We start from the raw sequence: 144179 nt of genomic DNA, 5'->3' as shown, positions 1-144179 counted from the left end.
TAGGACAGAAATAGATATAATCCAAATTACATTTCAACTTTTTTCACAGTCATTGTGCCTGAATCTTTTGTGAAACTTTGAAAGGCAAAACTGGAGATGTTTCCAATAACATCATGTACTGCAAAGGAAAAAAAGAAAAATATTGAGAGCATTCCTCAGCAAAGGAAACCTGCAAACTTCTCCCAAGAAGACTCAGGAAATAAACATGACTATAATTATATCTTGTTCCATATTTGTAGTTGCCAAAGTGATTGAGATATTTTGAGGTATTCAAGTGAAGACTTCATTAATGGAGGACATAAAACTACTTTTACAGAGCATATTTCCTTACCTGAGAAAACTTTGAATTTTGTTGTTGGTTAGACTCTGGTGTCAGTACAATTGGTGCTGCAGGTGGGTACTGAACAGATTCAGAAATGCTTTCTTAAAACAGTAAAATACTGGTTACTTTCCTTCCATGCAAACTATTAAAATTATTATTATTATAATTATTATCATTATTATAATATCAAATAAATGTGGCCCATGCCTGAGGTTGCAATATAAATGACTTATTGTACCCTTAATCAGTTTTGCTTTGTCTGTCAGTGGATACCAACTCAACCTATTTGTTTTGACATTTGCTGGTGCTGTCATGTGCAGAAGGGAATTGCTTGGGATGGTTTGATTCCAGGATTTCCAAGCTGAGGGCAATCACTGCAGACATTCAGGCAGCTCCATGTCTGTGGCTTTTCCTTGGAAGTTACTGATGTCCCTAGGCCTGATCCAGTCAAACAAGCTTGACAGGAAACACTCAATTATTAACAACAAAAAATATATACTATAAAGCACTTTTCTTGCTTGTATCAAGCCATTTCACGAAGAAAGCAACTTGACAAACAAAGATGCTGAGATGCAATTGATTTTGAAAAAGATAATCTACAATGCAGTAGCAGCATCAGGAACAAAACTCAATTTCCTGACTCCCAGCCCAATCCTTTATCCACAATACATCATCTCTACATTACTTGCCACATCAGGTGCTCCCATCTCAGGGCTGGATGGGCCAGTACAGCTGCACCTCATCCAGCATTTACATGAAACCACTTTTAAAATGGTGCCTGTTTGATTGGATTGTACTGGATAAATCAATCTGGGAATAACGTAAAGAAAACAGGTTTCAGTATTTATAGTTATCATGAAGAATTTAGTGATGGCAGTACTGTATATCACTGACATTAATTTAATTAGATAGAAATTGTACCAGCGTGACAGTGATATATTATAATTAAAACTAATGATCCATTGATTCCCTTCCAGAAATCCAGTTAAGATGACAAATATTCTTCTAGAAAAGACCAACACATAAATATTAAAAGCATATAAAGGTCCAGGAGGTAAATTCTGTATTCAGCTATGCCAACATTTATATGCCAGTAATATTATTTAAGTTAGGACTAGAACATGAATAAAAGGAGAGTTTGTGATGATTTGGAAGCTCACTGTGTCAGAAGCAGCACGCCACCAATTCCCATGAGAAATCTCTGGAGGATGAGCAACATCAGAAGAATTTCAAGTGGTAAAGGGGAGCCTCTGCTGTCCCTCACCAAATTCACATTTAGAATTCACTATAGATTAGAACCATTCAAATGTAAGGAGGAAAATATTTTATTTGAGGAGTTTTTCAAATGCAATTTCAATGTCAGCCATATCTACACTCCTCCATGATCACATCAGCTCTTCCTGAGGAAAAAAGTCTGCTGGCAGCTACCCAAGACCCAGTATTAATGATCCCTAAGTTCTCAGCTCCAAATTATCAGAAGAAAATGAAAGAAAACAGCAGGAATTCCTCTGAAGCAATGGACTGAATAAACCTAAAATGCATTTTCTTTTATTGTTTACCTTAATTATCATTCAGGACAGAGAACAATACACATACTTTTCTCCTCCCAGATAAAAAATCACAATTCTCATCTGTGCTGTAGGCACAACTACTTATTTCTCTCGCCGTCCTTTGCTTTTGTTACATGATTTTCCTACAATTAGACCTTAAAAGAATTTACCCTCATTTCACCATAAACTGGACAGACAACTTCTGAATGTTTAATAAACATAGTAAGAGCAAATTAGACACAGTCCTTTAACCCAGCAGTAGGAGCACCTTCTAGATTTCAGAGGCTGTTTGTGGTTCTGTTGTTGACTTGCCATCTGAAATTGTTGGCCAACTTGTCAAATTTTCAGAAGCGTAGAAGAACTTCTATTGTTGCATGATTGCATCAGTGTGACAGCCAGCGCTGGGCTGTGGGCTCACAGAGAGATTGGCCATCCCAGACCTCGCCTGGGCCAGGCTGGTTCGTTAGAGAACAGCAATAAATGAGTCCCGGTAAGATAATCACAGGTGAGATTGGTACCCGAACAGGGATCCAGCCAAGCCCAGTCCATCCCAAATGCAGGCACCTGATTGGTCAGGGAGAGGGGCGGGGCTAAGGCCCCAACCAATCAGGTGCTCCAGTGGGAATTTGGAAGTCCCTACAGAAGGGTGCCCATCAATGGACCTTGGTGCTGTCACATGAATTTGTGAATTCAATTGTGTACCTGGCTCCAAAACCACAACACAGCAGTAATGCACATTTGTTGTAGGCCTAACACATCCTGAACAACTCTTTTTAAAAACACTTGTTTGACTGAGGCAGCCACAAAGTGAGGAGAACTTCTCTATTTGCAGATGTGAAAGACTTTCCACCTGTCCTTTGTGTGGTCATCACCTGGATGAACAAGCCCTTCAAACTTTCTCTTACAGTGACCAAAACCCAAACCATCACAGGGGGATGCAGCTGGTTCAGGACCTCCCACTCCCATTAATCATAGGAGGTGTCTGTGAACATCTTCACACAGCAAACACGCATCTTTCCTCACCTGCTTGAACTAAGATGTTGTTTTTCTCCTCTTCCCAACTCAAAAGAAGAACATTTTCTCATTCCCCCTCTCTTTTCCTGGCCAGAGACAACCACCCCCTCATTTCACCATCACTTTGGCAATGCAGATATCGAGTGGGAGAGAAGATAGCAGGACCCCACAAAGCTCTGTGTGTCACTCTGTGTGACCAGTGACAAATGCAAGATGTGCAGGGCAGCTCCCAAGGGGCAGGATACATATGTACCTTAATTAAGCCTTTTTTTCTGCAGGCTAATCTGACTCATTGGGCCAATAGATACTGGTTTTAGGAAAGCCCATGTTTAATTTACAAATTAGTGGATTACTGTAATATGTGTAACAACATATTAAATGAAGCATTAAGGTAATACAGCCCAAATGACACATGATAAACTATATAAGCATATATACAAATTTGATTTAATATGTTAGCTTCCTTTGCCCTCTGCCAGTCTGATTGCCTTTGCATAATCCATGTTTCTAATTATCCCCTGGTATGCCTTGCATATAAATAGCTAATTAGATAGTGTCCCTGTCAGCTATGAAGTATGTAATATCTGAAAAAAATACTCCTTTGGAAATTTAATTTAGGATAACAGATTGTGCTATCCAACTGAAGAATTAAAGCTTTCAGTTTACTAATATGTTTGTGCATTTAATATCAACCTCATACTATTATGTTAGTGCCCCCAAATGCATCCAGCAGTTCTATTATTTTTTTAAAAAATCCTTCTGTCAGAAACTTGCACAGTAATTACAGTAAGATGCTTAAGATCTAAAAATCACAATTCAGAAGATGATTTTATGCGTGCGTCAACTGTCTGCTGAATATGTGCAAAATAAGTGCAAAGTTCTCCCCTGCAGCTCTAGAAACTGTTGGAGCAAATCACCCCAAGGGCTGGGCAGTGCTCTGGGCTCTTCCTGGCCACAGCCAGGTGTTCCAGGGAAGGGATGTTCCATGACTGTTGTGTCACCTTGCATCAAACACCTTTGTTTCCTCTCTTGCCTTCCAGTTACTGCCCAGTTCAGATGCCACCCTGATCAATGCACACAGAACACTTTCAAGACTGTCCTACATATTTTTAAAAAATAATTTAAAAAACTACTTGTCCATTCTTCCTCCCTTGACCTTCATTCTTCTAAAACATCTTCATTTGTTTTTCCTCCCAAACCTTTATTGGGCTTCAACCCTTTTCATTTAATCAGTGGAAATCAATGACAATTTTCTGCTGTAAAAATGCAAATATGGAGTTAAAGGTGAGATGTTGCTGCAACAACACTTTCTCCTTGGTGGCTGCAAGGAGCAGATATCAGGAAGGTCAGGGTTGTGTGGCAGGGCTGTGCCATGGATGCACAAACACTTTGCTCTCCTCTCAATGTACTGCTAAGACTTCCAAAGCCATGTGTGAAATTTCAATAATATTCCTTATTCATTTTATGGGCAAGAAATGTTCTTTGGCTTTAAAAAGCTTTGTGGAGCCACCTAGCCTGGAGTTATTTTAAAGATGTGTAGATGTGGGTTGAAGGGCATGGTTTAGTGGTGGATCTGGCAGTGCTGGGTAAATAGTTTGTCTTGATCTTAAAAGTCTTTTCTCATGTAAAGATCTCTATGATAGAAAAAAAAAATGACTCATATACAGGTATTTTCATCATAAACACTGAGCTTAAGTGCTTTGTAAGAGTATAAAACATGAAATATACTGAAAAATAAAAGTAAGGCACAATCCTCTACCAACACTAAAAAGGAAGATCACAATTTTTTCTATAAATGAATTATTAATGCTATATGGTAATTATAAAACCACCACTGGATCTCTTATTCATCATGTTGTGTCTGGTAGGAATATTAGTGGATGTACTGAAAATCCAGGCCATTGTGCTGGAAATGAGACCAAGGGGAACAAAATTCCAGTTTTGTGATCTCCAATTTCCAAACACCAGATCAGCTTCACCCCTGGTAAGGCTCCACTGCAGAAGTAGCTCAGTGTGTTCTGTTGTATATGTGTATTATATAGCCCATGTAAAAGGCAATGATGCTCATTTTGGAGTAATTATGTCTAATAAAACACGGGGATTGCAAAACAAGTTCTTATAAATAGCACAGGAATAAGCATTAAAAAGATGGAAATGAAAATCTTTTCCATTCAGGGTGGAGATGATTTTAAAAGCAGTTGCTTCCTGAGCTCACACTCCTTTTTAAGAGTTGTCCCAGGTGCAGAAGAGATCATGGGAACCTGTGACCTGCTCTGTACCCTGCTTCAGACTATTCCTATCCCCCTCAGCACATGGAAATGGGGAAGAGCAGCTTCCCTCAAGGAGGAATAAGACAAACCCCAGGAAAGGACACACAGAGGAAAATGTGCCACAGAACAAGGAGCAGCCTGCACCTCCTGTAATGCAGAGGAATGTCTCTGTGTGCCCATAGCCAGCTAAAAGTCAGGGTGATTTGTCATCTTAAATTAGTCATGAAAGCCTGATTTATGTTCTTACTGGCATGCCAGCACCTCTAGATTTCTCCTTCTTCTATACAGGTGCATTTGCTCATATGGAGACTTAATCCATGTTGTCTTTGCCTTGTTGGGGTAAATGTTATAGAATAAACTGGTAGGGTTAAATTTACAAATTATTTAGCACAATTTATATGAAATTTCTCAACTATTTAGAGCATAGTATGAATATACTTGGCCTATTTTGTAACTGGGAAAACATAGATGGACTTCTTATAATAAAGTAATGCTAATGATTTTTTGGAGACAGAACAGTACCCCCAGATCTCCTGGGTGTTATACACTCATTCATGCTCTTATGTGCCAATTTTTAAACAACTCTACCTGGTCAGAACAAATGTGGGATCTTTGGATCCCATGCACCTTTTCTTACTTTGTTGTGGAAGCCCTTTCAAACACTTTGCTTCCTTACAATCAAAAAGTTGAAAAATACATATATACACACACACTAGCTGTTTTCTGCTCTGTGCTCCTCAAAATCCCAACTTTATAGAAAATCCTTGCAGCATTAAATGTATTCATACATTTTTAGGGACTAATACCTGAGATATTAATTGGAAGAGTCAGAACCTTCTGTATTAGTATGGATTGGTTTATCAGCAACAGGTTAGCAATACAGGTAAGAATTTCTGGACATCCTTGATAAAACAAAAAGTGATTCATAAAATCAAACCTTGCAGTAACACTTAGAAGGTGGCAATGAGCACAAACCATCGAGGACTGAGTTCTAGAGATGACACAGCACCTGCAGCTCCCTCTGCAGTGCAATCAGGCATCTGGAGACACCTTTGCACTGACAGAGAGACAGCTTTTCCCACTTGTCTGAAGTATTTGCATGTTACAGTCTTTTCCCCACATGAGGGAATTTATGCTTTTAATCTTCTAATATACCATAGCAACAAGCATTACTTGCACTAAATATATTTCTGTGATTATTGTGTATATCATCAGCAAGCTTAAATGAAAATGACAATGTCTAGAGACACTCTTTAGCTGATAGCTGTATTTATTCTGTATGTTTATGCACTGGCTGTCAAAACAGCTGTAAAATATTCATGTGAGGATGCAGATTCCTTGGAAACTCAGAAAGTGAGGTAGACCAGCATACCCCATTTCAGCTACATTTTGCAGTGCTTGTGTATCTCCACTGATGTTTTTATTACAGTCTAAAGTAGGGAGGCTTTTTAAAGCTTTTTTGGATGTCAATAAGAGGATCTCTATCTATCCAATTCACTTACCAATTTGTCTGTTATTAAGTGTTCACCAGGCTGTGACAACTCCTGTAAAGTGGAGGGAACTCTGAGGGAGCCATGTGTTATGAGTTTGCTTTTTCTTTTAAAGCAGATCTAACATGTTTCCTCTGCTAAAGGCAATGTTACAAAAATGTGATTCATTGCTGTCTTTTGAATGTTGTTGCATGGAAAAGATCAAACTGAGGAAATCAGGCAAGATTTTTCCAGAATACTGCACTTAGCATGCAAAGACTGCAAATCAATATTCAGCTAAACCCCACTCTGTATGCTTTGCTCAGTGTCTGCCTAAATATTGGTTTGAGCATCACTCTGTTTAGCACCAGTATCAAGTTCAAGGTGCAGGGTCCTGACTGGTTTGGGGTATGATTTGCAAGCATCCACATGCAAAAATTACTTTTACACATGTCAGGATCCACTGGCTGTACATACCAAAGAACTCTCTTTGCTCATGTGGACCCACATTTACCCCAAATCAGCCACAGAACAGGAGTCAAGAACATTCAGCCCCAGCTGACAAAATATCCATCAGAAGCCTGGAAAATTCACTGGGCTGCACCAAAGATTTTCAGCAGTTAAGAGCAGGGTTTGATTTTTATGCAAAGCCATTCTGAGACAGACGTTTGCCTGAGCAGCCCACACAGTCAAACCCACAGCTAATTACAAATCTTGTCTCTTCTGAATGAATAAGCATCTGTGCATCTGCTATGAGTCACGGTGCTAACAGTTTTGTCAGGTGCTTATCTTCATTTAGCAATTAAACCAGCCCAGCACTGAGAGGCAGCTTTTCAATTTGCATTGTGGCTACCTGTGAGATGTCTGGAAGCAGATTCCAGGATGTGGGGGGAAAGAAGTTTTGTTTATAGGCCTTCAAAAAAGCTCAGAGCCTGTGCAAGTTCCTATTGCTGAGGAATTCCTGAGGAATGAGAGATGGACACTCTGGTTACTCTGTCAGTGCTGCTGTCAGAGCAGCCAGGGCCAAGGATCAGGCTGAGTTAAATTCTGCAGAAGAAACTTGGATTCTAAACACATTTCTGCTTTATTTCTAGATGGTCTTCCATGTTCTTTCTCTTGGATAAATATATCTTCAAAACACTTTTTCCTAAAGAACCTGATTTTACTCAACCTGATACTCCCAAAATAATATCTGCTTTTCTCCTCCTTGATTCTGCACTTGGAAACTGTGGTGCAGCTCTAACATTCAGACACATTCTCAGCCTATGGAAACCATGACATAAATTCTGCTCTTATGCAGAGTCTGGAACAAAATTGTACTGGCCTTTTTTTCTGGCTGGTTGGAATAGTCTAACATGTGCACCCCAGGAAATCCATCTTTTATGTGCAGAGGTAAAGCACATTTTAGGCTGACAGCAGAAGCAGAACACAGAAGGCAGAGTGGCAGATTCTCTGTTCTAATCACTTGTCTCAAGCTCCTTCACAGGATACTCTGGGCAGTGCTTTTTTTTGGGAGGTGATTAAAATCAGTCAAAGATTGATAGATAAAGGTATGAGACTTGGAGGAATCTGAATGTGAACCTGCTGTCAAGGCACTTTACAGCATTACCTGAGGCATGCTCTATTTCTCTGGATATGCACTGCCTGTCATCACATATTGCTTAAATACTTTAATTCTTTATTGGTATCACAGTCCATGGAAACTTTGCTCATCATTCCTACATTTATATCTTTGCTCCAGGATAATTATCCACTGCTCTAGTTCTCTCTGAGCTGCTTCACTGAGCTTCAGTCTGTCTTCATGACAGATAAATTATTTTTCTCCTCTGCGCTATCTTTGATCTGCCCTCAGATGCAGCTGGCAAGATCCTGACTCCTACTAATTCTGAGCTAGACTCCCAATTTGACCTGAAGAGTATTCCATAGTTTCAGCTCTTCCCAAACCCTTTCTGGTGCCAGCCATAGTGAAGCAATCCTGGTGTCTTCTCTTACTGCCTCACAACTCTGACTTCACAGGGCAGAAGGAGCCTTATTCCTGTTTTAGCAGCTCTAAATGCTCTGCCTTTTAACCTTTCTTTAAGAGATTCTTTAGCTGGACTCCAGGTCTTGCCTGTTCCAAGCTCCTGACAGCAGTAATAGGATTCAGCAGTAATACCTGTTTCAGACAGGTAACACTCCCTTAGTGCCAACATCTCCCACTTAGTCTCAGGTACAATAAAACTTGGACAGCTCCACTGCTCTGAGTGCTGAGGACAGCTACGAGAGAAGGGAGGAACAGGAAAGTCTCAGAAAATTACCTTGTGAGTTAAAATAAAATTATGAAGCATGTTATGTGAATTTAGAGCTAGGTGTTCAGAAGAGCTAAATTCTTGGTTAAGCACCTTAATGAAGTGGCCAGATGTTTCTCTGCAGGTACTGAGACCTCAGTTGTGAGTACTGAGTCCACTTAAACATGCTTTCCTCAAAGTCATTCCCTTGTGCTTCCCTTCAGGCTCTCAAATGTAACTAAACTGACTTAAAAAAAAATACATTTAAAAATCTAGGTGTGAGATTTGTGAGCAATGACACAGTTTTACAAAGGAGAAAAAAAAAAAAAAGAAGCAGAGCAGCAGCATCTTTTTGGATATAAACCATCCCTTGCCAGCACTGCATGGAGAAGAGAGACCAGTGGCACCACTGGTGCCTTCAACACAATGACAGCACAGTTCAGTGGCCAGAGGAAATGTGGGAAATGTCCCAGCTTCTCCTTTAAAAACTGGAGCCACTATTTCTGGCCTGGTTGCTGCATGGGGAGTTGAGTTTTAATGAGTTTGAAGTAGTTTCATATGCTTCTTTTCTTCTCTTTTCAAATAAATTAAGGCTGTATCAGGCTGCCACACTGAAAGCTAATCTGTCCAGTTCCCTGTCATGCTCTTCAAGTGGATCAGAATAATATATTGAATGAGAGCAGTGACCTGGGAGATTACAAGGAAGATTAATATCTGTGCTGCATCCCTTAGATGCATACATACATACAAATATATATAAATATATGAAGGTATCTCAGAAAAAAAGGTGGCCTGCACAATAAACAAAATATTCTATGGTTAAAAAATATGAAATCAATATACTTCCAATCTGATTTTTCAAAGACCTCTATCCAGGCTATCAAAATGAGCAGGAAGCCTCACATCCCACAGGAGGAATAATGTTCCACAGGAGGAATAACGTTCCACAGGAGTTTGTGGCACACCCAGCTCCCCTGTGCCCATCACAGACACTGCTCAGGGTCCAGCTGTTCACAGGTGATCTCTAGTGCTACTTCAAAACATATAAAAATCAAGTTATGTGTCCATGCAAGCCTTGAAGGAGCACATTTCCCTGTGGCTGAGGCAGCATTTTGGTTTAACAGAGTCTGGTTTTCTCAGCCTGGAGGGAATTCAGGGCCCAGTGCAAGGACAAGCCAACTTGGACTCAACACTGAGCTTAAATGTGGTTTGTGTTTTACACCAGAATTCCACTGAGCCTCCAAGGCTCCATTCCAGCTGCTCTGGAGCCTTCAGGGAGGACCAAGACTGAGAAGGAGCAGTAAAGAGAAAAATACTCCAGTTATACAAGAGATATATAAGAGATTATATATAAGAGATTAATACTCTAATATTAGAATAATTAATAAATATCCTTCAGGTACACATTTAAAGACAACCTGACTCCTCTCTGCTTGGCTTACACAAGTTCAGCAGAAATCCTTCCCCCATCATGGAATGAATGTGGCAACAGTCCAAATGGATGGGGGGGCTCCAAAAACCTGAAATTGTGCACTGAGGCTGAAAAGCTCTGTGCTGTGGCTGGGGATTGTAACAGCTTCAACCTCAGGACTTTTAATTAAATTAAATACTGCAGACTTTTTAGTTGGTTTTTTTTTGTCCCCAAAATAAAACAGTTTGCTCATGTGAAGCAAAAGTCAACAAGAAAAAAAATGGTACTATCATAGCAAGGAAAATGGCTTAGAATGAGTAAGTAATTAATGTGAGCCCCTTGATTAAAGTCAATTTGCCTTCAAGATCATGACTTACAATGTGCCCTGGGCCTGCATTAATAACCCACCAGCACATGGCTTATTTGGCTCTTTAATTATTTATAATTTTTATTGCTTGTTAAAACAAAGCAAGTGGAATGAGATTAATAAAATTATTTTCTTACTTAACTTTTACTTATTTAAAATAAAAAAAGTCATTTCAGTGCAATCCTTGATGAATGGAAGAGAGCCCTCAGCTCTCCTCTCACCTGTCTGGCTGGAATTTTTCCCTCCCAGATTAAGAGGGAACCCAACTCAGAAAATAAATAAGGGATCCAAATGCCCTCACCAATCCCACATCCAGCCCTGGAGTGGCACAAGGTCAGACAATTCTGTTTTTTTGAGGTCACAGCTCTGGCCTGGCCAAAGCAGCTGGGATGGAAAAGAGGATCTGAGCATCCTTACCTGGTACCACTTCAGTTCAGAAAGGTGGCCCCCAAAAGCAGAAATGCCACTTGGAGTTAGGGAATATTTCCTCCAAGTATCACAATGTATTTATTAGTCATGTGGAATTCTGCCTTCTAAACTCTGGGCTAAGCTAAACAGGTGCAGCTTTTCCTCTACAAAATCACCTGCACCACCACAAATGTACCTCTAATCAAAAGTGAATTTACTTAGATTCCACCCTTATAACCCTCAAAATGTCATAATTCTGAGATGTCAGCAAGGGAACACTTTCACACATTCTTATCTAGAAAATGTATTTTTTTTAATCTCAGAAGTTATTGAATAAACTGACTATTTGGAAATATACTTTTACATACTTCTGTGATTTAAAGATATTGTGAAATAGCATTTTCAAGATTAGGGAAAAAAGCATAATACCTTTAGAAAGATCTGTTTATTGTTACTGGGTTGAAATTCAGAAATACCTAAATTAGACATACACAAAAAGAAAAAAACCCAACAATTTAGTGCAATTACAAGTATCAGGCTGGGGGTTTTCTTCCATATCTCCCTCCTCCTTAAATTTCCTTTGTGACTTGACTTTGGTATCTCTGTGAAGGACATTGCTTCCTGCAAAAGCACCTACTAAAAGCTTTATTAATTGCAAGAAGTCTGCATTTCCAAAAAAAAGAGACCTGCTTGGGCAATAAATATCTCATGTAATACCATGCACATCAGCTCAAGTGAATTTACATAGCTAGAAACAGCTGTTCAGAATACTGATGGACTCAAAGAATTTACTATTCACCATCACCTTCCTTTGAAATATTTGATTAACCTAGAAAGGCACAAATTCAATCAGTCAAAGCCTGCAAAACCCATTCAGTGTAAGGCTAGCATTTGTGCTATTAATAAGACTAATTGCTATCAATCAATTTGTTTCACTGGCAGTGGAGATGAAAAGCCTGGAGCAAAGAAATCTTGCAGGTATTTGGCCTTAAACATTCTCAGCTGGGAGCTGGGAAAAATGCCTTTGCATGCAAAAGCAAGTATTTGAAGCCTAATCAGAAAAGGCATTTTAATTTCATTGTTCCAGGTAAAGACATTAACTACAGTCCCCCAGCTGCTCCTGGGGATCTGGAATTGTTGCTGGCACAAGCTGTTTGAAGCCTGGAAATGCAAAGGGCTTGGGTTTGTCTCCAAAGCATCCTCCACCCCATCAGCCCCACAACCATCCCTGTCCCTGCTGGTTGGGCAGGTCCCATCCTGCCAGGACCCACAGGGCTGGGCTCATCCCTTCTTCTGAACTTGCTGCTGAGAAAATTCCTTCAAAACAAATAAGTAATTTCACGATTATAAACCACACCTGATTATAAGCCGCATGTTACAATACAGAGTGTGATAAAAGGTATCTGTTCTATCACCATCTGTTGAGGGTGGGGGCAGTGATCCTTATCTCAATGGGAGATATTCTGCTAATGGGCCATCCATTGAAACCAGGCAGGGCATTGTTCTTTATCTTTTCACAACCCATCCTTCCTCCAGCCAGTCATTTTCTGCTCATGGCCATTGAGTCCCACTGTGGGACTGATAAAATTACTGCATCCCATTGGGAGTTGCTCCAGCCAGGGGGAAGAGCCCAACATTTCTTACCAAGATAAAACAGAGGTTTTGGGACACTAAGGGAGCCCCTTTCTCCACTGGACTCCAGAGGAAAACCGGATTTCTCCACATCACCACTGGAGCTCCGGAGGGAAACTGCACCTTGTACAGGAGCACTGCTCCAACTGAGCCACATCTGTCACTGCAGGAGGATGCAGCCACCATGGGATGGGACTGCTGCCAACACCCTGCCTGACGGGTGTCAGGTTGTGCTCTGACTGTGTCAGGGTTCGGGGTTTGTTTCTTTGTAGTACTGTATTTCTATTTTAATTTCCCCAGTAAAGAACTGTTATTCCTAATTCCCATATCTTTGCCTGAAAGCCCCTTGATTTCAAAATTATAATAATTTGGAGGGAGGGGGTTTACATTCTCCATTTCAAAGAGAGGCTCCTGCCTTTCTCAGCAGACACCTGTCCTCCAAACTAAAACAGCAACTTTTCATTCTTTGTCCATATATAAGCCGCACCTGATTATAAGCCGCACTTTGGGTTCAGACCAAAATTTTAGTCAAAATGGTGCAGCTTATAATCGTGAAATTACTGTATTATGCCTCTTAATCTTTCCAGATTCTGTTGTGGCTGGCACTGGAACCACAGCATCCAGTGGCAAATGAACTCAGGGAGTAGATGCAGCACCTAAAGCAGATTTATATCTTCCCTTGATATTTTAACACTAACAAGTTTAGTACTCAAGAGTTGCAGGCTTCCCAGTGGCATCTTTATGGGGCCCAACTGACTCTCCACCAAAATTTATCTCTGCTTCAGCATGCTCCCCAAACCACAATCATAGACACAATAAATTTAAAAGCTCCTTTATATGACATAGACACTTCTCAATGTTTCCTTTACATGGCACAGAAGAGACAGCACTCCTTTTATTTGGCAAAACTCTTTCTTGGTACTCACAAATATTTTGTAGTTTGGAAAATACGAGTATTAAGGAGAAGAAAACCAGAAAACCAATTTATTGACAATTCTCTGCGAGCCAGAAGCACAACCATGTGTTTTCATCAATAAGGCCTCAAGTTCTTCTGTTCATTCAAAACTCCACAGTGAAATTTAAACAAAATACTGTCAATGTAGAATGGTGTCTCATGGTCAAGTCCAAATGGCTCCTCCAAACCCTCAAGCAAGGTCCACTGCAATTTTCACCTTGACCTTGAAAACAATGACCTCCATTTGAGCAAATTATCTGCAGAATTTCACAAAACCAGACCAGCTAATGTTTTCACCTAAGACAACTTCAGGAGAGGAATATATCACATTATTGCTGAAGTTTAAGTTGAAGGAAGGTTTTAGCTGTAAACATAGCTGTTCAAAAGATAAATATTTAAACAGAATCTTCATGTCAGAGTCTATAAAACATAATATTCACCACTTGGTTGTAAGCCAATGGGAAATTTTAACAGAGAATAGACTACTTCTTTTCACTGATATTTAAAGCAAATTAACAATGACAGTAATGTAATTTTCTTGGCACAACTCTTCTTCATTTCTTTTTAGCTGTCTCCTGCTAGAATCTTTAGAGAAGTTTAAACTGATTTCAAGAAATCCTTCAGAAAAAAAACCCTGCACTTTGCTATTATATATTTTTCAGGTGTTCACAGAAGTGCAGGAGAAAGAACATTTGCATTTCCACTTAAATGCTCTGCTTATACAGAGCTGTAGATGGGAAATGACAACATACTTTTTTGGGGCCATAAATATTTACCTTTACTGAACCAAGAAGTTGTTTTTGGACTGTGACCTGTTTCAAGCAACTTGTGCAGGAAATCTCCTACATAAGACTCCTGTAAGGAGGGAAGCCACTGAAAAACCAGTCTGATACAAAGTCTAATTAAAGGGTGTTGCAAGTTCACAATTAGTGAAGGACCTACTTCAACAGAACCCTTTCCTGAATTCCACTTACTTAGCCTAACAGCAATTCCATGCTGTAACTAACTTCTTTGAAAATACCTCTCATTGCCTAAAATCATATGTGAAAAACTACAAAGTAAACTTAACAATCAAGACTTCTCATCTTCTGAGGCCAGAAAAATTATTTTCTTTAGATGTAGTTGGGTTGTGAGGGTCTTTCTTTTTCCTCCAAAGCTCAATAAAAACACCTCTGAATTCAACTTGTCTTTGACTTCACTTTAAAGTCCTTGAAAGACACACCCAGGGAATACCTGATTCTGAGCTATAAATCATAGATGTCATAGATGTGAACTACAACTTTCAGAGTCCCCTGGACTGACTGGAGATTTATGCTGTTGAGAAAAGACCTCAGAAGAATTTGGACTTTGGGCTCTCTCTGCTGCAGTTCCTGCTGTCTGCCAAGAGCCAGCCCATTCCTGCAATTCCACCAAATGTCACTCACTCCTTCTCTGAAATGGCTTTTCCAACAGCACCACCCCCATTGCTCACTGCACAGCACTGCCTGGTTAAAATACAGGGTCCTGCAGGAATTTCTGATCTTTTTACTGGTTTCTGTCAAGGCATTCATGCTGCAATCCTCTGGATCTTTGGGGAACCTTATGGTCGCACAAAGCCTGAGTGCATCTGCAATTCCCCAACTCTGTTCCCAGCAATACTAATTAATATAGGTCACATCATTTGTGGTGGAGTGCAAGGAAATGGAATCAGGTCTCTTGAAAGCAACCTGACTTTCAGGGTTGTCTGCCAAGAAACCTAATTGCTGTAACCAATCATTTGCAGCAAACACAGAAAACCAGCTTGCTGCTGCATTGGAGGAGGAGGAGGGAAATCAAAGCAAGAGAATTTAGGTAAAGCTATTAAATAAAATGAAAACAACATTGGTAGGTTTTGTCTTAAGTAATCAAATCTATTACTACATCCTCAGAGGGTTTGTCTGTTTTACTAATGTCTCCATTTTCCATGCCAGGGTTACAGCTGACACAGCAGGAAGAAAGATGGTTTTTTTTGGGAAAGGTGACTTTTTGATCTCTTTGGAGAAGAGTTTTGGGGAAGCTATTTCATGAAAATAACGCAGACTTCTGGCATAGGTACTTACAAGAAGGCAGCCTCAAAGTTGCACTGCAAAAATCAAAGGAATCGCATGGAACTAGTTCTTTATTTTTTACATTATCGTTACAATTGGACAAAATTTGCTTCAAGGAAAGTGTAGTCCATCCCAATAATTGAGGGGGTTTTGGCCGGGGTTTTTCTGTTTGGTTTTTAAATTTCTTCTTCAGGCAACATCTGGAAGTGGCACAAAGCAGCTGATGTTGCTTTTCAGAAATCACCTCCAGGGCTGGTTCATTTTCTCTGGAGGTTCAGCAGTGCTTGGACTCTACAGGCAGCAGCTCAACCTTTGCCAGGTTTCTGTTCTGGATAAAAATCTTCATAATTCACTGAAACAACAGAGCAGGGATAGCAGCTCTTCATGGTATTCCTGGATACATCTGTCTAAAGATAAGTTGTTCTCTCTCACAGGTGTTTTTATATTTTGATATTGAGATATGGTACCAATTAAGATGCAAGTGCAGCTATTTTCAAAGCTTTTCTCTCCTCTCTGAATTATTGTATAAATAAATCTTCCATAACCCCCCTCTTAAAATAACTCAATTAATGTAATAATTAGCACCAAGTGCATTAACCATTCCATAATTAATAGTTCCAAATGCCCATATTTTCCTGTATGCAAATAAGCAGCTATGTCAACAAAGTGCTAGCAGAGGGTGCTCTATTAAAGAAAGACATTAGAGGAGGTTTAGCTTTGTTTTGCCCTTCTTCTCTCAGCAGTCTTCATTAATATAATAAAACTCTCATTATAAAATCATTAATGTAAATGCAAATAAAGTTTTACATTGTTTATGTCCCCACCAGGTCCTTAATCACTTCCAAGTCATGCTGCATGAAGAATAACATTGATTTCACATGATAAGAGGGGATGAAGTTGGAGGTGCTGCATTACCTCAGACTCAACAATTGGTAGGACACAGTGGGCTTGGTGTTAAAAACTGTTTTTCTGTCTTGTTCATGTGCTGCAATTTTAACATTGACTAAAAATGTTAGGCTAAATTGTGGATTTCAGCCTGACACTTCCTGACATCTCACTGCCCTGTCCATGTTCCCTGGTCCAGCTCAATCCTCCCCCATGTCCTGCACCAGCTCCCCAGGGAGAGATGATGGAACCTCCACCAGGAACTCAGGTTAAACCAAGACACTGAATGAATTTCCATCACAACGTTTCTCTGCAGCCACCCTGCATTGTCCCACTCACCTGGGAATCATTGGTGTGATGTTGGCTCCAGTCACCATGAGACATCAAGGCACAGCTGCACTCACCAACCACCAAATCAAAAGCAGCAGCTTCTGCACAGCACAGAAAAATCTCTCTGATACAAGGCAATAAAGAGAGAACATGTTGCAGCCATATTTTCAGTTTTGAGTCCTAGATATTTCTTCCACATGGAATTATTGCTGTATTACTTTTAAAAGAGCTGTGTGTAAATTGGAACTGTGTGAACATGGTATGACTGGAGCAGAAGAAGATTTTGATCTGGTATCTTGTTTTTTCTTGGTTCCTACCTACTCAAAGCTGGTTTTGTTCTTCCAGAAGAAAATAATGAGGACTGTTCTAATTAATTACTCCAAGGAGGAAGGGGGCTGATTGCACAAATTATCATGAACATTTCAGAGAGATATGTGAAGTAGGAAGACACATAGAAGTGGAAAGGTGAAAATAACTCTTCCAGATTTGAGAAGAGTGTATTTTAATGAAAGAAGTTCATAATTCCTGGTCTTAAACTGTGAAAGTAATGTTTCATAACCCCCAAAAAGTAAAAAGAACAAAAAATTTGGAACAGAGAGTTTGGGTAAACCAGCATAAAAAAAATGGAAACTGATTTTCTCAACTTCTGATGTTCATCATGTGTTAAACCCACAGCTAAGTGCCTGTCTCCAATTAACCTGGATCCAGTCATGGCATGACAGCCTACAGCCATGGTTATGTGTCAGCAACCCCTGTGACAAATGTGTGCAGCCTGCTGGTGCTCTATGTGACCAAGAATTCACATGCTACTTAATGGCAGCTGAAAGAAACACAAGAAAATAAATTCCTCTAGGAAACTCCTTATAAATAAAAGTTAAATAACATATTAAACTTGCCAGTCAAGTATTGAATGGCAGGCAATACCAAAATTGAGGTTGTCTGTGCAACCTGAATTCAGCTTTTTGGAGACCTTCCTTGTGCATGATGATGCACTCTTTAATTACAGGGAGCAACATCCAAATGAGTTCTGCCAGGAGACACACCAGTCTTGTGAAGTGAGATCAAGGAAATGATCTCCTTTTCATCCTGAGCACTGTGATGCAGTCATTGTCAGCACGCTGTGGCTGCTGTTTCCAGAGAGGCTTCCCAGATTTACAGCTCAGAGGAGCACTGAATAGCTGAGGTTTCAAGTTACTGAAGGAACAACAAGGAATGATTTCAACATCTGGTGAGTGCATTGGGGATAGAGCAGGGGAGAGAGAAAAAAAAAGTAAGAAAATGTGGTTTGATATTGGCCAAACACCAGGCACTCACCAAAGTAATTTGCTTACCCTCTCCTGATACAGCTGGGCAGAGGAGAGGAAAAAAATTAACAAAGGGTTCATGAGTTGAGATAAGGACTGGGAAAAAAACCACTCTAAGGGCAAAACAGGTTCAAATGTAAAGGTATAAAGTAAATTTATTATTAACAGAGCTAAAGGAGCATAATGAGAAATAAAATAAGCCTTTAAAACACTTTTTTTCCCCACCCCCTCCCTCTTTCTCATTGATAAGTCAGAGAAACAGGATGTGAGGGTTTGGGAGAGTTTGTCATTCAAGATCCTCTGTTTGCTCAGGGAGAGGAGCCTTTCCTCTGCTCTGCCTTGGGGTCCCACCCATGGGTAAACAGTCACCCCAAAACTGTCCATGGGGTGTAGTCCTTTGGGTCTAGGATGCTCCAGTTTGGGAGCAAGGTCTCTCTCTACATCCCTAGAAGCAAGATCCCTCTCTCTCCCTAAAGATTTCCCACTGGATCTCAGCTTTTTCTGGCACCCACTCACTGTGGGGAGAGCAGAGTGGATTCCTGCATCCCCTGTGAACTTCATGCATCATGAGGGGACAGTTTGTTGTCCCATGGTCCTCACCATGGCCTGCAGAGGAATCTTGGCTCCAAAGCTTTGAGCAGCTCCTCACCCCCACTACCAAGAAATGAGGGTGGGACAAATCAACACAGAAAATAAGAAGGAAAAAAAAATAAGAAAAATCTCCAGCTATACTGAAATGACTGCACTGAGAAAGATTTTTCCTTCCACCTCCAGGATTTTCTATCTGAGATCTTTCCCTTCTGCTCAGACCAGTAACCTCCATAAGATTTGACAAGAAAGCAATTAGTGCAGTGGCTGCACACAACACTATACCTGCCTTATATATCAGGTATATATATATATGCTGTAAGGTGTATATAAATGCTGTGTTAGAGGCTCTGGTGATCAGAGGGATGGCTCAGAAACAGAATTACCTGTGCCTGACTGGACTTGGACAGATTATTTAGGGTTTACCTGTGTCATGCCAAACAGCATTTAGGAGGCTGGAAATGAGGCAGCACCAGAAAGGGAGGCAGTGCAGCAGTATTGGCTCAGTCTGGGTGTTCTGCCATGCTAAGGGAGCTCTGCTGCAGCTCAGTGAGAGCCAGCACAAGTGAGAAGTGCAGCTATATTCAGTGCCAGCTGCTGGACTTATTAAGCTGCTCCTTCCCAGCCCTTTCCTCTTCCACTCCTCTGTCCCAGCAGAATCATCCTTGCCCTGGCTCCAGGCTGCTGAGCCCATGGAGTTTTGAGCTGCTGCTGGAGTCAGGATGAGCCCTGGCAGCAGCAGCACCCTCAGATGAGCTGGAGGTGGCTGCTCCAAAAAGGGGATAAAGGCATTTCACTACCCCCAGAGAAGTATCAGGCAGTGGGGACAGGGAGTCAGGAGTAATCTGCTGGAGCAGAGCATGCCAAGACAAAAAGAAGGAACACACAGCAAGAAAAACAAGCTTTCACTGGTTTTAAAATGCCTTCTTTTACTTCCATTATGAGCAGGAAAGTATTTAGGAGCCACCTGTCCAATTGTTGCACATGGAGCTTTAGGAAGGAACTGGATTTGTTACTGCTGGGAAAGCTCAAAGGTAGAAATGAGATAATTGAGCAGAGACATTGCCTACTGGAGTGATTGCAGGAGGGTCACCAGTGTGTCCAGAGAAACAGTGCATTTAATCATTGGAAGGTTAATTCTTAATCTTCATTCGTGCCCAGGTGCCATTTCCCAAGGCTCATGCATTTGCTTTTTCCCTTCCTGTGAGAAGTGACACAGATTCAGTTCAAGGTTGAAGTTCAGAGTGAACTCAGGCTCAAAACATCTCAGAGTATCCAGGGCAGCTGTAAAGTCACTGCTGTGCAAAACACAGGCAAAGCAAAAGAATGAAAAAGGGGTTTTGTTATTTTTGTACTTTAAAAATTCTTAGACAAAGAAAACTTCACCAAATTCACCAATCACTTATGGAAATTTTTCAGCTTCAGTTTTCTTCAAAAACTCTTAAAAACAAGATCCTGCACAGTGCAACATTCCTACCTCCTGGAGTTAGATCCTGTTAAATCAAGCTTGTCCAGGCAGTCTATTTTACACTAATTATGCTGCCAAGTCACAGGCCTTGTCACAAAAATAAAAAGCTCATTGCTTTTTCAATAGAACAGCTAAAAGTAAAGTGGAATTAACACATGTACTGCCTTCCTATTAATTCTCACTGTCTCATACTTTTTCTTTCAAAGCTGTTTACATGGGAATAAAGGATATATTTACAATGCCAGCCTTGTTAAACAGTGTAATACTCAGCTGATATTCAAGGAAAGATCTGGAAAGAGAACAACATGAAGCAGCAGGGCCCACATTGGCAATTTGAGTCTTATTTTCAAGTTTCAGCAAAAACCTGCTGGTAACCAAGAGAAATTGTAACTTGTAATGAAAGGGAGTTTTGCTCTTAACACAGCTGTATGGGTGTTTTGCAGCACAGATATTGGCAGATGCACACACTCCCTTGGGGATTGATTATCTGAGTGAGAGCAGCAAAAGGACCAGATCCAATCCAATCCAGCAGCCTGCCTGCCCTCCTGGTGCTGTGATGCTGCCTGCCTGGGAGGAGCTGGATTTGTACAATTCATTCTGTCTGACCAGCACCACTTGCCCAGGAAGTTCCCAAATCAAAGGGCCAGGGGAGGTGCTGGTTTAAAGTATTTGTTTGAGCAAAGAGATGCAGCCAAATGCACGTCCAGGTTCAAGCAGAATTTGTGTTTCCAAGATGTGCTGCCACTGCTTGGGTCAGTTTGGTCATGGGCAGAGCAGGTCCATCATCCACAAACTGGAATGTGTCTGTCCCTAGAGAACTGAACAATGCAGTCTTGCCAGCAAGAAATCATCTCCACAGAACGTCACCCAGCAGAAATAAATACTTATTCTGATTATACTGTGTGTTTTCTCTTTGAAGAGCATAAGAAAGGCTGCAGGAATTCTTCCCTCCACTCTCCATGCTGGCTGACAGTGGGGAAACATGCACCCAGTATCCTTTTGAACCTTTTGGGAAGGTTTGTCTTTGGGGACACAATCTTCTTTTTGCGTGATAAAGCTCTGTGCTACCAATCTCTGCCAGCCTGAGCCTGCAATCCCTCACTGTGCATTTAACAAAGTGAGCAGAGGGTGATGTTGCTTCCCAGCCAGAGCCACCAAATATCTGTTCCCAGGACACCCTGAGCACTCAGGATTAGCACTGGAGGAGGACACGTGAGAAGCCAGCTCACAATTAATTCAGTGTGATGGAAATGGCAACAGAGGCCATCCTGACCCCACTCCTCATCCAGTGAGTGCACCTGAATGATAATTGTGATCTGCTGCTCTGGTTAGCTGTGCCAGGGAACAGGGCTCTGCCTCCAGGGGTGGGATGGATCCTGTGTGGCTCAGTGGAAAACTTCCCTTGTCATTTCATGGCAGCAGCAGAAAAGCAGGAGCCATTTCAGGGCCTGAATGCCAGGAGGAGGAGAGAGGACACAATTTCCTGGAATTCACAGGGATTTTGTTGTTATTGTGCAGTGACTGAAGCCCCAGGGCAAAGAGGCTTCAATGGGTCACACAGGGCACTCAGCCTTGCCTAAAGCTCAGTGTGGCTCTGTCAGGGCAGCACCTGGCCCTACATTTCCTAGCAGGAATCACCACTAAATCTGCTGCCTTTGATGCTCTCTCATTAATGCTCCCTCCAAACCAAGCAAATCACACCCTGGCCATGTCCTCACCCCCAGACCTCACAACACAAGGAGGTTTGGGAACAAGTCTCAAATGCAACCAACTCATCATTTCAGAGAAAGCAAAGCTTCAGGCAGGAGGGCAGGCTCATCCTCTAAACATCCCAAGTTACTTTTAGGGGTGACTCACAGAAAGCAGTTTGCATTATTAACCTGATCTCAACACCCAGCAGTGTCTGCTGAGAGCTCTGGTGGAACCAGGCATCAAATGAGAGTTTTATCACGTAATCCAGCTAAGGCAGATATGCAAAAGATCAAATATTAGAACATATTAAATATATATGCACTGCTTTCTAAAATGCAGCAGAAACATTGACCTGATTCATCAGGATTGTCTCAGTTTCCTACGTGGAGAGGTTCCCAAACTTTAAAAAGACACCTCTATTCCTTATTAAAAATCCCTTGTCTTTATGAAGGTGTATTACATGGAGGGTGTACATGGAATTAATTTATTTCACTTACCCAAGGAAGATTTATTAAAACAGGAAGAGACTTAAGAATGCATTAAAATATTGAGCTATGTAGGAGTGTGGCAAAACTACCCTCCACTGCTTCCTTCTTTTAGAAAAGCTGTTTTCTATATTCCTAATTATTATTTCAACTACACAAAATAAAGGGGGGGAACCTCCCAGCCCCACTTCTTTATTCCCTTACTGCTAATAGCTGTCATTGAGTCCAGTGGCTGCAAGATTTAAAGGAAGCAATAATCAAAGAAAATCTTGGTATAAAAGAAGAAAGACAAACATGGAATTTGGATTATATAAATCTGAAGGGTGCCATTATGAGCCTCCTACCTTTTAAATCACTGCATTTTTGTTTAGATAGTTTAACATATTCCTGCTTAGAGTACCTTGAAAAAAATAAAATAAAGAGAAAAAAAAGAAAAGAAAACCAGTCTAAACAACAACAGCATTATTGCATTTTTTTTTTTGCAAATTTACAGTTTAAAGAAATGTATCTATTTAAAGATAGAGAGATGAAGCTCATTTTTCAATTATTGGCAACATCCTACCTGCTCAAACTGACCCAGGCTCACTCACACCTGTCCTGATGTCTCCTGGAGCTGCTGACAGGGCCTGGCAGAAATGAAAGGGCACATTAAATATTGCAGCTTCCCACTCCTGTGCCTGATACTGAGCTTCCTGCTGGCACCTTGTGTCTGGCTGGGAAGTCACCCTTATGAAAGAATAATGTGCCAAAGTTTGTATCACAGAACTTCCAAGTGACATTTCTGGGTGCATCCTAATGAAGTTCAGTTTGGCAGTGCCAAACTCAGAGCTAAAGTCTTCTGTAAGCCTGATCCCTCATGTTATGTTCAATTCTATGTGATTTTAAGGAGTGTTCTGCAATTATTTCCTGGTCCAGACATTTTTCAGATACACAAGAGGATTAATTTTCATTGATAAACCCCTGAAATGTGGCCTGCCCTGGCTCTTCAGATATATCTTCTGTGGTACAGCTGCACTGCTGATGTTAAATATTGCAACAGACCTAAGTTTATTTAATTTTGTTTTATAGGTGCTTGGAAATTCTTTGCTGTCATTCCTATTTGGATATTTATTTTTTTATCACTATATCCCAGTAGGTGTTGATGCTGGGCCCTTTCTAACATTCCCTCTGGGTAGGAAGGGAGCACCAGGAAGCAGCACCACAGAACTCCTTCTGTAACTTTACATCATCCCTTACCAAATAACTCTGCTTCTCTCAGAAAGGTGCTTTGTGTTTGCTCTGACCTCCCACAACCTCAGGATAATCTGAGGAAAGAAAAGAAAACAAAAGAAAGGGAAAGCACAAGACAGAAGTAGGTGGGGAAGGAAAGTGAGATGTGAGCTCTAACCTGAGCAAAGTCCCCTCTCTGAATTGGGGATTACAGCACACAGCCTGCTTCAAATATTTCCCTTGCAGGCAGCACAGAGAGGGACATAAAAGCACTTTGAATTATTTCTTCCGAGATGGTGTATCAGAACAAGACAACAATGACTTTAAAAGGAACAGTTTATCTCTACAAAGCATTAAACTTTTGAAGCATTTTTCCCCTCTAGAGAAAAGCCTTTTAAATCACAATGCACTGAGTGACTGGATTAAACCCTGGGACCCCATCTGCCACTGCAGCTCCTCTTCCAGGGCAGTTCCTCACATACTGCCAAGGGGAAAGGGCAGCCACAGCAGCAAGGCTCTCTAATGCCTTCCAAAGAATTGATCTCCTGAGCAAAAACTGCCTGATACAGGGTCACTGAAATGTGAAGGGATGGGATGAGGCCAAGAAGAAAGGGGAAAGAACCTGGGCATGAGCAGAGGAGAGAGGATGATGTGGCTGTCTCAGAAAATGCCCCTGTCCTGTATTTTAGCACAGCCTGCAAATAAAACCTGGTTGTTGAGCATGCAGGGAAAGCAGAGTCACAGGTTCCAGGGTCACCAAAGCAGCTCCAGTGCAAGCAAATAGTTGAGATCAGTGTGTCAGATTTTATTGCTGATTTGTTTTGTCTCTGTGTTTGGCTTGGGTTTTTTCCCCACCTTCCTCCAGGATTTGCTACCTCTGTCAAAAGCCCCCCACAAATGCTGAATTAAGGTTGTGAACAAAGCAGCACATCCAGATCCATTATTAAGTCAAATGTCCAATTTCATACATGGAGTGAAACTGAAATAACTCTTATAAGAATCAATAGTTTGAATCTCACTTTTCCCCCTTCCTCCCTTCAATGCAGTACAGAGCACTGAGTATTGCAAAAAGATATTTTTATTTTCCAGTGAAATAAGCATTTAAATAGCAGATCTAGGGCTAAACCTGAAGATTTAGAGTTTGCTGGCTCCCCAGCTAGCACAGTCCAGGCCAGCAGTGGAAAAAGCTTCCATGACCAGAGCCCTTTCACAGCCCTGCTTCGAGTTAGAGCACATCTTTACTCAGCACCAAAAGCTCCAACATATAAAAAACCTATTTCAGATCTCATCCACTAAGGCCAAACAAATAGGGTTACTTGTATTCTTTAGTCTGTAGCAAACTACAGTGGAAGGGTTTGCTCAGAGTCAGTGCTGAACCTCATTTCATTTTGCTCATTCTCATTTTGGAGTGTAAAACAAAATTAGCACAGCTCCATCTTCCAAACATAAAATTGTGTTGATATCTGAAAAGCAGCCTGATTTGTAAATACCCATTATGCACCACTTGTGCATAAGCAAGGATGCAATTAGGCAAATTCATTCTGCATTTGTGCTCTTTGATTGCCAGAAATCTTTCCCACAGGAGCAGAAGCTGCCCCAGCTCCCAGGGAGCCTGGGCTGAGGTTTGAGCCCAGCTGTGCCACCCCAGCCCCTTCCCTCCTGCACTCCTCTAGGTTTGATCTCAACAAAATTTCAGATATTCCTGGTCCAGAGATATTGCTGCAATTCCTGGTCTCCAAACCCAGCATTAAATGCAATTTTTGAAAGCCAGGAATGAATAGATTAAAAGGTAGATTGATTTTCAAGGTAATTCAAAGCACAAAACATTGAGCTTGGTTAACATTTTCACACAAATATTATGGGAAACGTGGTTTTCTGTTTAATGAAGGATGAACCACTCTGGCTGACTGCCTGGCTTCAGTATTTACCTGCTGCTGAATGTACTTCAAGCTGCTTTTCAAACCTCATGATGCCCTTCCTATCACTGGGAGAATTCCTGTGAAAAAATCAATGTCTTGTAGAAAGCAGCTGCTTGGAAATGGAGCACCACAGACCAGGGTCTGACTGGTCTGATTTCCAGCTTCCTTTATGCACAGCAGCTGTGCAAGTTTTAAATCAATGGGAAACCTAATCCATCCCAGCCCAACCTGCTTTTTGGCTACCAAATTCATCCCAGCCCAACCTGCTTTTTGGCTACCAGAATGCCAATTTAAATTGGGTTTACACTCCATGGACACAAGCAGCACATTTTTGGAGGAGCACACGTGTAAGGGTGAGGTGAGAGGGTTTATGGGTGGCACAGGGTTTATTATTATTATTGAGTGAGAGGGTTTATGGGTGGCACAGGGTTTATTATTATTATTATTGAGTGAGAGGGTTTATTGGGTGCCCTGGCTTGGGGCACACATGGGGGAGCTCTTGTCAGCCTGGAATCCTGTGGGTGTGGGAACCAAGTCTGCACATCTACCTCTGCACATCCCAAATTAGGATTTGACCCTTAGTGTGCTGGACATCTGCCCTTCAAAGGGAGCAGGACTGCTCTGCAGATGGAGCACTAACAAAACCTGATCTCCTGCAGTCTGTAGGACTAAAAGCCAAGTGTCACAACTGGAAGGCTGAAATAAAGGACTTTAAATTATTCATGCCAGTCTTTGAAAAGCCAGGTATGTCACTAATTATACCAGCCAGGTACCAAAAGTGACTGATACAATGGAAAATAACTCTTGTACTTAATTGAAAATTTGCTATGATGCTTAACTTCTCTGAGTTACTCTTCACCAAGAAATGAAACAGCCTAATTGGGTTCACTTTTGTGTGAAACTAATCTTGGATCTTTTCCACTTCCTAATTCACATGCTCTTGCTGTAGGTTGCAGTGTTTGATTTTTGTATAGGAGAGCTCTTTCTCTCTCATTTGGGAGAGGAAGAAGGCTCCCAGTGCAAATAATGACACTGGAATTGCTCAGCTGCTGCTGTTTGATTTTGCAAGTGCTAACTTTTTAAATGAAGAGTTTTTAGTCAAAATTGACCACATAGTTTGTCCTTAAAAAGCAAGAGAATGCAAATTAATTAAATATTGTCGTCTCCTGCATACATTAAAAAGTTTTTTGCTGGAGGCAGAAAATTACGAAAGCAGGGATGTCACAAGACCTATTCAAAGAAAATTTGTTTTAAGTAGGCACCTCTTAGTTAAGAAATATCATTTCCAACAGTAAAATTTTTGTGTGTTAATTTGAGGGACGCTCAGGGGCTTTTTGTATTTTATTTTAGCATCTATCCAAAAACTCCTAATGCTGGCAGATCTTCCAGACATTCTAGTTCAGCATTTTTAATGTTTTGAATTATGCAGAGACAATATCTTTTATTATAAGAGACGTTAAAATGCAGCAATTAACGACAAACTGCTTGATTTGCAAGTTTGGTGCTTTCATTTGAAAGTGGACCCAGCTAATTAAAGCACTATTCTCTTGCAATAACATTTTTTGCATAAATACAAGGTCACCACACACAACAGTTCACACTGGGCACCACAAATTAATTCTGGCAGCAGCACTGATGCCCAGATTTTAATTTTTCCTGCCACATGTGTGAAAACAACCCTGGAAAACACTGAGGTGTGGATCTGAACAGGAGGCACAGACCTTCAGATCCAATTTAAAGCTCAGATCAAGCAGTACCAAACACACTCAATACCAAGCTCCACACAGATTTAGGTGCTGAGGAACAGCATTAAGAAACAAAAATTCAGCTCATGCAGTCTGTACAGCTGAATTCCAGAGGTACAGGAGCCTGGCAGCACTGAGAAATGATGTGAAGCATCTCCCTGCTCCAAATTCTCTGTCCAGGGGTGAATTTTACCTTGGCCAGACCCAGCTTAGGACCCTGGTTTGCACAGGAGCTGCTCTGGAAATTATGAAGTTTGACTGAAGAGACCAAAGAGCAGCATCCAGTGACTCTGATGAGCAGGGTTTGCCCCTGATAGGCAGAATTTTCAGTAGGGGCAGAGTTTCCAAAAACACAGTCAATGGAATTGTAGAAAAGAGAACCCAAAACTTCCCTAAGCAGCATAATTAAATACCACTAGGCCTAATTCACTTCCCTGGAAGATGTCCCAGTTTAGTAGATTTTTTAATTAAGGATGTCCTGATTGCCTACTGAGGTGTCTGTAGGTGAGCATTCAAGTGACATTAAAAATAAAATAGAAGAGAGACATGAGAAATGTGTTTACTAGGCCTTGCCCCTTTAGAAACATGGGATGGTTCAGCTGTCAGTGAAAATTAAAGTAGCTACATGATTTTCCAGATGGATCTCTGTTGGTAATTGCAGACAAAACAGAAATGATGATAACCATGAGGTCAAACTGCCCTTCCCTTCCAAAAGTGATTCCATATGAGCTGATGAGAGCTGGACCTGGTGGAACAGAGCACAATTGCACCTTCAAGGACAGAAAGGCTTGGAAAGACAGGCTGTTTGATTTCCACAGCATCAACATTTCATCCATTTCTGTCACAGATGCTCCTGTGAAGACTTGCTTGCTTTAAAAATGTGGAGCAATTAAAAACCAACTAATGTTGGGCAAACTGCCTTGAAAGACTAAGCTGGAATGGAGTTTCTCCAAACATGAATTAGCTTGGGTCACTTCACCTCACTGAATCCCAGCCCACGTGCTGAGGCCTTGGTGAGGCACAGCAATTTCTGCTCTCACACTTCTGTGTCTGTGTTTAGCAGTTCTTGGTGTGGCATTTTCTGTAGAAGATGTGGGCTGAAGCTTCCTGATATCACAACACTGATTTTGAAATATTTTCTTTAGAGTTTACTATGAAGCTGTGCTACAGCCTTTCTAAAGGCAAATGTGGTGGAGCTGTATACCCAAGAACACACTAATCCTAATTTGGGCTGCACATCCAAGACACAATGCTTGACATGTGCTTCATAGACTTTTGTACATTTTCTTTCCCATCTAATCATCATATTAATATAATATTGATGTAATATTTCAATCATATATCAACTGAAAAGTGCAAATAATTTTTAAAATGTTCCTTTTAGTCCTTGTAAAACACAGGAATGCAGCCACTAAGTTTGTGCTGGCATAAACCATTCATCTTCACTTCTGAAGTGAATTCTCATTTCTGTGTCTCTACTCCCCAAACACCAAATCTGAGAACCTTAAGGTCTTTGTTAATGCCAGGTGGATGTGTGCTGAAGGTGTGAATAAAGACATATCTGACACAAAGATCACATAAAGCAAAAAGTGTCCCAAGGTGTAATGTGCAGGAGCCTGGACAGTGCTACCAAAAGCTCTTTAAGATCATAGGTGGGTGACCTTCTCAAAATCCATCATGACTTTAATCAGTCTGGGGGAGCTCCCCAGTAATGAGAAGCTTTGCAAGACAAAAGGGAAGAGCCTTACTCATATTTTTAAGAAAAACTGCCAAGAAATTTGAGTCTACATTGCAGCCCTGATGTGAGAGAGGGCAGGCACAGATCACACAGCTCAGTTAGGAAGGATTTTGATATGCCATGAACCATTTCCACAGCAGCAATAACACCTCTGATTATACCAGATAATACACCCATGGCTGATTATTCAGCATTCTGAAACCTTCAGAACAATGCCCCCAAAGGGCACATGGCCATTCAGAGCCACAACACTGCTGACTTCCAAGAAGTCTGGCTTAAATTCAGCATGAGATCCACCTTCAACAGCTGCAAGAGGCACAGCACCTCCATCCTCAAGGAATGGGCAGAGAAGAGTTAAAAAATGGGAAGAAACCATAGAAAGTTATGAAGTGTTTTATCCTTTAATGTGTTTTCTCTCAACTGACACTAAGGAAACCGTAAAGACAAATGTAAAACTCTGATTATGATTGGGAGAAATGGAGTCAGCAAATGCTTACAGATGTGTGAGAGGCAGCAGGCTGCAGCAGTGCTGACCCATCAGCAGCACCATGGGGGGACAGGATGGCACTGGGAGCTGCTGGGACTGATCTGCCCCCTTTACCTGAGCTGGCACCTGGAATCAGTGCACAACAGACAGCACCAGGCAGGAGAGAGGAGCATCCTCAGGCATCTGAGGGATAACAGATTGTACAGCAGGCCATGCATCTAGGAGATGACTTAAAAATAATAATTTAAAAAATCAATCATTGCAAACAATAATGCTATGGAATAGAAACTATGTTCTTAGGTGGCTTGGCACCCTCTAAAAAAGGAACAGTGCTGGGTACTGTGCCTCACCACCTACTCACTTGGCAATACAGCCTAAAGCAGCAAGAATCATAAAGAAAACAGTTTCTGAGAACTTCTGCTGTGTCACCCTGAGTCAGGGTGCAGCCAGTCCCTCAACAGTCACAAGCACAGAGGAGCCACCACCATTGGCATTGGCTGTTCCACTGGGGTTTATCTTTCTGACTAAGCAGTAATGAGCTCTAATCCCTCATTTTCTCCTTGCTGCCATGGTTTGATGTTGGCCAAACACCAGGCACTCACCAAAGTCATTTGCTTACCCTCTCCTGATACAGCTGGGGAAAGGAGAGGGAAAAAAATTAACAAAGGGTTCATGAATTGAGATAAGGACTGGGAGAAAAACCACACTAAGGGCAAGACAGGTTCAAATTTAAAGGGATACAGTAAATTTATTATTAACAGACTCAGAGGATGATAATGAGAAGTAAAATAAGCCCTTAAACGCCTTTTTTTTCCCAGCCCCTCCCTCTTTCTCATCAACAATGCAGGGACACAGGGTGTGAGTGTTTTGCTCAGTTTGTCACTCAAGATCTTCTGTTTGCTCAGGGAGAGGAGCATTTCCTCTGCTCTGCCATGGGGCTCCTCTTCCCAGCTGCCAGGATAAAGGCTGCAGCTCTGCAGCACTCAGGGATCAGTTGTTGCTGGAGCTGAGATATTCATAAATGACACTCACAGACATCTGGGGGCTCAGGCACCTCTAGCCCTTGCTGGTCTGGACCTCTTGGCACTCAGAGCAGTTCAGCAACACATTACACTGCTTGTGTTTCACTTTATCCTTTCAGCAGCTCAACAATTTGCAAAAAGCACGACTCATTTGCTTCTTGTTCGTTTCTGGCTGAAGCAGATGCATTAATTGATGGCACACTGCACTGACTCCTTCCCTGTCTGTGCTTGCTGGATCAGGGTCAAAGCCAGAGCAGGGGGATCTCCAGAGCAATTTCTTGCACAGGTGAAAGGCACAGGACTAAACTGGGGCATCAGAGTCCTTGGAAGACAGTGGCAAACAGCACCTTGAGAGATCAAAACCAAATAATGAAAGAAAACATCCATCAGAGATCAGGCATGGAGCCTAGGCAGTTTCAGCTCCAGCTTGTGGCTCTTGGATTTGGGAGTAGAGAATGAGCCTGTGAGTTTTGTCTAAAAGTTTCTATAAAAGAAACTCACTGTAATCTTAAGTGTTCTGTAAGGCATCACATTTCTACTCTGTAAAACTTGCTGAGATCTTTATCTGGAGGGTGCTGTGTACAGTGAGCTCCAATTACTAATAGCATCATTAGAAATAATTAGCTGGAATAAAAATGCTGTTTGCTGGCAAACAGCTTGAATTGTCTGTGGCGTCTTCCAGTGACTCCATATGAATTGTATGAGATTATTGTTCCAGTAAATCTGCCTATGTTAATTAGAGAGACTGAGAGAAGCTTCATTCTAACACAGCAGAGTCTGACCCATGGTGAATGCTCTCAATACAGCCTCAAGAGCCTTGCCTCTGGTTTCTGACACCTGAGGTAAAACTAGAAGAAAAATAGAATGTGTGATCACTAATGGTTAATTAGGGTGCCTTCATTACATCTCTGATATGTGTTTGCAGAGCTACAGTGATGACTGAAGAGCAGCACATAATGGGGGTGAAGGGAAGTGTGCTAATGGGGTTTGGGAAAATCCCTGCTAATGAACCCTTCAGGAGGCAAATGGGAAATAAGGGGGAAGCTGCAGTTGTGTCCTGCACATCACCCAGGAGCAGACTCCCCTGCACAGCTTCCTCCTGGAGTGTTTACTGGCAAACATCTGGTTTAGTTCTGGTCTTTATCCAGATGTGAAAGGGAATCACTTGGACTAGACTGAAGTCACCTGCCACCCCTCACCACAAGCTTCCAAGTCCTAACAGGGCAGACTTGGGAAAACTTAAATTTGTTACTTTGTGGGAAAAAAATAAATTATATGAACACATTTAACAGCCTCTACTTGGGCATAAGAGGATATACTGTTAATTCCAGACTAGCAACAGAGCAGCAGCCAGGGCAGATGCTTGAGTATAAATCAAAAAAGAAAACCACAAACACTCTAATTTTCATTTTAAACACTCACTTGAAATTCACTGTTTCTGAAAGTTAGTTTTCAAATTATGCTATGACCTATAGCCTTACTGTGAAAAGAATCAATTTGGGGAAAAAATAAAAAGAAAGAAAAAAGGGTGCATGCTTGATAAAGGTGTGACTTGGAACAAATCCCAGGCTTCTGTAAGAAGTGATTAGGACATTGATGCAGAACAAAGGGCAACAGCTGTGGTTGACCAATTAATTAATTTGCTAAAATATTACGCAGGGAAAATACAAAGCAGAGTTCAGAGAGACAAACAAGCATAATTAGTTTAAAAATTCAATTAAAAATAAAGAAGAGATCAGTATTCGCTCTGAAAAACACTGCTATGGAAACCACTACTTTTTGTGATGAGGTAAAAATGGCAATTTGTGCTGTGAACCAGCCATCCTTTTACAGGCCTGCTTGTCTAGCTGCTTTCTTATCCCTTAACAGGAGCAGGGGAAAGAGGCATCGAGTGAAAAAAAAAGAGTAATGAGTCTCATTCTAAAGTGAATTCACAACACTAAAATAATTGTCAATTAAAAGAGTTATGGGTTTCCACACAACACAACTAAGCAGCATCCAAATTTGGGTGATGATGAATACAAAAGTCAATAATTTCAAAAGTTACAAGAAGACATAGAGAAAACAACACTGAGCAGAGAGTAAATTCCAGCAGCTCTTCCCCCAGCCTCAGCTTCCAGAAATGCTGGTTTCCCACCACAAATCTCAGTGGGGAGGGGAAAAGGGACACCAAGACACAGAAGTCATTTATTGTGTAACAGGAATCACAATTCTTCATCTCAACTGAGGGAAGCTCTTTAAACCTTGCATGCTCAACTGTGCTGTTTGCAGATCATGTGAAGTTGATTTAATTTGCATGAAAGTGCAAGCTGAGTAATTCAGCTCAACCCCCCACAAATCCTAAATTTGCATGGGTGCTGCACAAACCTCACAGGCTGCCAAGAAACACCTGAAAAAAAGAATGACATCAGTCAGGTTGGTGCATTTCTACCTGCTGGAAAAAGGGAAGGAATACATGAACTGCTGGTTTACAAGTCCTTGTGCATAAAAGGAGAGAAATAAGCTAACCTGTTGCTTTGAATAGTGTATTATTATCCTTCTGTATGTGAGTATTATTTGTCATTCACATTGCTCCAACAATACACCCAGTGCTTTACAAACACTTCACAAAGGATGCTCATTGATTAGAAGGAGGAATACACGAGTGATGACTTGTAACTACACAAACAACCATGATATTTTTATAATTCATTTACACAGCAAGCACAGCTCACATCTTTTGCTGAAGGCTTAGATAAAAAGTAGTAATTAGTTACTAATGCCTTGCATGGGTTGGAATTGATGATCTTGGAGGTCTCTTCTAGTTATTGTGTGATTCTGTGATATTTTGACACTACATGTCAAAGACAGGAAACTGGTTGTTCATGATTTGTAGAACAAGCCTTGGCAGCCATCACTGTGCCAGGCTGGCTGATTAATTTTCCTTCCAGAACAACCCAGGCATCAGGATGCACCAGTGACAAAGGGAAATGCCAGTTCATAAAAGCAATAATCTGAAACCACTCTGCTGGAGAGGGGTAAGAGGAGTTTGTCAGAAGTGCCCATCATCATCATCTTCAGACCCTGAAATAGCAAAACAGAGAAAAGTAATTGTAGCTTCTGAATCATAAGTGGTCATGCTCCAAGTGAAATTGTGTGTTGGAGCACTGTTTGTAGGGCACCCATCCTGTCCTTTTGCTTTTGTCATGAACAAAATACAAAACCTTGGAGTTTCCCAAATACAGATTTCCCCTAGGAAAAACAATCTGTGCGTGTCTGTTTTGTAAAAAGATTTCTCATTATGGCAACAAGGACTCTCTCAAAAGTCACTTTTCCCAGAACATAATTCAGAGCAGCTGCTGATCTAGCAACAAGTTTGTTGGAGCTTTTATTTAAAAGCAAATCTCAAGGAAAACCCTTTCTGCTCAAGTGCATTTTCTCAACCACTTCTGTTCTCCCCACTGTTTATTACTGAACTGCCTCAGCTGGAGGCTTCAATACTGTTCCTCTGACAATGGGCTGACACAAAGTGGAAAGGCTGACTAGGACAGAAATTACAAAATGGGAACCAGCGGGGAGAAAATAAAGAAGATATATGTCATGTAAAAATTAAGTATTTTACACCAAGTGAATCTAAGTATTCAACATGGACCCTGGAAAACCATTTGGAGCAGCTTATATTATTGATACTGAAGAATCCAGTGGGAAACATAGTCAGAATTAACATAGAGGAAGCTGAAAATAATTCAAAGACATTCTTAGCAACCTCAAAGACTTTCTGATACATCGAGTTTTGTAAGAGGGGACCCTTGTGCCTTAATTTGCACAAAAGTAGACACCATCAAGACCAACCAACCAAGATCCACAATCAGCACTGGAGGTAATGAGACTTCTCATGGCTGCAAAAAACAGATCCAACATGAACCAGGCAGAACTGTGAGGATTTTAGCAACCAGTTCTGAGGCAGCAAGGCAAGGAGGGGCCAGGGAGATTTGAGTTGAGACCCCTTGGCAGTGCAGCCAGCTTGGGGAGCACTTCAACCTCACAGCCACTGCAGTTTCAGGGGGCATCTTTTGCATTCCTAATGCTTCTCCAGATTGGGAATGAACAGAAACACCTCCTGAAGTGCTCCCTTGCATACAGGTAGGTGCAGGCAGCCCTCTCCTCCCTCCACAGCCCCTCTTGCCACTCCAAACCTTCCCTCTCCAGCAGTCCCCCCTCCTTTCCTGGTGTCCCCAGCAAAAATATTTCATTTCTATGAGCTAACTGGATGCTGAGCTGTGCCTGGCTGGACCCCCCTGCCCCCTTCAGCACAGTGAGTGTGTGTTCTCATAACCTTACAGCTTGAGCAGAATTCAGGTGTGAGTCACCTCACCAATGGACAGTGCTACCAAAAGCTCTTTAACATCATGGGTGGGTGACTTTCTCAAAATCCATCATGACTTTAATTAGTCTGGGGAGCTCCCCAGTAATGAGAAGCTTTGCAAGACAAAAGGGAAGAGCCTTACTCATGTTTTTAAGAAAAACTGCCAAGAAATTTGAGTCTACATTACAGCCCTGATGTGAGAGAGGGCAGGCACAGATGACACAGCTCAGTTAGGAAGGATTTTGATATGCCATGAACCATTTCCACAGCAGCAATAACACCTCTGATTGCACCAGATAATTCCCCCATGGCTCTGCAATCCCCTCACCAAGGAGGGAACAGCTTTTAACATTAAATCACCTTGTGCCAAGGTTGCAATGCAAGTAACATTTAAAAGTGATTACCTCAGTCTCCGTGATTTACAAGCTTCTACCAAGCTAGATAATGAACAAAACAAAAAGGAAGAGCCTGGTTTAACCACAACCAAACACCAGGATATTAAGCAGTGTCCTTTGAATACTTTTGGATTTTTTCATTTTAATAATTTCTCTGCAGTAAGAGGATTTCTGCAGCTGTTTACCTTGAAATCTGAAACTCAACCTTTGCTCCATAGCAGCTCTTCTATTTCTCTTCAGTTACCAAACATGCAAAATTAAAGATCTTTTTGTTATATCATATTTACTGAATGCCTCTGAACTCAAGGACAAGAAGAAACTATGTAAAATTGAAAAACCCAAATAAATGGTTTATTACTTGAAATGACCTTGCAGGAGATTTCTATATGAAATGCATAATAATCTGCTCTTATACACCTGGCTTATACATCAAAAAGCTGGTTGGCTTTAAGCTTTAATTCCTAAAGCTCTCAGGACAACAGCTCTCTGTATTTATGGCTAAGTCTTCACATTTTTGTTTCAATATTTCATCCAAACCCTCAAATTCCAAAAATGGAGCTGATTTGGGCATCAGTCAGCAACCACTTGCCTTGGAAATGTTTGATAGTTTTGATTTTGAAAATTCTCTTTATGAAACATGCTGGTGAAACTGGCCAGGAATATTATTCTCCTGATCTTGATTATTACATTTACTCATTTTCTGATTTAACCACTGAACTCTTACAGTACAGACATGAATTATGTTTAGATTCTTCTTGGTCAGGAAGCTTGAGAAGCTTAGGATAAACTTTAGGAACAGCAAAATCTTGGGGAAGTTAGAGGGGAGAGAATTTAAAAGAAACCCCATTTCTTCATTAAAATTTCATGCAGATTTAACAATGCAGCTGTGATTTGTGCTTTGAAGAGGAGGAAGAGAAGAGAAGAGAAGAGAAGAGAAGAGAAGAGAAGAGAAGAGAAGAGAAGAGAAGAGAAGAGAAGAGAAGAGAAGAGAAGAGAAGAGAAGAGAAGAGAAGAGAAGAGAAGAGAAGAGAAGAGAAGAGAAGAGAAGAGAAGAGAAGAGAAGAGAAGAGAAGAGAAGAGAAGAGAAGAGAAGAGAAGAGAAGAGAAGAGAAGAGAAGAGAAGAGAAGAGAAGAGAAGAGAGTTATCCAGCAATGATAGGAGTGGTTCATCTCCTCTTTTGGGGGGATCCCTCCAGACTGATAGCAGCAGCAGCAGCAGCTCCCCATCCCTGCCAGGCACATCCCATCCCTGCCAGGCACATCCCATCCCTGCCATGGACCCAGCAGCTCTGCCAGGGTCTGACCCTGCAGCTGCTCCCCCAGGAGATGCTGCACCGATGCTCTGCACATGAATATAAAAAGTTCTGCAGCCCCTTGCAACCCTCAGCTGAGCTTTGCTCTCTTCCACGCTGCTATATGTAATTAGAATTTAGCAAAGAGTCTTTAATTGATTTAATTGCTGCTGCTTTTCTCTTTAGGAAAACATCTAAAACCAGATCATTAACCCCTCAGCTCTCACTGCCAGCTGGGATTATTCAGTGGCATTTCTCAGGAGTTTTAAATTTTATTTTGTTACCTAAAGGCTGAAATATGAAGTACTGCTTCTCAAGGTGCTGTGTGCATATCTGCATTGAACAGGGTTCTGTTTAGCAGTGGCAGCACCTGAAATGATGAAGTGGTGAAAGAAAGAGAGAAAGAGAGAAAAAGAAAGAAAGAAAGAAAGAAAGAGAGAGAGAGAGAAAGAGAAAGAAAGAAAGAAAGAAAGAAAGAAAGAAAGAAAGAAAGAAAGAAAGAAAGAAAGAAAGAAAGAAAGAAAGAAAGAAAGAAAGAAAGAAAGAAAGAAAGAAAGAAAGAAAGAAAGATAAAGAGCCTCCACCTTCACAGCAGCCCCATCCCCAGCAGCTGACTGTTGCTCTATTCATGGAATCAGCAGTTGAATTTAACTCCCTTTTCTCCTACAGAAATCCCTGCTTTTGGCTCTGTTATGTCCAGACTTACAGATGCACATTTCTTGTCCCCACCCAAATATTTCTGCAGAAATGCAAGTCCTTACAGTGAATTATGACTTGGACAATAGAAGGGTAACCCCTGAGCTGAAACTCAATTTCCTCCCTCATTACTCAAGCATCAAAGATTGAATCTCAGAAAATTTCACTAAAAGGGGACAATGAATGGGTGCCAACAGAACCGAAGGGAATTAATTTAAGACTTTGGATGAATATTCATGGGGAAATATTTCTGCATTGTTTGCCTAGCTCTAATTGTGTTCATTAAAGAAAAGCTTCATTAACGAAGGCAGGAGCATATTGTTGTGCACAGCAGTGAAGAAAATATAATCCTAGAAATAGCATTTACTGGATTTTTTTGAACACTATGCACAGGTTTTTCAGCTACTGGTAACAAAGGAAACATTTCAGAGTTATAATGAGCTCAAATGTTCATGTTAACAATTCAAATCCATAAAAGGGATAGGCACAGTTTGAGCTTCTTGCAAAACAAACAGGAGCACCAAAAATATTGGTACTGAATTTTGAGGGAAGGGGTTAGATTCTGGGAGCAGCTAATGGATAAATAATAGAATTAGTGCCATGCATCAGGGTAGATGTGCATCATTGCCTGGTGATGGATGACTTCTGGGTGCTCGTGAGAATGTTTCCATCTGATTGCTGAGGCACAAAAAGTACAATTTCTGTTTGGTGCCAGCTAACAGGAGAGGGCTCTGTTTTTCAGCAAGAACACCCTCAGTTCTGCAAGCCACTACACACACCAGCAGCCTGGCTGCACTCTGGGGCGGGCTTGAAACTGGGAATTTACTGGGCAAAATCAACGGGGTATTTACTGAGAAATACATTTACTGAGGAGCACTCCCTGCTCTCAGTGCCATGAGCAGGGGTCAGGGTTTGGGACACTGCTCACTCCACACCAGGGAATGACCCCAGAGATCTCCTCCGTGCTGAGGAGAGGGGCTGGAGCCAAGGCTGGAGCTGTGCCTGATTTTGGGCATTGCAGTGCTGCTGTGTGGGCTGTGTGTCTGATGGGAACTCACCCAGGGGACCTGCAGAGCCTTCATCAATAAACAAAGCTGATAACACTTGTCTTCTTCATGGGGCTGGGGAGATTAAACACAACAGGAGGCACTTTTACAGCCTGGAAACCACACAGGTACCACAGAGACAGATCACCTTTGATAAACATTTAATGTGATGTCTGGGAATCCAGCCAGGGATTTTATGTAAAGCACAATAAATTTTGGCTGGAAGTGTCTGCCTCAAATGCCCTCAGCCCTAAACCCCAAAGGTTTAAGTGAGGAGAGGCTCACTGTACCCTGCACGTACCTGAGAGAGGGATAAGGGTCCTGAATCCAAATCTGCAACTCATTTGTACAAAATAATTTTGCTACTTGCTTCACTTTACCAAGAGCATCTCAGGGAGGATCATCCACTATCATTAGCAGGTTTCAGATAAATGGGATAAATGCATTGCATATTTTTCTTTCTCTCACATGTTTCCCCTGATTTATGTTCTAGTTTTCATCAATATAATGCTCACTGCAAAAAAAAAGCCCATTCAAATAACATTTTTGGAGTAGATATTTACTCACTGCATGTGAGTATCTGTTATATTAATGTGCATTTTCATACTTTTATACCTTTTCTGTGTGTAACAGAAATCATTCTCTCTGAAGAATGATTCAATGTTATTTTGGTTTTTTTTTCCCCCAAAATGGCTTATTGTCTAGGACAAATACCACTCAGCCAAAACTTGTCCCTACCCACAGCAGGGAACTTGAACTCAAACCACTCTATGGTTTCTCTCCCTTCTTTCTCAGTTTTCCTGCTGACATTCTGGATTTTGCTCTTTTCAGTACCTTTGCCATGTTTTCCAGGATTTGGACACATTATCTTTATTTGCTCACAATATTTCAGGTTATGTCATTTATGGCAGTCCTAACACCACTGTTGTTTCTCCTCCTTACAACCATCCTTGCAGACAGAACATCTCTAAAACCTCTCAGTGACACAGAATTTACCAACAGCCCAAAAGATCCCCCTCAAATATTTATTTATTTTTAGAAAAGCCGTGAAAGGAATTTGAAAAAAGCCATTACAAAGCAGCACTACTGCTTCTCCCTTAATTTCTCTCATTATTTTTCCTCACATACACAGCAGGTTTGCTCTGGAGGCATCCCTGTTTCTAAGACATCAGGATTTGGTGGCAGTACCCTGATCTGCCTGTATCCAACCCCACCACTGACACAGGGCCAGCTTTCCTTCCAACCCACCTCAGCAACAACAGCAAAAAACCTGAACATTTTAAAATAATATTTTCTTTTACATACTCTAACAAGTGAGAACTTCCTCTCCTTTTTTTTTTTTTTTTTCAAACTGTGTATGAGAATGCCTCTGTTCAGCAGTTCCCATTCCTGACAAATGGCAAAGTTCCCACTTCAATTTATTTTTATGTGTGTGTTAAGTCATGACAGGTATCCATCCTTGCCAGCTAGCTCTGGCATGAAAATAAGGAGGCCCAGGAGAATAACAGCATTTCAAGTAGTAAATAATACCAATGAAGTTTGAAAGAAAAAAATTATAAGCCTGTACTTTCTCTAAAATATATCCAGCTAGAAGAAAGCATTCAGGCTGAATTAGAGCTTTTCTAGTTGTAAGAGCCATGAGCTACTACTAATAATGAGAAAAAATATCCAGTGTGGGAGATAGAATGGAATTAATAAACTTGATATTGCCATCATATTGGCTTCCAGAAATAAAGTCAGAAGATCCTGACCTGCACTAAAATGTGTCCCCACTCAATTCCCTTTTCCCACAAACCTGCTGGCACTGCAGGTTCACAGGGAAAACATAAACTGGGACATGGCTCTTGTCCATTGGTGGCTTTGCTCTCCATCCATCAGATGCAAACATGAGTGAGGAATAAACCCACCAGAGTTACAGGAGAACAAAATGCAGAGGAAATCCTGCTCTTCCCTGCCAGCCTGGACAACTTGAAGTCAGACTCAAAAATCTGGTGAAAGCCTGAGGAAAAATCTCTTGAAAGTAAATTTGGGGGAGTTATCTAGCCTTGGATGCTTCAGGACACTCTCAGATTCTTTCTGACACCAGCTGTGAGGAAATCAATAAGGATGTCTATAAAATCAGCTTGTGATGGGGATTTGGCTTTCTGATGCCCTTTCCAGGATGTTCCCCTCACCTCAGAAATCAGAGTTTTGTGGGAGTTAATGCACATGGCTCCCAGTATGGAAAGAGCACATAAAGATTTCTTGGTTTGAAACACAGGTGTGTGCTAAGGAAGGCAGGGCCTCCCTTGGAATGGAAAATATGAATGCACTTCCTCCAAATTATAACTTTGAAATCAGGGGGATTTCAGGCAAAGATATGAGAAAAGGAATAACAGTTCTTTACTAGTGTGTGTAAATTCACACACTGTAGAAAATTCAAAATTCAAAAGCCAGCACTGCAGGAAAATGAAGTTTTAATGGCTAAATCAAATTAGACTAATGTTACCTGATGCAACAGGAACACCTTCCAACAATTACTTTCTGACATACTAATCTATGAATTGAACACTCAATTGCAACAGTTTTAAATGGCTGTTTTAGATGTGTGCATGTGTTAAAAAAAATCAGCTACAGTTGGGTGGATATCTGCATGGATAGTGAGAATTTCCACCTTCAAGACAACTTCTGAAATCATATCAGAGAGAAAACAAAGCAAAAAAATTGTAGGTGCTGTTGGGTTTGCTTTTATAGGTTTTTCCTACTGGATCTAACCTATGGGCACTGTGGAGCAGTTCACTCCAGGTACAGTCCCAGCCTTGTCCCAAATGCTCAGGTGGGAAAATCCATCAGCACTGACAACACAGATCCATTGATAACAACCAGCAATACTAAATGCTGCCATAACACCAACTGGAATTAACACAGAGATTGCAGAATGCTAAGTGAAGTTCACCCAGGGTGAAACCCAACCCAGACATTATTAAAGACACAGAAGAGGATGATGGACATAGGAAAGAGGAAAGAAGGCTTTTCTGCTTTTACATCTGTACAGCAAAGCCATGATGAGGTGGGAACTGAATAAAGGTCTCTCAAGTCTGAAATATTACCTAATCTACAGAATATTTTTCCTGACAGAAGTTTCAGATGATCTTTTAGCAATGCTGTCCACCTTCCTTCATTTTTCAGCCCTATGTTCTATACAGTACATTGATTTTTGAATGTCTACTCCAAGAGCTTTCTTTGTTTAAAGAATTCTATTAAGCTCAGCAGGCAGAGGGAAGGAGTCATAAGCATTAGCCAGACCATCAGAAAGAAAAAAGTTAAAAGTAATAAAGCATAAAGTGAAATAAATAATGAGGGGGTAAAATCAGATTAAATGAAGCTCAAATATACAGCCCTCTAATCTGCAGAATTTAATATAATTCATAGCCTTAATGATTCCATATTCCTTCCTTATTGAATTTCCTCTATTTAACTGATATTGATGTTGTCCCAGATGTAATTGCCCTAGATTGGTGCCAGGAGAAGGAAGCTCAGCTTCAGTAGTTTTCCAGAAACAACTTCCTATTATCAACCTTCCAGCTCCAGCAAAGCAGAGCTCCCCAGCACGAGGCTGGGCTCTCATTGGTATGCACAGAGCCTCTGCTGCAGGAGCAGCCCAGGATCACATCCAAATGTCTTAGGGGCTTTTTATAGCTACAGTACATTTGATTTACTGCTACTCCAGAAAACTGTTGTGCTCATTACCATTGTAAGCCAAGGCACTTATATCCTTTTTGCTTTCCATGTCCCTTGTATTATTGCAATTTTAAGAGGCTCCAGTGAAAGATCATCGATGAAAAAGGATCAGACTCATCTTGTATTTTCAGCTTATAATTATCTCAGTTGAAGACAGAGAGTATATTCCTGGCCACAACGTGGCTGCAGCACTCTTTTTAGTAATGATACTAAAATTTATGCAAAACACTCCTTTTTACTACAAACAAACAAACAAACAAACAAACAAACAAACAAACAAACAAAACCTCTGCCCAAAAAACCCAACCCACCATGAAATATTTGAGTGATTGAATAACAGTTCTTTAAATGCTTAATACAGTGGCATATTCGTATTCCAAAGTGAATTTCAGAAACTTGAACTGCACTTGAATTGAATTAGTGTTTATCTTAGATTTACAGGAACATCTGCACCCACAAGGGAAATTATTTTGGTAATTAGAAGGCAGGCTTGCTTTTGTTTGATTAGCTGACAGGGTCAAGGATTACAAGGTAACATGTCCTGACACAAAGATTTCGATAATAAAAGACCCAAACAAATCCATGAAACACCTTTGCACGCCTAGACTGACTCAGTTTTTAATTAGCACACCTTGACTTCATTATTACATCTCCTCTAATTTAGGATTTCTTGCCAAGAAGCCAAGAAAGGAAACAGCAGCACAGATTAACCAACAGCATCGACAGTCCTTCTATTTGGGTGCAGGGAAAGTTCATTCCAGTAAAACTTTTCTAGGCAGTAAATGCAAGAGAGATGATTAAAATAAAAAAGTTTTCAGAGCAAGATCTTTTACTTCTTTTCCCTTCTCAGTCATAAGATCCAGCCAACAGTCAGGGAGATCATGAATCCAAGTGCCAGAAAGTCTCGATGATTTGGAAGGAAAGTCTTCGGTGATTACAAGACAATGGCCCCAAAATTAAGGCCTGATGGATGCTTGAGAGGGTTTTCCACATCTCCCTTTCCCCGTCAAGTGTAAGGAATGCTATTCTCACACACGCACTGATTACATATTCAAAGCTGCTACAATGGTTAGCACCTCACCAATCCCCCTTTGCAGATTTTCATTTGGCTTCAATTCATAGGCAGAACCCATGGCTAGGAGCAAGATACACACTTCAAGGTTATTTTGATCAAAAATTGCCTCCTATTTTTTCAGAAGAAAAAACCAAAAAGCTACTCACCTTTGGAATTGCTGATATCCTTGAAGAAATCTTTACTTTAAAAAATAATTATTATAGCAAGGTCTACACCTCGGTCTTTAAGAATAATTAGGACCTGTAGGGATTCCAAATGATATTAAGATGCATATTTATCATAGCTGAGTTAATTAACACTCTTCATTAAGGACAAAATAATTAACTAGTCATGTTTAATGAAATTGCAGTGATAGTTGATGTCTCCAAGTAGGAAATCTAAAATACATTAGTTGGACTGATTTGTTACTAGTCAGATTTCTGCTAATTAAATGTCCTTTTCCAATTTATGTTGAACTCCCTTTTCCATTTCTACTGCTGTAAAACAAAGGCCTCATAAGCTCCCAGCCACTTCTCTTGGTGTTTGCAAAAGTACCTGAAATTCCACACTTCAGTGCAATTTCTAGAAAAGCATTTATTTTTATATACACATTTTGCATTAATTTTGGTTATTCCTAGACATCCAAAAGCTTCTCCAGGCTGTACCAAATCCATTTTGCTCTGTCTGTCCCCACTTTGGTGTGTCCTGAGCTCTCCTTGCTGTTGGATGCTCCAATGCCTGTCCTTGTCAGAGCACAGAATTCTGCAAGTGGGGACCACAGCTGACCCAGACAAACCTCCTCTGTCCCACCTGGTGTTTATTCCAACTCAGTATCACTGTTAAAAGCAGATTTAAAGTCAACACTACTCTGATTTCCATCAGCTCTGCACATTTCAGGTGTGGAATTGCAGGGACAGATCCTGTGGTTTCAGCCCAGGCATTTCCTAAATGAAATCAGCACATGCTGATCTGTCCTCTGCCTCCTTGGATGCCTCCTGGACATGGAAAGAAAAGATCCAGTTTGGAGAAAGTGTGACAACTAAGCCAGAGCTGAAGAATTGCTTCTCTCTGATTCTTTTGTTTAGAGACAGAATTAAAAAGTGATTTTTGGCCATCAGCAGCCACCTCTGCACAGCACTTGTGCACCATATGGTGAGGCTCCTGGCCACACCAGGGTCACTGCTTTGGATCCAAGCTCAGTTGAGATGCACAATTTCCCATTCAGACAGCCTGGCTGGCCTCCTATGAATAAGCTCTGGACTCAGATCAAGATAATTAGGAGATAGATCTGGTCTCATTGTTTCTTCTTCCTCAGCCTTAAAAAGCAGTGGCCAGTAACTGGTCATGACATGCCTGCTTTACTGGAAAATCATCCCTTCAGAAAACACTGACTGGTACAAAAAATAAAATTCAATACTGCTGCAAGACAACTATTTCAGACAGGCTTATTGATCTGCTGATTATCTTTTTGTAATATACAGATATTTTGGGTTGTCACACAATGGGCATGTATCTGTTGGCTTTTAAAATCATGTTTATCTCTGTATCAGTACAAAATAGATAGAAATTACTAAATAGAGGTGCATGACATTGATTTAGTGGTTTTTACTTCTGTGTAATGGATTTGTTTTCAAGAACTTTATACATTTCAACAAAATTTTTCTCAGTGGTTTAAAAATATGTTATTTCTGCCTCTCTGTTGCGTGACACTAACAAATGGGCTGTGAGTACATGACACAAAGCAAATGTTTTCACAAGAATCCTTGTACGTGCTCTTCACAGAGCAGAGAATTGCTTACATGATTAGAGCTCAAACAATGAAAAAAAATTAAAACCCAAAAAATATTTAAATCATTGTGCTCATTACTCCTGCCCAATCATTTTTATGTCTCACCATGACTAAGGTCCCAGTGACACTGTGAGAAATGAGGCTCACTCTTTAAAATTTTTAAAGTTTTAATAAGGGATAAAAGGGAGAGTGTTCAGAGCTGGGGTGCCTGGCACACTGTTAGGAGCCCCCTTAGCTTAAAACAATTTTCTTATCTACTTATCTTTACACTGGTTACATACATATTCATTAGGTTATACATATTCCAACATTCCTGTGAGTTCTTTTATATGTTCCAGGAATTCTTTGAGCTTTGTTGGACCCTTGATCCATTGCAGATTTGATTTTTGGGAGTCGTGTATGCCATTTCCTCACTAGCACAGACAGGGAATTATTGATAGCCACAGAATCGATGACAGGAGTTTTCTCACATCCTTTTCCCGATGTTATCTGTGTGGTTCCTTCAATGTTATCTAATCATACAGACAGATTTAAGTAGTTCCACAAACTTATCTAAGTCACTATTGTCAGTTAGTTACCACAGAAATAAAAGCATGCTGCAAAAGTTAACAGTCTCTATTTTGAAATTCTAAACTGCAATATGTATTTATCGCACTGATGCCTGGATAAGATGGCCAGGTCACCAGCCACAGAAGCTGACAAATTATATCAAAAACAGTTAAAAGTTATTATAAACTGTACTACATCAATTTTTGTGATTAATATTAATTGGCCAAAGCCAACACATAGCAGGAAAAATGAATAATTGCAGTTATCCATAACAATGTGTGACCATTGCTGTGGTGCCTTCCTTTGCAGGGCCCTGAGCATCCAGAAACATGAGATGTCCCTTCTCTAGATTCCAGTCTGCAGGATGGTCTGTGCCACAGAAGATGCAGTGAGCCCAGCAGGGAGGGCTCACCAAGGGCACCATCACATTCTCCAAGGGAGGAGTTGGGGTTCAAGGGCCAGAGAAACAGAACTGGGAGCTCCAGCTGGGGCTGTCACCCTGGGCAGGGCAGCAGGGACACAGAGCCCTGCAGCTGCTGAACACACAGCAGCCTGTGCACAGATTTCCTGGTGGGACACTTCCATGTCCCCTTTATTTATTGGGATGTGTCTCTGACCCTCCTGTCTGAGCATTCCCTGCCTCCTCCCTGCACTGCTGTCACTCAGTTCATTATCTTGATTCATTCTTTCATACACACACATATATAACCAAACAACCCAGCAGGTTGGCAGTATTTTAGTGACATGGAAACCAGAGGGAGACATTGATACATGGAGATCACACATGCTGCTATTTAGCCTGAGGACTCACAGGTTCTACTGAAGCATAATATGAAAATAATAAATGCTTACGAGGGTGACCAGGAAGGGAGAGGCTGATTAAATCAGTGCTTTGGAGAGCAGACACAGCTCTGACTCCTGATGTACCTGAGAACCTCCTTTTCATTTGTTTTTCTCTATTGACAAAGCACTTCCCCTGGGCACTAGAATTATTCTCCAAGCACAAGCTTGGAAAAGAAGAAATGTCTCCACTCCTCTACCCACACAGAGTCTGAAAATCTGCTGCTGGGTTGACTTTATTTCAGTCACCAAAACCCAGTTATGTTGCAAATAAGTGACATTTTAATTACTGCCATAATAGCACCAAAACCAAGGCCACAAAGTCTCTGAACAACATGACATCTCCATTCAGCAGGAGCCATCCCTACCAGGGAGAAAAGAGTGTCACCTGAAGAGCTCTGGCACAGGGGATTGAAAGAGCTGCTGCAGCTGGGAAGAGTTCTTCTTCTTCCTGCACTCTGAGTCTCCTCACTCAGCTTCAGGAAATATGAATTAATTAATATTAAAATATTAATGCTGGGAACTGGGCTGGTAAAGGGACAGCCACACCACTTAGTTCCAGTTATTCCCTTCAGTGCTTTGGTTGGCACATGCACCTCTGTGGCCTGTGTATCCCTACCTGCCTGGAGTGCAATAAATGAACCCAAACAGCACACACAGCCCCTCTCCATCTGACTTCATGGAAAGGGACAGACTAGACAGAGATTTATAAAATAAATACAGTTTTGTCAAAGCAGTAGAACCTGACTTTTGATTTCATTTCCCCATGAAACAGTGACTGAAAATCTCTTTACTTAGGGTCTGATAGACAGGCACTGCACAAAGACACATTTCCTATATAGGAAAAAACTTCACCCCAATAAAGCAACAGCAAAAACCCCATGATTGGTCATGAAATTGGACAGTGATAAACCTGAAGGTGACACACAATCTAGAAAGGAAAATAGCTTGAGACAGACAATTCATTGTAGCAAAGACCTTTAACAAAATATAACAAGGTACAGAAGGAGCTTGACATCAAAAGCAGAATAAAATGATGGTGGCTCTCTATCCCAACATATCCTGGGAATCTTTAGTCCACACAAGCATGGAGGTAACTGTGCTGAGCACACAACACCTCACAGCAGAAACAGGCATCACAGAGCAACAGCCCCATCATCAAAGCAACAAAATTAAACTAAAAATACAATATGGAAAGGCAATGCTGTACCTGTGAGGAGCAGCTGTCTTTTAAAGAAGCACTTTGGGCTCCACCCTCATCCCTAAGTCTAGCTCATAACTGTGGGCAGAGCTCTGCCTTCCAAGCTCTGCTTCCACCTGCATTTGAAGTTCAGGATAATTTCCTTCTCCTCCTCTCCCTCAGTTCAGGTCCTGGGTACCTCAGGCTGCCCTGCCCCTCCTTGCTGCAGCTCTTTGTGTCATTCATGGCACCTTTTAGCTCATGTGGGGATGCTGAGGCCAGAGGAGCATCCCCAGCTTCCCCCAGTGCCAGCAGGACCAGGGGGCTCTGCTGGCCCCAGAGCTTTCCCATGCTGCAGGAACATCCCTTCTCTTCCCAGCCCTTTGGGTAGCAGAGCTTTCACAGCAATCCACATCCCCCCAGGAGCCAGCAGCAGGGTTGGATTTATTGTCCTACTCCTTGGAGAAGCAGCTCCCAGAGCTTTGGGCAGACCCCATGTGGGTGGCACACCCTGTGTGGGGGTAAAACTCTGCTAAATCCACCGTGGTCATCCAAAGCCTGCCTGGAGTGGCTGTGAGTGGCTCCAGAAGGGCATGAGAGCCTCCCTTTGTGAGTGCCCATCCTTCTGGGACCTTGGCACTGGGGCTGAGGAGTGGCAGCTCAGGCTCTGGTTCATTGTGGGGGCAATTACAGATTAAAGCCTGGCCCTGTGTTCATGTTGTCACACCCCTGGGGTTTTATTCCCTGATGCCATAGCTTCTCTTGGCTGTTTCACCTTAGAAGTTCACAAATCTAGTAAACCCCAAAGATCTCTGCTAGTTTGGCAGTTTCCCTGATCTCATAATTTCTAACACAGACACAGAAACAAAACTAATTCTTCTCCAGACAGAATATTTTCCTCCCATGCATCACTTTAATTTTTGTAGCTTAAGTGCTGCTTGTCCTTCCCAAATCCCACCACATGGCACTGCAGCATCCTCTGTCACTCCCTAAGTCAACACTCTCCACAGCAAGCCAGCCCAAAGAACGAATTCATATGCAAAAACTACATTATTCCTATAAGCAACTTGTGTTATGAATAAAGCCTGAAGACAGAACCCAATTCTCCATGCAAAGCCAACGTGCAAACTCCTAAATTAAAAAGAAATCTCAGGCAGGTAGAAGTGCTGCTTTGGGACCTTTCTGGTATTGCAGTTGCCAAGGAAACCTCTTCCTTTGTGCCCAGTCAAAGGCTCTGGCTGTTTGGAACCTCATCCCATCTCTGCCTGAGTGTGCTGCAGCATCAGGATTGAAGGGAAACTGCTAGAAATGCTCTGAGAAAAGAAAATATTCAAAATAAGGCTTTCCTCTTGAAAACATCTCTCCCTAAATAACAAAAAAAAGGGCAAGGAGTAGGTGTTCTTGTGGAGTCTGGGTGTTGTGGTTGCAGACTCCCAGGGCAGGGAGGGTTTCACCTTCAGAGGGGAAGGGAAGGCTCATAGAGAGCTCTGTGTGTGTGTGATGCACTCCAGCAGTTAAAGGCAATGCATAATAAACAGCAAAAACTTAAAGGATGTTTCTGACTTAAAAGTCATGCTCCTCCCTGTGGCTTTGCAGCAGTAGTTAAAAGAACTGTCAGGAAAGAAATAAAATTGATTCTTGTTTCATGAGTACTTTTCTTCTTGTACGTAATTACCCTCGTTCAGGGGTTTTCTATGAGTTCTGTGTAGACATCAGAGGAGTCTCAAAATAGAGTTGTTTGGTTTTTTTGTCTAGAACTGAATTATTCCTCGTGCTACTGATTAATTTTGTATGAGGAATAAGAAAAACAATTGCAAACCCCCTAGAATGAGGAGGACATCTCTCAAACCTTGGCTTGATCTTGGTAAAACTGCTTAGTTGCTGCTAATGTATTTACTTTTCTGACATTGATTTAGATTAGAATCATAGCAAAACAATCCAGGTTTAATGGATTAGCCTTCATTCCTTGATGCATTCTTAGTCTAAAATTAATAGCACCCTCAGGTTACTTTGTTTTTCTGTAAGTGGTCGGTATTAGCTACAACATATTGATGTGGCTTCAGTGCATTTAGCTTGCCCTCATTTTAGTATGGGCTGATGTAATGGTCCCCCTGCATCCATCTAAAGTCAAAGCCAGGACAGGAGATTTACACAGACAGGGGACATAAGCAAAGTAGGAATGAAAAGTGATACCCAGGAATCTGAGATTTCTTTTCAGAATAAAAGTGGAGCAGAAATTAGAAGTTTAAAGAATCTCATCCCACTCTCTTTGGACCTGAATGACCACTTAAATCTCTTGAACATAAAGATGTGCAACAAAAAAAGTGTAACATGGAGCAGGAGGGTGTGGATCCGTGGTGTTGCTGTGGGATGAGCTGTGCCACAGAACAGGGTTACAGGGATCTCAGTGGTTACTCCATTGTACCCCAAATTATTAATCCCAGTCTACATCACAAAATCAAAACAAAATAAAAAAATCTATGTGATTTGATAATTTGCTACATTTCCCAGGTAGGACTGTTTAAAATGAATGTAAAACTGATCAGGAAAATGCATTTTTGGTAATATCAGCAATCTCTAGCAGACATTGCCATGTGTTTTAGGGAAGGGGAGAGGAAGCAAAACATTCATCATTCTAAATGCCATTTGGTGTTTGAGAGTAAAAGCACTAGAACAACAAGGAAAAACCACCCAGAATAGAGCAATTATTTCAACTTTTATTATGGAAAAGGTTCCAAAGCATTTTTAACTTCACTGTCAAGATGCAGCTGCAGACAGAAATGGCTCTTGTCTCTTCCAAAGGGCAGGAGTTATGCCTTTATTGCAGCAGTTTCACAATGTCTGAGAGAATTTTAGGGATTATTTGTAACAGGAAACAAAATACTAGACAGCTAATGCTAGATTAATAAAATGGAAAGGTGAAAAATATTTTCCAGAAGGAGTTCTTCAACTTTTGTTTATTCCTTAAGAGAAAAGCCCTATAAAAGATAAAAACTATCTGAAACAGTCCCATGGATGCAGGTGAAAGCCAAGCTGGCAGCACTCCAGTTTGTATAAAAATGCCAGGAATGTGACTGGAGGAGCTGCTCACCACCAGTGGCTGGGAATTCTCTGCTTTCTCCTTTCTGTTCCAGCTGCTGATAAAACTCCTTCCCTTTGCACCTATTCTGGAAATCTCCTGAAACTGCCCACTCATCAAATGGATTTTCACACCCCCATAGCACCTGAGAGAGACAGGAATTTCTGAAACCCCTCTGAACCATCCCTGGCTCCCCAGCTCTCTCTCCTGGAGATCCTTTCTGTGCCCCACAAACTGGAGTCAATGACCCCAAGCTCAGGGTGGCTCAGCTCTGTGTGCATTCACAGACTCCAGCACAAACTGCTCCAGACCAGGGAGCTGGCACAGTGTCTGGGGTTACAATACAGGATGTGATCAAAATATCTATTCTATCACCATCTGTTGAGACCAGGTGGGGCAGTGATCCTGATCTCTGTGAGAGATATCTCCTGTTAATGACCCATCCATTGAAACCAGGCAGGGCATTGTTCTTTATCTTTTCACAACCCATCCTTCCTCCAGCCAGTCATTTTCTGCTCATGGCCATTGAGTCCCACTGTGGGACTGATAAAATTACTGCATCCCATTGGGAGTTGCTCCAGCCAGGGGGAAGAGCCCAACATTTCTTACCAAGATAAAAACAGAGGTTTTGGGACACTAAGGGAGCCCCTTTCTCCACTGGACTCCAGAGGAAAACCGGATTTCTCCACATCCCCACTGGAGCTCCGGAGGGAAACTGCACCTTGTACAGGAGCACTGCTCCAACTGAGCCACATCTGTCACTGCAGGAGGATGCAGCCACCATGGAATGGGACTGCTGCCAACACCCTGCCTGACGGGTGTCAGGTTGTACTCTGACTGTGTCAGGGTTTGGGGTTTGTTTCTTTGTAGTGCTGTATTTCTGCTTTAATTTCCCTAGTAAAGAACTGTTATTCCTAATTCCCATATCTTTGCCTGAAAACCCCTTGATTTCAAAATTATAATAATTTGAAGGGAGGGGGTTTACATTCTCCATTTCAAAGAGAGGCTCCTGCCTTTCTCAGCACACACCTGTCCTCCAAACCAGGACTCATATCTGTCTGGGACACACGAAGGAATCCTCCAAAGGTTTTGCCATCCTGGAGGGGCCACCCCAGAGCCTGGTGCCCATGCACATCCTTGGCAGGAGCACACCCAGGTCCATCTGCTGCCTGCCCCAGCCAGCTCCCGTGGCAGATGACACAGGAACACAACAAAGAGCTGTAAAAAGGGTCTCAGCAAAAAACATGTGGGAAACAGGGAAAATAAACCCCTGAGAAATACACTTAGTCAGTTTTAATGATATTTTTCTAAAGGAAATAAATAATGCTGTATAGTGACTACAGTGACCACCTCCTCTAGGAAGGAGGAACTACATGAGGAATAGTCAAATCACTTAATTGTTTTTTTACTGTCTGCCACAGCAAAAGCACATAATTATAAGGGAGCTATTAGGTCTAAGAAAAAAAAAATACCATTCTCCTGTGCTGTCTTTTAATTTCCAGGGAAACTCTTGTCTTTCCAAAGAAGCAATGTTGCTGCCAGGAAATCTGATTTCAGAGAAATTTGATGCCATATCTCTTATTTTCTTTCTGTTAATTTCCTGGAATAATGACATGTCACAACACAACTACTCTTGGTACCAGCAGCAATGGTTGGAATCTTTCTTGTCAGAAATGGATTAATAGAGGAATTCTACACTAATACTAACTTTCTGTAATACATTTACAGCAAATGCCCATTGCTTTTAAAATTACTGTCCTTGATGGAGATCTTTGCATGGGAATGTTTCCACCTCTCATCTAACCCGTGTTAAGGAAACAGTGATACTATTTATGAGGACATACATTCTGATTTTTAAAAGAAAGATTGATGCTGGTTTTCCTTTCAGACATAAAAACATCGTGTGAGATGCTCAATTTAAGTAAATCAAAAGAGGAACTTCAAAGCTGAAGTGGCCCTTAGGACACTTAAAAATGTCACTGACATTCTACACGTGACAAGGCTGAGGCTGAGATGCTCTGAAGAGACAACTGTAAATTGCCATTTGATTTTGCTACAATTTTGTCATCATCCCCTAGGACTGACAGGGAAAGAAGTAGGAGATCAATATGGCTCTTGGATCTCTTTACCCAATATTGCTTTCACTTAGTTAAAGCTGATAAATACTGCAACTGAAATGCCAAGGAAGAGAAATGAGAATCTGCAAGACTGGCTGCAAATTAAAATGAAGAGCAAACAAAACAGACAAAAAGATGGCTTAGGACATATTTTAACATGTACTCAGATATCACTACTGTCATCCACCATGGATGAACAGTCAGCAAAGATATAAATGTACATTTGTACATTAAAAATTTTTGAAAGTTACCAGTTATGAGTTATTAGTGAAGAGTGGGCAGAACAGAAAATGAATAGTTATCCCTTTTCTTCTCCTCTGGTATGAAACCATCAGAAAGCCTAACCTGGAGTCTTTTCAGTTGCTGTGACTCAAGCCTCATTTCAGAAGGACATTTCTCCTCTTTGCAGGACAGGCCACCTTGCTATTTAATGGTGTCTCTCATTTTCCAACTGCTTGAGTTCTGCCCTCCTGGTTTGGTGTGGAATTACACCAGGAGCTGTCTGGTATTAGAGCAGTGCTGGTGGTGACATCTCTGCTGAGCATCAGGGGTTTAATGTCAGCAGGAGCCCTGCAGCTGCCATGGGAGGATATTGCCAAAATGCTCCACACCAGCTGCTCTGCTTTCCAGCCAGCAGCAAATTAAGTTTAAACCATGTTTCAGTTTAATCAAATGGACAAGCCTCCTGCAATGTATTGCTTTCTGAAAATAGCTGAGTGACCATTATGTTTTATGTTAACTGCTAAAACATTATGGATGCATTATACAGTTAGAGTCCAGTAAATAAGGATTTCCACAAGTGTTTATCTGATTGAGCTCTTCTTGACAGTCAAAAGGTGGAAATCCTTTCAGTTTGACAAACAGGAGAAGAGGAAGCATAAATGCATTGGGACTGAGATTTTCAAAAGTCCAGAACAAGTGTGAAGCCCAAGGCTGGGAGCCAGGCACTAACATTTATATGAGTTGTTGAAAATCCCAAGCTCTTTTTCTCTCAAACCACTGGGGATCCCCACTTCCCAGGTAATTTCCTCTAACAAAGTGAGGTTTTACCACTTTGGGTAAAATGAGAGCTCTAACAAATGGGAGCTTTATGGGAATGGGCATCCATCCTTGGTGGCAGTCTGGTTTTTAGGGGGCTGCTGGACATGGCACAGCTCAGTGACACAGCCTTGGGTTTTCAGACAGGGACATGTGATGTGGGATTCTGCTTGACATGTCTTTCCAATAAATTTTGGACAGAATCCCTCTATTTTGCCTGCACCCTTTGTGAGGCCAGATTCACTGTGGTTCAGTACAAAATCAGTTTGACCCAAACAATCCCATATTTTTGTGGTCTGCTCCTTTGCAGTCAGGCCAGCCATGCTCCAAGGAGCTGCCTTTATGAACTTTTCTGGGAATACACCCACACAGCCCCTGTGAAAGGCTGCACGAGCTCCAGAGTGCTGAAAAACTCTTTAATATATGGATTGTGATCAGAATCAATCACTGGGCTATTCATCTGATGCTATTCAAAGGCCTCATAAAGTATGTGAGCAACTTTCATTTTAGGATTTTAATCAAGGTATTTATTGAAAACTGTGCTGCATCTTCTGGTTTTAAAACTTTTTTAAGAGATGGAGTGGGGCTAGAAACCAATCTAGCCCCCCAAATGGAAAAAGGTGCACTGATAATGAAAATGCACTAAAAAAAAAAAGAAAAAAAGAAACAAAAGTGTAGTCTAAAAATCCCAGAAATTCACACATAAGAAATTTTAATTTAATTAGATGCTTCAAATATCAGATTTCACCTTAAAAAAGCAAATAACCATAGAAGAGGTGATTTAAAGTATTTAAAGTTAAACTAAAACCTAGAGGCTAAGATTTTTCAAATGAAGCTAAAATCAGTGAGAGGCAAATTCCTTCAGGGTTTTTTGCATTTTAATCTGATCCAGAGAAAAAACATCTGATAGTTGCTTTAAAGTTAAAAGCAGCAGTGGTTTGATTATCAGAAGTACTGGGGGACCAGGGCTCTCAGTGAAGCCCAGAAGAGCTTGATTGATGAAGACCTTTCAAAACTGGATTATAAGGACCTCAACTGGATCTTTAATTTTTTTAAAATATGCTCTTATTTCTCCATTTTAATTTTCATTCCTAATAGTACATTTAATTATCACTTGCAGAAAATGTCTATTATTTTGATTATATTTAATAAAATAATCCTTTGTTTTTTACTGTTCCCATTGAAAGAAAAATTCGGTTTGCACTGTTTTTCACTTGAGATTGGTCTCAAATGAAGAATCTGGTGTGTGGTTCAAAAGTGGTCAAAATTCTGGTTTGCAGGGCTTAAAATAAATTAAAAAGCAGGAAACAGTGCAGAAAATCAAACCTATTTTCAGAACAGAATACACTTTTCAGAATGGAAACCCCTCTTTGGTTATCTGGAAAGTGGCTACTGATCAGCAAAAGAAAATAGAGCAGGTCTGATTCCAAGTATGATTATTTGAGCCTTTCATGGTAGGAAAATGGAAAGTCACTACTTGTTGGCCAGAGTAAAAATAAGAGTGATTTCATACCCAAATATGACCCAAGGCCCTGCTCATCTTGAGTGTCCCTTGTGGAAAGGAAGGAAAAAAAAACAAAAAAAACTCCCCAAAAACCCCACCAAAACAAAACAAACAAAAAAAACCCCCAACATTTCTCTAATGTTTTGGAGACAAATTGTGTAAGTGCTGGCACAATTATCCCCAGAGAACAGAGAACAGGCTGTCCCCTCCTGTCTGCAGTAAAAAATCTGAGCACTGAGCGAATCCCCCACTGCTGGTGAGGACAATTCCTAACCCAGACTCTTAAATCTTAAATCCAGATGCCTAAAATCAAATACCTCATCCAAGACTCGACTCTGGGTCTAGGCAGAAGTTTTAACCTAAAGGTAAAGGACAGATCTGTCTGACCCAACTCAGGTCCAAGGTTTGAAATGGGAAAACAACCTGATAAATTCCATGGGTTACCCATTATTCTCATAAAATCCCAATACTTCCCAGAATTATTCCCCCCCCAGCAGTAATCAGAACAGCACTGCAGCCCAGAGTTTGGGAATGCAGACTTTGTAGTTCAACAGCCCAAAGTCAGAGAAGCAGAAACATCAAGGGAAGAGACATCAGGGAGGGCTTTGCATCATTCCATCCAATTTTCATTGTAAAAATGTAAACTTAGGTCTCAAGTGTCTTATTAGGCAAGCTCAGCAAATGGGAAGCTTCAGCAAATGAGTTTCACTTTTGCTGGCTGAGATTGTTTTGGCATCTGGAAATATGCTTTGGATGATTGGAACATGGTTGGGAATTTGAATACTTTTTTTTCCTCCCCAGTCTTGTAATAGCCTCCTTGAGAGATGTCTTCAGATTGTTGCATTTATATTACTGGCCTCAGATCATTTACATCTAATCTTCCAGTGCTGTTAACAAAAGCTGGGCTAGCATGTGCAAATGTAAATAACATTTTTTTTTAAAATGTGAAATCTCAGCTTAACTACCTAACAGACTTCAAAGCAGGTTTAACATCAGCAGTGTCTGCCACACTGGTTATTAAACTGCTTTCTGTAAGAGCATGGCTTTCATTTATTCATCTGTTTTGGCTGCAGCAAAGCCTTGTTTCCCCCCTTCATGCACTGAAATACTTTTTGAAAGAATAAACTACAGTAATTTCAGGATTATAAGCTGCACCTGATTATAAGCTGCACATCCGGGTGTCAGCAACTGTCTTGGGTTACAGAGTGTGATAAAAGGTATCTGTTCTATCACCATCTGTTGAGGATGGGGCAGTGGGGGCATCACCACTGGACTCCAGAGGGAAACCGGATTTCTCCACATCCCCACTGGAGCTCCGGAGGGAAACTGCACCTTGTACAGGAGCACTGCTCCAGCTGAGCCACATCTGTCACTGCAGGAGGATGCAGCCACCATGGAATGGGACTGCTGCCAACACCCTGCCTGACGGGTGTCAGGTTGTACTCTGACTGTGTCAGGGTTTGCAGTTTGTTTCTTTGTAGTACTGTATTTCTATTTTAATTTCCCTAGTAAAGAACTGTTATTCCTAATTCCCATATCTTTGCCTGAGAGCCCCTTGATTTCAAAATTCTCATAATTTGGAGGGAGGGGGTTTACATTCTCCATTTCAAAGAGAAGTTCCTGCCTTTCTCAGCAGACACCTGTCCTCCAAACTACAACAGCAACTTTTCATTCTTTGTCCATATATAAGCCGCACCTGATTATAAGCCGCACTTTGGGTCCGGACCAAAATTTGAATCAAAATGGTGCGGCTTAAAATCGTGAAATTACTGTATTTCCAAAGTGAGGTGTAAGCCAGCAGGAAGAGGAGTGAGCAGAAGAAAGTGTCAGTGGGTGTCTGTGCCTCCCCTGGGTGCTGGGATCTCAGAGGGGACGGCTCAGTTCCTGCTCCAGCTCCTGCTCCCTGCTCACTCAGCTCCATCACACCCTGCCACAGTCCTGGGGCAAAGCAGCTCAGGAAAAATCATCTGGGAGCAGAAGGGGATGGGATCCCAGCGTGGGGCTGCTCACACAGCTCCCAGAGCAGGCTCTGGGAATGCACAGTGCCACAGGACACCACAGAGGAACAGAGCACCCAAGCATCTTCCAAAGCCTGGCTCGCTCGGACAGTTACAGACAGAAATGAGCACTGGGGACAGAAGTGAGGGGAGAAAAAGAAGGAAAACATACCCCCATTGTTTCTACCTTTATTATATTCTTTTGATAAGCACCCCTTGCCCTCCAGAAGTTGGATTTTCCATTACATAAAGTGGAAGGGAAAGAAAGAGAATTATGTGAAATCCAATAGATATTTTTTTTTTTCAGTAAGAGAACAAACGGAACATAAGGTCAATCCCAAAACAATTCACACTCATATTTCTCAAATTGAAAATGTCAATAATTTTGTACTTTTTAATATTCAATTATAGTAATCTCATGGGAAATCAAAATAAAATGCAAAACTGTTTCTTGCTGTCCATAAAACACAGATCCACCTACTTCAAAATATTTTTCAGGTTTTTCCTTCACAAAAAACTCTGGAATTAAAAGGGAGCTAATGCTTTGTAAATGGGAGTTCCCATTCTCCATACAATCAAATCAATTAGAAATATTAAGAAACCCTATTAAGAACAGGTCATTTCAGAAAAAAGCACTGGATGATACATTCCTGGTGCTCCCTGAAAAGCTTCCCTGCCCTTTGGAAAGAGGTGGTTTATTGCAACACAGAGGTTTCCATGGCAAACATCTGATTTCAATATAAACAGGGTAGGCTAAAAATGTATCTGCTAGCAGCAGTTAATGCCCAAAGGCTGTGGAGAACACCTTCCTCATTTCAAACCAGTCACAGCTATTTATTATAAACAGATGTTAGAATGGATGCAGAATTGTAAACTCCTTAAATGAGTATCTCATCTGCATTCAGCGGGGCACAAAAGCTGAGAAATTCACTGCATTATGCAAATAAGCAATTTTTTCCAAATGTATTCCACCTTCTTCTGAATAATTCCCATGAATGTTTACTTAATGTGGCAAACTGCATGAGCAGAAGCATCTTAATTGTATTATTTTGTACAAATCTCCACCTTGTTAGTGCCTGCATCTGCCTTTCTGTCATAATATTGGTGCAGGGTAACTGAGCAATAATAAAAAATGTGGGGTGCTCCACAGGAAGTGGACAGTGAGGATGGAGCAAGGATTTTCCTGTGTAACACAGATTACTTTGGAGGATTGAAAGGGAAGAAAAAGCCCCAGAGGGTCACAAGTGACATTCATGCAGTGCCTTCACTTATTTTGAAAAATACACACAAAGAATTACATGATTAATTTAGCTTCATGTGAATAATAATAATAATAATAATAATATTACAGTTCATTTTCTCTATTCTTTTGTTTGGGGCAACCACAGTTTGCAAAAGCCAAATTGGTTATGGAACAATTATTAAAATACAAACCTTCCCATTATTAGTTCAGCATCACACCAATTGAACCATGCCACATCCCACAGGTAACAACACTGATTTTATTTCTGGTTGTAAAATACCAGGGAAATTAGGATCTGCTCAGTTTAGGGCAATGGACTTAATTTCTCTCTCAGAGATTTTCATTTACAGCTCCAGAAATCACAGAAAGCACTTTTAATTGTACACAAAAAGCAGGCAGAGTGATTAGGTACAGATTTAAAAAAAAACCCAACAAAACAACAAAAACCAGAACACCAAAAAGGAGCTTCCACAACTCTCTTAGACAAAAACAGCAACGAAGTTCTTTAGCTTCATGGATGAATGGCTAAATTGGTTTGGGAAGTCAGCAGTTCAAGAATTAATTGAGGATAGTTTCCAGTTTACTCTTCAAAACTTGCCTGCTTTTTTAATCATCACAGCCCTCACAGACTTGCTTTTCCTTGCCACTTTCTTCTCAAAGCTGGGCAGTTTTGCTCGTTGATGAAGAGCCCCATTCTGCTTCTCTCCAGCTGCAGAGCTGACATTCCTGAGCACAGCAGCTCCATCCTGGGGAGCTGAGCAGATGAGGCAGCACCAACCAAAGAGGTGAATTCTGCTCCACCTCCACTCCTGGGGCAGATTCTGCTCATTGCTGCAAACCACAGACACCAGTGGTGGAAAAGCACCAAGAAATCGAGCAGGATATTTAATAAATGAGCCATTTTCAAGCAGCAAATTTATCCCAGCAATCAAGACTGCAGGATGGAAATAAGATAATGAAGGAAATAGTTGAAGAGATGAGACAGCCAAGCAGCCTGAGAAAAGGCTCCCAAGGAGATGTGTTATTCTGTTAGTGCATTTCATCATCAAAGAGACAAAAAAAGTGGAATTAGCCTCATAATCATCGCTGGCCTTTACACACAGTAAGATTTAGCGGGCATGTAAATGCATCATTGATTACTTTTATTTTTTAATCTGCTGTTACTACTGTCAACATTTCAGCTGGTTTGTGCTCCTGTCTGACAGCAGTACCTAGGGCTGGTCAAACGCTGCCAAACTCTGTTTACAGAAAGGATTCATGAATTCTAAGCAGCTGTTTGGTTCAGCCGTGTTTGTGCCCTGCCTTGTTCATGAATATTCAAGAAAACATGTTTTGTTTGCACAAATGGTTGGGGAGCTGTTCCTGTATGAATATATTCTCATGCAAACAAAGATATTCCTGGGGGAGCCAGAGTGTTTGCTAATTCACCACTAACTCCTTGTTTGAAAAGTTTGGGGCATTTAGTCAGAAATCAGAAACACTTCGACTTGACTCAATTAACCAGCTGGATGCCACCACACACAAGCAGCAAACAGTAAAAAGGAACAAAATTCAAGTGTGGCAAGAATAGATTTGAGAAAAAGAAATCCATGGAAAAAAAAATCAGTCTTTTGTGAACAGAATAAGGGAGCTAAACAGTGACTACTGTGAATGGATGAGCAGCCTGGTACTCATGATGCATCTCCATTAGAATCAGGTAACCATTGTTGTTAGCATATTTAAGAAAGGGAAAAAACCAAAACCAAGCAAGGCTAGCAGATGTTCTCCTTAAAACTCCTGTCTTAAACGAATCTATTTTTGCATTACATATGGCAGAGGAATCTCTTTTTTCTTTAATGTTTCTTCCAGCAGAAAAAGCAGATAAATGATGTATCAATGAATCTCACTTAAAGATGAGTCAGCTGTGACAAACGTGGGCACTAGTGCCAGGCACAAACAGACAGGAGTGGGGTGGGATGGGGATGTGCTGCCTGTGATTTTGTGTTTACCAAGTCCCAAACACCTTCTGGCTGTTCTGAGAGCTGAAACTCTGAGCCAGGATTAACATATTGGGAGTTCAGTTTGGGGAGGATCCCGTGGAGCTTCAGACAAGAACCTCAGGAAGGAAAACAGAAATTATGAAGTGCCTGAATTGGTAGGATTCCTTCATGAGGAATTCATTGTGTAGATGCATTGCTCATTAGCAAATGATTAAGTTAATATATAAATATTTCAATAGATACAAAGGCAGTGGCACAGCAATGTAAGCCAAATATTAGAGAGCAGTAACACACAGAGCTGACCCTGGCTAGGGTGGCTCCTTCCTGGAGGTAAAACCAATAAGTTTTATTTCTTATGATTTCAGGAAACACTCCCCAAACTGACTTTAGCATGTTAATCTGCTGCTAAGAACAAAATGAGTGCACACAGTCATGTCCACTGTTCTTGCTGTTCTCCACAGTGTGCAAAATTTCTGGAGATTTTGGGTAATGACAGAAAGGAGCAAAACCCACGACATCATTTTAGAACAGCACTGATTTATCATCACATAAACATTATTATCTCAGTGTTGCTCGACTTGTAATGATTTTGAAAATTACTGCTTTTAAGATACTGATCAGGTTGTTAGGGAAGTAGAATTAACTGCACAGAACATATCTGCACAGTAATGCAAAGCCTTTCTTGCCCCACAAAGCCCTTTTCTATTTCTCTTCCTTTATGCCAGCAGCTGTACATTGTGATATCCTCCTGGCCAGAGGGAAACTTCCAAGAGCATTTCACAGCTCTGCAGAAAACCCTCCTGCTGGCACACATCTGACTGGTAAAACACCCAGCTAAAAATTATCTGACAGAAGTTAATTAATAATCTAGCTTCTGCAATTAGATAATGTTATTCACACCTAGGGACTCGAAAGCACATACATATTGAGCAGAAATTAATATTTATGCTTATAAACATAATTATTCTGAAACATGAAAAAAAGATATGAAGATATTATTTGATTATTGACCTAACAAGACCCAACTCAAAAGCTAACTACTTCACATATTCCAGGGCATGGATTTAATTTGTGAGGAGGATGGGATTTACCATCTCATATTGTAAACCAGACAATTTAGCTTAAGTGCTGTTCAAAATGCCCCATCCTTTAAAGCAGAGAAAGTATTTCAGCCTCAGAAATGATAAGTATTCTTCCTCAGAGTGGACACTTTTCTTAGTGTATTCCTTCCCAGGCACTCATCTTGGAGATTTTTACCCATTTACAACAGACTTATTTTCTCTTTGGTTTGGGGAATAACTGGACAAGGTTTTCCAGCTTTTTATCCAGCTCTGGCTGGAGGGATTCAGCCCCTGCACCTTCCATGGTGTTAATTACATGATACTGCAGTGGGGAGCAAAGGTTTTGTCTTTCCCCTTTCCCTGCTGCCAGGACAGGAGAACAGAGCCATTCCTGCCAGGAAGTCTGCACACCCCCAAAACCAACCCTGCCTGACCAAAACCAGGGCTTTTGGTGCTCTTAGCAAATTTTCTATTGTGGGAAACACTGCCAGAGGATAACAAGACTCGTTTGAGGAGCCAAATGTGAGCCAGGAAATCAATCCCTCAGTCCCAAAGTGGTTTCTCCTCTTTCAGCCAGCCTCCCTCTATTCCACTGAAACCACTGGATGCTTCATCTGTGCCAACATCCTCTTTTGAAATCCTGCTTGCAGTTTTTGTTAGCTGCCTGTCCAAAACAAGGCTGGCAGAAGGGACAGCGAGAAGCTTTGTGAACAACAGTGAAAACACAAAGCACCTGCACAGAGCAGAGTGACAGAGGGAGAGCTCTGGCCCTGCACCCTGTGGGTTCCTGTCCAGTTGCTCTCCCTGCAGCTGAATTCATCCCAACACCTCTGTCTGTGCTGCTTATTTGGCAGCAGAAAGGGGCTGAACTCTCATAAAACCCCTTCTTCAGTGCTCTCAGTGCTTCACCCAGGCAGCTCCTCCTGTCCATCCCCAGCAGTGATTGTCCCCAGACCCTTCCTGCCAGCTGGGCTCAGATCATGGAGGAGAGGAGGGGAAGATGAACCAAGAGACAAGAATTGGTCCTTTAGGAAATATAGCTTAAAATGGAACTCTTGCCATAATAGGAAGAAATAGATTTTCTACTCTTGTAGTAAATAAAGTGTTCTTCACAGGATGAAGAATTGCAGTATCAATTTCTATTTTAACAAATTCAGTTCCAGGAGATTTAATTTTTTTATCCAAAGACCCACCAGAGAAAATTAAAAGTAATTGATCTTGTTCACCTATCTCCCTTTCTTTTCCCCCCTCCCTCCCAGTTTCACATTTCAAGCACTTACTGGGAGAACCAAGCAGTCATTAAGGCAGCACCTTATTTCCTAAAAGGGATTTTATCAAAGGAACCTTTGATAAGCAACAGAGCTGCCACCTCCCAGCCCTCAAAGCTTTCACTGCTTTGGGAAAGCTGTGCCCTGCATCCTTCTCAGCCCTCTTTAACTCCAGGATTCACCCATGTGTGGACCAGAATTTATTCCCCAAGGCTTCCTGGGTCATGTTTAGTTTGATCTGGTTGCCCACTTGTGGCAGATAAGAGGGGTTGAGGATTTCTTTTTAGGCTTTCTCTCTCAACTGACTCATTCAGAAGGAAAACAATGATTTGTTTCTCTCACCCTGTTTATGAGTTGCTGGAAAGAAGGATGGCTTTCAGCTTTTTGAAGTTAAAAAAGTAGCAGAAAACAGGAAGGATGTCCCACTTTTCCAACCAAAAATCAGACTGATTTAAGCACATCCTATAAAAGAACTATTTTCAATTCCACCTCTTGAATTGCACAGGAATGAAGTTTTAATAGTTTCTTTCTGAAGTTACTTTATCAAAAAGAAGTGTTGTTGTCATGGAATACCTGCTTTGTGTACATTTCTTTTTTGTTTTTCCCCTGTCCCTACACAGAAACCTCAATTATAGCACTGAACATTTGGGCAAGATCTCAAATTAACTGGAATACATATCCTTAGAGAAATCAGCTGTGCATAATGAAGTTCATGACAATACTGGAAAAGCATCATCCAGCTGAGCAAGTATTTGCATTTTTGGTATTTTTTATCTCCCCCTACATGTTCCTATGAACATGTCAAGATATTCAGATATTCCTTTATCAGATAAGGGGGGAAAATGGGCCAGGTTGCTGATAAATTCCTTTCCCAGCAAGTTGGTGATAAAAATGGAACAAGAAAAGTCTGAGGATCAGATTTCTTTTTTCTTGGAAACTGAGCTGGATCATATTAGACCCAGATGATTCCATATGAACCTGAGAAACTCCTGTGATGTCATCAAATCAAATTATTCCAGCTTCTGGCAATAAGAACCAAAAAAAAAGCCTTATACACAGTTGAAGTGAAGGAGAGGATGATGGGCAATGCCTGTTCTGCCTTTTACAGTTGGATTTTTAATGAGGGCAGTTCACTGGGAGATCCTGTGATACAAACAGCTCAGTGTTTTTAAACTCTCAGCTAAAAGCGAATTCTGGTTGCTCATTTGCCCCAGAAAGCTTTAGGGATTCTTGTAACCAGCCTAAAATTATTTTATTTCCCACTACTCTGAATATATTATTTTGAATATTTTATATTGCAAAGGTGAAATGTTTCATTGTGCAGCTAGATAGTAGGGAAAATATCATGTTAATTAATTGGTAAAAGTGAATATAAAATTCTAGTTGAGATTAAAGATTACTTTTTTTCCTACTAAATTATATTTCCAGAATAAGGCTGGAAAGTATTTGAATATTCAGGAGAAGTCAATGTAAGGCCACAGCAACTAACTGAAATAACAAATATGTCAGATGAAAATCCAAGGAATATGTTATAAACCTAAAAAGCAGTACCAGAAGCATGGAAATCACTAGTTTGTAACCAAACTGATGATTGAGGAAACCCTAAACTTAATTCTTTTGTCTGAGAAGCAATGCTGAGGAGTGGTTTAAAGTTGTGGGAAGTATCATGTGGAAGTCCATAAGTCTGAGTTGTTCCATAGGGCTGTTCCAATGAAGCAAAATGGGTAAAATATTAACAAGTTTTTTTTCCACCTACAGCTTTTCTGCAAAGGGAAGTGAAGGCTCTACATTTACTACAGCTAAAGATATAAAAGTTACAAATAGCATAGCACCAAATAAATCCAGGAAGAATGATCAGGTGCAGCTAAAGGTCAAAACATCCAGTCTGCCCTCATGGACACTGTGACAAGGAGGGATGTCAGGCAGGAAAATTCTCTGTGTTGACAATTCAGAATTAATTATTTATATGTATTTATATGTATTTATATATTAAAAAAATATATTTCTGCTTCCTATTTCACCGTGTTATGAGGCAGCAGCTTCTGCCTTTTGTCTCAGGGATGTGCTCCATGCAGATGCAGCCTCCCAAAGATCTTTTTGACACAGAGTTTACACTGATTTCAGTGGGAGCTGGGTCCTTGAATTCAGCTGTGTCCTGGCCTGAGGCAGAAAGGAGTTCCTGTCCTTTGGGCAGAGGATGTGCAGGCTTGTTGGACAAGCACAGAGCACAGCATCCAGTGAAGCTCAAAGTGCTGCTTTGCATGCAGCAGTCATACAGGAGAGCTGGGAGAGAAATTCTGTGAAAAATTTATCAAAAGTGTTGAAAAATCCCTCTCTTGAGTGAGGCTGGGCTGCTCGCCTCTCTCCTTGCTGAGGGTGAGAACTGAACAAATATCATTCATCTGTTTTATCTTGGGGTTGGCTTTCCCCCTCCCCAGCAGTGCAGTGTTTTACTGACAAAATAAAATCCAAATCAAAGAGAAACGAGTCATCCATACAGCCTGAGCTTGAAGACAGGTTTGATGGCCCTCAGAGGAATACCAGCCCGTTTTTTTCTCCACCAAAGAATGAGTATTGTGATACTTTTGTGACAGCCTCACTCATCCACAGAGCAGGAGATGACCAGGGGCACTGCTAGGACCTGAGCTTGAAGGGGAATCTGCAGGAGCTTAAAGGAGAGAATCAAATCTTCCTTGGAGAAACCTCCTGGGGGCTGATGCTCCTGCTGGCCCCACTGCTCCCCAGTCCAAGCCCTTGCCAGGCTCAGGGGGCTCTTGGAATGCTCAAGAGTTTCAGGGACTCTTTGGGTCCATTCAGTTCTTGCAGGGTTGCCTGACTGGGGCACCAGTGGGAAGAACACATCCCCTACAAGTGAGGAGTGAAGGAGCCTCCCCAGACCTTGTGAGCCTCCCCAAACCTTGTGGCTGATGCTTTTTGGCAGTGGGAGGAAATCAAAGCAGCCTGTATGATGTCCAGCCCTTTACAATGTGGTTTAGTGGGTACTGGTTGGATTGGGTCACAAGTTGGCCTTGATGATCTTGAAGATCTTCTCCAGCTGCAATGATTCTGTGATTCTATTCTTTTCCAGCTGCAATGATTCTGTGATTCTATTCTTCTCCATCTACAATGATTCTGTGATTCTATTATTTTCCATCTGCAATGATTCTGTGATTCTATTCTTTTCCAGCCTTAATGATTGCATGATTCTGTTCAATGTCTGCTGAGAGCTCCTGTGTGAGCTCTGTGCCAGCTTCTCCAGATTGGATCAGCCCTGGCACTGAGTGTGGGCAGGCCAGGTCACCTTTTGGCACTGAAAATCGCTTTCCACACCATTTTGGGGTGTGCTGCTCAGCACAGTTGTCACTGCAAAACCCACTCGAGAAAGAGCAGATGAGAGCAGGACCAAACCCACATCCTACACGCCTCTGCACGTGTGAGTCAGTGCAGGAATCAACCAGCAAAGCAAAATGCCCCCCAGCATCCCTGGGAAACTGCACTGCTGTCAAACAGGGGTTTGCACTGACTGAAATGAACCCCAATTCCCCTCACTGGATAACAGAGAATGAACGTGGGAGCTGTATGGTTTTGTTATAATACCTGGATTTTATGTACACATATTCAGAATTATTCCTTTGGAATAAAAAAAGGCCTCTAAACACGTAACTGTTCAGCTTTATTAACTAACAGATAGTTACATATAAAAATACACTGAAAATGTGTTGTAATTTTTACCCAAACAACATAATTACAACCTTTGTAGTGCAGGGCATGACTGTAACACAATGATGAATTAAAGATGAGAAATAAGCATATATTATTTCTGTTTAAAGTACATCTTTCCACCATATTCCTCTTGTGAATCCACTTTCAGGAATAGGGTCTAACTTTCCTTTTCACCTGCTGGGCCCAGAGTGGAAGATTTGGGAACAACCAATCTGCAAATGAGGAGCAGAGCGAGCCTGTTGTTCTGTGCACCATGTGCCTGTATTATTACCAATTTCCTGAACAGCCCTAAAAGGGGTAATTTCTCCCTGCTCTGCATTTCCCCTTTGGAAACAGCTTTCTGGATAATTTGAGGCTGGCAGTTTTCTCCACCACAGTGCAAACATGAATGGGACCTGCTGGTGTAACAGCGCTGCTTGTTAGGCAAATGTGTAAAATTATAGTTTTTTAAGAGGAAGAGAGACTATTAAAAAGTTGGGCTTTTTCCTCCCCATTTGCTACAAATATTCCAGTGTATCCCAACTAACTCTTCAGCTACAAATTCAAAAAATGTTCTTTGCCAAGAATTTTAACTGGTTGTGCAAATCTCTGCCATCTGTTGCACTAACTGCAGAGACAAACCCAGAATAATTTGCCACTATAGCACAATAACATTAGATGGATGATTTATGGGGCCCTGAATGTTCTTTACTCAGAGCTGTGAGCTTCTGTTGGGCCTTTGCACAAATTTCAAATACAAACTCAAAACCAGGGCTGCTCCCTCCCTCCACTGCAATCTCCTCATGTCAAACACAAATCCTCTAATATCAGTTACCATATCACCGTGCATGCAATCCCCAGCTCACAGGGTAATAAATCCAGGGGAAGGATGCTATTATACTCTGCTATCTTGGAACACATATAAATAATTCACACCTTTCCTATAAATATTTATCCCTGTAACCGCAATACTCATTCAAATAAAGGTTTCGTCTTCATCCCTATCCATGAGCTATATACAAGCCTAATAAATTGAATTTTCCAGCTCTTTCCTCCAATTAAATTGCATTTTCTTAAAATTCAGATGTAAAATTTTTATCATCAAAAATTCTCCTAGTTTTCCTTTGTCTTTTTCCTTTTAACTAATTATTTGGCTTCAATGGAACTGCAGTGGGTTTACATGAAAATGAGAGACAGGTCTGGGATTGCATCCTTCTCTTCATGTCCCATGGTTCTAAACAAAATCATCATGATTGTATAAGCACAGCTATATGGTGAAAACACATCTGAACTGTAACCCAGGAGACAGAAAATTTCCATGAACTTTCCACACCTCTAAATGCTAAACTGACACAAAATTCTTCTTTTTTTTCTTTTTTCACCTGCAGTCTCTTCAATTCTCTCTTGAAAAGGAGAACACCCAAACAAATCAACCAACCAACCAAACCATCCTGAAATGTGGCAGCTTTAAAAGCCAAAATTAGACATCTTTTTCTCCTTTGCTTCAGGAAGAAAGGGGAGACAGGGGAGTGAAGCAATGGAAGCTATGAATGCTGATAAGCAAGAACACAAAGTCAATCAGTCACACAATAACTCCCTGCAGGCTGCAGCAGTTTGGTTTTGCCAAAAAGTCGTCACCAAAAACCCATCCTGGGAGAAGAAAACTCCTCTAAGTGGCCACCTCCTTCCTGAGGAGAGATATTATGAACCATAAAAATTATGTGCTGCTTCTGTTTCATGAACATTACATAATTGCCAGAGTAAATAGGCAGAATAAACAGAGAACAGGCATTTTTACTGGGCTTTGGAAGAATAAAGCCATAAAGAGAATAACTCCATGAAATTTACAGGAGAGACCCATTTCAGACCATATGTTGGGAAGGAGCCACAGCCAAATGTGTGAGTCAATGTGTTAGCAAAGTGTTGCATGTGGAGTTCGTGAGCTTGGGACTGTTGGGGGCTTGGTCTGATTTTATCTTGCAGAACATGACACATCTACGTGACTTTCTGCAGCAAGAATTCTTCCTCCCCACTCTTCACTGTGAATATGAGCAGAGAAATTAAAAAGTACTTGACTTGCCCGTGGTGTGGACACTTCAGGATCTGTGTAATTATTTTTTAAGCTCCAGAGCTTTAATTGATTAGTTTGGGCTTGACAAGTTGAGAAATTTGGGGCTGTTCAGCCTGGAAGGGAAGAGGTTGTGGGAGACCTCAGAGCACCTTGCACGATCTGAATGGGCACAGGGAACTGGAGAGGGACTCTTCACTCTGTAGGGACAGAACAAGAGGGAATGGCTCCAAATTGAAAGGGGAAATTTGGATTAGATTTACTGAAGAAAATCTTTATTGTGAGGTGGGGAGGCCCTGGCACAGGGAAGCTGTGGCTGCCCCATCCCTGGGAGTGTCCAGGGCCAGGTTGGAGGGGGCTGGAGCAGCCTGGGACAGTGAAAAATGTCCATGGCAGGGGTTGGAACCAGATGAGCTTTAAGGTCCCTTCCAATAAAGTCAATGATTCTATTTTGCAACCATGTGACTACATAGCCCAATTATAACCAGCACTTACTGTATTTCTCCAGGTATTCCCTAATCCAGATCCCCAGACCCCCTTTTTGTTCCTCTGTTGTCTTCAGACCAGACTCTTGTCTCCATTTATTTTTATGGTGTGATTTATACAGCTTATAAAAATATTATTTCAAACCTGCCTGCAAGCAACAGCTGTATGACTGCATAATTACCACTAAAAGATGGCAATGCTAGGAGAAGATACTCTCACACAAAAAAACTCATCTGGCATAATCACTCATTTATTTGTTTAATAGATGAAATTAGTGAGAGAACAGAGCAGGGACAATAATGATGGTGTTACAGACGGGCTTTGCCTCACTCTGCCAAGCTCTACCCACCAGCTCAGCATCCCCTAACTTGAACAGAAACTGCCAAGTACAGCTGGCCCAAAAATGAGTTTTACAAGCTAAAATTTGTTTTTCTTCCATACTGAATAGTGGAGTTTCTCAAATATATATTTTGGTTTTTTGTGAGACAAACTGCATAAGAATGTTCTGTAGATATGGAAAAAGAAACAACCACGAGGGGGATGATTGGGAATGTTTCTTTTAGCATTCAAAAATCCAGGATGAACCTCAAAAGGTGGTCATTAAATTGGGAGCTGGAGAGTAGAGGTTGAGCTGCTTGGGTTTTGTGCAGTCCCATCAGTGACACAGTTGGGTGCTCCTGTCCTGCCCCCAAAGCCCTGCTGGCCCTGGGCAGCTGTGAGCCCAAGTGCTCAGAGCCAGGGGAGCTGAGCAGCAGGGTCTGTCCCTCCTCTAAGTGCACCAAACATTGTTCAAGGCAGGACAAGACCCCCTCAACCAGAATTTAGATTTATTTCCCTTTTTTTGCCTTTCTCAGCATCCTACAGGGTATTTCAATGTCATTTCCAGCTGCCCTCCACTCCTTAAGGTTGTTGGACAAGTGGGCTCTTGTTTTTCTCTTTCAAAAAATAAAATCATGTTTTTAAAATAAATTATAATGTAAAAATATGTGTGCACGTGTCCTGCAGCTCCTGTGACTCAATGCTGAGGATGACAAACATAAACAGAGTACTTGACTTTGTTTAATTTGGGCATTAAGCCTTTTATCTCAAAACTGAGTATCAAGAGAAGGAGAAAACATTGAGTCTTGTTTTCTAACATGAAGCCATTTCTCTGACAAGCAACTTCAGCTTAGTCTGTATCTCTGCTACAACTCCTTGAAATCCTAACATTCAGTCTGGTTTAAGGGAATTTTATTTGCAAAACTACCAATACTACTTGAAACAGCCCGGCACGTTTTCCATCTGTATTTTCCAGCAGAAGGCACAGCAAAAACCTTCCTTACATCTGACCAAAGGCTTCCCAAAGCCACTGCATCTGAGGTGGCCATGGTAACCACCCAATGCAGCCTATCCAAATTATTTTGGCTGCTGCAAATATTCACAACATCAGTGACAAAAATACCCTGAAGTGTTACTTAGAAGCCAGGGTTTTACTGACAAGGCAGAGCCCGGGATCTGGCACAAATGCAGAGGAGGAAAATGCCAGAATCACGTTCCCCTCCCTCCTGTGTGTTCCAAGCCTGGCACAGGGCTCACTCCATCAGCATCACACTCCATCCTGTTAATTACTGCTCGGATTAACACACCAGGTACTGAGCTGGAAGAGACAGCGACAGCTTCCAGCCCCTGAATTAGACACACAAGTGTTTACCCGCCCCAAACTTGCTCAGATGGAAAGGAAAAAATTATTCAGGGGTGGTATTGCATGGAGGGGGAGAGGCTGTGGGATAGCCAGAAGGAGATGAAAGATGATAGCCAGAAAGAGCTCCTGCAGTGAGGAGTGACCCAGGCTCTGGTGACGTGGGGATTTTTTAATTCAAACAGAAAAATTAAAGGAAAGATTCACTTGCTGAAAAGAATGGTGAAAATTAACATTTTCTGCCACGAGGCAGCACAGATGGATGGGCACAAGTCAGCCATTTAGGCTTCAAAGCAGCTTTTAAAACTCTGCTCAGAATTAATGAGCTGCACACCACATGTCCCACACGAAAATGCTGCCACCCTCTCCAAGCAGGACACTGCTTATTGTGGTTTCCAAAGGAGTTCCCCCCATTCAACTCCCTTCAAAGATCAAAACTAAGAAAACAAAACCAACCCCACCCAGACCCAAAACTCAATTTTTTTTATCCATTCAAACACTTGTGTTACTGCTGACAAAGACCAGTTCTTGCAGTCATGACTTCCACAGTGCCAGGTGGGGCAGGTGCTCTCTTATTTCCTCCTAAAAATAAAAGTGTTTGGTGGAAATTCATCCCAATCAAGGTAAAATCTTATGCCTGGAGGGTGCTGTTGGATTAGTCATTACTGAAGGAAGAAATGACAATAAATCATGCCCTTTCCCAAGTGGGCAGGGAAGTTCCTGTTCAGAAATAAGAATGTTTGCTCTTTAAACTCACCTTTCAAAATTTGGCTGAATTAATGGATATTTTTTCTTTAGAAAGGCTTCTGCTTATCTTGTCTTCCTTGTTTTCAAGATTTTGCTTCAGCAGGCTTTATGGCAAAATAAGAGAAAAAACAGGGAAAAAAAGGGGGAAAAAAAGGTAGTGGAAACAGTAAGAAAACAATAAACATGAATAAAGCCTTACACCTTCAAAGAAGAACATGTGAGGTTTTTCTATCCTGAATACTGAGTCAATCTCAAGCCTAGCAACTGAAAGAAAATATAGGAAGCAGAAGGGAAAATCCAGCAAGAGAAAATATGATATATATTTTGGACACTTGGTCCCTGATGTGTGGCACAGTTGTGTTTTATTCCAGGCAAAATTTCATATCTATGGAGCTGTTAGAGTGACAGAAAGTGCTGTGGGAAGCAGAGTAAACTCATTTCCTTGCTGCCTTTGCCTGCTCAGCCAATGGGGAAGAGAGAGAGAAATGCAGCAGGAAAATCAGGATAAAAAGGAGGATGCATCCTTCAACAGCTTGAGAGACCCCATGGGAAATGTCCATGGCCTCTCCCTTTATTTGAATAAAATTCCAGCACTCCTCTGTCTCCTTTTTGGGCTTAAACTTCTGACATGGTGGATTAATTTTCCTGACATGCTAAAAACATCTTAATCTATGCAAACACTAGACTTAAGAATGTGACAAAATAAAAGTAAATTATAAATTTGTGTGATTCATACATGGTGGTAATTTTCTTTTCCTTCAGTAATTTAGCATCATCATTATCACATTTGATACATGGCTACAGCTTGTGGGATTTCTCTTCCATTTTTAACACTGAGGGAAGCTCGTGTTTATGTTCCTGAATGGCTTGAAATGTCTCAGTGTTTTGAGAATCTCTACTGGCCAGGGAAAAAAATAAAATATTCAATATTTTGGTGCCTTTTCCTTTTGATAGAGTGCAATGCTGAGGGCAGAAAGATGGGGAGTGCACTCAGTTAACTCCGAGCATGATTGAGAGAGGAGCACAAACTTGGACAGCAGTGACCAAAGAAAACAAATTAAGTGGCAGCAACTTACATAGCAAATGATTGGAGAGACATAAAAACCTTTCCTTGCTCCCCCAGGCAACTGTAAATTAAGACTGGGTGGAAAACATGGCAAGGAGACAAATTGCCCATTTCTAAGGCACTCACCAGGCTGAGTCTATTGTCCAGAGCAGCAAACCCTGAAGTCAGCAGGCACAAATGGCTTTCCCAGCAACCCTAACACACAATCTATCCATCCTCCTTGTTTTCCAGGGAAAGCTACTGCTGAAGAAACCCACCTTGGAAAAGGAGAAAGGGCAGAATTAATTGCTGTTGCTGTAAAATCCTTTTTTTTTTGTTTTTTTTTATTTTGTTTTTTTTGCAGCCTTGGGATTTGGGTCACAGGGCAGGACCTTGGCTCACAGGATGCCTCAGCTCCATGAATTCCAATTTTCAACAAACTATTTCTGTACCATTCTCACCAGTCAGCTGCTATTCCACATCAGATTCTGGTCATGATTTCTCTGGGGAAAACAGCAAGATTCTCATGGTATCACTCCAATTTCGACAAAAATAGTGAGAAAAATCAGTCAGGAATGCTGTTTACAGTCTGTCACCAAATAACTATTTCAGTTGATGGAGTATTCACTGTATGGAAATAGGAAAGAGTTTTTTTTCTTTGGGTCAATAATTAAGTCCTTTTTCAGGTGTTTTTTCTTACCTTCTTCCCTCCTCTCCCTCCTGATCAACCGTCCTCTGAATCTAATAGAATTTTTCAAGAGAAAAAAGTGGGTTTTGGATCTCATTCTTCATGGCAGATGGTATAAAGGACTACCAGCAAGAAGCACTCCTTACTTAGAGGTCAGAGGACACCTTGGCATCCCTTTAAATGGCTTAACAGCTCTGCAAGAATAACAAATCTGTTTAAAATAGGAAAGCAGAAAGAAATAAAGCTGTGTCAGGCAACATTAACACTCCCATGTGCAATTTGACCTTGGACAGCTCGTCAGATCTCTTGTTCAGCTCATTCATCATTATTCTGAGCTGTCACCATGAACATCCTTTCTCATTAATTATACATTAACCTCATTCATGACTTTTAATCTATAACGGGTCAGGATGTTTAAAAATAATTAAACAAGAATGTGCAAAGGTAATAAGGATAATACAAATACTGGAGCTTAGGACATCTGCCTGCAAATCAAAAATAGGTGATGCTGGACAATTAATTGGGAAACAAAAAAAGAAAGAAGTCTCCAAATCTCCAATCTTGCATTTAGAACAGCATTAGCTCTAAAAGGTTCCCAAAATATTCAGCTTGTAGACTTCTGACAATTTTTTTATCTTGACTTTCAAAGTAAGGGAAATATGATCTGCTGTAAGCAGATTAGGGGATCCAGCACGGATAAAACAGGGATGGGTTCTTGACAACACCCAGGCTGTCTCCTGCTGTTGAACTGCCCACAGTCCTGCAGGGGAGGGTCCCAGAGGGTGGGACAGCGTTTGGCAGTGCTTTCAGAGCACTCTGAGTCCCTGCAGCTCGGGGCATCCATCTCCCACAGTCACAGCAGCTCTCACTGGGTGCTCCAACCTTTGCCTCATTTCCCAGCAGCCTGGGATTAGAGCAACCCTCTGAATCTGTCAATCACTGCTTTGCTCTGAATATTGGATTCAGCAGAGGATTTATCTCTGTGTTTCCAGCACTGATAATGTTTTAATTCTGAAATTATCATATATTGTTCCTTCCTGTAATTAATTGAGTTTTCACATCACACAGCACTGTGGCACCTTGCTTTCCCAATATCACAAAGGACTTTTCATCCTGTGGCAGTTGGCTGCAGTAAGCTGAAAGTGCCAAGGTTTCCAAAACAGGCTTGAAGCAGAAATAAAATTTTATACCCCAGGAAGAATTACTACATGCCACACAACACAACATTTCAAGCTAAAATAATGTTTCATCAAAGATTTAGGGAACAAGGATTAGTTTTTTAAACCCAGCTAAGTCAATGAATCTTGTATCCCATATACTGCTATACATTATGTCCTGGATGGATTTCACAATGCAGTCTGAGGTTGTTGTAGAGAAGTTGAGTCAAAGAAAAAAAGCCCTCAGCAGAGAGGACATTTCACTGACCTACTTTAAAAGAACTTGAGAAACCCACCAGCAAAAGGATACCCAGAAGAGTGGTCAAAGAATATTGCATATTGTAATAATTTTATAATTTTAATATTATTAAATCAATATTAAAAATAAAGAGCCACACCTGACAGCATATTTAAAGGGGTAACATGTTCCAAGCCCCCAAATGCCATCCCTTCCCTCTGCCTCAGCATCCCCTTCTCTAAAACTCCACCATGACAGCAGCCCCCTCTCTGTGAGACATCTCCACACCACCTGGGAAAAGGCCTCACCTAGAGATTCACTGCTCAAAGTGAACAGGAGAAATTTGTCCAGATAAAATGTCAGGCATCACTACATCCTTCCAGGCTGATTCCTGAGACACCAAGCAGAGATTCCCTTCCCACCCCAAGCCCCACTGTGACCAGCATTTCAGCTGCTCTCTGAGTGCTGCTTCTCTTTGAATGCTGAACATTTTTCTTAATTATTTCTGACTTTCCATCCAGCTATGTGCTATAAGCTTCTTATGGAGAAAAGGAAATAAATAATTCAACTTCCACTTATTCCAGGAGGAGACTGGCTGCTCTAATCTATCCTTTGAGAACAAACGAGCTGGCTGCTCACACACAGCTTGTTAGAGCACCACAAACAAACACGGGCACGATATTGCAGTGACAAGGAGGATGGGGAACTCCAGAACTGCATTTTGGTCTGGAATCTGATGCTGGCACCATTTCCAGCTCCCTCCCTGGGGCTTGGAAGTTTGGTTACACTTTTTGCTGTAGCTGCAAGGCAGAGACTGGTAACAACTGTCAGTGCAATGAGGAGTGAGGAGGGAAGGATGGAGCCAAGGAGAGTGTCAGGGTGTGGATTAATTCCCCATCACCAGTGTGCTCCAGGCTGCTGTGTGCAGTGTTTGGAGAGAGCCCTCCAATGAGCTACAAGCCTGGCTGAGAAATGCATTTTGTTGTCTGCTTGGGGTTTAGGGAAGTGTGTTGGAAATATTAATGTGTCAGGGCAGCAGGCTGGGGAAGCTGCACCTGCTTCAGAGGAGCCTTTTAAAGCACTAATTACGTACTGCCTCCAGGAATGCTCCTGTTTGAAAAAATGGGGGATGAAACACTTGACACAGTGTTGGACCATAATCTAAGCTTTCCCCCATCCCAGGGATGGAGTCTCTGTATCTCTGTCTGGTTTAATGAATCCAGAATTTCAGGGTCAATACTAAAGGATGATCAGGGGCTCACTCTGGAGGAGCCCACAGATCGATGGATCAGGTGAAAGACAATAAACAAGTTTGCACCCCTTGAATAAACAAGCTTGCACTCCTTGAGTCCTGAGTATCTAGGCCCTGGCACACTGACTATAGTGGAAAAAGAGAGAAAAACTTCTGGCAGTGTCCCTGGAACTTCCTGCATCAGTACCTGGCTGCTGCCCATAGCTGTGGAGCATCAGCCTTGCCAGGAGGGCGAGTTTGATACTGGAGGCTGCAGCCCATTGAAACACCACCACAACAGGATCCATTGTCCTCATCCAAAAATGTTTCAGCAAATTGTAAGAAGTTTGTGTTCTTTCCTCTGAAACAGTTAAATGTGCAGTTGGGCAGGAATTGGCTCCATGCACAGGAGATATCTGACAATCTTACTTGCTGTGAGAGAGCTGCATGTGTCACCAGACAGAGAGATGGAGTGTCTGGAGAAGAGGAAACCATCCATCTAGCCCCCCTGACCTTTGTGATAGCCAGCTAGTGCTATGGGCTGAGCTCAACTGATCACTCCAGACTTTATTGCTCTGTTAGTCCTTTTTGACTGACAGAGCACCTAATGGACAATAAATTACTGCCCTCCACTCAGATTGGGGGCTGCCTGCTTGTTGCTGAGTTTTCAGAACCTCACTCTCAGCTTTTGCCATTTAAAGGGATGCAAGTTGAGAGACAATAAATAAATACAGAGGGCTCAAACCTCAAGGGGACGTGTGGGGAATTAACAGCACAGTGCCCTCTGAATTTCAGAATGACACAGGCTCCACATCCCTTAGGTCTTTTGAAAAACCTTCAAAAACCTTTCATGCTCTCCAAACCCATTTTCCTTGGCCCCTCCACAGATCCTTGTAGCCACCATGGGGTGTCAGTTCTTCATGAAACCCTCAATTTTGGAACAGGCATCTTTCAGTACTTTTGTGAGTAAAAATAAATAAAGAAATAAATCTGTCCCTCTGGGGTTTGGTGCCTGTCTGCATCTCCAGCCCCTCCAACACTGCCCAGACTCAGAGCTTTCATTGCACACACTCATTTTTCCTCTCCACTGAGGGAACAGTGAGATTTCCAGAACCTGTTTGTTTATGAAGTCTGTGTTACTTGTGCCTAGAACATTTATTTTTCTCTCTTTGGAAAGCACAGAAGTTCACCACAGGCCCTTAGAAATGCAGCTGCTGTTACCTTTCAGCTGGGTGCTATTCTGTGGAGAGATCTTAAAAGGGAGGTTGGAGTGTAGGAAATTAGAAGCAAGTTTCCATCACTGTGGACAACAATACACGAAAGACTGTAGATTTAAATCCAAGATTTTTAATATGAATATTTCATCCTGCAGCCTTTACAGCTGACTGGAGGTTTGGAAAAGTCTGTTTGTGTACAGATCCATGGAGAAGTAGACAGTATTTACCCTTAGGATGGAAAACCTGGTGGGTTACACAAAAGCCCAACTTTATATCCACAGTTTAGGAATATGCTGTGGCTGTTGAAGACTGCATTTATGTACCCAAGTGAACTCTAAGTGTAAGCTGAATGTTTAGCACATATTTCAGTGCTATTTTCACAGCAGGGTCTATAGGCAATGTGCTCCCTTTACCCATGCTTCTTACAATCCCACATCCTTATATTACAGCTTATGGCTTAAAAAGAAAAGAACTATGTTGCTTCACTTACCAGTACCAAATATTTTTGCTGAGAGTAATTGCTTATTGAGAGTTTGCTTATATAAGAATTAAACACAGTAGTCCAGTAAAATTATTAAAAATATCTTTCTATAGCTTTGCTCTCTTCGTTTCTCTTCTAATGTTCAGAATCACATAAAATAGTAATGAGCATACATAGCCTTCTGCTGTTTTCATAGACAAGGCAGTAAAAGAGACAGTTGCTGTTCCCTTGAGTGCCAGCCCACGAATCAGAAAGTCTAATCAGCCACAGAGTCTGACACACTCGATAGTCCCTGTATTTTATTACTGCTGTATTATAATCTTTGCTATTTGAATTCTGTATTTTCTATTAAAAGAAGCGAGAAATAACAGAGATAATCAAATGAGGGTAGTAAGAGGGGAGTTAAAGTAACTCTCCTAACTCCTCCAGCCTGATGCTTTGGAATTCTCTTTCCAGTGCAAGAGCTGGCCTGAAAATACTTGGAGCTGGTGCCTGGCATTGTGCAGCCCTCACAATCTCCTGGGGCTGCCTTGGGAGGCTCAGCTTTGCTGGTTTGAGCAGGAAGCAGCCCTGGTTGGGTTCTGCCTTGGAAGGCTCAGCTTTGCTGGCTGGAGCAGGGAGCAGCCCTGGTTGGGTTCTGCCTTGGAAGGCTCAGCTTTGCTGGTTTGAGCAGGAACCAGCCCTGGTTCCGTTCTGCTTTGGAAGGCTCAGCTTTGCTGGTTTGAGCAGGAACCAGCCCTGGTTCCGTTCTGCTTTGGAAGGCTCAGCTTTGCTGGTTTGAGCAGGGAGCAGCCCTGGTTGGGCTCTGCCTTGGAAGGCTCAGCTTTGCTGGCTGGAGCAGGAGCAGCCCTGGTTGGGCTCTGCCTTGGAAGGCTCAGTTTTGCTGGCTGGAGCAGGAACCAGCCCTGGTTGGGCTCTGCCTTGCAGCAGATGCTCTGTAAACCCACGGCAGGGCTTTGCTCACTGCCTGCCCTCCCCACTCCCCTCCTGTGCCAGCAGTACCAGGGTCCCTTGGTGCAGCCTGGGATGGCAGGGGGTAGATGTTGTGCAGCTGCACTGGGGCAGTGCCAAGGCAGATTTCCTGGGAGAATCCTCTGCTGGTGCTGCCAGCCCCTGGCTGTCCCCAGGGCTGATGCAGCATGGCTGGTGTGACATCAAAACAACATCTGCTGACACTCTGAAACAGGAGACACCTCTCTCTGTGCACCAGCCCACACTGATCTGTAAATTAGGCTGTGACAAAACAAATTAGGTTTAATTTTGCATAGCTGTCCAATGGCATTACTACACATGCTTTTACCTAATTCTTTGAGTCAATAATTTGACTTTGCATGCTTGTTCCTTATGAAATTGAGATACTTCAACACCTGAATGCAGCTGCTAAGAGTGGCACAGATGTATATAATATCAAACAATAGATGTCACTGTTATGCCAATAAAAATGGGTTATATTTGCAGTTATTGGTAGTTTCAACCTCCATTGCACAAAGCTGCTAAGTCAAAAGAGTAAAGCCAGGGCACTCACTGACACACAATGCTTTGCTAAACATGAATCCTGCACCTCTTTGTGTTTTGTCATCTATAAAACTGCACACAGAAATATTTAAATAAAATAAAAGCCACTTTAAATAAAATAAAAAATCTGTTTTGCTATGGCTTTATGCAAATTGGTCATTCAAGAATAACACCACTGCCCATAAGTGGGAGAAAAAGCAAATGGGATGTTGGAAGCTTAACAGAGGAAATACCAGAGATGGAAACAGTTAGGTTTAGACTTCTTGCCTTCAAAGAGATGGGCAGTGTATTTATTCTGTCCTTGGAATGATTATGTGGAGGATGGCACATGAGAGCTGACCAAAAGGAAAGGACAGAGTTATAAACACTGAGGGAAAAGTAATGGAAGAGAGGCATGACAGGCAACATCCCACAGCAGTTAGAGGATGGAATGAAGTATCCAAGCAAATTGGGCTCAAAAGTTCTATTTCAAAATTCTTAACACTGCTTGAAATGATGCAAAAATATGAAAACCAGACTGTGAGCAATATCTGAAGCTCCAGAGCAGGGTGGCACTCTGTTGCTCAGCTGCAAGCAAGACGTGTGCAGAGCCAGCTTTTGGGTGATGAACAAAACCAGTGAAGTCTAACAAATGAGAATGAATTTAAACATCAATTTCAGGGTGAGACACAGAGGAAACCAGACAGGTTATTACACAGCAGCTGTTCACCAGCTACCACTCTACTCCTTAATATCAAGACCCCAGTTCACGCAGAGAAAACAAAACCTCTGTGCTCAGTGGTTGTAGGAGCCTGTTTGTAACCAGAGCACAGGACACAAAATGCTTCTTTGTGACCAGCTGACTCGGTCAGAAAAGATGGACAAGCATTTTGATGCATGGTACTGTCACCAGGCAGTGCCCAGGAGGAGCAGGAGGTTCCTGATGTTTTGCATCTTACCATGAATTTGGGAAACATAAATTGCTTCAAGCAAAACCTAAGTCTATAAAAAAAAAAATGAAAGCCATATGGCAGATTTTCATTAAACCTCTTTCCTCCAAAATGTGAAGGAGACCAATTACCATTTCCTGATAGACAACACCTGAACTGCACACACAAATTGGGGTTATTGCAAACAAACCCACCAATGCTCTGGAGAAGGTGCTGAACTAACACCATGCAGATTTATCAGACCTATTCTGTAAAATCCCAATATTACATGGAGGAGGGCAACTCCTCCCTCCTGTGCAGTGCCTGAGGGAACCACCAGCAATTTTCTATTTTGCAGGCAGAACTGTGCTTGCTTTGGAGAAGAGTGTGATGCAGATTTAAACATTTCTGTGTTTATTGAGCCAAGAACTGCATGTTGCATGTAACCAGGATCCTTAAGTCTAAGATTTCCTCTTCACTTGAGGTCATCTCTCCTAATGTCACCTTCCAGCCTCTGGCTGAAGAAATGATTAGGAGGTCACAAGAAGAATAACTCAATAAAAAAGCAGAAAACTTGAAGGAACAATCTGAGGAATAACATTGCTTTATTGCATATTCCCTCTAGAGTAAAAGGAACGAGTGAGGCAGAACACCAGGTGAATTGCTTAAAAACATGAAATCTTTCAACATGCCCTATGAGGTATTACCTGTTCCTGTAGAAAAATACAAGGGAAATTATACAAATATCTCATAAATCATAGCTGAGGTGAATATTTCAAAGATTCATGGGAGTCTGGAAATGGGATGGTTTGCAATGTGATGCTGCCTGATAGCACAGAGGAATTTCAGCCAGTGGGAAATGTAGATATAAAAATCCAGTGTTTTACAGGTAGTTTTAAAGCACTGAGATAAAGGATGCTCATGGACATGATGACATTGAAAATGCAGAATCTTAGCCTCTGTGAAAGCACAAATACTGATGTGCATCACTAAACACACGTTGTGACTAAAGCTATTATTAGGGACAAGTCATTCTCTCCTCTGGAAAATCCCTGTTGCCTTGGGCTTTGTCTGAGCAGAAAGCAGAGAAAAATCTGAATAAAACCATGTGAGTTAGCCTCATGTTAACAGGCTGAGCTGTAACACTCAGATAAAAACAAAGCCAAAAATACAGGGCTAAATTCAGCTATAATTGATGCTGACTGGAGCAAATTGTACAGTGCTGTCACAGAGGCAGGACCAGAAGGTGTCATGTTCTCCCAGGCTGTCTTCGCAGGGTACAGATTATTTTGATCCATTCTTCACAGCTCCCATTTTGACTGAAACCTCAGAACTGAGTTAGAAACTCCAGATGCTGCATTTTGGGAAGCTGGGGGCTGCTGCTGGGGTGATAACTCACTAATTTCACTGCCAGTTCTACCCTAGAGCAGCTTGGGGCTGTCAGAGCTGCTGTGTGCCCCAGGTGAGCTCTTGCACCACATCAAAATGTGGCTTTTCTGGGCCCCAAGAAGAGATATTGTTCCTCTGGGCTGGCACAGAAACAAAGCCAAATAATGATGCCTTCAAATGGTCAACAGAGTCTCTGGTTATTGAAGGTGCTGAGGAGAGCTGATCTCCAGTGCCTGAACCAAGAAGGTTTAAGCAGAGTTGTATTGCCAAAGTCAAGCTTTCAAATGTTTTATTTCTGGTGGAAAACCCACTAGATTAACTTTCTGTAAATACTTTTCCCAGCATTTAAATGCTTTTTATAAGCATTTATATTGTATCTTTCCAAGCTTTTTTCTGCTACCAGGAAGTCAAAAAGATTAATCACTTTAGGTATAATTCTGACAACAATTGAACAGGTCTGGGAGGCACAAGGGGAATGGAAAATCCTGCATTTTGTGAGGGATGAGAGCTGGCAGAAATTTTGGAATGAAAGATTCTAAGATACATGCAACAATATGGCAGGTGATTGTCTGGTGTGGAGTGTCACAGAAAGGCAGCTTGAACAGCAGTGGGAGATGGGAAAGCAAATGGGTGTGAGAGAGCAGAGAGCAAAGCAATTAAATGCTTCAAAATTGTTATGGGTGAATCAATTTTACTTTTTCAGCTGTCACACGTGTGATGGTTTGAACTGTCCTGACTGTTCAAGGCATTCCTCAGCTGAGGAAATTCAAACTTTGAGGACTGCATGGGAGGAACATGCAAGAGTTGGGATCAGCAATGAGGAAACCCAACAAGGAGCTCAGTCAAGCTATGGAGCCACAAAATTAAGTGGAAAACAGCAGAGAAGTGTGGAAAATATGAGTATATTTTACAGTTAAAGCTGTTCTTAGGAAGGCAGCAGCTTGAAAATGAGACCAGCATTTATGTGTCTGTCTTTGCAATGGGAATTGCTCTGACTTGTTGAGTGTCTGTGTTCAGTCCTTATAAAACACTAAAGTCGGGCAGAGGCCTCTGAAATGTGGATGTGTAAAGATCCTAAGTAAAATAACTCACTAGCAATGAAATCTCCCCCCTGGAAATGACACAGCCAGGAAGGGAACAGATTTAAGCCCTTGAAGCATAACAGAATAGCAGTATTTATAGTTAATTATCAGCATTAAATGATTAGATCAACCAGGTCCTATTTACACAGCCATTGCTTCCCTTGTTCATTCAGCTACAGCCAGTTACAAACACAAACACATCCCATAAAAGGGTTTCAGTTGTTTAACAGGCTAAGTGAATGGCTGACCTCACTTTAAGTAATTAGGGATCTTTACTTAATTGAACATTTATGGTCACCAGAGCGATGCAAACCTATACCACAGCGTTGTTGATGCTGGTTTCATTCCAAAGGCCAGGAAAAATTGGAGGGAATTTTGATTTAATCTCTGCAACTTTATGAGTGGGGCTCTGTAGTCACATGTAAACATGGTTAACCTGCCTTTCCAAACCCAAAATACAAAGGGCTGTTTATTCTGTGGCTACAAACTCATGGAAACCAGGTAGAAGTAATTGAAGTCCAGGTAAAGGGAAAAAGGGGTTCTGCACTCTACACATTTAGACAGCAGAGGAAAATATGAAATCTAAGTTCATCAGAAAAGGAAAAGAGGTTAATGAACACTTTACTTAAACACAAAAATTGAGGGAAAAAGCTGATGTAGTTAATTCCTTTTGCAGGGGCAGTGGGAAGCAGTAGGGTGTGCTCAAGAGTCACCTTTGGGGCTCAGCTGCCACAGCTGCCTGAAGGTGTGAGAATCACAGGGAGAGAATGAAAGTCACTTCCTGCTCCCTGCAAACCCTCCCACCCTGGTATGACCTCGCTCCAGCTCACTAACACTGTGTTTCTAGAGCTGTGCCCAGTTCCGTTTGTTCACAGCCCTTTGTGCCAAAGCAGTGCCCAGGAGTCACAGATAACACACGGACACAGCAGAACAGCAGGAGCTCAGCCTGGAGGAAGGACCAGAGCACAGGCAGCCAAAAGAGAGAATCTATCTGTGAGAATCTGTCATGCCTTGTGTGGAAAACACTTCCTACACCCAGGGAAAAGGGAGCCAGCTCCACAGTCCCAGGCAAGGGACTGAATATTCCTGAACACATCCCTGTGCTGCCCTGCCACATCCAGCACTCCATGCGCCAGAATCCAAGAGAAACTCCAAGGAACCTCAAAGAAGTTTCTTTTCTGAAAAGAGAAAACCCTCTCATGGTAAATCCCCTCTGTAAACAACATATTTTTATCTCAATCTGGAAAGTAGCACCTATGTCTCATTGTTTCTCTGAGCACCACGAGCTGCTGAAGCTGGGACTGCCAAGGCAGATAAGATGCCAATGAATAAATGCTTGTAGAGTGCACTGGAGCTGAAAAGCACTGTGTATTATTGCTAGGATATGACCAGCATTTAAACAATATTTGCTGTTTCATAATCATCACTGAAGATAAATCTTTGGTTTGGTTCAAAGGCTGCTGAAGTCCTTTTGTTGTTTTCATCAGATTTCAGACCAGATATTTAAATATTTGCTGGCACAAACTGGTGTATGGGACCAACAGTTGGAATGTGAGGAAATGGAAGATGATTATAATCAGTTAATTAGATATGATTTATACAGTTTAACTTCTTCCACTTCTTTGTTATCCTTTCAGTATTTTATGCTAATTAATTTCCAAATGGAATTGTAATCACAGATATACACTTGATGCTTTGACCTCCCTGCAAAGATCAGTTTCTGCAGCATTTCCCCTGGGGAATGATGCCCCAGCCTGGGCTGAGCACTGATAAGCACTATCACATGGTGCCTTTTTGGATGCAGCTTTTCTGACCCTCTGATCTGGCAAATCTCTCATCAGGGCTCTGATGCAGGGCACTGACCCCCCTGCTTCCCTCTGCAAAGCAGGCACAGCCTCTCCCCCTCCACCAGGCAATTGCCATCATCTTTAGTCTCATTTTTCTGAAGATAGGCTGCAGCATCCTTTAATGTCTCATGAGAACATAGTTAAGAAAGAAGCAGAGAAGGAGAGAGAATAACGTGAGCTGATGCTGTAATAAAGCCATTGCTTATGCCATGACAAAATAACCCTCATTTCCTAAATGTATCTTGCTCAGAGATGACAGTGCTTTGCACTCCAACGCCTTTTTAAATCACTCCAAATGCCTCCTGCCCTGGAAAAACGACTTTGATTTTGGTGCTGTTTGACACAGCCCTGGAGCAGACCCCATCTGGGGAGTTCCAGAGGTGTGTGTGCATTTTACAGGCAAGAGGGGAAAACCTGCCTATATGAGACACATTTTCTGTAAATTCTTGCCTTTTCCTGCAGTTTGATCCTCACAACTGCCCAATTTTACTTTCTCCAATGAAAAATAACTGCAAACAACACTGCAATATTTTCCTACATGTCTAACCCCCTACTTTCAAGTGCCAAGAAGCTTTTATTAATATCAGCCCCCTCCAGCCTGGTTTTCCTATCTACAGTGGAGATGTCCATGCCTCACTCATCCCCAGCCAAATCAATTAGGGAAAACTTGGCATACAAAACTTTCTTTCTCCCTGAGGATGGTCTGGAAGGTGGCCTGGCTTTGGGAGGACTGAATGTTGGCAGAGGTCTTGCCTGACATCCTTCATGACACCTTCCACACTGGTGACTCCTTCCTCTGGATCATCTTCCCACACTCTCACCCTCCTCTTCCATCTCACAGGGCCGTGCAATTCACTCCCATAAACCTTGATAATCCAAAGTTGTGGTCAAGGAGGAAGACCTGGTTGTCCAGGTGCCTTGTGAGTTCCAGTTTCTGCCAAGCTTTGTGCACATCCCCATGTCCTGGCAGGGTGGGCTCAGTGCTGCTCAGGATGTGCTCTTTGGGACCAGGTGAGGATTGAGACCAAAGGCAAGGTGGAGATCACCTGCTTGCCCCTTCTTTGTCAATTGGAGCTGGAAGAGCCTTCCTGGAGCTGCACCAGCAGGGTCTCTGAGCACCCACCCTGCCCAGCTGTGCCCAGCTGTGGGCTGGGCTGTGAGCACCCCTGGGGCTCAGCACTGCCTGCACCCAGCTGTGTCACTGCCATCCCTCAGGGGACTGTGCACAGGGCTTGGCTCCAGCCTGGACCAGCTGTGTTTGCAGTCACAGGGGGAAGGAACACGAAGCTGCCATCACCTGAACGCCTCTCCCAGCCTCCAGACTGGTGTGCAGCTGCTGGGACACATCTGTCTAATTAGATCAGTCACATCGTGTTAAGGTGATGCCACTGACACAGAGTTTACAGCAGTGACACAAACACAGGGACTCAAGAGAGAGTTTTTGTCCTGCAGTGACCACACAAAAATGATGCAAACGCCACGTTGTTTTCACACGCCTCAAATGTAAACTTTGAATTCTTATAAAAGGCTTTGCATGCCTTGAAATCCTGCTTGGCTTAAAAAAAATGGAGCTGCAGTGGGTGTTTCTGCATCCACAAGGAGGAACTTAATATAATTTTGATAACTGGAACAGCTAATGATGTTTTTAATCCATTTCTGTAATACTCTTCAGTCTGGTTCTCTGAATACAGAATTTAAAATTACTGGCTGCAGGAATTTTTTTAACATCTTACATAAGATTTTTGGTTCATTTTGGTGGGCAGATTCAGACCTCCAGAGGACTGCTATTTACAAAAATATTCCAGAGCTACAAAAGCTCTAAGAAGAATGCTTGCAGAAACAGTGGTGAACTTACATAAAATTGAAGCAAAGAAAACCACTTCAGAAAGTTTGTTTTAGAAGGCAATTATTTATCTATTTCTTTAAGATTAGTGTTTCAGAGACTTTTTCAGAATCTCAGATGGGCATCAGAGTTCAGTCAAGCTCTTGCCTGAGGAATGTGGCACTGGCTCTTGGGCAGCTCAGCAATATTTGCCCATCTGAAGCTCCTGCAGGATGCATGTGCTGCTCTCGTACCCACTGAGCTGTGCTGCTCATCTTGGGTTTAATTAGTGACATCCCTGCAAAGAGAAGATGACTCAATGCCATAAAAGCATTGAAATAGCCCCAAGTAAGTGTAACAAATCTAATTTGGGAAGTGTTCAGGGAAGGGTGGCTCCTTAAAGGAGCCAAACAGACTGGGGGCTGCTGCTGAATTTCAGGTGCATCAAGATTCATCTTCCAGTGTTTTGATAATAAACATTTTCAGCCCAAATAAATACTGGAGGAAAACAGGGGACTTCCAAGTACGCTCAGCTCTACTTCCTATATATAAACATAAAATTATTTGGGTTGGAAGGGACCTTAAATATCATCCAGTTCCATTCCTCTGTCATGGGCAGGACACATTCCACTAGCCAAGATTCCTCAGAGCTCCATCCAACCTTAAATGTTTTCAGGGCTGGGGCATCCACATTTTCTCTGGGCAACCTGTACCTGGTAATAAACCTCAGCTGGGGCCAAGATAATTTTGGATCTATGATGATGAACTTAGCAAATCAGACAACCACACTTCAACCACTGATTCAAAAAGGAGATGAAGACTCCAGTATTTCTTATGGCTGAGCAATATGCTCAGGAAGCTAAAAGATAAAAATGCTACATATTGTTTTATTTACAAAACCTGCAATTGCCAGTGGTGTAACTTCCCAAAAAATAAACCCAGAAAATGGGAGCAATTTTTTTTACCTTCTTGACAGACATGGTCTGGAGAACATAAACATCCAAATATGTGTTTTAAATATGAATTTCCCATGAGACAAAACATTTCAAATGCACTCGTATTTAAACATTTTAACCAATTTAAAATAACTCATTTCCCTCCTTTATCTTTCTAATGGAATAACTTGTTGCCATTCAAGATTTCAGGTGTGACCTCAGCTCTCCCTGATTACTTACCCTTGAATCTTTAAACAGTATTTGCATAGGGCTATTGTGTAATTCTAATGAGAGACCTGAGCCTGTGAGTGGTAGTGCAGCATTTCCCACTTGCTGCATTTCACAGCTCTCAGCATCAGCTCATGGAGGATTTCACTGAGCCCCTCCCAGCAGAGCCTTGCTGCTCATTCTTTGTGAGGACACCTAATTGCTGCAGTGATCATGGCTGATTCTTACTGGTATTTATGCCAGTGCCTCCTTAATAAAGAATATGCTTTTATAAAGGGAAAAAGACAGTACTCAGTTTGAGATTATGTGTTTTAAACTCCGGTAATGTCAATAATTTTGATGGCTGGAATTTACAAGCAGCTTCTATCACGGATGGGAAAATGAGACGTTAAATCAACACCATGATCATTAACCTGTAATTTAAAACAGAAGTGTAAAATCCTCTTCATAAAGGACAAGGGCTCCTGCATGCAGCCCTAGGGAGTTGCTGAAATCCTTGGCAAATGTGGAGTGGCTCTGGCCTGGCCCTAATCTGAGCCAAGGCACTCAGCATCACCCTGGGGACCAGAGCAGCTCCCCATGTCTCCCAAATTCATGTAGAGACCAAACCCCTTCCAGTTCTTGCCAAGCATCATTTTAAACCTACACCCAAGAGGGTGTTTTGATGCCAATTTAATCTGGGTTTCAAACTCCAAGTAGAAAATCAAGATGAAGTCACTGCCCCAGTATTTGGAGGAGCAAGACACAGCTGGACAGAGCAGGCTGAGTCGTTGTGGTGGTGCCAGGGAGTTGTTCTGGAATATATCACAGAGTTTGTGCTGGATTGCAGCTGAAGAATTGTCAAAAGGAAATTTTGATGCAGACCCAGATGCTGCATTTAAACAAGATTCATGCACATGGGCATTTTTAGGGATGGTTATTTATTGACCAGCATAAAGGTGGCATCTAAAGATGTCAGGTTAAAATCAGGACTCTGTTGTCTATCTACAAACAAACTCAAACAAATGCTAAGACATACTGTGCAACAGCTTAAAGCCTGGTAACTTATTCAAGTAATTTGAAAACTTACATGAGATTTTTTTGTTGTTTGCACTTTTAAAAACACCACCATAATAAGGAAGAAAATATAGGATTTGCCATCATGCTCTGAGTCATCAGAGAATAAATGCAACATGCAAAGATTTAACGTGTGGTCTGTTAAAAGAAGATGCTTTACTATCACAGGATGTAAAAAAGAAATAAAATTCCCACATTTCTTCTGTTGCTTTTCCACTGCCACCCAGCCAACTGTCAGCTCGTTCTACTTGCAGAAAACTGTGAGTGCAACCCAGAGCATTAATAGCAGCAGTCCTTCCTGCCAAAAGCCAGCACTGGGATGGGATGTGACAACAGCAAACAGCAGTTTGCATTTCACACTTCGGGGGACAGGAAGGGCACAGCTCTGCTCACACGCACAGTCCTGGCAGGACCAGGATCCTAAACACAATAAACAAACAAACAAACCAACAAAACCCCCCAAAAAAACCCAAAACTAACAATATAAAAACACCAAAACCCCAAACCAAACCAACAACAACAACAAAAAAACACACTAAAAAACCAAACAACAAAAAATCCCCAAACAAAACAAACCATAAACCCTCCAGACCAACCACATGCTTGGTAAGGGAAACAACTGCTGTTCTGGAATTAGGAAAGCACAGATAAGTTCTTGCATCTGGGGGGCTGAGAGGAATGTGATGTTGTGGAGAGAAGTGGGACCATTGCCAATTCCACAGACACCTCTTAGAGCTAAACTGTGCTTCTCTAAGCAATGGAAATAACTTCCATTCGTGTTATGAAGCTATAAAAAACAAAGCAAAATAATTATTGGTGTTGTTACAATAAATGCCAGCAATCTCAGTGAAAGTCAGGGATTATGAGTTTCCAAAAAAAACCCCCAAAATTTAAAAATGCAAACAGTATATTCTTTTCTTAATGTCTGAATGAGGCGCAGTCAATTTTTAGAATTGTGTTTTTACCAGTCTCTTCCTGGCAGAAAGCAGTATTTAAAATTAATGTAACTAATCTGAAAAATCAGAGAGTAAATAGTGCTAATTCCTACAAATTTAGTTCGATCTAGTTCATTTCATAGTTAGAAATATTCTGTTAATGTTTAACACATGGAGAAGGCTTCTAGTAATAAACTCTAATTATGGAGTCTTTCTGACTATCCTCATCTGATTGAACATGTAAACAGTCCTTAACTGCTCCAAGATCCCTCTTACAAAACCTTGATTGTCAAAATTGCAGAGCTGTGCAGTCACATAATTGTTTCAAATCTTACCATTTCAAAGGACTTAATTAAAATCTGGTCCTGCTCGTGGGGCCATGCAGACAGAGCTGGTTTTTATCTCCAGCCAGGATCCATCTCTGAACCCTCCCTTTGCAGTCAGGTACCAGCAGCCAGCACTGAGCTCTCTGGAGCTGTGCATGGAGCACAAGGTTGGTGCAGTTCTGAAAGCCACGTTGGCTTCTGAGTGCTCACACTCAGGGATTTAAAATAACTTGCTTTAGATTTTGAAATTTGAAACCTGAGACAGAGAATAATTTTTGAAAAAAAACCCCAAAAACTTGCTGAAGGCTGTTACCCTCTCCTGATCTGCACAAGCAGGAGCTTCCTTCCCAGGTACCTGCCACTATGATGATTGATTTCAGAGCTTTATGAACAGCACATGCAGGCTCTTCTATGTTTAGATAAGAGATTACCAGGACTATCAATCCTCATACTCTTGCATTCAATATCAACACTGCCTAGAATTAAGCTGCTTCTTCCATGGACTAGCATTCTGTAAATATATGTTGGGAGTTTCTTTCCTTTTGTTCCTTTTTACTTATAGAATTTTTTTTCCCATAAATTGCTAGGAAATACTAACAACTGGGTACTTAAGAACACAAAAGAAGTGACCAAGCCTGAGGGAAGGAGGGACAGATACCTGTCTTTCAAACCAAGTAGTGTATTAGTAATAATTCCAACATGCAGAAGGGATGGATCCAACCTGCCAGGTATCATTTAGAAGTGTTTTGGCTGGTTAAGTTTATTTCCTCTGCCAGGTTGAGGATGTAATATTTGAAGATAAATAGTCTCAAAAGCCTATAAGGAACTGAATTAGAGCTCACTCAAGAGACTGTTGAGTTCTCTTTTTGCTTCTTTCTCAGTAGGGATAGCATGGTCTAGAAATTTTGGGAAGATGCATGGAAAAGGAGTAATGTTTGGAGTTTGAGATTTAATTCCAACAAAGCAAAACTATGAGTTCAGGACAGGTAGTTCATGTCTCTCTACCCATCTTATGCAAATCATAGAAAAAATCATCTTGGTATCTGCCATGGTCTTCAAATGCTTGATTTTTTAAAAGGGTGTATTTGTGCTCAGTATTAAAACAGTCTCATTGCAGTAGTACACTGTAAGTATTAGGTGATGCTAAAAAAAACCTCTAAAAATATTACAGATATTTAGAATATGTTGTGTCCTGCAAGGGAAATGTGTCTGGAGAAGCAGCTTTGGTGTCTCACCTTGTGCGGGCTGTCAGGTGCCTTTCACTCCATGAAATGTGTCCCTGGCTCCAGTGCCCTGGCAGTGCTCCCCAGTTAGCTTCTTCCAGAACTAACAAACAGCAATTTATACCCTGACAATGTGCCTGTGTTCATACAGCCTGCCTGAGAAATCACAGGTTCTGCATTGGATTTCATAGAGACAAAATGTCTAAATATTACCTCTGGTTTGCAATGTGCTGTCTCTCCTTTTGCTTTCCATGACAGCTCATCCAGGAAAACTGTAATGACCTTCAGTTCTGCGCAGCAGCAGTAACAACATTTAAAGAAATAGAAGTGGAGCCTTCCAAGTTAGGTGTTGCTCTGAAAGCCGAGAACCTGCCCTGACAAAGTGCCAGTGTCCTGTGGTCACTACAAGTGGTGATTCCCAGCTGCCTGGGTGCCAGGTTCCAAGCCAGTTACATAACAACTGATAAGGAGCCAGATTCTGATACCCTTCCTGGCTTGGAGTGGTGATTTATCCAGATTAGTCCTGCTGCAGTGCCAGACTGAAGGGCTGTGTTCTCCCATGGGTGAGCAGTGACTGTCACCAGCCTCACTCTTCCCCTGGCACCTCTGGGGGGTTGTGCTGGCTGGAACTGCCCCACTGGACCAGCTGGAACACCTTTGGACCGGCTGGAACACCCCTAGAGCAGCTGGAACACCCCTGGACCAGCTGGAACAGCCCTGGAGTAGCTGGAACACCTCTGGAGTAGCTGGAACACCCCTGGACTGGCTGGAACACCTCTGGAGTAGCTGGAACACCCCTGGAGCAGCTGGAACACCCCTGGACCAGCTGGAACAGCCCTGGAGTAGCTGGAACACCCCTGGACTGGCTGGAACACCTCTGGAGCAGCTGGAACACCTTTGGAGCAGCTGGAACACCTTTGGAGCAGCTGGAACACCTCTGGACTGGCTGGAACACCTCTGGAGCAGCTGGAACACCTCTGGACTGGTTGGAACACCTCTGGACCAGCTGAGTGCTGATCAGAAAGGAATCTGCAGCCAACCTGGGAGAACCCAGCAATGTGAGGGTCTCCCTCCTGTGATTTCACTACCAACAGGGCAGCCCAGGAGGATTTACCAATAAATCCCTAAGCAGAGCATTCCCTAATGCCTGCTGGAAATCCATGCATGGTGGGTGCTTGGAAATCAGTGCCTGGTGGGTGCTTTTAGACATTTGACATTTCTCACTACACACCTACATGACAGCAGTTCGAGCAGCAGGTTGACAAATGGACTTAGCACCTAAAATCCCCTCAAAGCAATGAGAAATGAAAGAGCACAGCTCTTTTTTTAGGATGTGGTGTCACATTTTCAGGGCAGGCTGTTGGATTGCAGGTGTCCTGTAGCAGCAGTGCAGTAGCTGTAAGAGAATTCCAACAGAAGGAAGAGTGGTTTCATGGTAAAGCCATGGTTCTGTGCAAGAGTGCAGCAAAGAACTCATTTCAGAGCTACAGTTCCAAAATATTTGCACACAAGTGTTTTAAAGTTCTCTAAACTACTGCTAAGAGTTGTATATTGGGCAACACATGAATTTGCTCTCTTGTGCTCTTCTTCCCTCCCCCCTTTTGTGCTTATGTATCTGCTGGCACAACCAGCTCATCCATAATGCAGTGCAATAAACGGCACAGGAGCGGCTGAGCAGCCTTGCCCATGTGGAAATAGCAGGAGAATCCATTACTCACAACATCTCCTCCCAGCACAATTCAGGTCTGACAAACATTAAACAATCTGAAGTGACTGGAGCACGCAGGGCTGTCTTTGAGTGCCTTTTAGGAAGCTCATCATGGCAGCATTCATCAGGAAGGCTGGGCAGAATTAATGATTTCCATGAGCTAAATGGCTGAGTGCTGAGGTGCACCATTAGGAGGGTGTGTTGTTCCCCAGCTCCAGCATTTGTCTTGTTGGATTGTTTTAAAACTCAGCCTCAAATGCTTTGTGCTCTGTGTGTGGTGCTGGATGGGTGTATGGGGCTTAAAGTCACCATTTCATTCCAACTTAAACACAGCTTTTCCTTCTGTGAGGTGGCCCAACCTCATTTTTTTGTTCTTCATTTACATAACTGCAGACCAAGTCCATTCTTGGTTAGAACAGATGCCTTATTTTAGAGGATTTAAACAATCAGTGCTAGACCATGGCATGTCTAATGCAGAGCATTTTTCTCCCCCATCAGAATAAGGTCACAAGTCACTGTATTAAAGCCAGGCTACAGATAAAGTTAGTTTATTACAATTTATTACCTTTAAATAAAATCTTCCTTCCATTCCCACTGACTAAAAGAATAGACATGGCACAGGAAAGAGTGGTTCATGTTCCAGCCTATCACAATTTGTTTGCAGCAGGATGACATGAATTACACTGCTTTGAGCACTGCTCCATGATAACTGAGGGTTTCCCTTCAGCTGAGATTATTCCTCTGGGGCTGCTCTGCACATCCTCAGTGCTGCAGCAATGCAAGTGGAACTCCATCCCCTGGGCAGTCCCAGGGAGTGCTGCTGAGACCCCCAATGAGTTGTTTCAGGAGACTCACAGAAGCAAAGATTCCAGTGAGAAACCCTGAATGTCTTTTTTTTTCTTTTTACATTTTCCTTTCCCTTTTTAAATTTGGGGCATGAAGAATTTTCCCTCAAAACTGAAAATATCACAATCAGTTCTGATCAAGGGGTTCTCCCCAAAAACTCCTCCCCTGAGTTTCAGACTGCAAGGACACATCCTCTGACACACCCCACTGCTCATGGTGGATGTTCCAGAGCAGGTTGGCATTTCAGACTGGCATTTCAGTTTCTCACAGCTCTTACATATCAGACTCCAAGAGGAGCTGGAGATGCTTTAGGAGTCAGAAAAGATCTTCTCACCCTGTGCCAAGCATCAGCCAATCCACATTGGGTCCAGATGGGTCAGAGGAGATGAAAGCAGAGAAGGAAAAAAAGCTCATGGGCTGAAGTGGTGGGGTGTTCTGTTTTATGCTTGCATTTAACTCTGAATATGCTGATCTGGTTTAGGGAATCAGCCCCTGCACTGTTTGTGGGAACATCTCCCAGGTAGAAAAGTGCCACATGCACTTGGACTTCCAGTAGAGGGATCTCTACTAAATAACAAATAAAGAATTATGTCCCTGGAGAACTAGCCCCTCTACCTTCATGGCTTTTCAAGTTATTAACTTTTTAATTAACACTGAAAGATTTGAAAGCACCTAACTGCATTGTAGAGCAGTTGTATTAACAAATTACACACATGAAAATTAAAATTCAGTTGCTCCAACATTCTATTTAGAAATGTGCAAACAGAGTTGGTGCTTTGCTAATAAATGATTCTCAGATGTTATGTTTCCAAATGAAAAGAGAAAATGTATTTTATTCCTTTAAGTGCTTCTGCCCTCATTAGGAATTAATCAGCAAATACAAACAGCACTCCAAGCTTTGGAGATGTCCCTTCTTTACCCTCACTTCCAGTTGTAACAGTTCCCTAAATTACAACTGTTTAGGTGTTACCAGTTTTACACGGTGTTTTGGATAGAATCAGCTTCGTTTCCTCTCCCTTTATCTCCCTTCTGTATTGATAAAGTTCTGGGGCACACACGGACCAGGAAGGGAAGACTGTGACATTAGGCGTCAGTTTATACACAATCAAACTTCCTCTAGCCAGCCAAATCCACTAATTTGCTTTCTCATACAAAAATCCATCCAAGGCAAGAAGGTATTTGACAATCCCTGTGAACAAAGCACATGTGCAGCATTTCCAAGCAGGACCCACCACTCTTCCCCAGTTTTGCAAATGGGGCAGTTCAGGGTTTGAAAGAAGGGGCACAGGGGGAGAACAGCCTGGCTGGTGGATCAGATGGAAACCAAAGCTCCAGGTGAGACACTGGGGAAGGGGTGCCAGCAGAGCTCCACATCTGGAAACACTTGATTTAATACCAAACCTGAATAATGTGTGTGATAAATATGTGGGCAGTGTGGGGCACCCAGCTGCTCCATGGACCATGAACCCTGCAGAGGTCCAGAAAAGGCTTCTCTATCACCAATGTCTAAATAAGAATGACTTATGAGCTGCTGTTAAATGTTTCCAAAACCTGAATAGCCTTGTGAGAAGACTCCTGCTTTAAGGAGAGTCTCACAACTTCATTAAAGTTATCCCTAGGTTACTTTAGTGTATCAGCCAAAGCAGCCAGACACACATTCAGTCATAATTCAAATTTCTAACAAAATCTTTCCATATTGAGGAGACCAAAAATCGCCACTGAAGCAGCTAACTTCAGCAGTCTCCAAATCATCTGTTGGTTTGTTTTGTCTCACACAAAATGGAAGCAACAGGCTGAAGATTGTGTTGTAACCAGATTACTTGAAGATTTATTATTAATTATTACATAAAGAGACATTGATATGTGCAGTTGGGATTAAAGCACAGTGGGGAGAGGGAATGCCAGGCTGAAGTGTTTCACAGAATAAATCCATCAGCATTTGAACTGGCATAAAGACACAATATGGTTTAGAGATTACAGTAAATTCACGAATACAAGCCGCACTGAGTATAAGCCGCATCACTGGGTGTTGGCAAACATTTTGGTTTTTGTCCATAGATAAGCCGCACCCGAATATAAGCCGCTTTGTCGTTCGCAGCGAGGACCCGCGTGCAATTAGTAACAGAACCGCGGGAGGGCGGGGTTTACTGGCTGAGCTAAGGCTGTGCAGGCTCAGCCCGCTAGGGGCTGCTGACGGGGCCAGGTGGCCCAGCACGGTGCTGCCGCTCGGGGCCGGCCGCCGCTGCCACTGGGCTCGGTCACCCCGGGTCGGCGCTGCCCTGCGGTGGCAGGCAGGGACGGAGCTTCCCCCGCTCCTACGGCAGCGGCGGCGGGCAGGGACGGAGTTTCCCCGCTCCTGCCGCGGCGGCGGCGGGCGGGGACAAAGCACCCCGTCAGCTCCCCGAGCCGCGGCAATGGCTGCGCGGGGCTCCCGTCGGCTCCCCGAGCCACGGCAATGGCGACGCGCGCTTCCCCCCCCTCCCCGGGCCGCAGCAATGGCGGCGCGCGCTTCCCCCATCCTCCCTGGGCCGCAGCAATGGCGGCGCGGGGCTCCCGTCGGCTCCCCGAGCCGCAGCAATGGCGGTGCCGGCTTCCCCCCCCTCCCTGGGCCGCAGCAATGGTGGTGCGGGCTTCCCCCCCCCTCCCCGGGCCGCGGTAGGGGCGGCCCGGGTCCCCCCTCTCCTCCCCGGGCCGCGGCAATGGCGGCGCCGGGCCCCCCCCGTCTCTCCCCTGGGCTGTGGCAGAGGAGGAAAGAGAGCTCTCCCGCCTCTCTCCCCGCCCCCCGTGCTGCCTACAGGGAGCCAGGCTCCACCCGCGGTGCAACAAAGTAGCGATTTGTAACAATCGCAAAATGCCGACTTTGCAGCTGCTCGGCTCGGCACTCTGGCAGGCACTTCTGGGGTTGTATTAGCCGCTCCTGATTATTAGCCGCATTTCCGGTTTAGGAGCAAAATCTTAGTCAAATTGGTGCGGCTTGTATTCGTGAAATTACTGTACTTTTATCTGCATCTTGGCAAGCTGACTTTGTTCAGTGATGTCATTTGACACTTGGTGTCCCCTTTGGAATTAGAGAGGCATTATTTTTGATCTGTGCACACATATAAAATGCATGACACCTCCCCCTGATTCCTGCCCACTTCTTGCTGGGGGAAATGTCCACTGTGGAGAGAAGGGAAAGCCTGGGCAAAGCTCATTGCTCTGCACCCACCAGCAGCTGGGATAAAGGATGTCACTGTTGTGTCCCTTATGTCCCTGCTGCTCCTGTACCTGGCCTGATGCCTTCCCTGGACAAGCAGCTCAGGACTGAGCAGCAGACAAGCCTGGAGGCAAAGCCATGGCCAAACTGACTCATAAAAATTGGTGGTTCTGGGTCTGTTTCTCTGAGCATCAGTGAGCTCAGTCCTCTACCATCCAGCTCTGTAAAATCCAGGGGAAAAACCCCACATGCATAACTTTTAGAGGACCAGGTAAGGGAACACTTGGAGGGCAGTAGAAGGAATTCAGAAATTCAGAATTACCCCTCTTAAACAATAATCTGACTGAAACAACTCCCTTGGATTTTAGTGTGGCAGTGATGAAGCCTTTGCAGGACCCACTCAGTTTGTGTGAGAGGTCTGAGTTTATCCATAAAAGCTGATTCATGGGATAAATTGTGCTGGGGAACAACCTGTGTGAGCTCAGGTCCCAACAAAGGCACAGGCTTGGCAGTGCTCTGATGCCAGGGAAGACAGCACCTGGAAATCATTGAACATCAGGATTCTGTGGCTGCTGGAACTCCAGCCTTGTGTCGAGTGCTGCCAGCCCAGCAGATTTGTCCCGTGTGCACTGGAGGAAAAGAGCAGCACACAATTTTTTAATTGCAGTTTCACTGTTGTGTAATAACATGGGACTGAGCAGAGCAAATAAAACCAGTGTGCTGCCATGGACTCAGAGAGGTGCCAGCCTCCTGAACCCTCCTCACCAGCAGAGACTCCTGCAAGCAACCTGTTGATTCCTAGGATTTATTTTTTAAGACACAAATCCCACTGTATTTTAATAAATTTGAGCAACTGTGTCCAGCTTTTTGAAAAGACGTTTTCAATAGTGTGGTTAAGCAAGGCCTATTAAAAAATGCAAACAAGAGAAACAAGCACTTCAGAGAAACACTTGCCAATTCTAACTTCATTGTTTTCCAAGGAATTACAGCAAGGATTAATTTATTTAACACATCCAGAAAATATCAACATGCTGCCCAGCAAGTTTTGGCAGTCTCCAGTTTTGCAGAAATTAAAAAGCCAGTTGGAGAAGGTGCTGAGCAGCCTGCTCCAGGTGAGCCTGCTCTCCACAGGGATGGGGCAGGTCAGTCCCCAGATCCAGCCCCAGCCTCTCTGGGGCTCTCTGGACATTCCTTCTTGGGAATGTAAATAGATAATTTACAGGATTTATGTACAGGGCCAAAACCAGACCAGCTGTGCCTGCTGCCAGCAGTGGTGACCCCTGTGCATCTGAGCCCCCATCAGAGCCTCAACCTGCAGAGTCCTCTCTGTGCCAACCCAAGGACCAATAGAAGAAAGTCACTCACTCTTGTTGGCATCACCTTCCCCATAAGTGATGGGGACATGTGACAGCTGGGACTATTCCCTGTTCCCAAAGCCCATGGATGGCCCTGTTTCTAATCCTGTTCCAGCTGTATATCATATTCTAGTGACCATTGTTCAGGAATATTTTAATCTTTTTCTGTTTCTTCAGGTCTAAGATAATAAAGGAATTAACTGAGCCCTTAGGTTACTACTACATCAAAAATTCAGTTTGAACAGAAGCCATTAGACAAGTGATTTCCATCTAACCTGGAAAAAGCTGAAGACATTCACCTGTAGCAGTCTTAGTCTACATTTAAGATACTTTAACAATCCTGAGAAAAGCATGGCTGAGAATGAATATTAATTATGTGTGAGATCTTGGTATTTAAAATATCACATCAGCACTTCCCTTCCCTTCCAGAATCAGCAGATTCATTAAAGGGTTTTTATGTCCTCTTTAAATGACTGGAATTAGTCATTGATGTAGGCATGGTACCAGACTTCCTGGGTTTATGTTCTCATTAGGAACAATCAATCCTGATCATTCCACTGGGAGGCAGATCCATGTGGAGAGCAGCATGCAATGTGCAGTGCCACTCCTGGGGACCTGATCAAGACTGGTTCCATCACTTTGCTTTTCCCACATCCCAAGTTCCTTCTTTCAACCCACACCTTTCACTTTACAGAATCATAAACTCCATCCTCAAATAAAGCTCAGCTCACTGCTGCTGAGAGTCATTAGTGCCCATTTAGAATTCAGAGGGTTGGCAAGTAACAGGCACAAAATGAAGACTTTAATTCTTAACAAGTGAAATTCAAGCAAAACAGATTAAAAATAAAAACCAAGTCAAAAAGACAGCTGTGAAATCTGCTCAAGATCCCATCCACCCCCAAACACATGACCAGCAGTGGTTAAAATCAGTTGTGAAATGTTTCCCCTTTTCCCTGAGTGCTATCTTATCTGCTCCTAATTATTGCAGCTAAATGTAGAAAAGTTTTAACAGTAAGCTTTAAACATCCTTTTAAAGATAACTTGAGGGAGTTGAGATCAGGAAAAGAAAGAATTAAATAAGCTTTCTTTCTTTTTCAATCTGCATTGCTTTTCCACCCAGTGCCCTGGCCTTTCATCCTCCTCTGTGACTGTTCAAGAAGGTTCATTAACAACCATCTTCAGAAAGAATAAGAAAAAAGGATGGAAAATACGATTTCTGGCAGATTGAAATGCATCTCAATGGCTGGCCAGGCATGCAGGAGGAAAGGGAGTCTGACAGGATTGGGGTTTCTGTGCTGTTCATGAAGGATAACTGTTTTGTTTGTATTTGATCCAAGAGCCAATGCAGAGACTGTTCAGGATATTCTCTTTGATAATTATGTGACAGAAATTTGTAAATATGAGCTGGCACTTGCTTTCCTGATGAGAAGGTTCCCAAATTATACACAATTACATCAAGGACTGAGTCAGTCCCTGGTTTCTCTCTCTGGGAGATCCATGAGGACCTGGTACATGTGGAACTCAATCCACAGGCTGCACTGTTAAAATTAATGGTGTCACAACACCTAAAGATCTGTATGGGTTTATGAGTAAAGGAACTCAGGTTCAACTCACCATTGACAACAAAACAATATTTTAATTTTCTTTATTTCCATCTTTTTTTTCTTACAGAAAAGGAAAAATAAACTAAAAGAAAGAAGATCTGCAGGTCTGTTTTGTCTGCAGTGACACTCAGCTCTCACTCTGTGCATCCTTCTCCTTCAGCATTCCCAGTATTTCAGTTTGTTCACTCATTTTTACATGGCCTTTCCCAGGTGAGCTCAATGGAAGGATTTCCTCCTTAATACTTTTCCAGCACATGCCCCAGGAGGAACCAAAAGCAGCTTTGTATTTTCCCAGGACAGCTGGGTTCCACTCCTTTATCTTTCAGTCAAACAAATAATCCAAGACTGCAAGGAAACACCACAGTCAGGAGAGGAAACAGCAAAAGGCAGAAAATTCCCATGGACACATATGAAAAAAGTTAATATATAATGGCTGAAAATAACCTGTCATTGAGCACCAGGGCTTCTCACTCCTTTGCAGTCACAGACCAGAAATTCCCATGTCAGCTGCAAAGGATGCAATTAAAACCCATCAGGTGATGGTCAGCACTGGGCCAGGAAGGGATAGAAATGCTATGAAAGATTCAAGAAGAATCATCACAAATTTACTGACATTTCTGCTGGCAGCAGGAGCTAGTTCCCAAACAGAAAATGGCAAAGATCAATTAGCAGTTGTGTTGGTTGCATTTGGGTTTCCATCCTGCTGTCCACCAGTGAAACCAGAAGGACTGAGAAGAGCTGAAGTTGTTTTGTGTACAGGGGACAGAAACATCCTAAAGATTCCAGCTGGCACTGCAATCATTAGGGTAGTAATGTGTTTACCAAAACCAACTGTGTTTTCACCCAGAGTGAAAAGCCTCAGAATATCTGCTTACCATTCCAATTAGGGAGAAAGCAGGTATGAGGCAGAAAATATTGTTTGGATCATACCCTGCCTGACCTTTTAAGGTTGCCTGTATTCTTATTTGCAACTTCTTGGGTTTGCACAAATTAATATATTTATCTTAGCTAGAAACATAAACAAAAACAAAAATACAGATTTATTTTCCCTGGCTGCCTCCAAAAGTGAAACATTTACTGTTTCACTCATGTCACTTAATGTCTGTCCAACAAATGCATTTGCAGAAGAAACACATGCACATAAATAAATAAAATTTAATCCCTTGGGCCACCACGTGGGTCCTGATTTGGGACAATAATTTTTTGTGCTGAGAATATTCAGGGTGTGGGCACAGGTAAAACCAGATTATGGTCCTCAAAACATATATTTGCTTTAGCAAGATTGCAAAAGGATCACATAAGTGGATTGAAGAAGTCTGAGCTAAAATTCTCATTACAGTGATCAGCAGTCACTCATGACTTCTCAGTGCATCAATTTCTTTCACAATTATTTTCTTTCACCCCAGTTTCTTTAATTACCAAGCTCCTCTAATCAGTGGAGCTCAGGAATTTCTAACCCAGATTTCCTGGTAGCAGCAGTTATGTTTGGAATCCCATAACATTATCTAAATACAAGGAAAATGCCATCATCTCCATTCCAATCAAAACAGATTTTAAGCTGCCACTTCTGGAAAAAAAAATCCCAATGCAATATATGCACTAGACTATATTCTTTAGGTCAGTGTGGAAAGGGCACCAAAGGTGACTCAGGATATTTTTTTTTTAAATTTAACTGCTAGAGAAGTGCATTTTCAGCTAGGCACTCTTAGATTTACTCTGTTTAACTTCCATGCCTCTCCCAGTGCTTGTACCCACGATGAGACTGTTCTTCCCCATCCTAAACCAGCTCATCTACTCAGAATTTAGAAAGCAGGGAGAAAACAGCCTCACCTGCCACAGTGGGGTCCTGGATCATTACCAAGTACTCCTATGTGCCAGATAATACACATTTAATAGGTATTAAAGACATGGAAGCAGAGAAACTTAATTAACTCTCCCTAAAACAGTAGGGTGGCTGCTGTATTTTAGGCCTCTGAGGTGCTACTAAAATAATAACTACATACATGCAGGGGGAAGCATTTGGGTGGGAATGAATGAGTGAAAGGAGATGTACAGACACAGGAAATAAGATAATTAATTAATAATTCAATCACACGGTGAAATAGTGGCTTTATCACCACAGCTGCTGGAAGGATGGCAATGCCTTTACTGGCATCACCATCTGGGAAATTGGTGATTGCTGCAGGGTATCAGAGCTCCAGGAAAAGCCTGATGCTTGTCCCCAGGGAGCCATGGGGAGCCAGGAGCAGAGCAGAAATCAGAGCTTTGAGGTTCACACACAGGGGTGTCCCAGGAAAACCAAACTGAGAGTGTGAAGCAAACCATGGCACAGTGTGATCCCCAAGGAAACTGCACCTCTGTGCCTGTTCCAAGGGCAGATCTCACATTGCTGGGATGTGCCACAGGCAGCTGAGAACCCCACACTCTGTTATTCCCCCCAGCATTGTCACAGTAAGCCATGATTTATGGCATGAGTTATGGGAAAGTCAAAGCCCAAGGTTGTCGTGACAAAAACTCATCCACCTTTGAGTCTTCATATTTTAAGAAAGAAGTAAAACCTAAATATTGGGGATGAACTGTGAATCTGGGCTTTAAGACAGGGAAAGGGAGAAGGCTTTATCAGTTTGGATATGTTATCAACAGAGCAGGTGGATTAGTGCTGATAGAAATTCAGGGTCAGATTCTCTCTATGGCAAAGCAGAGAACAGCACACAGATTCACAGATTCATTGCTGAGGTAAAGAATATGCATGGGCTGAAGGTCAGGGTGCCCTGAGCTCACACCACAGGATGCTGTGCCCATCCCCAGGGCTCAGGGATCCAGCACTCACTCATCCCTCAGGAATCACACACTGCAGCTGCACTTCAGCCCAAACACAACATTAGCTGGACTTTGGACAAGGAATGACTGGTGTGTTGGGGTTTTCCCTTCGTTTTTAAAAAAGAGGTGAGAGATTTGTGAAGTACATTTTCACACAGATCCATTTGGGAACTCCCTGTGCATTGTACAAGGGCCCCACTGCCTGCAGACACTCAGGCACTGGATCCCAAACTACAAACTGAAGGTGATGAGGCCAATTAATTCCATTGTTCTGTAGCAAAGTCCACTTAAAGATGGCAATAATCTGGTGCCCTGGCTGGTGTGACTAAATCTGTGCCAGCATTTGTTTCTGCAGACACAATTCTCTGTTGCCTTTTCTGTATGTCTGCTGCTTTCTTACCTCTTTTTGATTAAAAATATTGTACAAAATACAATGCATGGTGTTGTTTTACTCACATGCCATTGGAGAGGTACAGTGAGTTGGCAGGAAATATTCTCTGATGTATCACTTGATGATTGATTTAAAATATTGTAAAATAATTGAGCATTCTGACATGCATGGCTGCAGTAGTAGAAAATTTAACCTTGCAAATTATTCAGTGTGCTGCCTAAAGTCACAGTAGTTATAATACATAAGGAATAAATACAAAGAGTAGTTTACTGGGGTTTTCAGGCACTGTATTTTTTAAGTTTTTCAGCCCCATGGTTTCCCTAGCACAATTAATATGCTGCATTAGCTGCCAGATATTCAAAATATGGTAACAGATGCTTTATTCTAAACTGAGAAGAGGTTGCTTAATGTGTAACTACAAAACCATGGAGAGCCACCTCTTCCCAATGCCACATGCTTTAATGGAAAGGCTCATTAGTCACAGAAATCTATTAAAACTCTCCAAAAGAGTGGTGCAAGCAACCTCAGTAAACGTAATCAAAGCACAAACTCTGCTTTATAACTTAAAATCCAGAATAATCTGATTTTAGTACATTTGTACCCATTTTTTCATAACATAAATATGATCATTCTCCCACCATTTTTTAAGGAGATGATAAAATCTTGATATACCAAGATTATAAAGGCAACAAGAACAAAAAAAAAATCTGACTATTAGTTTTTTTCTGAAACAAAAGAGCTTTCTGCAAAATTGAAAAATTCTGCAGGATACACCAATTTTGACAAATTTCATTTCAAGACAAACAATAAGACAGAAACATTTTGATTGTCAGAGTGAAATAAGTCCTCTGTGTCTTCAAGTAACATCTCTGCTTTTTATGCTGTTTATTGGATGTCTTAATTTCACAGCTAAAGGAGTTGTTCCACTCTCACACATTATTTTTCAAAGGAACCATTTTCCAAAGTTGTGATTTTGAGTGATGCTCAAATTCTCTGTCCTGTCTAACTACTCATCTTGCTGACTCTGCCTGTTGTCTCCTTTTTTTTGTAAACTTGAAGGTTTGGGGCCAGAAGAATGACTCATAAAATGTGCCTTTGATGAATGGCTGGTGTTGAGCTGCAAGGAACTGCCCCCATGCAAATAAATAAATAAAATTAATAAATAAATAAATTCACATTTCCTTCCCAAATTTTGTAAATCTTGGCCAACAGGTCTTCTAAGGAATCTGTCAATCATTGGGGTGATAGAAATATCAATTTAGCCCAAAAGAGAGCCCCATATTTTCCACAATTATAGGAGTATTCCAGCACCTAAAGTGGGAGGTTGGGTTTCAGAAAAGCCTATGTTATGTTCCTGTTGATCAGATTCCTGCCAGAAGAATTCAGGGAGTTGTTTCACTCCTTGCCCTGCACAGGAGAATGATTTCTGAAATACAGATGGCTCTGGACCAAACTCCAAAGAGCCACACAAATTTTGGTAGGGAAACTTGTGTCTAAGCTGTCCTGTCTGAATTTTTGCACACATTTTTTCCCTTCAGACAAGAATCAATATGCCCTATTTTACAGGGTATGTTAATGAATGTTAACTTAGTGTTCTTTGGAGTGACAAATTTGCAAGATGGTTTTTCTTGGTTTTTTTTCTTCTTCTTCCTTGCTGTGGAACTAATTCTGTTTCTGTCAGAGCCACACCACTAGGAGAGTACCTTAATGGAGTTTTTGAATGAAGAGAGTTCTAAGCATCAAGCAGATTTGTAAAAAAGGGAATATCTGCTTCTTTCTTGTCAAACCCTTGAAGTGTGCTGCTTCAGAATCCTAAAGGATGAGAGGAAGGAGAAGAAAGCCAGAGCCCTGTGCACGTTGATGATGCACATTTGATAGCACAGCTTCTCTCAGCCTGGCTGGGCTTTAGAAACTGCACATTTTTAGAGAGGCATTTTTTCTCTCTCATACGGAGAGGCATCTCTGTCTAGAGTTTCACTGCAACTGCAAGAGAAAGTTTTGGATTGTCTTTATCAGACACAATCCCAGATGAGAAAACACAGTCACACATTAAGGAGAAGCTGATGAAACATTGCCCATGCCAGGCAGCAGCAGTGTGCAGCTGCTGGCTCCTGTTTCAAAAGCTCTTCATGAGCACACTTATCAAAGCAGCCTGTCTGAGGGCTGGGGAGGATTATTCTGTGAGCATTTCAGCTGACCTGCTCCTGCAGAGTGACATCAGCTGCAGAAATTAGAACATGTGTATTAAGAGATGCCCTGCGGAATTGAGAGTCACTATTGGAGAACTGCAGAAATATAGGCTGGTAGCATTAGTTCATCCAACTAAAATTACTTTAATTTTAATAAAATACAGCTCAGAATTCACTGGCAGGGGAAGTGGTTGAAACCCCAGTTGTTTTCCAGCAGTTATTCTTTCACTGCTGCCCAGACCTGCCTCCCAAATCCTTTTTGCAGCCATGGGAACACACAGTTCCTTGGAAGCTTCCAGAGTTAATAACCTGGAAAACTCAAAAACTTAATTATGGACATGGACTGTTCACAGACACCATCCCTTACCCACACATGGCCTCAGAGGATGTTGTTTGTGAGCAGGCCCTAAACCCCTCTGAGCTGTGTTGTCATCCCTCTACTCTGCATTTGTGTGGATTTACAAGGCAACATTCATCTTCAAAAACCTTAATAAAACCCAGCACCTTTGGGATCAGCACTCCCAAAGCTGCACAGGCTGAGCTGGGAGAATTCACCACTGCTGAGTGTGGAACAACATTTGGTGGGGAAACAAAATGTTTTCAGCTCTCAGCAGTGCCACTGAGTGCAGAGCCAGGTCAGTCCCCACCTGATTGATACCTTCCTAAATTCTGCAGTCACCTCTTGCTTGTGTCAGCTCCTAGCACAGTCCATTATGGGAAACTCAGGGGAAAAAAGGATGGCAGCATCAGTCCATCACTCAGAAGTAACAGGGCAGGGTTTTATTCCTAAAGATGATTTCATGGTTCTTTTTCCTCACTCATTTGATTAAGATAGTCATAGTGATCAGAACAGTGTCAGCCACCAGCTGCTGCAAACAGGAACAATTATCTTTTGAAAACACCACTGATGTTGTGGCTTTGCACAACTGTCTCTCTGTCCTTGGTGTGTTTAACAAATGCTCATTCTCACTGATACTGACTGTATATTTCTGCTTTACTGCTGCTTTTCATTTGACAGCTGCTGGCAATTCTACTGCTGCTTTATTTATCTGTTGTACCCCTGCTGTTTTTCCAAAGGCACCAGTTCCACAGAGTTCCAGGCAGTTCAATATAACCTGCCTCAATCTTTCCCACTTTCCTCCTTTCAATAGTCCTAAAGTCCAAGGCACCCATTTTTCAGCTGAGGACATCCTTCCCAAGGGCAGTGTACACTACTTTTTAAGTACTGCAGTGCTTCACCTACATGGGGCAGGCAGGGAGGGGCACCCAGGGCACAGCAGAGCCAGAAGCAGCTCAGTGACATTTGTTTTTCTCTTGTATCCTCTTGTCTCTTTAGAATCAATGTTCAGAGAAAGAAATATCAAAATGCTGCCTTTTGCAAGCAAAACCCACCCCAAACAGCTCTTTATAGCAGGACTGTGGCATGACAAAATCTCTGCCTTCATTCTCTCCTGCAAATCCCAAAGCTCTTCAAAAGAACCACAGAATAATGACAATATGGCTGCTCACGAGTTCCCACTTAAAAAACTGAAAAAAAACAATTGAAGAATTAGATTTTCAGCAACACTAACATCCTGAAATCCATTACAGTGATTTGAGCATTATGGTGATTAAAATTGCACCATTTAGCTTGCACAAACAAAAGCTACAGACTATCAGGGACTATTATGCAACAGCAATACCCATTCATCTGAGACCAGTTTCTTTTTCCTGTTGTTTCTTACTTGAGCAATTTCATTTTTCTGCAAATGAGTACCAGTTATACAGACAATAATTTCTCCACTTGCATGCTTTGACTCAATTCCTGTTAAATCTATAAGATTTAGAAACAGGTTTAGGTCAAATACAAAAATAGAGAACCATGTGCACAAGTTCCATGTGCACTAGAGGATGCAATTCTTATCCTGTATTTAAATAAATGGGGGTTTTTTTGATACCCAGGGATTCAAAGACATTTTAAGTCTTTTTTTCCACGCTGACATCATGGGGCACAGTGGTAGTCAGGACTGAATCAGGACAAAATTCTTCACAGTTGCAGTCTCAGTGTTTTGTTGTCCTGGCCTTTCCTATATCCAGGGACATTTTAGGCACAAGGTAACTTCCTTGGGCTGAGTAAAATCTCGAGTTCTGCATCAGAAAAGAAAATACTGCTTTAAGCTAGTTCAGTATTCTGACACCACACTCCTTTTGGAATTCAGAATCATGGAATCATTCAGGTTTGGAAAGACCAAGCTCATCAAGTCCAACCTTCCCCTGAGCACCACAACATCAGACTGATACAAAAATGACCCCTTGAGAATAAACATCCCCAAAGTCCAGGGTGTCCCCAGAAATCTGGTTTGTTCCTCAAACCTGAGTGTCCTTCTGTGCTTTCAGGAGAGCAGAACATGCAGGGACTGCTCCAGCCCCCTGGGCTGCATTTTTAATGCATGTCCAACTCTTCCTGCTCCTCACAGCCAGGTGTGGAAAGCTGCAGCTTCATCACCCTCAATATCTCCTGACAGCTCCATTAGCTGCACTCCACACCATGCACTTCACATGCACTGTGCATGTTTGGCACAAAAATCCCACAGCTGATTTTCCCTGTGTATCTGAATGCATTTGCTCTGATTTTGTATTTACACCAAAACAAAGCTATTGCCCAAAGGATAATCTGTTCTAAGATACTACAAAGAAAACAAAGACCATCATAAAACTGATCTGCTTTGGCTTAGAATTTAGGGACTGAAAGGTGTTTGCAAAGAAATTGAAAGAAGCAGGAATTAATTTTTTTTCCTGTATCTTAGTGGGCTTCAATGTCAGACTTATAACTTCTCGTGTTTTCACTGTGTGCACATGATAAAGCCAAAGGACAACTGCAGAATATCCAGCTCTGGCAGCTCTTGGCAGCAAAAAATTCAAATTTCCACCAGCAGCTGTTGCTCCCTCCAAGGACCATCTTTGTGTCCCTGGTGAACAGAATATCTGAGTTTCCACATTCCCAGATTTGGACCCTCCAGTTCAAAAGTTCCATTTTTACTGCTCTTTGCAATTTAAGTCAAACAGATGAAAAATCCATTCATCCCTCCCATTATTATGTGACTTCCTTTTCCCCTTTCTTAAGTAGAAAACAGTAAGTTACAGAAAAAAAAAATTAAAATAATGAAAGGGTAGAAGATTGCTCCCACTCTTAACACAACTCTCCAACCTGCACACAAATGGGGGAAATCTTGCAGAACCAAAATGGTTCTGCTTGATCCCCAAACTCACTGCTCCTCCTGTCAGAATTTGCTGAAGGCAGCCCCAGCCTCTTGCTTTTAACAGCACAAATCATCCACAGGACAGCAAGAACTGGTGATGTTAACCAGCTGCAACTCCACCCTGCTATTCCATAGAGCTTAATCAAAAATCACTGAAATGAAGAAGAAAAGAAGCTCTATAAACTTTCTTGGTCTTTGGATCTATCACTTGCATGATGAAGTATCAAATCTGGTGAAAATAAATGAACATTTGTTATGTGGCTGATTGTTTCTTTTGTTTCTCCTTTTCCTCTCTCAGAACCTCACACATCTGACATTTCTATTAGGCTGCTGAATATTTGTGAAGTCAGAAGCATCAATTTTTCAGACCTGACAGTTCAGTATATGATATTTTTCAGTGTAAACAAATAGAAAATATTTTTATTGCCTCTTTATCCAGGCACCTCAAATGCCACGCTGGTTTCCAATAATTTATCAGATACAAACTCTGCAAAGAGTTTTTGTTTGAGATCCAGACTGGCAATGAAAGCAGGGTGCTCAATTCTTCATTTAATGCTTACCAGGACTTCTAGGCAGAGACATATTGTTGATAAAAATCAAAATGTAGCTACTTTCTCCTTCAGTCAATCCTGACAAGAATAAATACCTTCATTGCAATAATTTGCAAACATTTACTGCTAATTTCTTTGTTCACAAGATCAGGTGAAATAGCAAAAATGCAGAAATGGGGAATTCAGAGTAATTCATCCATCCACATGAGCAATGTTTTGTTTGTTTAGTTGGCTCTGTAATGAGCTCACCAAAACTCATAAGAGGCAGAGGAGTTTAATTAAAGCCAATGGAGCAAAGAGATTAAGCCCAAAGTGGGGCTTAAAAATCTTGAATGAATCAAATCATCAAACATTAATTTGTGTGAGATTATGCAATTTTGGCATGGAAATACATGGACCTCACCTCATTCCACCTGTGTATAAGGATTTTTCAATCTCTCTGCAGCATCATTTTACAGAGCCTTCCTTTTATAGCATCTCTCAGTGCTGTAAAAGCTGCACACAATGAGGTCCAAACCTGCAGAGGAAATGTGGGGGCAGGGGATGAGGTGCAGGGATCCAGGTCCCTGCATCCCCCCGTGTCCCCTGGCCAGCAGAAATTCCAGCAAATCCCAGCTGAGCCTCAGACACCACCAGAGCCTTCATTTTCGAAGGCATTTCAGTAATTTTCAGATCATCTGAAAAGAAGGGTGTTATAAATATGTCACTATTGGCTCCTTCCATGGCTCTGTCCAAAGAGGGGCAGCAGAGCTCAGAGCCAGGGGCAGCTCAGTCCCCACAGAGGCTGGGGGTTGTTTCACCTGCCCTGAATCAGGATTCTGGGAGCATTTTGCACAGCTCTTTTCCTCTGCTGGGGGAGCACTTGGTGCTCAGCCTCTCCAGGGCTGTGCCTCCAGTTCTGCTTCACACTGATCATTTACATCCCTTTTTGGGCTTGCCTAAAAACAGGGGGCAGAAAAAATAAAGACTATTAAAAAGCAGTTCTATTTATTGAGGCCCTTCAAGTACATTTAGGGTAGATTAAGCCCCCCCAGGGGCTGCACCCAAAATGGACAATGGGTCACAGGTTTTCATCCTTTTATAAGTTTGACCCATTTGTATATATATTGGGGGTTAATATTCCAATTACAGCTCCAGGTAATGAAGTCATTCACCCCAAGTTTGCTACCCCAGCTCACTTTTGTTTCCATCTCTGGGGACCTGGGACAGTGAGGTGTCCTTGATTCCCAAACCTGGAGAGGAATTGTTGTGTGTGCCCAAACTGGGAGAGCAGCAGTGACACTGGGTGTGGAGTTTAGAGTTACACACTGAAGAACTGCAGGATTACAAATACATGAAAAATAGAAAAGCTCAACTCCTAAGGCAGCCAGAGCCTGGCTGCAGGGCTCTGTCTGTGCTGCAGGGCTGTGCCTGGCTGCAAGGCTCTGTCTGTGCTGCAGGGCTGTGCCTGGCTGCAACCCTCCCAGGAGGAAAGGCAGGCTGCTCCTGCACAGCTGCCTATGTGCAAGAATTCCAGTAACACCCTGCTGCTGCTCCAAAACATCTCACACCACACCTCATGCTCTGGAATTTACATGACAGTGGTTTCTTTCAAACCAGCTGCTGCATTACTGCCTTGGACATTTCTCCAGGCGTGGAAAATGCAATAAATGCAATAAAATACAATAAATGCAATAAAATGCAATAAATGCTATAAAAGCTGGGATATACACCAGTAAAACTGGGATACATACCAGTAAAACTGGGATACACACCAGTAAACCAACTCAGCTCAGCACCTGTGACACCTGCATGCTGCCAATGTCCTGGATCACCCATCCTTGCAGAAGTGGTTTTGGTTTTGTCACATTCTTTGTTAAAACTCCTGCACCTGGCTCTGAGCTGGATTAATTTTCTCTAGGTTTTGCTTCTGTACAATCCCCCCACCTGTTTCCCTCTGTTTTACTCTTTCAGATTTCTGAAAGGAGAGAAAGGAGCAGCCAGTTCCACCATGGTTAGTTTCTTATCTTTTTAAATGTTCCATTTTAAAGCATTTATAGACTTTTATAGTTGCCAGCAACTGTCAGAGTGAAAGTAAGAAGAGTTAATTCTTCTTCTGAGAAAGTTACTGAGACTGGGAGCCCCAAAATTCATTTCATTACTGAACATGTTGATAAAATTACTCCAAAATTTCCCTTGTGGTTGTGTGCAAAATTAACTGTATTTTATATGATAAAAACATATTGTGTTTGCAAACTTCGTACGCAAACTATCACTCACTGATGAGAGAAAAATTCTGCAATGTCATATCAAATCAACAGAGCCTCCAGAAGAGTACATAGTTAGTTTATGTCCCACCTTGAAAGTTAATATTTCTACATTTAGGTCTCAAAATCATATTTGTCTAACACAGTTCTATTTTCTGTTGCAGCTTTAAGAGACCAACATAACTCCTACCAATCTCTAAATTTTTGTCAAATTCTGACTTGTTTGGGAAAAGTCTCATATCAGGTACCATAAAAAGCCTAAGATGGTGTTTCAATTGATTGCAAGAACCATTTTAATGCTTAACTAACCAGCAATAACCCCATCTAATCATACAGGTAATTCTTAGTTGAATGAAGCAGTGACTTCTTACATACATAAGAAAATAAAATATCCTTAATATCCTTGTTGTTATCTCCATCTTCTAGTACAAGTAGTTACAGCAGAGAGGGATTTGATAATAGCAGAAGAAATTTTGCCAGACTGGTTCAAAATATTGAAAGTGTTTGTATTTGTCCAGGATCTTTCATCCCAGAACTAAAAGGATTTTTTTCAGATACAAGTTAATTCTCACAACACTCTTCTGAGACAAAAAAGTATTGTTAGTTGCTTCTACCAATATCCTGGATGTGACTGCAGAGATATTCTTTTTATATATCCTTACTTTTCTGTGGTTTTTCACTTAATTGGAAAACAAGCACTGGGAATACTCCAATCACACAGAAAATACATTGCATTGTTTTCCTTTTTAAGCACTCTAATATTCATTGCACATACCTTATATTTACTTGCTGTAAAGAACTTATTTCCTTAAATTAGTGGATACATAAAAAAATACCTATAAAATGAACTTAATTTTTAGCTGCACATTTGAGCTTTGCTGCATGGGATGTCTAAGAAATTCCCTAATTCCTGCAAAGAGTAGTTGGGAACCTCCTGGGATGGGCTGAGCTTTCTCACCCCTTTTTAACTAAATTGAAATTGCAGCAGTAGGCATTTTGCAGGATTTGAATTACTGAAACTTCAACACGTGGGGAAGTGCTTTGGTAAAGAGAGCAGAATCCAAATCCAGTGTTAAACTCAAGGTGTGCACATTACTGAGCACAGGGAAAGGGCAGTTTGCCCAGAGCTGGGAACATCCCCATTGATTGGAGTCCTGCTGGACTTCCAGGGCTGGGATTTCCTGCACTGACCAATTATCTCATCCTGGGGAATCCTTTCTTCCTCCTTCCCAGTTTTAACTTACATTCCATCAGTACCAGTTGAATTTTCCATTTGGAACGCCCTTGCTTAGTCACAATTCAAGAATAAAAACCCCAAAACTTGCAGAGCATCACCATGTCTGTGAGGCTGGGATTCTCTGGAGGTGATGCTGAGCCCATCTGGACCCAAACTCTGTTGTGTCACTGTTGTGTCACTTGGCACTGGAAAGATCAGTGGTGAAGACACAGAACAAACCTCTTATTTGTTTTGCTGGGGTCAATTCTGAGCTGTTCCTGTGGTCTCACTCCCAGGTCCTGCCATCCATGGAATCCAGGAAAGTTATTTTTGTATCCCAGTGGTGATTGTTAAAAGTGCTGTGATTGACAGTCACAACTTTAATAATTCAGTTTGGTTCACTAGGCTGCTGATCTGGAAGGAAATGTCCAATGGACAGATCCTGTAATTATTTTGGAAAGACTCAGTCAATGGGCTCTGACTGACCAAGACCTGGAACCTTCACCTGGTTTCACTTCAAGTGCATCAAGTGTGTGTGAGTGACAATCACAACTCTGTAATAAGCCAAGCTCAGGTCCTCTCCTTGGTGGCATCATAAGGAATGTGAAGGGTCAGGGATGAGGGATAGGGGATGGGGGATGAGGGATGAAGACTCTTCTCCAAACGTTTCCAATGGAACTGAGTTGTAGTGGTATCTTACATCAGACATTGCACAGAGCTGTAAGACAAATTGTCATTGAACTGAGTTCACAAACTAAAAATCTCTGTATTTTTTGTCAGTTTTTTACCCAATGTTTGGGCATTTTTACTGGGAGTGGAGAAACTAATCAACATTCCACCACAAAACAAACACAAAATTTAGCATTGCAATGTAATACTTCAATACTGTCATAGAATAAAATTACAGAAAGGTTTGGGTTGGAAGGGACCTTACAACATCCAGTTCCAACCCCCTGCCATGGACAGGAACATCTCCCACCAGATCAGTTTGCTCAGAGCCCCATCCAGCCTGGCTCTGCCAAAGCAGAACACTCTGACCATATGAAAGTGTTGAGACCTTGCAAAAAGTAAATTCTCCTTCTTGTTTTAAAATCTCAGAGGGTGTCAGAATTGGGTAAAAAGCCCCTCTTTTACTCTACCAGTGTTTTGAGTGATGAGTTTAAACTGCTTTTTGAATGAGAGCTCAGTGTGAGGTGTGAATTTTCCTTTCCAGATGTTCAAAGTCCTTAAAGCCCCGTGTGCACCACATTTTTTACCCTCCAGAAAAACAACTTTCCTGGCTGTTTGGCTAAGACAGGTGGCAACTTCAGCTGCCTTACCAAGCTAATGACACTGTGTGAGTGGTGGCCTCATTCCCCATGAGTGGCAATGGCTGGAGAAAGGAATTGCTACCCTTGGATATTCCCATTTGCAGGGAACGTTGCCCATCGCCACGCTGCCTTTATCTCCTGCCTGGAGCCTGGAGATTTAGGCAGGTTGCTTAATAGCTTTGCTGTAATCCACACTTGTCATTGTGATGTGCATCTGGGAGGCAGGTATTAAGTATTAATATACCTGCTATTTAGCTTGGGTTTGGAAGGTAGGGAAGATTGAGACCTTTATTTGTCAAGGCATTTAAAGGCGTGTTGAAAGTCCCATTAAAATCAGTTCAGCTACTCACGTGCAGAGAGATAAAGCTTTATCTAGACTGAGACCAATTCTCAGTGCTAGACAGAATATAACCCTTAATATATTGTCTCTGTATTTCCACATGCTCTAGATTTGCACATCAATTAAATCAGGTCATCCTTACAAGATCACAGATTGCAATAAAGCATTTACTATTAAAAAGTGTTAACTTTCTTATCTTGCACAAGCATCCTGAAAACTTAAAGTTATTAGACAGCTAAAAAATAATTTATATTACTTGCATAGAGTGCCTGTGGTCTATGGCTGTGAATTTCTACATTTCTTACTGATGAAATACAACATGTATTCAGATCCAGAAAATGGTATTTGATCCCACTTTCCATCCAAGAAAAAAAAAAAAGAGAACTCATAAAAGAACAGTACAATTCAACAAGACAATTCAAAGAAAAAGTAGATATTGCTGCAGAAGTGCTCAGTTATTTTGTCAAGTGACATTGTGCTTTTCCCATGCAACAGTAGATTTCCAACCCCAGAAACTGGGCAGGAGCAAGGCAAGAAGATGTCCATGGCTGATAGGGTTTAAATTGCTGATTCATTTCCATGTGTGTAGCACTGCTTTGGGTTTGGATTGCTGTTTATTTGATTTGCTTATGCACTTTGAAGGCAATCCCTCCAGATAATTTTATGAGGAAACAGCAGTGCAGTGAACCAAGTTAAATCCCACACAGCCCACGATTTGGGTTCTGAACCAAATTTTCCCAAGATTGTGATCTTAGGGTCCCACTTCAGGGAGATCATTAATTTAAACATCAGATTTGTCCTTGAACACTGATGTTAAATTAGAGTTTCCTGGAAAGTGTTACAAAAAAATCTGAAGCCTGAAAAATAATCTCAATTAATTGAAAGGAAAACTGCTTTCTCTTAAAGCAGAAAAATTTCTTTGCTTCATTCATACCTTGTGCTTGTTATTTTCATTTCCTGCTTTCCAAACTGTGTGTTCAGAGTTTTCAGTCTGCTGTGCTTGGTTGTTTGTGATGAAGATAACACTTCCTGACCAGACACTTGACTGCAACAAAATAACTAAAGCCAATAAATTTGAATAAGGAGAAAATTAATTATGTTATTTACTGCTTCTCATTAAGGGCATTAAAACAGGTGTGCATCAAGGAAAAAAAAGATTAATTAATAGAGGCCAACAAGTTCAACATTTAAAATGAAAGCAATTAAAAAAGGTTTAGTTGCAAATAGCTTATAATGGAATATTTAATTTAAAAAAAGAAACCAATTAAAAAAGCATGGAAAAAATTAAATTAAATTACAATCAACTGATGACTTCTAGCAATTAAGAGCCTGAACCATAGGTCCCATCTGCTTAATAAATATTCAATCAGAACAGTGTGGGGCAATAATTTAGATGATGTGGATTTAAAAAATCAGCCCTCAGCTTCCTGGTTCTTTCTCAATGCTCCTCATAGAAGGTATGATCCTTTAAAAAAAACCCCAAAAATCTGTTTATTCTAGTTAGATGGCTTTGTTTTAAAAAAAGAAAGGTTTCAGCTCTCTGGTAGATGCTGGGGTGGTGTCAGGGAAGATATTGAGCTCTACCTTGTCAGGAATAACTTTCCTGAGGGAAGTAGAATGGAGTTAAATCATGGGCTGAGTCTGCAGTGATCTTTGCTAACTCCTGATATGAAGGAGTTGGCAGTTTGCAGGCAAACTATTCTATTGCAGGTGCAATGGAATTGGGCTGGGCGTGGTTTGCCCATATCTGAGGATTTGAGGAGCAAAAGGAACAGCAACTCTTCCACGAGGTCTGCATTAGTTGTGGAAATCATTTCTTCCTGAGGGTAAGCCTACAATGTAATCAGAAGGTTTCAGGCTATTTTACTCACAGTTTTCTGTTTGTTTTTTCCCCTCTTCCCTGGCCTTGGACAGGAGGTTGGAGTCAATTAAGTGTATTCCTCTTTTCCACTGTGAATCCTTCAGTGATGAGAAAATTTGGTTTGGTTGAGGTTTTCAAAACTATATTGGTGCATTTTTAAACTTTTCATTCCATGCATGTTTTCTGATTTGACCTGGCAAATCATGGCATTAAAATTTCCACAATGAGAGACTTTTTACAAAATCTTTATTAGTGAGGGTTTATACTTTAGAAATTATTCCTGGAAAACGCTCCTCCAGGTAAAGAATGTCCCTACTTTTCTGTTGTTATCTCTGTAATATTTAATATTATCTCTGTTTGACAGAGGTATTGGGGGTGCTGTCTGTGACCCATCAATGCCAGTGCCCAGCCCATCATGTACTGTGAGAGCTTCAAACAAATCCCAGGCTCAGGAGAGCATCCTTGCCCATGCAGGCACCAAGGGTGGGCTTGCATTTAACCACCATGGCTGAGACTTCCCTCTACATCAAACTCTCACAAGTTATTATTTGGCAGAATTTTGGGTCCAGTGAAAGACAGAACTGCTGGAGGTTTCCATGGTGCTCAGCCAGGCAGCAGCTGTTGAGGGTGACAGCAGAAGGGGCATGTGCTGTTTGGGACTGTCTCAATGAACCCCTGCAGGTGTCAAATCCACCAGCACACCCTTCCTTTGCAGTTTCAGACAGAATGAAACAAACCCCCCAGGCCTGGAGTGCATCTCTAGCTTATTTCTTCTTACTGGGGTAGAATAAACACTTTGAAGAGGCAGTTTTGACAGGTAAGGTTACACCAGTGACTGATGTATAAGGGAGTGGATGGCTGGAGGTTGTTTCCATGAATAGGGAGAGAGGTTAGGAGAAACAAGGGAGCTTTTAAAGATAATATCTAATATGTCATTCAGTATCCAGCCTCAAGTCCTTACTATATAAATATATATATTTTTTTTTTCAAAGCAAACACAGCTGATGTGATTCACAGTGTTCAATAACTGCAGTGCAAGGTCAATTAGCATCAGTGCAAATTGGAAATGTTTGCAAACAACAGAACCCCTAAAAACAGCAGCTCATGGGCAGATTGAGCAACATAACTCTCATACACATTTACCAGTTTTCTGAGTTAATTCCAAGACTTTCTGAAAAGTTTGGTAACTAGAAGCAGCAATGGCAGAAAATCAAGTCACTTGTTTTGAGACTTCCATTGCTTTTCTCACTCCAGTGCCTTGACAATATTTAACCCCTTGGGATCAGAGAAAGTGTATTTCAGCTTTTGCCCGACCTTGGAAGTGAGTTAAGGTGGCTTTTTCACCCTATTTCCTTGTATTTTCTTCACTTGCACTGCAATTCCCAGTGTGGGTTCACATTTCAGTTTGGATGCTGCACGAGGCATCGATTGCCATGTGCAATACAATGGCAATTACAGAAATTATTACGGTCCTGCTGCTGGGCTGGAATCTCAGGAACCCGAGAGCAAGGGCAGAAAATACATGATTTTTGCTGGTTTGCTGGTTTTATTGACCGTGACAAGGCAGCACAGTGCTTGGAGGGGTGGGAGATTACCCTCTCAGTCTTAATTTTCATCCAAACCCAATCATAGCACTTACAACTGGCTGAGCAGCATCCAGCATCAATCTCTGTTAACAGTTTATCAGTGGTACAAAGTAATCCCCTGGTCATGGATTTGAACTGGAATAATATTGGGATTGAGACTTGCCACAGTGGAAATACAAAAAAGAATTGCTATTAACATTTGGAGGGACTGAAGAACATACATGTAGGCATGCCATGGATCCATCAGCCATTGCAGCATTAATTTCACTTTCTGCAACACTTGGCTAACTTGCCTATAAGCCTGGTGTGGGAAATCACAAACACATCAGTTTAACCCTGCCTGCTGAAATGGAATAGCAAATCTTCCCAGCACCTCAATCAGCTCTATCAGGTTATTAAATGCAGGCTGGTGGTGCCAGGAGCTGCTCTGTTGCACAAACTGATACATTTAAAAAATGAACACAATTCATGTCAACATCTATTGGAAACACCCGGAATGGTCTTTCCAGCTATCACTTCTCTGTGTGTTTATGAATAAGTTTATGGGTTTTTTTTTCCTTTTTTTTTTTGCAGAAGGGAGTGCATTTTTGAATATCCACATTTCCATGAAAACAGGATTTCAGTCACACCTGGGGAATAGAGCACATCTATTACTCTATCCAGTAGGAGCAAAACTGGGGGTGTTGTTTATGGCAGACAGGGAATAAGTGTGAAGTGCTTTGATTTAGGGGCATGAGAGGAGGGGTTGGGGGGTCTGAGGGCATATTTTGTTTTGCAGAATTATTTCAGGTGCAGAGGAAGAGAGGAGCTGTCCCAAACTAAATCCAACTGTAGCACTTACTTCCAGTTGTAATTTACTGCACAGTTCAGATGAATATTTCACTGTGAGGACACCAGTGAGCTGGATCTTCACCTTCCTGAAGGCAGTAGAAACACATGTACACAAAGGCCAGTGCCCACAGGAGCTGATTTATTTGGTGAGAGAAGGAGGGAAGGAGGTGGAAAAGAGAAGGAAAGAAAATATGAGTAATGTTGCCCAGATTTTGACCTCTAGGTCAATTAATTACATGAAAGCCTTGATTATCTATTTTTCTACCTGTATCTCTAATTATCTTTTGCTCATTTAATATGTCTGTGCTTATAACCATGAAAGCCTTAATTTGGAATATTATCATATCATGACCATAAGTTCATGCTACTGCTCAGAAATCAAATTAATGCATATCAGCATTACAATTACTGTATTTATACACAAATATACATCCTGTGGTTAGAAACCTGACTTAGGCAGCTCTGAATTTTCAGTTTGGCAACAGCTTGGTAAGATTTAGGATGGGAGAGCCTTTTTGGAGCTGTGCCCCATTTAACCAGTGCCTGCTGAAAGACTCTGAGGAGTTTCCCAGAACATTTTGCTACTTCAGTCCCAGAAGAAAGCATGCAAAGAAATGCTAAGTACTTCCAAAAATTGGTCTCTGAGACTGACTTCAAAAAGGCATCCCTGAAAGGCTTCCCTGAAAAGCACTGGAGATTCAAAAGGCTGGGGCTGGGGTGGGGGAATGAGGAGGAGCAGGAGGAGTGTGTGCAATGCAAACAGAAATGGGAGCAGAAATACAGCCAGGAGGGGCAATTGTGAAAGGGAGAAGAAATAAATGCTTGATCTTGCTCTGTCAAAGAATGGAGAAGTCAATGAGGAGATCTGAGAATTTCTAAAGACTTCTTAATCTTCAAAAGCTTTAAAAAATATTAAGGGTTGGGATTTTTTTTTTTTTTTACCATTTATAACATGAGACAGAGCAGATACAAAAAGTGTTTAGGCACATATAAAATAAAAATATTTAAACATTAAATCAAAACAGCACTCAAGGTCCTTCTGAAAAGCACCCTGCCACCCCAGGTAAGAAGACAAGGCTGAGTTTTATCATCTTTCCCACGATAAATAAATTCTCAGAGTTTAAGCAGAGTCCAGTGGCAATTTAGAGCAGGAGGACAGCTATTTCCTCTGTGAGGGTGACACTGCCAGGTGACAGTGACCTGCAGTGCCCTGGGGGAGCAGCCAAGCACAAACCAGAATGCTCTAACAGGAGATGCCCCTGACACATGGAACAAAGCTGAATCCCTCATCAGCATGCCTTCACTTCCCTTTGCCATTGACATTTCTGATCCCAGGGGAGTTGTAATGACACATCACACTGCAGACTGCCCCAGTTTCCTCAGTGTTTTTATTGCTAATCCTGTTTGGAAGGAATTTGTGCCTGACCTTTAACTGGGTAGGTTTAGTCAGGTCTCAAAGAGCTGACAATTAGCAGCTAATCAATAAAGAGCATCGTTTTTTCAGTAGTGCCTTTTCCTGCAAGGTTTACACTTTCATTGTCTCCAAACATTTGTGGTTTAGGTTGTACCAATGCCTTGAAGGTGGGAAGAATGTAGAGCATAAAGCAGCACTGATTCTGCTTGGCTGCCCAGCCTGACCAGTCAGGTGAAGGTGGTAAATGGTGCTTCCAGACCTGTTCACTTATTTTCACTTGCCCCGGAGGAAAACAAGCTTTTCAGACTATCTTGATGCACTTCATCCTCTGAGATCCAGCCCTGTGTTGGGAGAGTCAATGTGAACCCTGAATTCATGCATATCACATTTTGAAATGAAAATCTTATCTTGGTAAATGGTAAAAATCCTCTTCAGTCCCATGCAACCATCATGAGATCAATGTGTTCAAAAAGTGCAATGAACAGCACTGGGGGATTTGGAAAAACATCTAGAGCTTGAGCTCTTGTAAACTTAAGAGAAGTCTAGGGCAGTTTTCGTTTGACAGGTCCCAAACTGTCAATGACTATTGTCTAGATGTCTCCAAGCTGATATTTTGATGGTAATTGTCCCTAGAAAAACCTTTTAATTCAGCAAGTTTCTCTGAGTGTAGAGCTCCCAAAAGGGATGGAACACTCAAGAACTTGCAATAAGTTCACAGAGAGCTACTGGTGACAATAAATAGCTTTGTCTGTAAATTAAATGGTTTGAACCATTTCCAAAATCCTTCCTGCAAGATGGAAATGTCCCTTCTCTCCCACACAGTCTCACAGGCAAGCACAGGATTGATAACTGTCTTTTACTGATTTTAAGCCAACCCATAATTGAACATGGTGTGTTGCAGTTTATGATGAGAGGTCAATCTATTCGCCAAGTAATTGTCTGAAAATTACAGGAACAATAAAACATAAAGTTGTACACTTTGTAACATACAGGTTCAGGCTGGTAAGAAATGTTTTTGCATTTAATTGACATTTAACAAAATAATTACAAGTCCTTCGGGATAATTAGAATACACACTGTATTTGCAAAGTGCTTCAAATACTAGTTGACATTTAGTAAGTGTGTTAATCAATAACAAACATATAACTTGCTATTATGTCAATTAAATGCCTGTGTATTTCATTCAGATGCTTAGGGGTGAAGGTTAAGCCATGTTAAATCATTGCCTTGTCAGGATGGGGGCTTGGCTCTGATGTGCTGCTTCCAGAGAACACAAAAATCTCCTCTGAAATGCCCCAGGGATCTGCCTGCTCCAGTGTTTAATTTGCAGCAGGGATTTTAGAGCCTTGTACTCTCCTGAGTTGTAGTCACAGAGCTCATTCACCAGATGCAGGGTTCTGAAGAGGTGATCCCTCTTTTGTATCTCAAAAAATGTTAATGGATTGAAGGGTGTCTGTGCTGAAGGGGGCTTCTGCAGTGTCTTCCAAAATCCAGAGAATAGAATGACCTTGGGCATAAGGCATCTTTCACCAGAAAGATGAATATCTTCTCCCCAGATAGAGATGTCATGATGTTTTCTATGTACTAATGAGTTCATATGATAAAGGTCAGTGCAGAGTCAAAAAATGTTTGTGTTGTTTTCTGCTTTTCTGTGACAGTTGGTGCATGACCTCAAAAGTGAGAGGTGGAAATGTTTGCCAGTTGCAATCAAAAGTTGTAGGTTTTCTGCCAAATTTAGTCAGGTAGCTAAAAGGAAGAAAAGGAAAGCAGGTATTATTTTTCTCTCTGTTCTTGTAGGACTTTTTCCAAGTGATCTTTGCAAAAACATCTATTCCAAACACAAGTGATCTAAGAACAGAACTCATATGATGTAAATCAGCATTGCTCCACTAAGCTATAACTGTTCTATTTTGTTCAAGAGCTGATCAAATGTATTTGAGAAAGGTGCAGTAAATTAATGTGGCAATTCTCTCTTTTTCAAGAGTAATATGGCTCTGACTTTGCATAAAGGTCAATGAAGTGTTAAATTGAGGGTGATTAAATACATAGTGTGAAGGGAATGACTCTAAGGGAGAAGATATGAATGAGGACACAATAAAAATAAGGTAATCACTGGATGATAACAACATCTGATGTACAGAACCCAAAGCTGCAGTGATACATCTGCAGGGAAAATATCAAACAAAACTCTTTCCCTGCCATGTAATTGAGGTTTCTATATAGTACTATGAAATTTTTTTTGTAATTTTCAGTATTGGCTCTGTACCTGGAACTCACTCACATGGTTAGAAATTTTAAGAGTCAAGTAATTCAGAACTACTTTTAAATAATATTATCCCCAGGCCCAGAGCTTCCAGGAGAATTCTTTGTCATAACTACATGCTTATCTAAAGGTTTCTGTTCTTAGTCCTGCCTTTATGTTGCTATCACAATGCAACTAGGCAAGATGCTTATCTTTAATTTGCTGAGGAAATGCAAATCAGGGTCTTTTCCAAGTGATATGTAAATTACAACCATTATAAACCAATTATTTTGTACAGTTTCACTATGAACTAGATTTTACTGACAAAATAAGAAGCTCTGTGTTGCTTTAAGATCCCAAGGAGTTCACAATTAATACTGAAGCCATGCTGGTCTCCAGGTTCCCATGGTGCTCCTACATGAGGTTATGACAAGGTACAATTCTTCACATTCACTTGTTATATCCATCATTTAAATTCTAAAACATGGCACAAACAAGAAATCAGACCATCAATATCTACATTACCCATGTGAAATAAAGCCTGATTTTGCAGATATTGTCTTCTGAATAAAACATTGCTCCCAAGCTGTAATCTAATTCCCCAACAGGTAAACAGGGAATCCTGCAACAGAGCTGATGAAACTAAAGCGAGACTCACATCAATAAAAACTGTCCCTAAAATATTCTTAAAGTGGAGTAGAACACCTTGGGTTTACAATACACAGAAGTAGAGATTTATAGTCACTGAGAAGTGGATGATGAAAAAGTTGAGAGGTTTTATGAGCCCTGAGGCAACAAAATGCCAAGATATCAGTCAGGCCATTTGGAAAGGAACGCTCAGAAATCACTCTCAAAGACGGCTGTTGATATTCCATGTTAATAATTGATAAAATAATGTACAGACATCTTAGCTGTAGAAGTGGCTGCCAAAAGCTGTGAAGCTGCATTAATATATCCTGCACTGCTTTGATGTGAAGATTTAAAATGTCACACACACAGACACTCAGGAATAAGCTACTAATGATCCATTCATGAAGAGCTCCCAGTGACTTGATCTTCATGAATCACTGGTGTGCAAGGTGGAGCACAGCCCTAGGGGTCACATTTCTCACTAGAGTGACTTTGCACTTTTTTTCCTGAATTAGATCATCTTGCATTTGCTTTTTCTGATCTTATAGGAGTCCCATCATTCCCATTTCCCTAATGCAGCTTTGATATATCTGGAAGAGTGGGTGGAGTGCAGAAAGAGGAAATACTATTGTCTGCTGGGGGAAAACATGCCCAAGGAACTTGGATTTTTTTTTTCCATAGCCTGTAAGTTTCCTCTGTGTGGAAGCATCTGGGGGAGCAGGCAGGGCTCACATTGATTTCAGCAGCAATGACAGATCACAACCACTGGCAGGATTTGCTGGGCATCCCCTGTGCCCCTAAAACTCAGACCTTGTGGCCTTTGTCACACAGGTGTCACTGGCTGAAACAGCTCCACTGCTTTTCGGAGTGTGACACCTGTAGAAAAAAACCCAATAAAGTGTTTTACAGCACTTTGTGACAGGCAAGTGGTACCTCCCCTTGTACCTGGGGCTCTTCTCACCCTGTGATGTGGCTGATGCTGGAGTTTCCAGCTTTGCAAGTTCTGCAGAGGGCAGGACAGAGAGAAAGCAGCAGGGAGTAGCTGCAGCCTTCCCTTAGCTGGAAAAAATTGGCTTTTTATACACCCAGCACCACGGCCACCAGTCAGGAAATAGGGCACTGGAAGCAGTGCCAAAGTGTACACATTTACTTTAGTTAAAATAAATAAAGAACTAGAACCAAAGCAGGAACTGTCCATGGTAGCACAGGCAGTGCTTTGACATTTGAGGGATTTGTTCACTTAGGGGCCAGCAGAGTTTGAGGCCTTTGCAAGTTTTGGAGATTTCAATGTGAAATACTGGTGAGATTAAAATACTCATGAGGGTTTCTTTCTGAGACTGATCTACTTACTGCCCAAAATTTAATAGTGCAAGGTTGGTGTGGATGCAAACATGGCACTTTGCTGCAATAAATAAACACTTTTAAGTTGTGGCATTGGCTCATTGAGGCTGTGGGATTTTTGTGTGTGAGCTTTTATTTGTGTGACACAAGCTGAGTAGATATTTCAATACAGAATTAACAGAAATAAGCCATTCCTGAGTCCAAATTACCCTTATTTTTTAGTATTTATGCTGTCCCAAGCTCCAGGACAAATCCCTTTTACAATATAAAAGAGAGTGAAATCTTCAAATGAAAAGTTTGTTCCCTGCTTTGCGTATTAAACTCTTCGTTTAAATTCTGCCTTTTCCACATGGCATATATTAAAATAAATGAAAATATATTAGGTCTGATTCTCCTCTCAGCAAGACAGATTTCCTAATTGTGCAATTCCAATGCTTGCAATAATGGCTTTGCTAGCTCAAATTGCATAGAAGAAAAGAAAAATCAAATCACAAAATATTTATGTTTAAACTGTACAAGAGCCTAATGGCTCACAAGGATGACTGAAACAATGCAATAGCCCATAAAGTGTTCTTTGACATGACTTTTTACTTTGTTTATTTAGTGATCCTGTCAAAACAGAAATATTGGTGGGCATTATAAGGTTTTGGGCAATTCAGAAACGTACAGCAAGTGTCATCTCAGCTCTTCCATGAGGAAAGCATTCATTGCAGTTATTCTGGTGACATCCTGTGGACCTGTAAATTATGCTGTAGTCATGTCAAAGGCATGCTCAGATAAAATTATGGAAAGTAAGATACAAAATGAAAGGCTCAGCCTTTCTGTCTGTAAATCTGTAGGCTGTGAGAGTTCCTTTATGGAACTCCTTCATGTCAATGAGATGAAAATCTGAAGCTCCCTGGGCACCCAGACCAAGGCTGGCCACGCTCAGGATGATGAAGGCAGAGCAGCCACTCACATCCCCTGTGCCAGACTCAGCTGTGCTCTCCCAGCCCAGCTGGGCATTCAGTGAATTTCTTTGGACAGCTCCTAAAATCCAGTTTTGTTTGTGCATGCAGTCAACACTGATTTAACTCCAGTTAAAAATGCATCATGACTTCTATGACATACAACACTTGGCTCTTCTCTTTCCATTCCTCCTCATCCTCAGCTCCTGCATACATTCTTTTCACAGAATAAGGAATGTAGGCTTTTGTACCCAGTGCTGGTCTGATTTTCTCTCCAGACTGACCCAGGGAGCTCCCTGTTGTGCTGTTTGTTGTGTTATGTGTCATTTTAAGGAGTGGATGTTCCCCTGATGTAAATGATGTAGGAAATAGCAGCAGTGAATGGTGGGTAGCACTTTGTAGGTGGGTAACTTGTCCTCTAAGTGCTTCTTCTCTTTTAGTCTTTTACTGTCATGTTTGAACACTCTATTGATTTTCTTTAAGTTCATCATATTATTTACATTACTGTACATGATGTTTGAGTATTGCTATATTGATTTCCCAACAAGACATTTTAGTTTCAAAATATTAACGACTCTAAGTACTGCTACACGTTTTTTTGTTTCAGAAAATCAATCAACAACGGCCAAGGAACAGAAAACCTTCCTCCCCTTCTTGCCTTTCATTTGGAGTCATTAATCTGGAGCACTGCTTAACAGCAGACTTCTTCCTGTGAGGAAGATCAAAGTGTCAAAAATTAGTTTAGGAAGTTGTTATCTGTGCAAGGTGTCTGCAGTCAGGGCTATGGACACCTGTCCCCTGAGTGAGGAGTCACTGCATGAAAGCTCAGAGCTGTTCTGCCACAGACACACAAGAACTGTGCTGAGAATTGTCACCTGGTGATGCCATGTGCTTCCCTCCAGCTTCATGGCTTTGTTTCCAGTACTAATGGAGAGCCTACATTTGTCTCAAACTCTTAAAAAATAAATAATATTTTGATTTTATCACCCCACACCTGTGCCTCTCTCCTTAGCGGGCTCCTGCTTGACTTAGGCAGTTTGTCACCTCCTGGAACTGGAGACACCCAGGGGTATTCCCAGCACTATTCTCCCCCATGGCTGTGAGCCCTGTGCTAGGGCTCTCCAGGGAATAACTGCCAATAAAGAGCCATTAAAGCAGCAGTAACCCCCCCCCTCAATTCTCTTTCCCTTACTGCTGATCTCTGCTTCCTCAGATAACAAAGTGGTCACACACACAGAAAGGCACTGTTCCCTCCTGTTGAATATTTCATACAGGTTTCCTGTTGGAAGATTGATTTTTGCCCCAGCTCTCTGAATTTATTTGTTGTCAAGATGCACATGCACATTGTGTTTTCAAAATATAAATATCAATATTTGCTCTTTTGTCTGTGTTGGAGAGCTCTGACTGTGCCATGTCATGAGCCCTATTTTCTACAAGAATACAAAGAAATGTTCAGGTTGAAATTGCTATTCAGCTCAATCCCCTGAGGAGTTCTCACACCTCTCTATGTAAGGCTTGCATCAATTCTTTGTCTTAGGCCAACATTTGACAATTAATTCAGGGCAGTAAGCACCATAAGTGCTTATATATAAACTTAAACCATAAATATATATAAGATAAAATATACTTTAGCAAATACCCAGACTAAAATAAGATTTTTATACTGGTTTATCTACACCAATAATTGTGCATCTTGAGATTTTCTTGTTTAACCTGTACAGTATAGTTGTGATTTAGCATAACATATTTTCATTACAATACAGAAATTTTCACAGAGGAGTTTGTCTGACACCATCTGTCACAAGGGACTAAAGCAGGGGAACATCTATTGCTTCATTTTATGAACACCAGACTCCATTTGCATTACAGTGCAATAAGTGCACTAAGCCTGCAGCCTTGGGAAGTTTGAGAATATATTTGATTTCAGCCACACCCTGTGTATCAGTTTTATTTAATTATTTGCAAGCATCACTCATGGGGATGTGTTCATTGCACCCACTGTTAAGACAAGTGCTGTCCCTTACAGATCAGGTGTGGAAGGTTCTCTCAGAAGGGAGTGATCCAAAAGGAAAATCCCCTAGGAATTGGTGTGTGACTTTCTGACACAACAACTCAGTTGCACAGTTTTTGACCCAGAATTGCCCATCATGCTGCTGGTGTCCCTTTGTCCCTGTCCCACGACCCCAAAGTGTTCTGAATGCTGCAGGCTTCTATAAAATACCCCTCTAGGTTTTGTCCTGGCATTTGTTTTGTTGTGAAGCCCCTGGAGCAGTGAGCTGAGCTCTTGGAGAGCTAAACCAAGTAAATCTGAAGTGCTGCTCTTGCTGAAGGAGCATTCCCAACTTACAGGGCTGCAGCTAAACACAAAGTCATTGGTGCTCACGAATTTCCCAGTTCTGTTTTCAAGGGTAAAACACTTCAGCAGACTCTCCATCTGACACTCACCTTCCCTGCACCCAACTCCAAGTCAGGAGAAGGGGGTAACTCTGGATCAGGGCAGGACCAGGGGCACAGCAGCTGCAAAAGCCACTGAGGTCACTGAGACAAGCCTGCTGCAAACTTGCAGATCAGTTTGTAGCTCACAGAGCTGCTGATTTGGATCAGGTTTGCTTTTTAAACAGCTTGTGTGATGGCAAGTACCATAAGTAATCGTTCTTTTTAAAATTAAAGATTGCTCCTTGTTTGGTTTTTTCTCTCTGTTTTGGTGCTGCTGGAAGCTCCTCCTGGGTGCTGCCAGCCCAGCCCAGCTCTTTTCAAACCTGCCAGGGGATGGGGCATCCACCAACCCTTCAGCCAGACCAGCACAGCACAGAGGTCCTGTGCCACCCCACCCTGCAGAAATGTTATTTACTTGTTTGTCCTCGTTTAGTCCTCAGCTCTCAACCATAGATTATTTTTTTCCAAATAGCTTTGTGGAACCTGGGGAGCAACACCCACTGGGATCTGTCTGCTGACTTAGATGGAATTTCAGTTCCCAATATATTTACTGTCACTTCTTTTCTATGGGACTTGTAAATCTTTTCATGTAGAAACAGTGTGGAACTAAAGGTCTAAGCTCTCCCTTTGATGTCAGTAAGAACTTCCTGCTTGGTTGGATTGCTCTGTAATATTATACATCCACTGGAAATAAAAAAAGCCCTGATAATGGGTTGTTAGAGACATTATAGGAATTTTTAAATTAAACTTGAAGTGAGCCTAAACTTGCAGATAAGCTGGTATAATAAGCTCTGCTGTAGGCTTGTGGAAACATGCATAAATATGCATAAATGATGAAATCAAAATAAAAGTTATCTAGATATCCCCATATGTGTGCAACAGGTTTTGTCATTCAGCTGTTTATGTGATTTAAATCTTAAATTAGCTGAGGATGCCATATGGTTTCAGTGTATATCCAAAACATTGCAGCCCTTGCTGAGGAAACAGTATTAAGGAAATTTTATTCTTGGTTGATTGCAATATTTCTTCTGAGTGGTGAATACATTTGGAGCTGCCCTGGAATGTTGTGCTGTCAGGAATAGAAATTGGTAAGCTGGTCTGTTCCTTATATATGAGATCCACAAGGGAAAACCCCACAAACCAAAACAAGCCATTATTGTGGGGGTGGTGCCTGCTCTGTGTCAGACTGCTGCCTCTCTCCTGACTCTCATCAAGCCTGGGATTTCAAAGATGATCACTGAGGAGCGTACAGAGCATTTATTCTTGTGTATGATAATAATCTCATTGGTCAGATCCTTTTGTCTCAACATTTCTAAGATCATTTCCAGAATATTTCCATATTTCAAGGTATGCAGATTTTTATCTGACACCGTAATGTTTTCATATACAAAATTTCATTAATGCTTTTATATATTGATCTTCATGATTTTATGCATACAAAGAATAAATTCTAGGTTCCTTCCTTACTGGAAATCCTGGATAGCATCAAGAACACAATCTGGTATCAATTTCCTTGTTCCAAAGACACAATGGTCTTGTGCAGTGCTATAGAGCTTAATACAATTCCTAAATTAATGTAGGCTCACTGCAAAAATGCATTAACTGAAGATTTTCCAAAATGCTGATTTCACAGTAATATGAACTGACTAACACTTAAATGAAGGAAATGAGAATTCTGTGCACTGGGGCTCTGGTGTTTACACTGCATCGTATGCTGTGTGGTTTATACCATCTCTAACCACTCTCTATACTTTCTGTTCCTCAGTTTTTTCAGCACTCCCAAAGAGCTGAATATGCTCTTTCTTATTAAGAGTCAGTATTTCAGCTGTCATCTTTTCATGGGGCAACAGCAAAGGAGAAGAGAGAGAAAAATAAGAGCAATAATAACTTCTTGTGTAGCATCTTTCATCTCAGTCTCCAAAGCCAAACATCATTAATGAGATGGGACTGGTGGTTTTATTTCTGACCCACACCCAGGCTGCCTTTTCTTCTGATCCTACTCATGGTAATTAGGGAAAGGAGAATAGATGGGTGGCTGGGAAGAAGGTAACTCAGATGTTTGCAGGAGCAGTGCTGAGTACTTCTGTTTTCCAATTTCCCCTCTCCTGTCAGGTAACTGTGTCCTCTCCTAGCAATATCCTTCTGAGCAGGGCATAAAATTCAGAATTTAAGGCATGCTTAGTCATTAAATATATGCAGATTATTTTCTAAGAGCCAGGTTCCACCCATTTACTTCCATTTCAGCTTCTGATGTACTTCCCCAGCTTAAATGACCACAGCATGTTCCCTTCCAATCTCTAATTAATGTGTAGTTGTTTAGTTTGGTTGGGAGATGTTGAACAGTCTCTGATCTTGTCTGGAGGACCAGCTGTGATTTGTGTCTCTGTCATGCAGCAGAGCTTACACAGGCAGCAGAATATTTTCAAATCTTGTGCTCAGTCCTATGGCTCTTTCCAGCTCTGAGACTGCTCGTGTACCAAAATAAATCAGGATGTGTTCAGTCACAGTGATTATGGCTTTTTCCCTCACAGCAATGGATCTACCCCTGTGCTTGCAGTGTGGCAATGTAAATTTTGGCACAGATAAACCAAAGCAAAGCATCTTAACTGAATTGATTATCTTAACTGGCAGATATTTAGAGATAATGATGGTCTTTGAGCACACCACTGATATATTCACCTCCCTCCTCTGCTGATAGGAGGAAACACAACTTGTGCCGATCAAACCTTTCCTCTGATGGGACTCTAGCTATTGATATTGTCATTATTAATACTAATTATTGATCCAGTTTGTCAGATCCCCGCCTTGTTTTGATTTTACCCAGTGAAATGAGACACAGAGGATGTCTCCAGGCAATGCAGGTTTGTCTGCCAGCCCCATGCTTTACAAAAGGCTTGTGGTTGGTTCTGCAGTGTCTAAATGAGACACTTCTTTAATTTTGTGCCACACAAGCCTGCCCAAAGCCACCTCCTCCTTGGCTGCTAGGGTTTTGTATTGACAAAGGACCAGAACCCTGGTTCTGCTCTCACTGCTGATCCCATGACTGTGGTGATGGCAGCAGCTGTGTTTAAGGTTGACTTAGTATTTATAAAAAGAAATCAAGACAAAAATAATAGGCATGTAATTTTTTATCCCTTTTCAGCCTGATTATATTATGTTGTTTTTTCTGCCTGCAGTGAAACAGCAGCCTCAGGCTCTGCTGCAGTCTCTTGCCCAGGGAGATAAAGTCAAGTATATTAGGGAACCTCAATAATCTGTAATCACAGAACTGCTTCAGACAACTGTTCAAGAATGGCACTGTTCATGTAAACAGTGTCACTGCAGCTTATTACAAGTTTGTGTGCTCTCTTTAGACCTGCTGATCTAATCTTGCAGTTATCAGCTGAATCTCACCTGGCTTGTGGTTTTGATTTCCTTCTCCCTTCTCCTCTTGTGCAAAGTGTGTAAAATCTATATGGTAAAGATTATTTCTGATGGCTTTTGTGCACTGCTCCTGCCAATCCAGTAGCTGGGGACTGTGACTTTGCAGTGGTGTAGGTGCAAATTACAAATTTTGGTTCACATCAGTTTGAGTGAAATCTGGTGCAGAAAAACCATCTTTGCATCTGGGGAGAAGTTTAGTGATAGATTTCCCAAAAAATTCCTACGAGAATTCTGCTCCTCCTTAAAACATAAGAATAATAGGGAAAAGAGAGAGAGGAATACAACCCAAAAAGAACAAAGGATGCCCCACACAATCACTGATGCCCAGCCCATCCCCAGTGCTCCCCAGGCACCTGTCCCCAGCTCCTGTACTGGCCAAGATGCCCCAGGATGTGGAGATCCCTGTGGCCAGTTTGGGTCAGTTGTCCTGGCCCTGCTCCCTCGTGGCTTCCTGAGCTCCTTGGCAGAGGAAAAGTCCTTGGCTCAGAGAAGGAGATCCTTAGAAACCACTGCAACATCACTGTGTTATCAACATTATTCTAAACCCAAACCTCAGCTGCAAAGGGGAAAATAAATTCCATCCCAGCTGCAAGTAGGACACAGAGTGTCACTGCACTCTGGTGTGGTTCCTGCTGTGGGTAGAATATAAATACAGAAAATCCAAAAGAGAAATGGAGCTGCTCTGGGATTCTGGAATGTGATCATCTGTTTCTGCTGTTGCACAGGGAAAATAAAATAAATCAGTACAATGTGAACTGGAAGGAAAGTGTGACAGTCATTCTTCAGTTAAAGGAAAGGGTGAAAAAAAAGTGTGATATCTTTTTGCTATCCAAAAAAATGACAGAGAGGAACATTATGAGCAGGGTTTCACATTTCCCCAGTAACTAAATATTGCTTTGGTTTTATTGCTCAGTTGACTTACAGAGAATGGATCTGTGCTTAGAGGAAAGACTTTTAAAATTGCAACTAGATTACTTTTTTTTTTCTTTTTTGACCTCAGAACTTTTGATTTTAAAAATGGCTTGAAGCTTGATTTCATATTTCAAAAGTAGTTCTTTCTTCAGTCAGAATTTTACAGACCTATTTAAAAAAAAAGTAGTAATTATAATAAATTATACACTGTGGTTAGTTTTGCTCCTCTTTAGCCCCATATTTTTAAATGGTGCTTGAAGGCAAAACTAATTAATGAGAAGACATGTATATAAAATCAGTTCAGAAGTACAGAGATGCTGGTGTTGCCTCAAGCAAAGAGCTCTCAACACAATGAGTCAAATATAGACTGTTTAACTAGAAAAATTTAAGTCAAATTCAAATCTTCTCCTTCACCATCCTTCCTTTCAAGTTACCTTGTTCAAGATGAATCGATTGACCACGACGGAGTTTTCCTGAGTGATTTGCAGTTTGAAGCAGCCAAGTAATTTCAGACCCTCTCTTTTCATTTCCTTAAAGAAATCTGAGCTTTAAAGGGAATATCCTTCTGTCTCAGAGCAGAGGAAGAATAAACTCTTCTGACTGAGAGCCAGGGAAATGAGCTGAGTGAACTGACAGGAGCTGGTGAAGGCATTGCTGTCACAAGATCCTTGCCCTGTTCAGACCAAATGAAAACAAGAGGACAAAAAAGGGAAAAATGGAGAGAAATCACAAATATTGTGATGCAAACTATAAAAACTGATACGGCATGAAGGTTGAAAAGAGCTGATGGGTCGTGCTTACTCCTGCCTTAAATGCTATCAGGTTTCTTCTGGAGCTCTGCAGTTTGCTAATTCCTGTGCCAACCATTGGAAGCCTTGAAAAAAACTTCGAGATTTTGGTGGGTTTTGTTTTCACTGAACATAAATCATCACTGCATATTTCACCCCACTGGTCAGGCAATACAAAGGGTGCTTTTTGCAAGCTGGGCCATGTCACTCTAATTTGGAATAATGGGGATTGAAAACAACCAGGAGCATTTCTCTGGGCTGTGAATATATTGCCTCTTGAAAATGTGAATACAAATTCACATCTTCATCCCAGGTTCTTGTTCCTATGCCAGCAAAACATTTGATATCACAATAGAAAGGAGCATTTTACTTTTTTTAGAGCACGATTGGAATAATTATTTTCTGTTACAAGCAGCACAACCATAACTTAAACTGACAGTGCTAAATACCATGGTAAACCTGAAAACAATTCCTTTGTTGCTTGATAAATTAAACTGACCTAAAATAAGAATCACATTCCAAAAATGTGTCCAAGCTATTAACATGAATTTGTCCAGAATCCAGCAATGATTAAGCAGTAGAGCAAGCACTGTTTTCATCCACCTCTGACTTCAGTGACACGTTTCTCCAGTAGGTTTCACAAACAAAATAATGAAATTAGGTTAATAAATCTTTCATATATGTCTGACTGGATATTTGGAAATGTGGGCTGTGCTTTCTGTAGCTCCTGGTGGCTCTGTGCCTGTGCAGTGCAGAACTCCTGCACCTCTCCTGGCAGCATTTAAACCTGACTGCAGCCAGCAAGTCTGTCCAGCTTGTGCCACTGGGTTCTCCAAGTCCAGGTAAATATTTCATGGCAGCATGTAACAGGATTTAACAGCTAGTCTGGAATTACACAGGTGTGGCCAAATTCTTCCCTACACTAATTTCCTGAAGTGTTGGTTTAAAAAGAATTAGCAGTGTAGGGATGCTGAGATCCCCCTGGAGAGGGAGAGCTCCCTGCTGGCTCTGGTTCCATTTATCAGCCCAGCCTGTCCTGGCCCTGGGTTTACTCCTAGAACAGGCTGGGATTTCCCTGTGCCCTGCAGACACAAAAGAGAAGGGCAGAGCCGTGGGAATCAGGGCTTGGAAAAGCTGGGACAGGACCTGATGGAGCAGGAGCAGAGGCAGCACTGGAGCAATGCCCTGAGCCCCAGACAGCTGATGTGTGCTGCTTGTGCAGGGACAGAATCAGATCGCAATACAGGACTGCTTGGAGTGTGCTTTTGTCATCCAGAAACACTTAAGCTGCATGAAATAAATTGCATTCAGTATGCCAAGGGCATGAATAAGTCCACAGACTGAAAGGAAGTGCATCAGCTTGGGTGATTACCAGTGCCTGGGCTCTCCTGCTTCACTGGAGTTTTACAGAACAGGGAAGGAGGAAATGTCCATAATGAGAAAGTGGGTCAGATAGCAGTGAGAAAGAACAAAAGGAACAAGAATCAGAGAGCCCATGAGCTCATCCCAGCAGCTCTGAATCTGGGGACAGGATCTGTGTAAGCACAAATGTCACTTTTCTTGCCCTTAACAAAACCTGACAGACCTCCCACGTTGCTGTAAAGGACATTGGGCTCGTCTAGCAGCTCTGTTAAGTACAGAGCCATAAATGATGCCTCAGATTCTTAAAGCTTGATTTCTGACAGTGGAAAAGTGCTTTTTTCTGTTAAGCAGGGCAGGTCTCTGACCTGGGAAAACCCTTAATCCTGCTGGTGACAGTTCCTTTTAACTGCCTGGGTCTGCCTTAAAATTCTCTTTCTGTGAGGAGAGTTTGACAGATGAGAACAAGGCTGGTCCTCGCTTTATTGTGCTTTCACACTGTTTTGTTTAAGACACAGGAACAGCCTCCTAACCTGGAGCTAGCTGTCTGTCCTGCATGGAGCAGTGAAAAGACTTGGGCCATTGCTGTAGAAATAAATAAGGTGCATGTGTTTTGTGCTCCAGGTAATGTGGTATTTTGTATGCAGACCTAGGCACTCAGGAGGTGCAGCATTATTCCATAGCCAAGCAAGAGAAAAAGCCTAATAAGACAAAGGAAAAATAGAAATGGCCCAGTAGAAAATACAGGCTGAGAGCTCCTCATCCATCTGCACAGAAACCCTGGGCATAATTTAAGGTGTTTTCTCTGATTCCTCTCCACCTTGCCTCTCTGAGCCTTTCCTCCCTGGGCAGAGCTGATCCTGCTTCTCCAAAACATCAAAAAGAGATTTAGTGTTTGTAGAAGGCTGGTGTGTGTCTTTGCTGTGCCACAGGCTCCCTGAGCAGCCCCAGGCACTGCCAAGTCCCCTGGCACTCTGCACCCAGAGCCCACAGTGGGAAGGAAGGGACACCTGACAGGTGATGCTCAGGATTGGCTCTGCTGCTCTCAGCTCCTGTTCCCTGCCAGGAGCAGATCCCTCCTGTGCAATCCCAGCCTCAGGATGGCCTGAGGGATCAGCTCTTCCCTTCCCACCTCCTCTTCTACAAAGATGTTAAATTTGCAGTGGCTTTTCCAGACCCTGAGCTGTAGATCCTTATCTTACCACAAGGCAATTACAGAGATTTAAAAGTGGCAGCTCAGTATTTCCCATGTTCCCTCATTTTCACTGTGTAATTGCAGAAAACTTATGATCCCATTAGCAAGTTGCTTGTTTGTGGTTTTTTGTCTGGAAGTTGCAGCCTTTTGATGGATGTGCTGTGTGCATGCTGACTGATCAAATATGACAGTAAAAGCAAATATTCAATAATCTAGGCTTGAGGTGGCAGCCACAGTGCTCCTGATAAACCCAAGGAATGCAGAGGACATGTGGGTTATACAGGATCTGCTGGCAAAGAATCAGCTGCAGTCACATCTGCCAGGGGTGCCTTGCCTGGTACTACAGCTCACTGAAAACTCCCTCCTTGGTCCTTCTCAACAAGAGCCTGAATGCTGCCTGAGTTTTGTTTGGTTGGGTTTTTTTCCTTGAACAAATGAGCAAATGCAAACTAAGGCATGGGATGCAGGTGTGATGCTCCCCAGCCTCTCCTGGGTAGCTAGTCCCACTGCTTCCCATTCCCCCCAAGCTTCCTGTGGACAATTTGCCTCACAATGAAGAACAACTTGTCCAATTAAATCCTCTGTCTGCCTGGATTAAAGTCACTGAAGCCTGTTTGCTAACCTTGAGTTGATCCGAAACCTGCAGATCCAGCAAGACCTGTTCCACCACAGAGACTGGGAGAGAAGCATTAGCACTTTCCCTGTCAGACTTCATGTGGTTTCAATCTATTTTTCCTTCATACAAGAGCAGAGAAATACAAACGCAGGGAAATTGTGATGTAAAATTGTAATCCAAGGTCAAGATCAGGAAGTTTTTGTTGGCTTGTGGTACCTTAGCACCTGCATCCTTGCCCCTTCTCCATAATCAGCAGTTTGCAGAAGGCTGTAACCCTTTTCTAAGCAGTTTAAATCTTCCCATGACACTGTTTTACATTTTATTTCTACAGGTCCCTATTTTGCAAGGCTGTTAAGTGTGCATTGTTCATTGAGGGTGATCCCAAAGTTCTCTGCAAGGGATTTATATGCAGGAGCAGCACCTTTTCCTGTTGATAAGCAGTCACCAGCTGAGGAAAAAAGCACATTATAATTTTGGTATTTCAGTGTTATAGTTTGGAATAGGCAGAGAGTTTGGGTTCAATCATAAAAACCATTCAAGAAAAGAGAAAAGAACTTCAGTTCTTAAGTTGGAATGGCAAACACAGATTCCTTCCATCCAATTTAAATGAGACAGCCCTTTCCCTGGCAGTGACCTGGATTTTGCTGACAGACAGATATGTATTTTGGGATGTGCAAACCCTGGCTCACCCTCCCTCCCTCTGCCCACACAGCCCTTGGCTGGCACAGCTTCTCCCCTCCCATCCCTGTGCAATCCAGACTCAGCCCTGGCCTGAGAGGAACAAAGCTCAGTCAGGGCTCAGACACAGCAGAAAGAGAAAAGTCATAAAGGGGAATTTAATGGCCCAGAAACCCTGTTGGGCTCTCTGGGTTATTTCAGCCCTGTCAGTCTCAGCTTTGATGGTTTCCCTGTTGCTGCTCTTGCTGGGGAAGATGCAGGTGAGGGTCTGGCTGCCTGGCAGGGTTTGTGAGCCAGGGCCAGCCTGTGCCATCCATCCCTGGGTCACCTCGTGGTCCCCTCTCCCTGCTGGCTCAGGGCAGTTTCTCCAGCAGTGTCTGTGTATCTACAGCTGGGTGCTGCCAGTTTGTTCTGGGTACAGCAGGCTGCTCAAAATGCTGCTGTGGTATATAAGGCTGCTGACAGGACTTACATAATAATATTTAAAAATCCACCTTTTGCTCTTTCTAGAGGTTTCGTTTTGTGCTTAGTTTTCCTCTGCAGTAGGTTCTAAATCAGTTGCAAAGATCATTTTATATCAATTTATGGGACCTATATGCACTTAAACAGGCTAACCTGGATCTATGGATGCTCACACAATGTAGCTCTTGAATATAAACATGTGGCTTTGTCAATGATATGTACATTCTAAATAAAACCAAAGAAACCTCTTTTCCTGCAAAATGTTGTGTAATTCAAGCTGTAAACTTTGTGTCAGAGATTAATACTTTATGTTTGTTGACATGTGGTGAGAGGATGCCTGAATAATTTTGCAAAGAGTGATATGTCTTTAATATATCCAGTTATCTGTCCTTATTTTGAGTTTTGCAGCTAGATAAAGAGCAGTACAGAATTGTTTTCTGCTGTATCTTGCTGAGAAAAATCAGACCATAAATATGTGGTTTTGCATAGAATTCTGCCAGCTTGGAATAAAACAAAGCCCTTTCTAGACTGGTTCTTCCTGGCCTACCTCTATCCCTTGCATTAATTGGAGCATTGTGCTTCAGATGTTTCTGTGCTCATGGAGCTTTATGACCCACATTACCAGGGTTGTGTTTGACTTTCACTCAAAGCCCCAATATTTGCAGAAGTAAGCATATGCAAATATTTGACTACAAGCATCACATCCATGGTGTGCAGTTTGGTTTCTGTTCAGAAAATGCCTTCCCCTGTCTCATTTTCCAGCAGGGATGTGAAATCTTCTCTTAAGTCATCAGAAAACTCTGGAATCTCAGGGCTGTGCTCCTCCTTGTTGTGCTTGTTGGGTAATGATTTATGCAAATACAAATTAAAATGTTCTGAACTGGTAATTTTAAACTCCTACAATTGACTACACAGCAAGTAGAGGAAGAAGGGGGAATAGTTTCTTAATACCTTAAAGCTGACATGTGATTGGTGTGAGACCAGAAGAGAGCAAAAAGGGGAGGCTATTGTTAATTATTCTTCTGCTGAAAGCTGGGGCCTTCAAAGAGTCTTTGATGAATTTATTCCTTGCCATCTCTTGTGCTGGGACAGCCCTGTGTGTGCAACCCAGCATTGTGCAGCAGGAGTGACACTGGAAGGGACGGATTTGATTTGTCCTAATGACTTCCAGATCCAATTTTCTCAAATTGCAAATAGATCCTATTTTCACATCTCTTTCTCTGAGTGCACACAGCTTACACAAGAGTTGGTGTCCCACCAGCTGCCTCTCCAGCATCCTCTGCAGTTCCCTTTTTGTTGCTACCACTTCTAAACTACTTGGTGTTAGCAAGTGAGGGTGAACCAGGCTCAGGCTGCAGAGAAATTTTTAATATGAATTGGGAGCAATATTTGGAGCCCAGGTGCACAGAAGGACACAAAGGAAAATAAGAGGAGATTGCCTGTTGCCACTGTGGTGGTAGTGAGTCTTGTTTCAAAAGATTGAGAGGATGGATTTGATACAAACTGCAGAAATATGAGGTTTAGAGTAGCAAGTCATCATGAAAATTAGAAAATATATTTAGCCCTTACAAGGGCACTGCATTTAGGGTATTATATTTCTAGACTCTCAGTAAGCCAGGCACACACTGCCTTACATGCTCTGACATTTTCATTATTTGAGGCTGGCAGTGGACATAAATATTATGGCAGAATAACAAAGCAAAACCCAGTGAAACCATCTCATTTTACCTTTGAATTTTAATAATTAATATTTATGCAGATATGAGGGGAATAACGACACAGTTTTACTGTAATTGAGCCAGGACTTCCTGAGATTCCAACCCACAAGATCTTTGGCTGCAGACAGCATCTTAGCAGCACTGGGAGCCACCCCAGGGACCACAAAGGGAAACCCTGAAGTGCTTGAGAGCATCCCAAGGGCAAGGACTGGGATCAGGTATCAAAGCTGATGGATGGACACAGCCCAGAGCCTTGGTTAATGGATTTTAATGGGTTTTTACATCTTACAGTGACTGTTTTCCCTGTAATCCATTGCTAAAGTAATCATTCCCTTTAAGATGAACAGGTCTGGGGGTGTTCTCTGACCCAGCTGTGCCACCAGCAGCAGCTGCAGGAGACACTGGGAGCACTGGGAGCACTGGGAGCACTGGGAGCACTGGGAGGCAGGGCTGGCCACAGCAAGGTCTCAGTTTAAGAGACATTTAAGATCCAAATCCAAGGATGTTGTTGGTGTTGGATTTTTTCTGCTTCTCATCTGGCTGCATCATCAGTGATGTCTGGCTAGAGTAGCAAAAGAGAGATGCAGAATAAAATCCAGCTTGCCATTAACTTCTTTAAAGTTTAATGCAAGAGGAAGTGCACCAACAGGAGCAAATTATAAAAATCACCCATCCCTGACTTTGATGGATGTTCTCCTCACAAACTCACCACACACTGTTTTATGAACTAGATTATTTGCCTAAGTCATCAGCTTATGATTGATTAGAGAAGCAAAATGAGGACATAATCACTTCTACATATCTTGCTTACTACAAATAAGAAACTTTTGTACAACAATTTATTAAAAGCTGATTAGATTAAAACAAATTGTATAGTTGGAGCCCTGACAAATGGTTCTTTTGTGTTTAAATACTCGGTGGTTAAGTGGTGTTAGCAGCCAGTGAGGACCGGCTCCATTTCTGCATCCAAGTGCTGGGGCAGGAATTATTTACTATGGGAGTGTCCAGGAGAAAAGAAGGAAATTCAATTTTTTGTCTATTCCATGCCAACTACCAACAACATCACTAAAAATTCCTTTAGGTCAGGAAATGTTCTTTCCTGCTGTTTTTTTAATAAGTGAGAGGGATGGGATTATTGATGTGGAAAAAAAAATTGTAATTTTTCAGAGCTTTGTACTGACAGCAATTTTTTAATATGTACAATATAAATTCCAGGTTTGATGAATAAATGCATACATTTTATTAGAGTGTTTGGAATAAAATGTTTAATCTGAATCTAGGAGTTATGATGGGATACATTTGCTCCTCTTTCCCAATGGTTTGGTAGGATGTATTTGAGTCCCAAATGTAGAACAAGTACTGAAGCAATATAATATAACTTGTTGATTTTAAGGGGAAAAAAATATGGTCATGCTAAGCAAAAGAGATTAAACACTGTAAAAAATGAAACTATATTGAAGAGCCATAGATTTTAAGAAAAATGTTCTCCCAAGGTATCCAAAACTGATTCAACTTAATCTATAACCAGTCCTGAGTAAGGGGATAAAATTGACTATGGAACATTATCTGAATAAAAAGCATCTTTGGGCAAGGTCCTGTCTTTATTAAAGTCTTATAAACTACTCAATTTACTTCCAAAACTCAGTCTCTGTCTCTCTCTCCTCTCAAATTGTGAATGATGGGAAATGAGAAAGGGAAAGGCCACATCTTCATTTGGAGAGGACAGGCTGCATCCCTTGTCAGACACTCACTGTGGGGATGGAACTGTGCAATGTAATCATGGAATCCTCCTCCCCCTCCCAGTGAGGGCAGGAATGAGTCTCACATTCCCAAATTACACCCAGAATGCAGCCATCTCCAAAATTAACTTCCCATTGCTGTCTGAGGTCTGGGTATCTCCACCACAGCAAAAACCGTTTCATTGCAGTACATCCAAATGAAATGCAGTCATGGGAGCACAGAAATAAGACATGGTGGAGATATTCCAGCTTATTTTTCAGGGTTTGAAACTCTGTGTAAGCAGTCCTGATAGGATGAAGTGTTAATGACTGATTTAGAGTGCCCCTAACTGAACACCTTTCACACTGAGTTAAAACCACACTGAGTTGTTTTAAATCAAATGGATAATTTCACTTGAGTAGACCTTTTACTGCATAACATGGTGGTGGGTTTCTTAGCAAAATCAAGAAATTTGTAAGCTTTTTCTGGTGATATTTTTACCCAACTCCTCTTTTCTGTGAACATGTTTTCAGCAAGAAAGGAAAATACAATAGTATGCAGTGAGAACTTGAGTAGTTCTAATTGTATAGCCTTATTTGCCAACTTTAGATGCAGAATGATTTCTAAGGATGTAATTAAACTTACAGACATTGATGGCTTCTTACTTAAATGGCTTAAAATTGAGCATGTGCTTTTATTGATTGATAGACTGGTTTACAACAAGGTACCTGCTTAACCACACATCTGGCTGCAGGTTTGGCATGGCACAGAAAAGGAAGTTATGTCTATAAAGATGCTGTGGTCAGGGTGTGTTACAACCCTATTTATCATCAGCAAATTATAATAATCTCATTAAAAAAAAATTTTTTCCTTTAATAGGGGAGAAAAACACTCAAATCTTTATTTGTGTATTTTTCATATATTTATTTCAACTCTCTATAGTGTCTGCCTGTTACCCATTATAAAGAGTTCCAACTTGTTTCATATGAAAGACAGGCTTATTAATGTCTCAGTGCCACACAACACATCATTAAAGCTCAGATATAGTCATTACCCCATGCTACAGTGCTTGGGATGATTAATACTTCCAACACTCCAGGACACAGGAGATGTGCCACTGATGCAGGCATTTCTAAGCCCTGTGATGGATTAAAAAGGGGATGCCTGGATACAAAGCAAGCACTGTCCTGGCCTTTTTTACAGTCTTCTTTTGGCATTCAGGGAGGTTTTTCTGTTGTTCCACCAAGTGTGTGGTAATTAAACCAACGGGAGGACTGAGCTAATTGATGGCAGGGTGGGTTTCCAGAAGTGCTGTGCTAAAGGGAGCAATGTTAGATTTGCTGTTGAAAACTCGGGGGTTTAGGTTCTGACATGTGCAGGTTCAATAGACCAGAGACTGAACAGGACCTCACCCCAAACAGACTCACCAGGGAGGCTCCCAGGGAACCTCATCCCACAGTTTGCAGCAGCTGTCCTGCAGAGCAGAGGGGGCAGAACACACGAAGGGACACCCAAACATGATCCACATGGACACTGGAGAAGATCTGACATCTCCTGAGGGCAGGGGATTGTCCAGCTGTACATCCTAGACCAGGAATTCCTCTCTCACTCACACAGAAGAGGTGGGTGCCTGATGTTGGACACAGCACACTGACACTCACAGTCACCCTACAAAGCTGAAGATGCTGGGTCACAGCAAAGCTGGGCAATAATTTTGTACCACTGTGATAGGTACAGATCTATGGTACATCCACTTCTGTAATGGGAGAGATCCCTGAAAAGAGGGATTTTAGCAGCAGAGCTGATGCTATTCCTCAGCTTAGAACAGATTTCAGTTCCAGGCTGCTTTAAGTAAACTGGTTGCAGTGAGGTTTATAACTGTTGGATTTATTACTAGGCTAGATGAGACAGCCAGAGGATTGTGCACTGTGCTGGGGTGTCCCTGCCTGGGTGGGTGTCCCTTTTGTCAGTGTTACAAATCCCCTTTTGGTTCCAGTTTTGCTCAGGGACAGATGAGTCTTTAATATAACAGAGCAGATTTTTATCACCAGCTAACATGAGAACTTAGTTCAGTGTTTGGCTCATTGAACTCTTCTTTAGTATTGCACAATGGTTTTATAATTATTATTGACTGAATTGTCCTTTTCAATATTTAATTCCCTTGGATTTTGCTGACCAAGACAGACGTTCTTATCTTTGATATCTGCAAGATACCCCTGGACTTTTCTGTATTCTCTCCTTGCTGCAGAATAAACTTTGATTATGGAAGTTTCATGCAGAAAATGAATGAAAGAGTAACCTTGCTGGAAAAGGGTAGTGTAGAATGGAGAGAGGAGAGCCCTGAGACACTGGAACTGGAATTTAGTCACACCATCTTCTGCTCCAGCTTCTTTTCTTGCATTTTGCAGAATTTAGAAAGTAGCTGAATATACATTCTCTCTTCTGAGCTTTGCATGTTGCCTTTCTCAATAATCTCCCTTTTACTGATTCATTTTAACAATGAAATTAAACATCATAATTGTCATTCTTTATTCCCCCTGCACAGAGGCTGGCAGGACTGTATTCTCAGGTGATTCTGACTAAGCCCTGTTGTGCTATAGTTGTGAAGTCTGTGGATTTCTGCTACTAAGAGAAAAAAAATCACTCTCCTATAATGGTAGAATTTTTTTATTATTGCAAATTATTTTTGTTATAGCACAATAATCTCTTTTAAATTGAATGCTGTTGTTTTGTCATGAGACTGAACCCTCCTTCTATTGTAAAGGGAAGTGGCACCACTTTCCAGGAACTGCACCAAGCACATTTTGACCAGCACAGAGAGGAAAAGCAGCTCCATAGAACTGGTAGTGGCTGTTTTCCATCTCTGTGAGATGAAAGCAGAACAAGTGAAAATGAGGGGGAGGCAAGAACAGTGCCATGGGATAAGCCAGAGCTGTCCCATGCTGCCGTCCTCATGCAGGGAACAGTTTTGTCTCCCTCTCTGAGACAGCCCAGCATCCTCAGAGAAAGTGTTCACCTCTGCCAGTGGATGATGTCTGGCTCTCTGAGGGTCCTTGATTAAGGAGGATGTTCCAAGAAATGGGTTTGAACTCAGACATTCTCATTAAGCTTCTTCTGCTTTAGTTCTCCTTTTGCAAAATAAATCCTTGCCTGTGTCCACACACCCAGTGTTTCAGAGAAACCCAGAGTGCTTTGGCATCTGGCCCCACGACTTTACACCTTGGTTATGATATGGGTTAATCCAGATCATTTCCATGAGCATTGCAAAAGCAATCAGCTCCCCAAATCAGCTGCTTGTGCTGCTGTCTGTGTTTATTGACTGGTGACAGCTTCAGAACTGTTATCTGTCATGATTCCTGCAGCTCAGCAGGTAGTAAACATTCTCTTTACTATGGCAAATTGAACAAAATTGGTATGCAAGTCTATTAGCAAAGCTTGTAAACACTTGACTAAACTATGTGGCTCAATTAGCAAAGAATAATGGAGCAATAAGTAAAGTGTGTGCAATTTTATCAACTGTTTTCAGCTCAGTGAAGTCTACAGCATTATCAGGAAAGCATAAAGAGCAATTTTCAGTATATCTCACTGAATCCTTGCATATTACCTTTGACTGAATCAAAAAAGTATGTCAGAAAATCAGAAAAAAATTATTAACAGCATCAGCACAAAATGCAGCACAGGTGCATTTATTATTTAACAAACTGTGTGGCTTGGTTAATTAAGAATATTAAAATGTTACATCTGAAGTGTGCTATTAAATTATTGAAGCAGCAAGGTTGATCACTAACAGACAGTACACAAACAGCTCCTTCATGTATATGTACAACATAATTTTAGAATTATGTAAATATGAGCACATTTGAAACAGTGCTTTATAATCAGTACATGAAATGGGCACTGCCAGGAACTTCTCTATTGCATCCAAGCTCAGCTTGGCCTAAGGTTCAAGCAAATATTTGAAGACCAAGATTTTGATTCAGCTCTAGCAAAGCACAGGCAGCTGCCCTCAGCATTTCATTGTCTGCCAGCATTTCAGTTGCTTTACACCTGGTTCATTCAATAGCTTCATTTCTTGTTTTTATGCTGCAGATGAAAATGAAAATGAAATCTGCAGGCAAAAGCCTGTGATATATAAGGCTCTATTCCATCTTATGCTGATGCAGAATTGCTCTTTAAAGACCTGAGTTGCAGTTCTGTGCTGCATTAGCGGA

The sequence above is a fragment of the Catharus ustulatus genome, chromosome 20 (assembly GCF_009819885.2).
Source record: "Catharus ustulatus isolate bCatUst1 chromosome 20, bCatUst1.pri.v2, whole genome shotgun sequence".
NCBI classification, from domain to species: domain Eukaryota; kingdom Metazoa; phylum Chordata; class Aves; order Passeriformes; family Turdidae; genus Catharus; species Catharus ustulatus.
The sequence above is the reverse complement of the archived record's forward strand: the minus strand, read 5'-3'. Positions refer to the sequence as shown.